The sequence below is a fragment of the Falco cherrug genome, chromosome 6 (assembly GCF_023634085.1).
Source record: "Falco cherrug isolate bFalChe1 chromosome 6, bFalChe1.pri, whole genome shotgun sequence".
Taxonomy (NCBI): domain Eukaryota; kingdom Metazoa; phylum Chordata; class Aves; order Falconiformes; family Falconidae; genus Falco; species Falco cherrug.
Genome location: NC_073702.1, coordinates 28688837 through 28832341, shown reverse-complemented (window position 1 = coordinate 28832341; position 143505 = coordinate 28688837). Strand labels below are relative to the sequence as shown.

Here is a 143505-nt window from a genome sequence, read left to right as displayed (position 1 = left end):
TCTTCCTCTTGAGCTCTCAAGGTGGCAGGCAGTTCTTCACTCTGGGGTGTGATAGGACTGTCTCTGGCCTGGGGGAAGGCAAAAACCTTCCTAGGCTGCACCTATTGAATCTACATATGAAACAGAGAATGTCAGGCTGGGAGAAGGTGGAGTCCCTTCCTGCAGGTGACCGGCTTGTGCCCTGGATGCATAGTCACAGGACTCTTGGACCAACATGTTCTTGATAAAAAGGGATGGACCCAGCATGGACTAGGTCTGTGAAGAAACAAGCTGTGGTACAATGGCTGGATGATAACCATTCCAGTAAAACCATGGAAAAAATTATGGCAAGGCAAAGTTAAAATTTGTGAGGAGAGCCCAGTGGAACCCATGAGTGGGTTCTGCTGTGCTTCTTAGCCTGAATTTGGCTCTGAGTGTCAAAAATCCTGCACACTCCTTGGCTCTGAGTTATTTCTGGAAGGAAGGAAAACAGATGGAAAAATAGAAAATCTAAAGCGTATCTCTAGAAGCCGAGAAAAATTAACCTGTACTTGTTTGGACACAGTCAAGCGATGGGTGCCAGAAGGAAAGCAGGCAAGACCCAATCACATTTCTGGCAGTAACTGCTTCTGCAGGACTGCACTGTGCTTTTCATTATATCAGGTGGAGGATGCTGTCAGTGTTTCTCATCTGACAGAGGACTAATGTGAGAAGTGCTGAATGCCACATGAAAATAGAGCTCATGAGCAACAGGGTGTTAAACAGAGCAAGAAGAGGACACCTGGAACTTGTGGTTGGCCTGAGGTCATGGTTTCTTATCTGTCTGGCAGAGCCACAGCCACACCACCCTTCACCTCAGGGAGATGCCTGGAGCTGGGGCTACCCCTGTGCCTTGCTCCTAGCTGGGGGCAGGATGGGCCCTGGCTGCCAGGTCCTTCCCTGACAGATCCCCATGGAGAGTCTGGACATGGAGAGTCCGAGCCCTAGGGAGCACCAGCCCACGCAGTGCCCTGACACTGGAACGGGGCAGAGAAGCTGAATCCCCCTAAAATGTCCCCTAGTGTGACAGGAGTGGAATGGACAAAGTCTCCTTCTGGGACTCGTCACATTAACCTCTAATGAAGCAACTGAATTTCACTAAGCAGAAGACAGCACCACATCCAGATGAGAGTGTGGACAGTCTTCTGACACGTGGGACCCCAGGTACCTGGGACCCCAAGGTACTACAAGCTCTATTATGAATTTAAGGAGAGGTCCTCAAGGCTAGGTGACATTTTATTGAAAGGCACTATGATGGAGATTTCTTAAGTTATTGTGAAAGACTTACAAAAAACATGTGTGAAAGTCATGTGAGGACAGGAAAGTTTTATCCTAACCCTAAAAAAACAGCAAATGGAAGTGTTGAAGAAAGTTCCCACCATCAAAAACAGAGACCAGTTGAATGATAGGGCCCACATTAGAGATGCAAGAAGATGGAGTCCTTGTAACAAAGTAGTACTAGAAACTTTCAAACTTTGATTAAAGAAGTTATGCACTTAACCAGGCAATCCTGCATATCAAATCTATTTTTGGTAAGTGGTATCTGCTGTTTAAGCACATTGCTGTGAAATACAGGCTTTGACATGAAACCACCCAGTACAATTATCCACAGTCCAACAAGCTGGTGGAAAACCTATCAAACCCACAGGAAACAGCTGTAGCAAGGCAAGGAGGAGTGCTTGGAAGGCAGGCGAATGGAGAATAAATGTGGGAACACTCAAGAGTTAGGAAATGGAAGTTGTCATTTTGGAAGGAAACACAAGTATGCCATATATTAGCTAAACTGTCTGAAACAGGCTTCATCACGTGGTGGAAGAACTGGAGAACTAAGGAATATAGGAATTCATTTGTGTGGAAATAGGGGATATGTTTTAGAGGGGATATATACTGAGGAATCCAATGTAGGTCTGAGATCAGGTCAGGGATAGCTTCATCTCAGAGGGATGACTGTAGGAAGCTGCTCTCTGAACATTAATTTCTCATGTGTGAGCAGTTGCTATGAGTTGCAATGAGTGGTTTACCTTCACGGTATAAACACCCTGTTTCTCCCAGAGAAGGACCTTCTTTCAGTTCTCATCTACTGATGTTCTGCACAACTAAATCTGGAAACAACGGTGTCTGGCTTGCCAGAAGCCAAGAGCAGGGTCACTGCACAGAGAGCAGAGACAAAAGAAGCTCCAGGAGAGCTGGGGTCCGTGGGACTGCTGCTTCTCTGTGGGGAAGATGCTGCCTTTTCGGGTGGTACAAAACAATTGCCACAAGCAGCCGCAGGGGTCCTTGGTTGGGTGAGGTTATCCCAGAGGACACATGGGAAATAGGCAGCATATCCTCCAAAGCCAGAACAGAGAGCCCTGAGCTGGCTGCTTTGCCCAAGAAAGCCTCAGATGAGCACCAGCCACAGTGGGCTGAGACAGCTGAGCCCCAGGGCATGGCACAGCCAGAACGAGGGGCTTTCTGGTGCTTTGTAACAGTGGTGCTGATGTCTGGCTCAAGACACCCTACATAAGAGCTCGGTATACATACAAGCTACACATGCACACACTCTCTGCTCTCGCCTGCCTGGAGGAGACTTGTTTGTGGAACATCAGCTTCTAACAGAGGTCACCCCTTATACAAACTGCTGTGAAACAAGCTCAAGCAAAATGTTTCAAAAGATTGTGTTTTTCAAAGAAGAGCCTGGAGTGGGCAGGGGTTTCTTTCAGAATTTGCTTGCCAGAAGAAAGAAAAAGGCTCTGAGCTCTTCTGGTTAAGACATTTAATTTCTCCAGGATAGGGCATAATTCATTTAACCATTCTGCCCCTCCTTCCCTGCGGTGGAAAATACACAGTGGATTCTCAATGCCAGGCAACTTTATTAAGAGTGTAGATTATTTATACGGATCATAAATGCAATGTCAGTGCTAACCATAACTGTGGAATGGCCTTTCTCTCAGTGTGAGCAGCAGCGTTAAATAACTAATGTTTTTGAGACTTCTCTAAGCCCCCAAATTCACATGGGACCAGGGAAACAGGAATGCTAATTGTGGAACCACCAGCAGCTTTGCTGGGCAAAGCGCTGAACTCCTCTTCTTCAGTGTCTCCATCTGTAAAACTGGGATGTCTGTCTGTTTTACAGTCACGTAGTGAGGATTGATTTATTGTTTAATGTGTGTAAAGAATTAAATAAGTGCTAAGTATTATTATTATCAAGCCAGAAGGGTGAGTCAATGACCCATTTCCTATCTGAGCTTGCCTTCAAGGTGTTGATGTTTCTGGCAGATTACAGGAATTGAATATCTGCCATAGGTTGTATTCATATAGCAATGCAAATAAAGCACTTTTTGTAGGCATTGTATTGCTTCAGGCCTTGTGATTACAGAAGAAAGATGCATAGATTAAAACGGATTTTAGATGCACAGCATCTCCACAGGCTATGCCATTCAGCCTCTTTGGGAATCACAGCAGTATGTTCATACATCCACGTGAAGAGATGGGTCCATGGGGCAGACAAGTAGAGTGGAGAAGGTGTTTGGTTCAACTCCAGCTCTACAACATATTTCCTGTAAGTCTTTCGCAGATCAGCTGGGCAAATGCTCATAGACACACTTTAGAAAAGCTCAGATGTCATCCCTCTGCTACAGCTGTTAAGGTAAGACCAGAGAGCTGGTATTTACCCATGTGTCATTTAGGCAATACAGAACTGCTAACTTCTTATTCCTTGACCATGACATCAGTCAGGGAGCTCACCTACCTTTGCCATTTACTCACTGAGTACAGTGGTAGTGCCAAAACCATTTATGTAAATTATTCATTATTCACTGAGAAGCATCATTTTTCTGATGCCTATCACTAAATTTGCTGAAACTGATGGGATGTTGCCTTGAAGTATATCAACCCACATGCCCTCCTGAATTCACCCTAAATTACAGAATGGTCAGGGTTGGAAGGCACCTCTGGAGATCATCTAGTCCAACCCCCTGCTAAAGCAGGTTCCCCTAGAGCAGGTTGGTTTTTGAAGGTCTCCAGAGAAGGAGACCCCACAGCCTCTCTGGGCAGCCTGTGCCAGGGCTCTGGCACCCTCCCAGTACAGAAGTTCTTCCTCATATTCAGGTGGAACTGCCTGTGTTGCAGTTTGTGCCCGTTGCCCCTTGTCCTGTCGCTGGGCACCACTGACAAGAGCCCGGCCCCATCCTCTTGGCACTCGCCCTTCAGACATCTGCAGGCGTTGGTAAGGTCCCCTCTCAGTCTTCCCTTCTCCAGGCTGAACAGGCCCAGCTCTCTCAGCCTTCCCTCACAAGGGAGATGCTCCACTCCCCTCAGCACCCTCGTTGCCCTCCACTGGGCCCTCTCCAGTAGTTCCCTGTCCCTCTTGTACGGGGGAGCCCAGCACTGGACACAGCACCCCAGATGCAGCCTCACCGGGGCAGAGCAGAGGGGACAATGACCTCCCTCGACCTGCTGGCCGTGCTCCTCCTAATGCACCCCAGGGTCCCATTGGCCTTGGCCACCACGGCACACTGCTGGCCCATGGGCAACTTGCTGCCCGAAGAGCTCACCAGTCAGTTTGCATGAATTACTCAGCTCACTGGCCTTTCCCCTGTTCTCGCTTGTCCCCTGCAGGCATGTCCATTCTGGTGGAAGTGCTGCTGACAGCCCAGTCTTGTCCCATTAAAAAACAAGGGTTCTTTGACACTGACTTAGAAGTGAATGTGCTAAAGGTCATACTGCAGAGGGAGTTTCTGTGGATTAAGGTAGGCTGTGACATTCAAAGTAGAATATCCTCCTTCCAGAAGAAGAATGCCCTGTCAGAGTACTTTTATCCAGGGGCAGCTGGGAAAGAATCTTTCATTTAGTTTTACTGTTTGGGAGTAGGGCCTCACAGAAGCTTCCCAACAGATACTGCTGGGATATTGTTTCAAAACCCCAAATCTCCTCATTTGTCAATGAAATAAATCTTTAGGATTTTTGTCGATTTTTTCCCCAGTTGTTTGTGTCTAAAATTAAGTCCTGAAGCTGTTTCCAGTTTTTTAGGTAGCTAAAGAAATAGATTCTCAATATTCTCCTGTTCTAACAGCCTACTGAAGATAAGTTGATGCTTTTGAAACTGTCATTAATTGTCCGCTTGTACCTTTTGGCACTAACATACCTGTGTGAAACTGGCCCACAATTCCCAAGGACCAGAGGTAAGTAGAGGTGGACAGACCACCTGCAGCTTTTGAAAGATCTCTTCATGCATCCTCAGTGCAGTGAGCTCTTCACTTCATCAACATAACCAGGTTCTGTTTAGAAAAATATGAAACCAGATGTTCCAGAACTGACTTTTTGTTCTGTTTCTTTTCAAGGCTGAATTTAAGCTGTCACTCAAATACCAAATTCTGAGGCAACTGTCAATCCCTGTCAATGGGATCAGCACTGGCATACAACCTCACCTGATCCTGTTTCCTCATATTCACCTGTTGCCCGTGTTTCTTTTAGCCACTCCCTAGGCTTTGTGTCTACTGCTGACTTGGCACCGTCACTCATGCTCACCTTTTTTCCTAGAACAGCCTCCCACTCATGCCTGTCCATTGCCCACCATCCCCCATCAAAAATACCTTTATCCCAAATGAAGCTCCTTCTTTGCGATCTTTCCTCAATGTCTGGAGGTGTGATCTTTGCCTTGGTGAGATGGTATCTGTCTCAAAAAACTGATGCACTGTCTGTGCACTGAAGTCAGTAGGAGGTCAGCAGGAGCTGACTAACTTTTGTCATAAGTGGATCTGTGATGGTCTTGCACTCTCATAGGCCTGGTGCTGACAGTCTGTAATTAAAGGCAACTATTTGCTATAATGTTCTGGGATTCCCATTCATGTCTTTGCTCTGTTATTACTGTTGGACAAGAACTGCTGAATTCTGGTGTTGTGCCTTTCCTTCTAGAATCACTCTACACCAGAATGTTTCCACCATTACACACAAGACACTTTTATAATCCACGAATGCTTTTTGTGTAGTATAATGGAGCTTTAATACCCTTTTATTGTATTGAATGTGTCAACATCATAACCATGACTGTAAGTAATCACAAAAAATAAAAGGGAGAGCTACCCCTTTTATGTGGAAAAAAATTGATGACAACTACTAAGGCATTCTTAGAAGTGGCCCTAGAAAGACACAAAACAATGAAGTTGGCTAGGTACAGAACCTGCTGCCTGCATATTATGCTTAAACAGGCAAATACTGTTTAGATATTAATGCTGCTTGATAAAGTCAGTGAAAAAGAAGACCTAAGGATCTTCTGTATCCATGGAGACTTGCAGACAAGAACAGAACTGGGACAAGAATCTGAAGATGTGACTTTCACCTTCATAGCCTTGCTTCCTTGGTCCATTTCTGAATCTACTTTGTCCGTTGTCATTCATTCTAACCAGATCTTCCACACAAGGTAGATTTTTCCATGTGATGGTGTTGCATCTGTCCTTCTTGTCCAGGTCCATCTGTTTGGCGTGTACCTGTGAATAATAAAAGCAAGGAAGAGAAAGACAGCGAGCAGTAAAAGAGGAAAAGTCAAAGAAAAGTAGCTAGCACCAGCAAAACAGAGAAAGAAATGATGGAGACAGTGAGTGGCCTGCAGATGGAAGAACAAAAATGTATCATAAAGCTAGGACTTATGTGTGCAGGCAAAAGGAAGGTCCATACTAGTAGGCACTGCTCACTGAGAAAAATTGCTGTTCTGGTTGTCCTCCTGTGTTCAGGGAACAGCAAAGCACGCTGGCTTGCCACATAAATTGTTCTAGTACTCATTTCTGACAGCTAGCTTTAACAGGTGGCCAGAGTAAATCACAGACCTGTCAAGCATAATGCCAGACTAGACGAGGTACGTGGAGTCAGAAGTTAGCAGTAAGCCTACAAAGCATGGAATAAAGCATGGATCGGCAAGGAAAATGGTGTCTGGACAACTGCCAAAATCCAACTGATTTCAGCCTTGTAAAATTGATTGAAACAAACGACACACTTCTTCACTCTATAAATAAAAAGAGAACAAGGAAGAGGAAGTGGTTCTACTTTGCAGTGAAAAGCAGCAGAGATGAAAGATAATATAGATCTGGCTCCAAAACTAAACGAGTACCTTGCTTGAGTTTCTCATTAGGACAGCAGCATGAAACCTGTGGGCAAAGGCAACTTGTCTAACAAGAGAGTCTCTCTGTAAATGGAAACTACAATAGTCATGGTGGAAGCAAATTCTAAAGGGTTTGCTGTGCACAAACCGAAGGAAGCTGGTAGTATTTTTCTGGCAATATTAAAGAACTGCTTGGTGAAATTGCAGTTACAGTGAGGAGCTGGGTTACCAAATTCAGCTTGGTATGTTCTGGCTGGAGAGTTGCAATCAGAGTGCTTATTCTGAAGGGTGGACAAAAAGCCATGTGGGAAATTTGAGTCATTAGTCTGACCACAGAAGTAAATAGGATTTTGAAAAAAGTGTGATTGAAAAACTAATTAAAGTCATGTGGGTAAATGGGAATGAAAAAATGCTATAGAGATTTAGCTAAAGATGAAGAGTGTAGAAATAACACGCTGTCTTTCTAGACAAATGATACCTTAGGGAACTGCAATACATCTAGCCTACTTAGACTTCAATGAAGTCTTTTTTATTGTACCAGATGGGATAACATTAACTATAATAGGGTTAAAAAGAGGATGGCAGCCAGGTATGCCAAATGGGGAGCTGATGGACTGGAGGGAGAAGTCCCTCCGTGAAGGAAGAGAATTTGGGTGGGAAATACTTAATAGACTTACAAATGACTGCAGCAGGAATGGCAAAAATCCAGAGTGCAATAGTGAAATACGATGATGGCCATCATCAGTGCAGACAAGGACACTCATAATACCGAGTTAATTTTGCAAATTCGCAAGTACAATAAAAAAGCGTTTTTTTCTTCCAGCCATTTCTGCAAACTGGTTAGAGCACCCTCCCATTTCTAAAGAGTATTTCCGACTCCAGTGACAAAGAACTACATGATTCTGAAGAAGGTATATATCAGAAGGTAATTCAGCTTACGTTAGCTTTGCCACATTACCCAGAGGAAAAGCGAAGTAAATATTTATTTTGGCCTGTGTATGGCATTTGTAGAGAAGATCTGATGAATAAGATTATGTCATTTTTTTTTCTGATTTCAACCTGGGTGTAAAGGTAAGAGTTAGATTAACAGCTCTTGGGCAGGTCTGTCACTCTCTGCAGTGAGATGATGAAAACCAAGGAAAGCAGGAAGAAATGCAGAAGCAAATTGCAGTCTGAACACTGTGATTTGCTCTATCATGGGCACTGTGCTCTGGGGTAGATGGAATGTTTAAGACCAGGCTGCCCCAGGGCTAGCCTGGGAGGTGGCAAGGAGGGCAGTAGACTGCAGGGAATTTGCATACAGACAGCTGTGGTCCCCTTTGGCTTGTATCAAGGTCCTCAGAAACTGAGCCAGCAGGGAGGGATATGTGAACCCTGTGGCTCTCTTTGGCTTGGACCATCACTGTGCCTTCCCGTGGCATGGCCAGAGCAGCCAAACCCTGAGACTTCATCCATGGGAACACAGAGTTCAGTTTTGCCTTGACTGATGGAAAGCCTCAGATTAGCCCCAGCCCAGAGAAATCTGTACTGACTGTGCCGTTATAATGACTAATGTTACAATATGGGCCATTTTCGGTCTCAGACCTGCTTGACACCACTTCCAATGCTATGCAGACTTCTTTAAGGACAGGTCAAAACCGCCAGTGAAGCACAACACAGAGCACACTGAATCAATGAAAGGCACTTCCCAAAGCACCAGCCTGCATGGCAGCACCCGGGCAGAGCCCAGCCAGAAACCAGGGAGGATGGCAAGACCCACAGCTGGTAGGAGCCACCAGCTGCAACTGCTCCAAGATGCCCAGAGGCCACAGGTGAAGAGCAAGGACTTGTGGAGAGGGAGGCAGAACCTCTTGGGCCACACTGCTTGGGGGATGCAGCACTTGTTGCCTTCCTCTCCATTGTGCTCAACAAGGGGATGCTTTATGAATATTTTTAGAAACCCATTAGAACTGCATCAAGCACTTTTCAAGTTCATTGGTCTTGCACCTTGGAGCCTCCGTGCTCCTTACCTACATTATCACAGGAACGATTTGTTCTGTTTCTTGAAGTCATCCTGCGGCAATCAGGTATAGCATTTCTTAACCTCTGCTGGCACTATGCAACAGATAAACTGAACAGCACCAGGGAGGCTGGCAGGTAACGCACAAAGCAGCTCTATAAAGGCATGTCAAAGAATGAGTCATTGTCAAGCCTGCAAGAGACAAAAAGATTGATTACAGAAGAGCTGAGAAATAGGTTGTGATGGTGACTCATCATATCCCGCCCTTTCTGCATTCACAGACCTGCCAGCTGATTCATAACTTGCATTCTGCATTGCTTCTTCCCCCTGTCAAGGCGATAAATCAAGTAAGGGTCCATCAATTAAACTTTCCACTCAAAAGAGGGGGGTTGTGTGCAGGATCACTCATCCCTTTGTGCATCCACACCTGGTGAACCCCTTTTTCTGCCCTTTAGCCTTCTGTAGGGCCCATCATTTTGGGGAAATGAGGTGCTGTAGAGTCAGTGTACAGGACACCACAAAAACTGAGGGATGGAGGGAGAGATGATATTTCCTTGCTGAATGTCTGGATTTTATCAAGTGAGATTTACCGTGTTCCCTATCTTCACCATTCTTCTGAGGAGATTTTTGGAGGAGTTTATCTGTGGTCTAACAGTTTTCACTGAAGCTGCTGCCTTTGCCCTCACAGCCGCATCTGGCCACCTCAGCACTGCCATCCACTCTGCTCAAAGGACTTTCCTCTGCCAGGGACATCCTACTCTCCCCATTGGGACCATCCTGAAAAGTCCCTCTGTGAGCCCATTTTTGCTACCCATGTGTTATCACTGAGAAGCCAGGAGACAACAGGGTGGGAAGGGTCAGAGACTGCAGGATGGGGGAAGCCTCTGGCCCTGGCTGCCATCGTGCCCAGAGGGCTGAGCATGCAGGTGCTCACAGGAAGGGGTTTGTTTGCAGGGAGCTGCGTGTTGACCAGCTGAGTATCAGCAGAGCAGGCTCAGACTGGAGCACGGTGCGGTGCTGCCAGCAGCGTGTGGGCAGAGGGCTGGCGATGGCTCCCAGATCCCCAGTGAGCATGCCAGGCCCACTGGTAAGGGCCGCCTTGGCAGGAACCTTCATCAGATGGCCATGGGAAATCACCAGCCTCTCAACAGCAACATCAGGATAGCCCAGACATGGGCTCGTTTCACCAATGTCCACTGAAAGGCACTGAGATTCCTCCACCAGAAATGCTGCAGAAGGGAAAGATGTATGGGAATGATGTGGAGAAGGAGCTGGGTCACCTTCTGTTGGCTTCTGAAATCAGAGGAGACTTAAGGGATCACAAGCAGAAAGCAAAAAGACACAAGTAGATGTCATCAGTTGCAACGTGACAGGCAATACAGAGCACTTCTGAAAATCCCACCCTGTGTTTTTAATATTTTCCAGGGCACCTAGAACCCAGGATAGACATCTTTTAAGATCAAAAGAGAACAAAAAAGTCAAATTTATTTTATTTTGCAAGGCGTAGCCTTTTTGATCTTTTGCCTACTTGCCTGAAGACTGTCAGAAAAAAAGAAGGTGAAATAGAATTGTCTTAGGGAAGGGTAAATACATGTCTATAACAAGAACCAGTCAAACACATGGAGCTCTTATCTAGGATACGGCTCTAAGAATAGCGCTGTAGGGTTTTGGGAGCGCTCACTCTCAAGAGGTCTCAGTGACTTCACCAGCCTGTTTGCCTGGGTTTACATTTACAAGTGGTGTCATCTGTTAGCACCTTTCCAGCACACCTGGCTTAGCTTCCCAAGACTCAGCTGGGTTCTCACTGCCAAATGTATCATCACCAGCAACACAAAATCCAAGGGGCAGGTTCTGCCACCCAGTACCCTGACTCGGCACTGGCGTGTTGGGGGGCTCGTGCAGACAGCAATGAGAAAAGGAGCCGTTCCTGTATCTGTGATGAAATCAGCGGTTCGATTTTCAGCCACTGAGACTTAGTGATGTAGTTCCTGAATGTTCACAGCTTCTTTTCACTGTTTCATTGAGCAAGACAAGGAAGGAAAAGCCAAGGGAGAACCTGAGTTGAGCCGCAAACAAGGAAAAGTGGTCAGCTTTGCTTTTCAGCAATGCCAAACTACGCGGGAGACTGGGAAATGCAGCAGACATTAGATGAATGCAGCTGATAATGCCATTTGTGTGAAGTAGTGGTGCTTACACAGGACTGGGGTGTCTGTGTAAGAGAGGGCTGCTTTTCTTGGTCACTACAACTGGACAGCCACCTTTCCTCCACCATGATCCCTTGAAGAGGCTTGTGCTGTGTGATTACTGCCGAGGCCCAGAGCCTCTTCATATCTCAGAGCTGTAAGCCACATCCATTTATAAATGCAAAAACCTGCAAGTGTTACTAGCTGGGGTATTTACAGGTGCCATGTACTCGTTAATATATACTTACATGAGAACACCCTATTAACGGCCAGAGATTTTTGCATTCATAAATTCTGCACTGCACTTTTTCTGCACGTCTCCTTCCTTTCCCTCCTCTGAAGCTGCAGCTTCTTCCTACCACACAAGTGTGGTAGCAGCAGCAGCCCTCAGGCTCTTCCCTCCTTTCCCAGCCAAAAAAGAAAAAGGAAAGAGAGGGTCTTGTACTTGCTTGGCGCCTCTTCCCCGTGAAGCAATTGTAGTGGTGCAGCTGAAGGGCCAGGGCGGGAGGAGACCCCAAAAGCCGCTCCTTGAGCCCTGGCTATAACCTCTTTGCCTGGTGTTTGCAGGGCATCGAGCGTGGGGACATCCCCACCCGTGGGTAAGGGCTGTGAGCTGCGGTGAGGCTCAGGGGTGGTGCTGGCTGCTCAAGACAGCTCAAGTGATGCTGTTGGTGAGAAAAGGTTGGGGAGCAAATGAGTTCAGGAGCTTCTCAGTTACAGGTGAATGGGCACCATGGACTGGACCCTGGCAGAAAGTGTCCATTTGTCCCCACCACGGATCTGCCCACATCGCTGCAAACAGCATTTTTAGCACAGCTAGTGCTGCACCACAGCTCAGTGACAAAAGGAAGGTCACCGCTGTCCCAGGGGACTCCTGGGAGGTGATGTCTTCCCTCCCAAGGACCAGGGCAAAACCTCCTCCCAGCCCGCTTGCCGGCCCCAGCGTGGGGTGAGCGGGCACTCACTGGCCCGGCACACAGGAACAAATTTCATCCTGTATTTCGATCCTTATTACTTAATACTTCAATTGTACTTAATTATGTGTTTTATTTTATACGCTGTTTTACTTTATGACTGTTCTCTTGGGTGGATTAATCTGTCATTAGTGCATCATGTTTTAAAGGCTTTTCTTTTCCCCTTTTAAACAGTTTAATTGGCTCAGCGAGACACTCCTGGGTGTGTGCTCTGCGGTCTGCCTGCGCACGGCTGGGGTGCAGCCAGGTGCCCCACACACACCCAGCGGGTGCCTTGGGGGCCAGCTGGGGCTTTTGGGCTGGGTCTCTACAGCCGTGGCTGGCAGAAAATGGACCCTACACCGCTACCTAGCAGGCAGTGTGTGGGACCCAGCAGTAAGGCTACAGACACGCACTTGTCCCTGCTACTGCATGCTGCTGCCAGGGTGTCCTGCCCCTGTGAATCCTGCCTGTTCGCAGGCAGGCAGGCGATGCCAGCCTGGTGTGGGGCAGCGTGTCCTGCGTGTACGGGACGAGCCTGGGTTCCCCCACACCCTGGGCAGAGTGGGGCACAATGGGGGAGCAAGGATCCCATGCACGCTCAGGTAGCACCAAGTCAGGCTGCAGCCAAAGTGGGAGGCAAAGCCAGGCTTCAGCAGTGGTCCAACCCTATGCACACTAATAAATACATAAATGAATATTAAGAATATGCTTATAGCCTGTGGTAAGTAAAATTAATTATCCTTGCTCAATCGTACACAGCAGCAGGATTAAGAACAAGTGGTAGGATTTCAACTTGTTGGTTGTGTTTGCCTTTACCTATAGTCATCCATGTATGAGAACAGATCATATTTGTGCTTTCTTTATATGGAATATGAAAAAAATAATGTATCAATAGTTGTTTGATTTCCATAATAAGAGATTTACATAATAGACCCACAGTGATTATTTAACCTACTGTGAGATCAGCTTTGCCTCTGGTATTTTCAGACAATTGTAGGGTTGAAGGAACCTCAGAAGGTCACCTTTTCCATTTCACCGCTTCTGCCTAGCAGAATGATCTGTTGGGGCTGACAACACACATACATAGAAACCTCTTTTCTTATCCACCTAAATGAATACTAACATGAATGAAAAACTTACCACAATGAATAAGCTTTTACATCCACCTTAAACACATGCGTGCATAGAGGAAGGTGAAACCAACCATCTGCCAAGGGATAATTCATACATCTGCAAACATAAGAGTCCACAAAACTGCTGACACGCGCAGAACAGCAGCACAGCAGCATGAGCTCGTTCCAAGACAAGCATTTCCCTTTGGTGAGTGCAAAGCTCCCAACGGTAGGTGCGATTGGAGTTGGGCACAGGCCTCCAAGCGATACCACACAGAACCAGATCCTAATCTACCCTGCACTTGAAGGGCCCTGATCCTGCAGATGTTTGAGTAGGAAACAGACTTACACTGCGACAAGGTCCCTGCACCACTGGCATTGCTATGTACAGCCCTAATTTTGCAATTGAATGCATGCACGTGTACAGTCATGCTTCAGGGAGGTCCCTTGGACATGTGAAGGGGCTTGGACAGGCGTGGGACCTCACCTGCACTTCTGGCTGCAAGATCGAGGAGATTTTTAGATCTCCTGTAAAACAAAGGTCTCAGACAGCAGCTGGGAAGAGATGGAAAGAAGGTAGTACTGATGTTTGTACAGAGATCCACCTCAGATAGTCCCACCAGTGTGTACTTATTCTGGCTCCTCTGAATGATCAGCTCTAATTAATTTGATTCTTCCTTTCAGCAGACTAGGCAGGAAGGAAGGTTTCAAAGTTTGATGCAGTCATCATGAAGGTGACCGTCTCCAGTGCCCCTTAATCTCAGGTCCAGAGGCTCCAGTTCAAACCAGCATTCAGAACTGCGCTGAAGTGATGTAGCTTACAGGACTTGAGCTCAAGGTTAAAGTCGAACACGTGCTTAAGTGCTCTTCTGCACCAAGACTGTGGCTTCACAGTTGGTTGTCCAAATACCTGGGCAGGGCGGATCTTGCTGAAAGCCTGAAGAGGGAGAGGCAGAAGGCAATGACGATGCTGCTGGGGATGGCTTTGCTTGCAGTGAGGAGTGGGGACGAGGTTGCAGGGAGCAAGGGACATGGGGCATGGCACAGCAGGGACAACATGGTATTTGAACTTGATGCAGGGCTGGAGAAATCTCTTGTTTGAATGAAATCTCCACCTGGATATTCATGGTGAAGTTCCTAAGGATTATGCTTGAAGGGCTGGTAAAAGGGACCATGGGTGTAGCAATAAATATACAGACCAAGAGCAGGGAATGGGATTATCCCACCATCCCCACTCAAGAAGGTCTGCCATCACTTTGGTACTAGCACTGATGAGTTTCTGACTGTGTTTATTGCCTGTGGCAGAAATTTTCTACCCTTTCAAAGAAACTTTCTTTGGACCAAATGTGGACAGTGGAAAGGATGTTGATTTTGAGGTGCTGTGTGGTTAATTTAAATTCCTTCCTTGAAGAAAGCAAGCTTTGCTTCTGGCTTATGAGCCTGAACATCTCTGAGCTCATCTGAATTAGGTCAGTAAATGGTGAAACTGTAAATGGTAACTGCAAATGGTGCTCCACAGTCTCACCAGCACTGAGCAGGGGCTGCTTAACCTCTTGGGGAGAAACTTTCAGGCAGAGTGAAGACCTGAGATCTTGGGGCTCAGCAGATGTTACAGATTCCCTCTGCCTGCTGGCACATAACCACATGCTGCAGACAACCCCCAGTTCAGTTACTTGCTGTCACCCAGTTCCCCTGCCGCCCAGGCTGGACGTGCAGCTCTTCATCTCCCCGCTACCACCGATACTCCTGTAGCACTGTGCAGTTACTGCTCTTGACTCCAGAGTCCTGGAGGCGTAGTGAAGGATGATGATCACATTTGACTATACTAAACAGAAACAGAGGAGAAAGTCCTGTTCTTTCCTCAAAACATGCTCAGTCAAGGCAAGAGATGAGAGAGAGGAACAGGAGGAGATAATGAAGTGGAACTGGTCAGAATGACAGACCATGGGTGAATTTAACAGAACAAGAACATAACTAGGGTATTTTTTTTTTTTTTTGCAGGCACGTGGCAGAGGATAATTGAATTTGAAGGAAATTTGAACAATGAGTGCAGTTCAACATTATTCTGCCAGGTTTTGTGTCTTTATTTTACTGCTTACTCAGGGAATGCTTAGCCTGAATCATCCCTGCACCATACGTGCCTTTTTCACAGCCATCACCAGCTCACATTTCTCCTAGCTCTGGCACATTAGGAGCTAACAGAGCCGGGCATGGCTCAGGCACTGTCCTATGGCACAGGTCAGGACAGTTGTCCCCAAGGGGCAAGTCTGACAAGGACACTCAGCTTTGGTGGGGGCATGTGGGAGAAGAGTGAGAAGACTCAAGCACGAGGAATCCCAGCAATAACCCTTGCAGACTGTTGCTAATAACCTCTTTCCAACCTCATACTTCTCTCTTCCCCTTACCACCTTCCATGCAGTGAGCTCCCTGCCCACCTTGCAGCTCATGTACTAACCCGCAGCAAATCTTCAGTTTCTTTCAGAGGAGCAGCAAAAAATGCAAGTGAAAATCACGGGGGAGAGGAGGGCAAGTATCAGGGAACCTCGTCCCTCTATAGCCACTGACTTCAGTAGTGCTTGTGTGAACTGCACTGAAATGAGTTACCAGCCAGTGGTATCATACCAAAAGCACTCTGTGGGTACACAATAAAGCTGAAAGGTTAAACGATTTATTAGATCATTTCTAGGAATGGAGAATGAATTTTTTTACAGCAGGTTTTGCACTGTGATCTTCAAACAGGCCGAAAAAATGAAAGGTTGCTTCAACCAGCTACCTCTTTGCCTCCAAAGAAATGTTGGTTTCTTTCTTTTAACCTCTGTGGATCACCTGACAGACATTTATGGTGGCTCACTGAAAAAGGCAGAAAACAGCAGTGCAGGGGCACAACAGAGCCGCCACGTCCTTGAGCAAGACAGCATTTCCCAGAGCACCTTTGCAGCCAGAAACACTGTGACGTGGAGCGGCACCCGCAGACCCAAACCTTCCTCCAGCCGCCGCTGCCTGGTGGTGACTCGCACTCATGCCCAGGATTCCTGCAGCTTTGGGGGTGAGTGACTGCAAGCACATTTTTATCAGCTGAGTTGCTAGCCCAGCGGGAAGAAGATTTTAAGGAGAAAGAAAAGTGCCATTATCCTTTTGTTTCTCCTTTTCCCACAAACAGTCCCACGAGCAGCCAGACACCGAGAGGGGAGCTATGGTGGGTCAAGTGTCTTTCCTGAGTCCCAGCGGTGAACTGCAGTTGCCTTCTTGTTCTGCTGCATCTTAAGCCATCCGTGCAATGCAGGCCATCCTTCGTGGCAGAAATGTTGCCAAGAAGTGGGAAAGATGCCACATTTATCCCAGGAAAGTGAACAGGAGTGAGCAGGGCGTGGGCCTGGCCTTTGACATATGACTGCCTGTGCAGCTGGCACAGTCCCTGAAGTGGTTTTGGTAGAGACTGAAGTATTCTACCCATGGCCAGGGCCAGCCTGGAGCATGGCGTGGGCCAGGGACAACCAACAGCAGATCTCTTAATGCAGACTCCCTGTTCCGGAGACTTGAGTTGGTTTGCCCTCGGCTGGCCTCAGGACCAAAGAACAGCCCACAGCCCAATTCATTCTCCAGTGCAGATGTTGCTGATGCTTCTGCAGAGGAAAGGTTCGTTCCTCTGTGCTCCCTGCCCCCTCATTGTTATTTGTTCGGTTCATATATGAGTGGAGAGGGTGATAGCAGCCATTTTAGTAAGGTTTTTAGAAAGTCTGGTGGTGAAGTGCTTGTTTGGCAAACCTTCGGAAAGTTTAATTCCATGGAGCAGTGGGCTGCCTCTTTCAAAGTCTTGCTGTGGCTGGAGGTGGGCCAAGTACAGAAATCCAAACCTAGATTAGGTTTAGGCTAGGACTTGGTGATTAGGCCAGGGAATAAATCAAAGTTTTGGTCTTAGTTTTGAAGGATTGATTTTCATGAGAGCTTTTCTTGCAAAATTTAACCTCAAAACTCTGATACCTTCTGGCAATGAGATACCAAAGATTGCTAAGTATTACTGAGACTGTTACTTGTATATTAAATCTCACATTTAGTTCATCCAGTGGTCTCCCTCTGTCTTCTATTTCCTAAGAAGTTTCTGCCAAATAGTCTTGGAGAAAGAAAAACATTTTTACTCCCTTTCATAACATCCACATTTTGTAGTGCCTTCTCTCCAACCACAAAATCGGTGGCCATATACAACATCCAGCCTCATTAGCAGAGTCAGCTGCAATGTGTCTCCAGATCTGGTTACATCACGGTTCTCTTTATAACCTAATTCAGACGAGCTAATGCATTTTGCTCTGCAAAATGAGGGAGTGAAGATAGCCAGTAAGAGACTCTAAAAAGGGAACAAAAAATGGAACCATGTTATTAGTAGGTATGGGCCAATAATACATGGACTCACTTCTTGTGCTGCCATAGGGAGCTGGAGATGTAGTGTTCATGGGGTCAAAAAGGGTTTTGATGAACTCATGGTGACAGGTCCATAGACGGATACTAAAATGACTGGATGGCATTGCAGGCCTGAATGTGGCAGTGGACCAGAAAGGTGACCATGCTCGTATGCTCTCCTTAAATAGCATCTCCTGCTGCTGTCCTCAGACACCGGTTACTGCCTGGATGGACCACTGGTCTGACACTTCAGGTCCTTTCTCATGTCCTTATGCCCCTTCTGTCAGTATGTGCTTGGTGTAACATCTCTGCGTGCGTGGGAAGGAGACACAAGACAAAGCTGAGCCCAGCCTAATCATTTCTGGGAGACTTTTGCCATCCCCACTCCACTAAAAGTCAGATGGCAAAATATCACACCCGGAGTCAAGTGTGAGCATCCCATACTGCTCAGCATGGTTCTCATGCCCAGCTCCTGCAGGAAGGTCAGCTTTCTTACCAGTGTCAAAACAGTGCCGTCCATAGAGATCAACAATTCCATTTTCAAACATCTGTTTCTAAAATAGCTTAACCTGCATATTTTCTCTACAACCTGAAAAAGTCCTGTATACGTTGAATTCAGCAGAGTTTTGGTTTCAGCAGGATTTGCAGGAGGTGTCTGCTAATCTTCTTTCTTTTTTTTTTCTTTTTTTTTCCTATAGAAAATACAGAGGAAAAGAAGTAAGCCAAATTATCACTGCCAAATACCACAACTAAGCATACTCTGTCGATCATACATGTCATTATCTTTATTATGGCAGCACTTCATGTGGATTATAAAATGTCATAGAAACGTCATTGCTCCCTCTGTCCAAAGATATATAACAATAATAATAGTCTCTTACAAGTTTATTTTTTTCATCTGTGGATGTCAGAAGCTCTTTAAAAAGGTCAGCATCATTATCCTCCCTTTATGGCAGGGGAAAAAAGACAAAGGCCAAGCTGTTCTTTCTATCTAGCTTTAGGCGTCTAGGATCCTTCTACCGTCAGCAAAGGCAGCGAGTAAGAAAGGTATGTGCAAGGAGATCTGAGTCACTTTTTGGAAGGGACACGTCCTCTCTGTGACTCCCACAGAGGATTACTGCCCAGGAGACCCCTGGTGCCTTGCTGGGGCCCCAGTCACATACCTAAAGTCTGGAGGGTGAATTAGAGCCTGGCCATTAGTGCCAGGTTTCTACCCGTTCAACAACAGAGCACAAAACAGAGCCCAGCTCCTGATTCCCACCCTCATGCTGTGCCCTCTCTTTTTCTTTCTGAAATAACGATGATGGCGTGCTTCCAGCATTACCCTTGCTGTCAGGCTAGCACGGCTCTGTGTGTAGACAAGATTTAATGCTCGGTTTGTGGCAGAGCAATTTTTGCCTGCCCATGCATGATGGCGTAGTAGATAAATCACCAAAAGAAACGTGTACTGAATGTACTCTGCAGCCCTGCTTTCCGAAATACCTAAACTGTATGCTGTACTTCAGCTGAGGAACCTGATCTTCCCACTGCTGTGTTATGTCTGGCCACGGCTCTGCTCTGGGATGTGCCAGGGGGGACATAAGGCAGAAGCAGAGCCGTGCTAACGTGCTCCTGTTGCAGGTCCGCAGCTGCCAGAGCCGTGGCAAGAAATTCATCCAGCCAACAGCCCTCCCTGGTTCCACCAAGGACACTGCAGACAGCCACGGACCATGAATCATCACAAAGTGTGATTGTCTTTGACCATGAAAATGTCCTTGAATTCATCTCTTCCCTTGCAAAGATAATCCTAACATCGTCAGTGTTTTCCTAATTGCCTTCTTCCTTTCGCAGTGCAGGGTATCAGCATTATTGCCAGTGATTTCACTCACAGCACAGGCCAGCCTGGTGCGGTGGCTTTCCCTGCGTGCTTCTGGTATGATTTTTCCCTCTTGCACCTTTATTACACTTTAGTTCTCCTGGAAAAAAGATATCACAAGTATCTTGCAAATGCTGCAACTTCCACACAGGAAATGGTTAAGAAACACGATGCTTATAATAGAGAAAATAAGGGAATTATTCATCTAATTCCACACACACTTACACTAACATTAATGTTAATACAAATATTAATGTAGGCATGTGTAAAATACACAAAGGAGTCCCACGACCCACCTGCAGAGAGGAGTTCGAATCTGCCAGGCATTTATGCATGCTGAATGGCATTCAAACTCATGAGATGCCCCCAAAGTTGGGACTTGGGTTAAAAAAGCCACTTGCCTTGTAGCCAGCAATCCCATCTGCCTGGCTTCTGGGCTGGATAGGTCTACAGAGAGCTGAATTCCCTGGTCACCTCTGTGCTTGGTCTGGCAGCCCTCTGGATGCCCATGTCCAGTCCGGAGGTCTGTCCCTTCTCAAGTGCTGTAAAAATCCTTATCTGTGCAGAGTGCCAGCAGTCAGGGTGAGTTAATTTTGAAGACTCCTTAGAAGTCAGATGGGTATTGGTGGTGTAAAGTCCTCCTCCTGCACACTGGCTGAGTGGAGCAGAAGTTGTGAAGGAGGGATTTTATGCTGTGCTCAGACCACTAAGAGGTGACCACCGTGGGTATCTCACCTGGAAACACCAAGCTTCTGGCTGAGGCTGAGTCCTCGTGCAACCAGGAATGTGAGCAGGGAAGGCAGGAAGGAGAAAGCCTGAATCGAGCCTTGTGACTGGGACATTCACCTAATGGTTTGGGGACAGGGAAACCTAAGCATCTAGCAAACTGGTCTGACCCCATAGCTCACCCTACTTTGAGCAGGAGGTTGGATTGAATGACCTGAGATCCCTTCCAACCAGAATTATCCTGAGATTATGATCTCTTATTATGAGATTATGACCTGCCCCTGAAAATGCTTTTATTCTAACAATTTAAAAGGGGAAAACCATGCAGCTGACTTCCATCCCTTCCAGCTGGCTGCTCCAGCCATGGGCAGCAGGCAGGCTCCAGGCTCCCTTGCTGGTCCCACAGTTCTTGGCTTCAGCAGGAAAGGCCAAATGCTGTCACTGAGGACAGACCTCATCTGGTGACAGTGGTCTCAAATGTGGGTTCTTTCCCTCAGGCTGAGAAGTGCTTGAGATCTCAGTGTCCCATTTTGCGGATGTGCCCTCTGGCACTTAAAGTTGCAATAGCACAGCACTTCACTGAAGCCCTGAAAACAAGCAGAGTGGATCTGATCTGCAGCAGGGACTAGGAAGTTCAGGAAGGGCAGGTGAGCTGGAAACAGGGACCGAGCATGGGAGAGCTTCAGGGAACAGGGCAGAGCTCTGTGCCAAGATACCAATCAGCGTTGTCTAAAAAGTTTTCATCTAACAGATCAGAAAAAGCAGGAAGACTAGAACAAAATGCTCTCAGGTTAAAGAAATAATTGAAGATAAATCCAAGGCTTTTTCATACCACAGTAATCAGTTTGACGGGTTTCACTGTCACCCATGGAAGGACTCAAGAAAATAACAGCAGGTAGGTGACTGTGGCATGTTTTAACAGTACGAAGCTGCTTATACTGATTAGTCCTCCCATACTTCTTGCTTCAATAAGTTAGTACTCAGATCAAAACTCAAAGCGTTTCTCCTGCTGTGTCACCTGATGTCTGAGGCTGTACAAGGTGCTGGTTAACAACAGCGTGCAGCAAAGGCCACTGCCCAGGGTGCTACACACGGGTCCCTTTCAGATGTATGCAGCTTTGCAGAGCACTGCAGTACTGACCAAAACAACCAGTAAAGAATAACCCACCCACTTCATTTCTATCGTGTTTGTTGTCTGCTCTGTGCCCTTTTGTATGAAAGAGCACATGCATGCAAAAAATAAAATAACTGTTGAAGGACACATTTTAAATTCATTAAGACCCGAAAGTAGTGCTTTTATTCAGGTTACCTTCTCGTCCTGTTGAAACCCTGAAAATTGTCTGAAGAGTAAGGTACAATTTGACATGAGTAAGAGCAGAGGAATCAAGGTCTTAATTTCTTAGAAGCCTACAAAATACTTCGGTCTTGCAGTGCACTTCTGCTCTCCCTTGATAACAGCACTGTAACAAAGCTGATAACAACGGGCTACATGTTACACCTGTTGCACAGCTATGAATGGAATGAAAACAAAGGCCAAATGTTACCTATCCACATAAGGACAAGGTCACTCAATCACAATTAGTAGAAGAAAAGACGGCAAGGGTTTGGCTAACTCCATGGCATGATCACAACTAAATCCTGGTATCAGACTATGAATTGCTGCACAGTCAACACATTTATCTATTGTACTTAGTCAGAAATAATTCCTATCTGAGCACCTTTGGAGTTTTTTTCAATGTCAATCGATTGATCTGTACAACCTTCCAGTGGTGAAAGGGAGGCAGTGCTGACCCGTGGTGTCCCAGGCTGACCCTGGCTGGTGCCGGGGCTCTGCTCTGGCAGCAGACACAGCTGCTGGCTTCACCGCAGGCTGTCTGCCTGGCCACGGGCTGAGTTTTGGGTCTACCTGGGCCACTAGGGCCCACCTGCCCGAGAAAAGCAGACTATACTTTCTTTTCCACCTCTCTTCTTGGTATTTAGGCTTGGAGGGCTTTCACAAAGGGGATTCTTCCTTTTGTCTGTATCTGAAGGGCTCAGTGCCGGGATGCAGAGTCTCTCTGGCCCTCCATTTTGAGTAAAATCCACTTTTTTTAATAGCCAGTTCCCCCTGGATCTCCCTGATGACTCTATGCCCAGTGTTTTCAACACTGCAGACACTATTTGCTGTATGTACTAACCACATGTCCTCGAAAAACACTCCAACAATCAGTTTATAACAGATATTACAAAACCTGAGTCATTTGTGGACTGCGCTTTATTTCTTTTAAGTGTGGCTTAGGAAGAGTCATGAAAACACAGCACCCACCAAACCAGGCAGTGGTGTGTGGTGGGACAACATGCCACATCCCACCCAAGGGCTGCAGCATCGCATGGGCACGAGGTGGCTGATGTGGAGTGTCATGGGCTCCATCCCTTGCTGCGGGGTTTGAATCATTCCCGCACACCCGAAGGCGAGGTGAGAGCATGCACCGAAAGCTGTGCAAGGCACGGCGCTGCACCCATCACCTCCGTGGGGGCTAGGTGCTGAGCGGGGCCCTGGGTGAACACAGAGCACAGGCTCCCCCGGCTGAGGAAGCATCCCTGCAGGCAGTACCACCCTAAAAACACCTGAGTCATAATCCCTTGTCCTCCTCCTTCCTCCTGGGAGTGGCAGCAATTTGCTATCGGCGTAAGCCTGCTGGAGCAAACTGCTAACCCCAATCCGCAGCCAAGGGACAAGCCTCTGCCCCGCTGTCCACCTACACCTTGCCCTCCTGTAGCAGGAGGAAGGGAACAGGAAAAAGGCTTCTGCTTTCTCCTCCACGCCCGGGCCCCAGGTCTGAGCAGCTCTGAATAGTCAGAGGTGGTTTTTCCTGGGCTGGTTTTCTTTTTCTTTTTTTTTTTTTTCTCCCCTGGCGTGCAGAGGAAGAATTTGTTCTTGCTCTCCATCCCTCATGCAGGCACACTGCCAGATGCTGGCTCTCCAGCTGTCTTTGGCAGCTTCTTCTTAAAGGTGATATTCCACCCGTGATGCCAGACCATCCCTGGGACTGCTCACCCATCCTTTTCTGAATATTTTTAAAGATTAACTCTCCAAAGGGGGTAACACATGGCTCTCGGCAGTTTCTTCTTCATAGTCAGGGCCAAGTGCAGCTCCTGGAGAAGGACCCTTCCATTTAGAAAAGCAGGCCACCTCCTGCACTCATCTAGCTCACCAATTTAATAAATAATAGAGTGGGTAATGAATAACCATTTACCACCTTGGGATCTCCGTGCTGGCAAGTTATGGAGAAACAAGTGTCAATCCCAAATTCTGCATTTCCCTCCCCTCTGGACTAATGGAGCATGTGCATTAGTTCATTCAGGGATATATTCCTGGTCTCCCCATTTAACCTACTTATCTTAAACTATCTTATCCTATTTGCCCCACAATTTCTAAAAAGATCCTACCCAAGGACAAGATCATGCTTGTGAAATTTTTGTGTGTATTGGTTTAGTTTTGGCAAAGTTAGGAGGTACTTAAAATGAGACTTATAATGGAAAGCTAGCTGCTAGCGTCTCTCCATAATACATGTCTACCTTGCAGGAGAGTTGTGAGGATTAATTAATTTGTGTTTGTTAAGCACTTTGAGATCCTAAGATCAAAGGTTCTATAGAAATGCAAATTGTTATTATAATGATAAATTCTTTATATGAGCTCATATGTTTTGCCTTAGAGGCACAGTCTCACCCTGAGTTGCGTAGTTATACACGTAAATCTTCAAACATTATGATGAAAATATACCTCTGAGGGCCTGATCCTTCCTTTTGCTCTACCGCTTCATGCAAAGAGCTCCCCTTGACTTCAGACAGGTCCAGTCCATGGGACAATTGAGGGATTCAATATGTTTGGGAAATGAAAAGACCATTGTGTGCCTCTGGGCTTCGCACTTAACTTTCTGTCTCACTCCATAAAACCGCTGCTGCTGCCAGTAGCTACATCCATCTTGTTAATGAAAGGACTGAGCAATGACAAGACTCGGATCTGAATTTTGACCCTCCCAAAGCTCAGGTTTTCAGAGGCTTATTTAACCTGCTGGAGAAGAAGGGAGGTAAAAGCCTAGTTCAGCTGCAGCTTGCTGCTGTCTCTAACGGGTATCTCACCAGCATGGCCAAATGTCATTCCTGGTGCACAAGATATGCTTGTTTGGCCCTTCCCCCCCCTTCTCCCTGCGTGCATTTGCAAGCGAGTGAGGAATACAGGTTTTCAAGGACTCGCTGCACAAGTTCCCAAAGGACATCAGGGAGCAAGGGCACAGCCGCACAAGCCTGGCAGCCCCGTGTCCCCCTCCCAAAGAGACCTTTCTGCTTTTCCTTCCCCCTTGCACAGGCTCAGAGCACCATGACATTCATCCCCTGCCTCCAAGGGCATCTGACTGTCCTGCACAACATCCTTGTCTGAAGCACTGGTCCAACACGCGGGGGCTGCACAACAGCTGGGAAGCAGGATTCTTGGGAGCAGCAGTCACCCATCTTCCACCACAACATCCCTCTCTGCCTTCCTTTCCGTGTCCCTGGCGTGCAGGCACCTCTACTCATACCTTTAATGAATTGGGTCAGAAATGTGTCGTGAGGTTTGTTTGCATCACCCATGGGCTTGCCTGAATGCAGAATGCAGAGCCAGAAAAGCTGGCTGGAAAAGAGGTCTCCTGTCCTGCCTCAGACTCAAAGTAGGGCTATCACCAGCACCAAATCAGGTCAGTCATGGCTTTTTCTAGCTTAAGCTTGAAAATCTCCAAGGACGGCCACCCCACCTCTGTCTCAGGGCTGCACTGCTCCCGTGAAGAAGTTTCTCCTGATGTCCAGATTGAACCTCCAGTGCCACAATTTATGGCCATTGCTCCTCGCTATAGTGTCTGGCAATACTGAGAAGACTTTTGCACCATCTTTGTAGCTACCCTTCAGCTAGTCACCTCTTAAACTAATTCTGAATGAAACTGCAGTCATAATCCAAAATTTGAGGCTTTCAGCTGTGAGGTGTTGCTTCATGGCTGTTTGCAGTAGGTATTGTGTAGGTGAGACCGCAACTTTTACATGCCCCTGAAGACAAATTCAAAGTAAGGAACCAACACACTACCTCTTCTACCGTTTGTTGTGTTGTCTTAAAAGATTTCTGTTGCATGAAAGCCTTTCCAGGAGCAGAAGGTATGATCCAGATACTGTATTATTATTCTCTTCCCCTGACATGGAAATGTTCAGTAGTTCTCAGTTAGTCTGGGAAGCCATCTGCTACATGATATACACCTAGTATTACCACAGAAGAGTATGAATAGTTGTCATGTTTAACATACCCAGAATTTATAATCTAAAGTTTACACTTGTCTCTTTTTGTCCTCCAAATGTTCTGGGCCCTGACACAGATTTTATGCCCTATCCAATATATTCACTTCTACCCTTCACATCATCAATTCCTCCCCTTGGAGATGACAACAGAAGTCTAATGTTGCCATAAAGCCCAGGAAACCATGCTACTTCTGAGGTGTTTCTTATTTTTTACATTACTGTAAGAGAAAAAGATGTCCTACATGTTCCTGTCACTTGTCTATCTGAAGACAGGAAAAGTCAGAGGAAGGCTGTAGTGAAAACCAAGACACAAAGCTTTCCAGCTGTCCTTACTTTTACTGCAAAGCATTAGTGTGTACTCAGAGCTCTGCGCTGGTACATCAATTAACCAGAAGACAAACTTTTGTGAGCAAATGTCAGTATGTGCAACATCCACACACAAAGTCCTACAGGGCTGGGCTCTGCTTACCAACACACGCTGCAGGCTGCTGTCATCCCCTGCCTCCTCACACCGTGCTGCACTGAACTTGCCACCAGCAATCGCGAGCGTGCTGGAGCAGTCTGTAACTTTGCTGTGTTTGCACAACACCTGAAGACCTGGTCCATGGGCTAGATCTTAGGGTTTAAATCTGAAAAGTGTTATTTTCTTCAAATTGAAGCATATTTCATATGTTCAGCTTTGGGCCCCTCACTGCAAGGGGGACTTGGAGGTGCTGGATGTCCAGAGATGGGCCACAGGGCTGGGGAAGGGGCTGGAGCACAAGTCTGATGAGGAGCGGCTGAGGGAATTGAGGTGGTTTAACCTGGAGAGGAGGAGGCTGATGGGGGACCTTATCGCTCTCTACAGCTGCCTGAAAGGAGGCTGTGGGCAGGTGGGGGTCGGTCTCTTCTCCCAAGGAACAAGTGACAGGACAAGAAGAAACGGCCTCAAGTTGCGCCTGGGAGGTTCAGATTGGATATTGGGAAAAATTTCTTCCCTGAAGGGTCATCAAGCATTGGAACAGGTTGCTCAGGGAGATGGTGGAATCATCACCCCTGGAGGTATTGAAAAAAAACACATAGATGCAATGCTTAGGGGCATGGTTTAGTGGTGGACTTGGCAGTGCTGGGTTAATGGTTGGACTTGATGATCTTAAAGGTCTTTTCCACCCTAAATGATTCTATGATTCTATTATTTCAGGTCCTGCCGCTGCTCTACTTGCCAAACAGTGTTCTCTTTTCTCAGTGGCCATTACAACATGTGCCAGGCAAGACACATATGGGGGTCAGATCCAGCACCAACATCATCAATGGTCATCGTCTGATGCGCCATTTGATACGCTTACAAGCACCAAATGCTTCCTCACTCAAAACCTGAAACCTGCTCAAACTCTCAGGCTCCTTCTGGAGTAAATCAAGGTCTTGCCTGTGGTGGGCTCAGAAGCTGGCTGTGAATTATGTGTGACAGCAGTGTCCCTTGACCCTAGCAATGCCTTTACCATGGCAGAAGCCAGTCCTCCATGAGAGACAGAGATGCAGTCTATAGGCTGCACCACAGTGCTGTGCTAGCAGGACAGGCCATTGCCTCCCCACTTGGTGTAAGCAGCACTCTGTGGGCTGTACACACAAATTCAGTCTTTCACTTCCATGGTTCCCTCTCCACTGATCCCACAGCACAGGCTGACCTCTGCTTTTCAAGATAACGTTTGTTTGCAAGAGCTCTTCTCACTCTTCCTGACTCTCATAGAATTTTGACATTGTCTTTGTTGAGAGCACAAAGAGATGAAGGGTCTCTTAAAATACAAAGTATTTTAAAACTCCATTATACCATTTTAATTGGCTATAGACTCCATGTATTAAATGTAACAAATGGCAGAGCCAAATCTTAGGATCTGGCACAGTTCTGGTGGGTGCTGAGCTCATGCAGGGGATGATGATATTCAACCTTGCTGTATCAAGTATGTTTATGAGAGCATTGACTTTTTCCTATTTCTTTTTATTTTTTTCTCAAATCTGTAAATGTGAAGGACTGGAAAAGCCTCAGACACAAAACTGGTGCTGTAATGTCAGTTATGTGCTTCACCTCATGGCATGTGTCTGTGAATGACTCATTTTGAACATACTGGGGCTACTTTGTCCTAAAAAAAGGCAAGTTAGAGAACAGAACTGTAAGCATTTCTGCAGTTGAGCTGCAAAGCAAAGATTTCCAGTCACTTCACAAGGATTTTGGTCACTCCACAAGGTTTTTGGTCGTTCCGTCTCCTTTAGTTTTGCCACTGCAAGGAGCTATTTTAGTTTGTTGCTATGACTCAAAAAAATGCAACATCACATTTGCAGCACTGAGTGGCAAGAAACTGCATTTGAATGCCTAGAAAATGTGTAATAAAAGATGGCAAAAACATATCCTGGAAATATGTTGTTTCATCTAATGGTCTTTTTGGAATGACAGAGACAATTCACAATTTTTTTTCTCTGTGCAATGGCCAACAAACTGGAAGGGAGTGAGGAGCTGCTGCCCCAAAAGGGCCAGAGGTAGCCCCACAGGAGTCCCCCATGCATGTGTCCTGCACCCCACAGCCTGCGGAGGATCTCCACCTTACACAGGTCCACAGCTCAGCACACCCCAATCGGGATTTTATTCTCCACAATCCTGGGTAAATCACTGGAGCTCCCTCTGTGCCACTTTTTCATCCATAAAGCGGAGACACTATCCACTTACCTCCACGAGCTGTCGCAAGGCTTTATTTCTTAAGAAATGCTAAGCCCCCAGATAGACTTGGAGGGCAAGCAAGCAGCTGAGAAATGCCAGATGTTACCTTGGGGTTTCCTCCAGCTGCTGTGATGGTGTTGGCTGGGCACCCTGCCCCTCTCGCGCTGGGCAGCTCTCACAGCCTGGCAGGTGGCTGTAGGAACCTGGGGCTTGGTACCAGCTCCTCCCAAATTCAGGGGTCTGCAAGAACCAGGAGACCCACTGCTCAGTGAGACCACCAGGCTGCTGCTGCTGCAAGATGTAGGAGACACTGACAGCTATGGGGCAGCCAGGCAGTCCTCCCCATCCCCTGTCCCTGCAGTGCAGCAAGGGCCCTGCTTGGAGAGAAAGCGAGGAGGGGAAACATTAGGAAGATGTGGCCACCGTCTCCTGCCAACAAATGCTTTTCCAGTGCCCTCTTCTGGAAAACTTTTTTTGGCCCAAGCAACTGCTTCATGTAAGGTAGTTCGAGACTGGCAGTGACTTGTAAGGAGCTGCAGGAGCTTCTCCCAGCTCTTCAGATCGAGGATCTGCTCTGCTCCTGTCACCCGTGGATCTGTGCAGCTCCACACACCCTTCAGAGCAGCTTGGCCAGACCCTCAGGGCACTAGCCAGAAAACGGGCAGCGAAGGATGTGCCTCCTTGCTCTCTCCTGATGTGCCTGAGGGCCGTCCCTGGCTGTCCTCTGGATGGAGACCCAGGTCCAGACCCCTTCCCTCCCCGTACTGGGACACCTTCTGCAAACCTTAAACTCTTCACAGCCTGCCCTTACCACCGGCAGCTCCCAAGGAGCCTCCAGAGACAAAAAATGGGAGGGGGTTAAAACATTTTGGTAATCCCATCCTTTTGAGGAGTTGATATAACATTGCTATTAATCACCCAAAAACAGCTAACGAATGCGTCAGTTCCTCCGATAATTACACCCTGTGGTTGTTCTTGCTGCTTTTTTCCCTGGGAGCAGTCCAGCCTTTGCTCCTCAGGCTCAGATATGTCTCCGTGTTGTCGCACATCCATACCTGAGCGGTACCTTCCCACCAGCACCTGCCCTCCTGCCCCAGCCAAGGCTGGTCAACCCAGACCCCAGTGGAGATGGAGCCACGGGCTCTCCTCCAGCCCCAGCCAGAGGGTGGAAGGTGAAGGGGGAACAACAGCTGGTACTGGGGATGCAGTGGAACACCAGGGCCAGGTGATGGTTGATGACCAACCCCAGCCCTCACCTTTCTGCCAGCTCAGTGAGCAGCTGGCTCCTGCGGTGGTGGCACAGCTGTTCACTTTCCTCTCTGGTCACTTTTCCAACACCTAAATTGTATCTGCTGCCCACGAAGCCAAATCAAGAGGTTTGCAAGCCCCATTATTTGCCCCATTGACTGGCAGAGGAGGTGGTGTGACACCCCTCTGGGTTTTTGAGGAGTTACCTCAGCACAGGCAACACTCGTGCAGCGACAGGAATAGCTGTTGAGGCAAGGTAGCATCCTGGGGACCACCTGGTGTGGGTGCTACATGCTGGGATGGTTTTTCTCACTGCTTGCTTGCTGTTACTTAGAAAACCTTCCCTAGTTTGTGCCCCGGTGTGTGGCCACATACGCACATACTAAAAAATCTTTTAGGAGCTTTTGTTCCTTATTTCATTTAATTATTTTAACCAAAACCAGCTCGGTCCCTAGACATTTCTTTTGGCTGTGGCCCAGCTCACCTTTTGTCTCTTATCTGCTTGATCTTGGTGTTTTCCTTCATGTTACTCCTTCAAGGGATTCTTGTGCAGCCCCAGCCTCGGCCGCCCTGCACCCACCAACCCAGCTCTGGCCACCAGGGCCTGGGCTGGGGGGACAAGGATATCCCATTAATCCGCTTCTGCCTGAAATATGGTGGGTTTTCCAGCTGGGCCATGTGGGAGAGGTGGGAGGAGGGGACCTCTGAGGCCAGTGGGCACAGCCTTTTTGGTACCTCCACGCTTGGACCCTGCAGCAGCCGGTGCCTCCCGTCACCCTTACCCACGTGGGGCCGATGGTTTTGCCCGCGGTGCCGTGCCCACCGGCCCGCTCTGCAGAAGGGCAGGGGTCCACCAAATGTCTCTGCCTTCAGAAAGCTATTAGCTCTGAATGAAAATAGCCACCAGTGTCTCGGAGGTGGGGAGCAGGAGCACCCTGAGCTCTGTCCCACAGCATGGGCTGCAGAAAGGTTTCCTGCCCGTCTTACGCATGCCCCAGAGCCAGCTGGGTGTAAAAATCCGCTTCTCAGCCTGGCAGGAGCAGCCCCATCCTCCAGCGCTCCCAGTACAGGGGCAGCGCTGGGGCTCAGTCCCCCGGGGCTGCGTCTGCCATGGGGTAAGGCCCGAGATTTTCAAAGTGCCGCTCAGAGACGCCTGTCCCGGCCAGGGCAGGAAGCGCAGGCGTCCCAGGGCTGGAGCAGAAACGTCATAAAATCCTTTATACCTGCTATATATACCGGTATCCCTGCTATATATACCTGTATCCTGTATATATACTGGTATCCCTGCTATATATACCTGCATCCCTGGCCTTTGTACCTGCTTCCACCTCAGCTCGCATTTTAAACTTTTTAATTTAAATTTAACATTTAAATTAAAGGCAGCACCAGCCGTGCGGCGGGGGCAGGTACCGGGTCAGAGCAAAGCCAAGGGGACAAGAGGGTGAGCGCTGGGAGAAGCGCTTCGGGCTCGCCCAGGGCGGGCAGGGACGGGGCAGGCGCCGCACCGCTGCCGCACGGGGCCCACGCGGGCTGCAGGCGGGACGGCTCCGGGGGGACAAGCGCTCCGGGGGGACAAGCGCTCCCGGTGTCACGCCGCCGCCGCCCCGGCTCGGCGCTGCCTTTCTGCGCCCGGTGGCCCCAGCCCCCCGCCCTCGCGCAGCGCGGGACGCGCCGGGGTAGCGGTAGCGCGCGGCGGGGTGCGTGCACCTGCTGGCAGCGGGCGGGGCCGGGCTCGCGCGCACCACCCCGCAGGGCCGCGTGCCGTGAGGGCCCCGCGCGGGGCGGGGGCGGGGACGCGCCGCGGGGGGCGGGCGGCTGCAGGGACCCGGGGGGCGTGGCGGGGGGGCGTGGCGAGCCTTGCGCATGTTCTTCGCCGACGTCACAATAGCGGCTGGCCGGAGCCCCTGCCCGGTCCCAGCCGATCGGCGCTGGTTTGAGCTGGTGCGTTGCCATAGCGACGCCGGCTGCCCTATATATAGGAGCGCCGCGGCGGTGGCGAAGCTTTGTCAGCCGCGGCGTCCCGCTCGCTCCGCCAGCCCCGCTCCTCCTCAGGCGGCAGGGCGCCTCCCGCCCGGCTCCTCGCACCGCGCCCGGCTCGCAGGGGGAGGAGGCGGCTCGGAGCGAGGGGATCGGCTGCCGCCGGGGCTTGACAGCAGCTGCCACCGCTGCCTGAGGCGAGGTGAGGCGGGCGGCGCGGCGCGCCGGGCCGCGGCGCGGGCGGAAGGAAGGGGCCGGGGCGCGCGGCGGAAGCCGGCCGGCGCGGGGCCACGTGTCTCCGGGGCCGCTGCCAAAGCGGCGCCGGCTCGTGCCGCCGGGCACGGGGCCTCCCTGCGCAACCGGGGCGTTCCCGGCCCCGGCGGGGCGGGCTGGGGGCAGAAGGCAGGCCCCGGGCGGCTGCGAGCGGCCCGGCCCGGCTCGCCCGAGGCGGCGGCGCGTCCCGGGAGCAGGGGAGGGGGCGGCCCCGCCGGGCTGTTCGCGGAGTGGGGAGGGAGAGGCAGGTGCGGGGCGGGAGCGCGGCCCGGGGCGCCTCTCCTCGCCCTTGGCCGGGCGGCGGGGGTCACCGCCACGTCCCCGAGAGCGGCGGGGTAGGCTGCCGGGTGAGGTAGACGTCAATGAAGCCGTTTGCCAGGGGAGAACCGAAACGCCACCTCGGGAAGCCCCGGTAGCGTTCGGTGGCACAGCCCCAGCCGCCCGGGCCCCGTATGCGTCCGCCGGGAGAAGGGCGGCCCGCCGCTCCTTGCCCCGTAGCGCTCGGCAGCCATCTGCGGCCCTGGGGTCAGGAGCGCCTCGGGCAGCCGTTCTGGGCGCAGCTTTGCTGTGAGTGCCGAGCCTACAGGCGTGACTCAGCTGTGCCTAAATACAGCTGCTGAATAAGGGAATGTTCTGGAGAAGAACTTCCAAATGAATCCACATTGCCGTTCTTCTGGGAAGGTGCAGACCCTTTGCACGCAGTCCAAATAGAAATATACACAGGGAGGCAGGCTACAGTTTGCATCTATGTGAGCGTGTTCTGTCTGTATTCTGTGTAATTAAGCTGTAGTTAAAATTGTGCAATAAGCTGGGGATGGAAACCTTGCAAGAACTTCATAACAAAGTCTGCTGTGGCGGGCAAAAGTAACTCCCCATTTAGAGGTCGATAGGAAAAGTGCAGCTTTGCAGAGAAGAGGGTAAATGAAATTCTTCCTGATGGTATTCAGTTTGCTTAACCCACAGCTAGAGTGGTTAAGAGAAGTTAACGAAGTCCCTGAACTGCTTTGTGCAAAACTGCACTGTCTTGTTGAAATTGTCCTGCCATAAGATGCAGCTTCCCGAGAAGTTGTTTGGTTTGCTGTTTCTTAAGGTCCTTTCAAAGAGGCTTTTAAGAGAAGACTTTAATCCGGCTTCTGGGAGAATTAACACTGCATGTGAATGAGAGCGAGGGGAAGATGAGGCTTGGTGGATTGCTGGGGTTTATTTCATTAGAGTTAAAGCTTAATCTAGCTTGCATCTCAAATCTAGTTTGTCTCTGAGTGAGAAATGATCAAAAGGTGAGGTAGTTCTTGACACTGGCGTTCAGGTCACAGTTCTTGACACAGGTTCGGGTGCCCTGTGTGGCTGAAGGCTGAAATGAAGGTGTATAAAAACTGACTTTGAAAAGTCATTCAGTAGTAAACTTTCATTCTATACACTGTGTATACTAGAATCTATTAATGATTCTGTTGGTCTTCGAACCTCATTAATCTGTAACAGGTATAAAACATGTTATTCTTCACACAGCTTATATATAGCTAGCCTTTTTGAAAACAGAAGGAACAGTGATGTAACTAGATGATGTTAGTGAACAATTTAAGGGTTTGCATAATCTGCAGTCTGAATCTGTATGACTAGGTTGAGTGCAAAAAATGCTGAGAGAAGGAAGAGAGCTGGACCCGGTTACATGAAACCATATCTTCCCCGTGACTCACTTGCAATGCTGAGGTCTCTAAAAGGTAGCGCACACTTCTGCTTGAATTAACAGCTTAATGGAGTAGACTGTCATTCTCTATTTGGACTACTCACTTTGCCGTGGGCTTCATAGGTCTTGGGTGGCAGGAGAGTGCTTTTGTTCTTTAGTTCTGGTTCTCAAGGGACCTTCTACTTGGCTGGTAGATTTCTGTTAACAATGAAGATTTGTTAGGGACTTCTGTAAAGTCCTGTTACAAAGTGTTAATTGGGATCCATGTTAAGGCTTTGTCTGCAGATCAAGTTAACCACTCTTTTCAGTGTGTATCTGCCACTCCTGACAGCTGAGCTTTTCTTTTCATGAAATCTGGAGGTCATGGGTAGAACAGGGAAGCTGTAACCACCAACAGAGCAACTTGGTCTCATGGATGGTTTGTGTATAGTCTGAACTGCAGTGAGAAGCCAGGTATTGAACTGGCTTGGACCTAGTGAGAGTTGTTGCTGAGAAGTCAGTTAACATCCTCAGATTTGGTCTGTAGTTACAGGTAAGTCCTTTTCCCAGAAACTGGTGAGCTACGATAGTGCTTAGAAGTTGATTAAAAAAAAACCCCAAAAGAACCGCCACCACCACAAAACTAACAAGTAAAGTGATAAGTAGATTTAAACTGGCATTAGCCATAATAGTGTAACAGCTTTCATGTGGAGGTGAAGGAAAAGACAGCAGAAACTTCCAGGGACTTAGACTAAAAGTATCTGACAGTATTATTTTTTTTTTCCCCTTGAATAGGTTGAGTACATCATACAGTTGCTGAACAGAGAAGAACTTGCCTTCAGACTAGCAAGATTTTGTGGAGTGCCTCCTTGGTTCTAATTAAATCTGAACTGTCATCTAGGTAAGCTCCTAACCTATGCCACTATTGGTGGTCGCTGTAGAAACTGTAAATTGTATGACCACGATGTAGTGGTCATATAACTATGTGAACTTCAGTGACTGCAAACTGTATGAATTTAAATGAAGTAATGAATGGTGGGGTGTGTTTTTTATCAACAGTTTGTACTTAAATCCTTAAACGTAAATCTGAAATCTTGGAAATCATGAATAGCTTCAGCAACGAAGAGTTTGAATTCACCTTCCTTGATGAAGGCTTTACTGCCAAGGATATCCTTGACCAAAAAATAAATGAAGTGTCATCTTCTGTAAGTATGATAAGAAAATCACTGCATTTCATGACAGTACAAATTTTTTTGTATAAATTTATACAAATTTGTTCCATTTGTTGTAACTTTGTATAAATTTATACAAGTTGTCTTTGCAGATCTTCTGCAAGGCAATCTCCTCCTCAGATGCTTACCTCTAGGCTTAACTTGTTTGTATCCATTGTTTGTAACTCTAAAATGTGTATTTGTTCTAGGATGATAAAGATGCCTTCTATGTTGCTGACCTCGGGGATATTGTAAAGAAACACATGCGATGGCATAAAGCCCTTCCTCGAGTAACCCCCTTCTATGCTGTAAAATGTAATGACAGCAAAGCTGTAGTGAAGACACTTGCTGTTCTCGGCGCAGGATTTGATTGCGCCAGTAAGGTAATATCCTGACTGTGTTCTGATCTGAGACGTTAGTGTATGTTCAGCTTTACAAGGTGTGTTCATGTAAAATTAAGCATTACCAAATGGTGTTGCTTTTTGTTGTGATTAGTTTGATCCATTTAAGAATACCTTTTACAAGTGTAATCTGGTCTTTTTTCAGACGGAAATACAGCTGGTGCAGAGCATTGGTGTACCTCCTGAGCGAATAATATATGCAAATCCCTGCAAACAAGTATCTCAAATCAAACATGCTGCCAGCAGTGGTGTACAGATGATGACATTTGATAGTGAAGTAGAGCTAATGAAAGTTGCAAGGGCCCATCCAAAAGCCAAGTAAGTTATGCTAATTATTCTATAATTCTTGCTTGGGTTCCCAAGTTATGGAAACATCTGCTGTTATCTGAAAGCCGTTCTTTCTTAGTTAAGACGGGCTGCAAAATTACGGGAAAATGAACATAATTTAGCCAGCAGAATCTAATCCTGTGTAGCTTTATCCTGTGGCACATTAGGAACAGACAGACAGGAAAGCTTGTATGTTTTAAGCTCAGTCTGATTTTAAGGTCACACCTGCCTGATAATGATGTGTTTTATACTAGAACCTAAACCCTTGTTTTTCCTGTTTCTAGGTTAGTCTTGCGCATTACAACTGATGATTCCAAAGCAGTTTGTCGCCTGAGTGTTAAATTTGGAGCTACACTTAAGACTAGCCGGCTGCTTCTGGAGCGTGCAAAAGAACTTGACCTTGCCATCATTGGAGTTAGGTGAGTTTGATAATGTCAAAATACAAAATACATTAAATATTATCATCTTTATCATATTAAATAAAATACCTTTAAGTGGTCTACCTGACTAGAGATGCCTTTGCATGTGGAGACTTAAGTTCGGTATAAACTTCTCAAATAACTTGCCAAATAGCAACTGATACAGTGTTTCTCTTTGTAGTTTCCATGTTGGAAGTGGATGTACAGACCCAGAGACCTTTGTCCAAGCAATTTCTGATGCCCGTTGTGTGTTTGATATGGGAGTAAGTCTAGTTCTACTTTCTCTAGAATTACTGCTCAACTGTTGTGGCAAAACAATCATGTATACAACTGTTAGGGGGTTAAAAGCTAGCTAAAGTAACTAATTTCAAGTTGGAGTTTGAGGTCATGATAGCTTGCATTGATCAGTTCTGCAAAGTTCATCTACAGATGCACTGAAATCAGCAGCTCCAAATCAAGTGGCTATTATTTGAAAATGAAGAGTTAGCTTTGTACCAATTATTAGTGAAATTACTTTATTGGTTTAGCGTAGAAAGTAATGTAAACTAAGAACTGCTTTCTTGACAGTGTTGCTGTTAATTTCATTTTAGGCTGAACTTGGCTTCAGTATGTATCTGCTTGATATTGGTGGTGGCTTCCCTGGCTCTGAAGATGTCAAGCTTAAATTTGAAGAGGTATAGCTTTGCTAAGACCTTGTCAAGTTGTGGAGTCTTTTGTTGATCTGGATTAAACAAAACCTACTTGTATGCGGACACGCAAGAAGATTTGTCTGCTTGGTCAGAAATTCAATTCAGAGGAAAAGAGGAATTAACCTGAAAACAGGAAATTGGATGAACCCATTAGATACATAACTAGATGTCTGCATAAACATGCAGAGATATCAGATTTGTAAAGCAGGTTTTAATTGCAGGCTTGATTCTTACTGGCATAGACTTCTTCCAGTTGATGCTGAACTTCAGACTATCTAGATTGGCAGTGCTCCCAAATAGGGTGAAAAGGTAGTCCTGAACCCATATTTTCCTGGGTGGCAGCAAACCAGACCTAGTTTAGATCTGATCTAGTTTAGAACTAGCTTTTGGATCATTTTTTAATTGTTCAGTGCTCTTCTGTCTATTTTCACACAGAAGCAGTTCTGCTTTCAGAAGAGATGAAGTGGCTGGGTGTTTAGCAGGACTTCCACTTAGAGCAGTGCTATCAGAGCACCTGCCAGTCTAATGTACTGTGGCGGTAAATGATGTTAGGTATTTACACAAGGAGACAGCAAATAAGTTACATAAAGTTAATTTTCTGCTAATAATCTGGGCTGATGTTTTCTCCCCTGTAGTACCTCTTAATGAGGGCTGGCTTCTCACAGTGCAGTATTGGCTCACATGAAGCGTCAAGAGCAAATGATGTCATTGGGCTTTGTGGCATAACACAGTAATGCTGTGGTTGGCAGCAGCTTAATCATGGATAACATCAGAACTTGGAAAGAAGTTTCACGAAGGCAGCTGAATTTCAGGGGTGATGACAAAGCCTTCCGTATTAAGATCCTGTGAGATGACTTCTCTAGGATGCAGTGTGCTGGGCAATACTGAGTGATGGACAGAACTACAAGTGGACTAGAAATCAAAACTGAGGTGTAGGTACTTGCAGGGCATTAGTACTGGTTTAACGATGCTAGGAGGGGTGATTTCCTTTAGACTCAAACATGAGCTGTTTGGTCACTTAAGTTGCAAGTGATGCCTGCTTTCGGTGCTTTGTACAAACTTAATAGCAAACAAAACTTTGAATGGGAAAATAAAGCAAAAGCAATCAATGCAGATTACAGTATGCTAATAGCTATTGCATAATTGACCAGTATGTCATTGTGAGCATGAAAGTCTGACTTCATCTCAGACTTCTAAAATAGCACCTGAGTAACTGCTGAAGTTTAATATTGGCAATTGATTCTTACCTAGATCACAAGTGTAATCAATCCAGCACTGGATAAATATTTCCCTTTGGATTCTGGAATAAATATTATTGCAGAGCCAGGAAGATACTATGTTGCATCGGCATTCACGCTGGCAGTCAACATCATTGCCAAAAAAATTGTATTAAAGGAGCAAACAGGTTCTGATGGTATGTCAATCTAGACCTAATCTTGCTTCTAGCCAACTGTGAGGTTCTCGCCAAGCATTCTCTTACTTGTATCTCAACTTCTTCCAGATGAAGATGATGCAAATGACAAAACTCTTATGTATTATGTGAATGATGGAGTCTATGGATCATTCAACTGCATCTTGTATGATCATGCGCATGTTAAACCCGTTCTGCAGAAGGTATGCTCATCCGGAAGCATCGTGCCAGTCATGTAACGGTTGTAGGAGAATCCTAGTCACAGCAGTCACTTCTCAGTTCATTGCTCCTTTCACATTGCCATTTGAAAAACTTGGCATTTGACTTAATGAAGCATGCAGTGGACATAATTCAAAGCCAAGGGTGGAGAAGGATGTGCAAGCAGCTCTTCCTCCTCTTCCTTGTGAAGTGGAATGTTGCACTAATTATGATATTACTTCTGGAAGCTTTGTTTTGATAGACTAATTATACTCAACTCTCTTCCTCAGCGGCCTAAGCCAGATGACAGCTGCTATTCCTGCAGCATATGGGGACCAACATGTGACGGCCTAGATCGTATTGTTGAGCGTTTTAATATGCCAGAATTGCAGGTCGGTGACTGGATCCTGTTTGAAAACATGGGTGCCTATACTGTTGCAGCAGCTTCTACTTTCAATGGATTCCAGAGGCCAACAATACACTATGTGATGTCAAGACCAGCATGGTTAGTAACAGAGTATCTTGATCCATCAGTGCTTTTGATGCAGATGACTAGTGAATAGCTCATGTCAGTCGGTTGCCCCTTAACAAATAGGGCCATAGTTTTGGTGCCATAGCTCTTGTAAAACCTCCTTGTGGTGTGGAAGAAAGCAATCCTCTGAAGGTTTTTCCTGTGTGTTTAGAACAATGCTGACACTACTAATTACTCTTCTCTCTGATGTACTCACTTCCAGGAGAGGTGCTTTTAAAGGGGTGATGTTAGGAGTCTTGTCATTAACCTGGGCTCCTAGCTGTTTTTTCACTCTTGCACAACACAAAAATCATTACAGATTCTTTACAGTTAGCTTCTGTGACCAATAAATAGAGACTAGTCAGTCACAGTTCCAATAGTACACTGTCTTCTAAATTGATAGCTTGCTAAATCCTGACTGCAGGACACAGGAACATTCAATAATGGTGTTTCACAACATGATCTGTCTGTTTATTTGAGAGCTGTTCCTTGGTTTAGGTTGAGCTCTGGCTCATTGCTCAGTGCAGAGTGCTAGATCTTCATGGGAAGTTATTAAACAGGTAAGCAAAGAAAGCAGGACTGCCTCTTGGGTGCAAGGATACTGTGAAACTGCACCTTAAACAGTGGTTTAATGTTGTAACCTGGATCTTGCTCTGTGCAAGACAGGTTAATAGATTGCATTTTCAGTAAAAGTGGGGTTTCTTGTAAGAGCCCTTACCTCTGTATTGAAGTCTGTCTCGCTAAACTGGCAGAAAGCATCTGGGCAGGAGTATTACCATAAAGCATGATTAACTTTGATATTTAGTTGCTTTCAAATTTACTGAAAATGGAGGGGAATAACTGCCGTAGAAGAGGAAGCTTCCTCCATTCTTCTACTAGCCTTGCCTCTATAAGCAAGGCTTGTATTGCTTCTTTCCTTAAGGAAACATCTTGTCAACTGAAGCATTTCTCAAACCAAATGAAGCTTTTAGACTTCTCTTAAAACCCCAGACTTGTGTCTAATTGAACTAGAAGTGGCTCTGCAGGAGAATAGCTTTTTCATTGTAGCACTGGGTTTCTGTTAAAATGTAGAACTTGGTCTGAGGCATGCTGAGCTTAATTATGCAGACATAACCATCGTCTAAGGCTACGGCCCTCTTTCAACCCTACATGACCGCCTGTGTTTTCTGCTTTGGCAAGAAGATTGTGTGATACAAACTGGCCCTTAATGAGGGAGGAGGGGGCATGTATCAAGTTATGGTGCAGGTCTTTCTAGCAGAGACAACAGCTCTTTGGAATGTATTCTCCATGTATAAAGGTGTAAACGAAATTTGTGGCTAGATAGCTGAAAGGTATGGAACAAGATGACTATGCATGTCTAAGTAAAAGCTAGTTGTATATGGCAAGCCATGTAGTAGCACAACTTCTCACCTTGTGTTATAGTATAAGATAACTAAGCCCAAAATTACAGTCAACTGAAGTTCTTCTGAGCTTTTCTTGCAGTACGAGACCTATTTGAGTGTGGAAGGAGTTGCACGGCTCTCACTGGTCAGCTACTTTACATTCTCAGTCTGTCATGCATACTTCTATTTGATTCAAGTTACTCAATGTGAGGCTGTGGGATAAGGGATAATGACATAGGTCTGAAATTCTGAACTATTGAGCACAAAGTCACTAAATCATGTGGTATACAGATGTAGCTACAGATATTTAGGTGCATCTTTGCAGATCTGGATCCTAACCAGAAATGGCAAAAACAACTTGATATTGCCATTTGCCTTAAAGCAGAGACAGCCATAAGTGACCTGCATGGACTCTGTTTTGATTTCTTCCCAGTAATATTGTCTGGATTGCAGATCATGAGTAAAGAGTTAATTTCATGCTCCCTGGCAGTAAAAAAAAAAAAAGCCAAAAAACCCCCAAACCCACCAACAACAAAAGAAAGTACTTTGCTCACTTTTTTGGCACGTCATTGTGAAACACTTCTTGACCATTATTTTTTTTTCTTTCCAGGCAACTAATGCAGCAGATCAAGGAGCAAGGGTTCCTAGCTGAAGTGGAAGAGCAGGATGTTGCTAGTCTGCCATTCTCTTGTGCCTGGGAAAGTGGAATTGAATATCCAGCGACTTGTGCTTCGGCTAGTATTAATGTATAGGTAATACTTAGTAATTTACTGCGAGGTTAGTCATTGAATTTAGGGCATTTGGGGGACCATTAACTTAATTCTTGCTAGAATTTTAAAGTGGTTTTTTTAAAGTTTAGGTTTGGCATAAACACAACAAAAATGACTAGGAGATGGGTCACAATTATCTGTGTTCCTATGGAAACTATTTGAATATTGTTTTATATGGATTTTTATTCCCTTTTCATGTATGCTACTAAAGACTGACCCTCAACTGTCAAACAAGTATTTGTAGCTTGTGTATGGCAGAATGGGCTAAGCTTAGTGTTTTGTGACCTACCTGTTTTAAAATAAAGTATATTGAAATAACTGGTCCTGTGTTTGGTTAAGCCGTAGAAAATTAATCTGTCGTGGATGGCTCTTACAGCATGTATGAAGACAGACCCAGATGCTGTGAGCCCAGAGCTTTATTAATGAATAACACTTGCCATCTCCTCCCCTACCCTTGCCCTTTGAACTTGCTGAAGTGAAGGACCACCTTAATGGGTAGGGAAACTGTCTTTTTTTTTTTGTGTCATTAGAAGAAATTGACTGTCAACAAATTGAATTTTGGTGACATCACATTTGTCTTTCACTGTTGAACACTGGCTTAACATAGTCGCATAATGTACATGTGGCTGACTAATAAGCGATGACTACTCTTTTACTGTTGTTGCCTAGGGCTTCAGTATAAAATGGATGATAACTCGACATCCTTTGTGTGTTCAGTTCTGTTAGAAGCTCTTAGTTAATGTCATGAAAATACATGCTACCCTGTTAAACTTCTGACTTTAGATTAAATGTGGTAGATGACAGTAGTAACTACTAGGAGCTAGTAACAGGGTGTGTTGATGATAAAATTGTTGTCTGCTTACTGCAGTAGAGTATTCTGACTTCTGTTTAACCTGATGCTAGTTTGCTGCCACTTGTTGCATGAAAATTGCAAAATGTTTCTGGCAAGTTTATTGGTACCAGACCTGGATCTGTTTTGTTTGCCAGAAGGTCCTGGACTGCAGGCATCCCTTAGCAAATGTAAAGAGCAAGTGTAAAGAGGGAGGACCTTAGTTTATTGAGAAAGTGTAAAGCTTAAGCTTGGAGTAAGTGTTAAAGTTGAAGGGTCATCCAGAGGGTAGCATTGCTGATAGAAATGGTGGCAGTTGCAAGACGAGAAATAAAGCTGCTTTCCTACAAAGTGTGAGAGAATATTCAGCCTCTTTCAGGTGAGACTACATTCTTCACTAGCTGAACTAGTAGGGTGTACGAAAGCGATGGTACCTCATTCCTGCTTATTGAAGCATTCAAAGTGATTTATTTTTTAAATTTATTTGCTTTACTCCTAGCTTCAGGCTTGTGATTGAAATGGCACTTGTGTTTATTCTCATGCATATAATAGCAGTTGTTTGGCTACTGAACTACACTGGTGTGAACTTCAGTACATACACATAATAGAATGATAGCTTTGATCTCAAAGAATCTCCCAGCATCCAAACCAGGCTTTCTTTTAGCTTCTCCAAATTCATGTGGAAATTTAATGATTCTTGGCATGAAAGCAAAAGTGATATAGTATTAACATTTGGTTACCATTTAACAATTTCACATCTAATTCTTGCCCTTTGAGAGCTAAGTGCATTTGAATGGTGGGGGAAAAAACCTTAACGGGTATGCAGAAAAAGGGCTCTTGGAAAGCCTGTAGTTGTTTAAAGGAGATGTATCTACTTTTTAAACCTGCCTGTTGGAAGGCTGTGGATGGTTGAGCCAGAAGGGGGTACAGTAGTAGCGTGACCCAAGTTGCTAGTGCAAGTATCACGCAAGTGTGCTGGTAGGCAAGTGGCACAGTCTGGCTGCTTTTGCTCAGAGCTGGCAGAGACTATCTCCAGCAGGTAGTTTGATGGCAATTGCTTCTGGCAGCTAATTAGTAAGCTTCCCTGAGAAGAGTTGGGCAGGCTGCCAATTAGTTTCTTGATCTGTGTTTAATGTGATTGATTGTTCTAGTTACTTCATTGGGTTTTTTCTAAAAAAAAAAAAAAAAAAAAAACAAACCACAAAACCACAAACAAACAAAAAAAACCCCAAAAAACCAACAACAAAAAAAAAACACCCAAAACCAGCAGCCCAAACTTTTTCTTAGAGTCCAGGACAGTGGCAACACTTAATCAAAATGTGTTTAACTACAGATGTTCCCTAAAGGAGATGTAGCTGACTTCAGCTCTGTACCTTCCTTTTCTATGACAGGTATGTCAGAGTCTTAGCTGGTGCTCTAAGCTACGTCTAAGGAGAGTATAAAGCACCTAAAAAGAACTGCTAATCTTGAACATCTTGTGTTTAAAAAAAAAAAACAAACACACCCAAAACCAAGACAAACCCTCAGCAGAACCAAAAAATAACCAAAACCCCAAGCCAAACAAACAAAACGGGGAGAAAAAAAAACCAAACCCAAACCAGAAAACAAATGGGTTTTATTAGCTGACTTCTAGTACCTGTGGCAATAATAAAAACACACCACCATTTCTGTAAAGATTTAAGCAAGGCCCATTTCTCATTTAAAGTTTGGGTTATCCTGAGCAAAAGTTTTGAGTGTTCTGAGCTTTGTAATATTAGAGAGAGATATATATCCTTTATCTCATACCTTCTATAGAATCTTAGTGGTCCATTTCCACTTCTTAAATTGATTTTAAAACACCTTAAGTGACAGGAATCTCAGTCATATGCTGCCTGGGGGGCTTCCCTACCATCCAAAATAGGGAGGTATGTTTCCCAGTGTAGTCTGGAGCACCATGTGGAGCAGCAAAGATGTAACAAATTAAGCAGTGAACTGCTGTGGTTTAGTTTGACCTCCTTTCCCCAAGTCTTGGGCTATCAAAGCCTTTGCACTGTTGTGCTGTGTTTATTGATCAAATCCAGTTGTTCTAACTGTACATCTTAGTTATTCTTCCCTGGAGCAAGCTTGTCTGATACAGGAGGGAGAGAGCAACTGCATCTTTCTTACATAATTAGCTCAACAAATATCAAAGTTGGAGCCAAGAATGGCCTGTGCCTTTCAGCTTGCTTCTTGCTAACTGTGCTCCAGATGGTGCTGTGTCTGTCTCACTGCAGACTGCTGGCTTGTTTGCAGTGACTGTGGTGTTCCTGCTCCCAGTATCCCTTGGTAGTCGCTCCCCTTGCTGGCACTGGTGATGGTGGCGTCGGTTCTCTTGGGATCACTCTCAGAAAAAGAGTAGTATCTGAGGCAAATACCAAGACATGTCCCTGACATGAGAACATGGTATGTCATCACCCCATTCCTCTTTCTTGAGTGGTGAAGCCATTTGAGATCTGAAACAAGTCTGAGACCTTCTGTAAGTCCACTTACAGCTATAGATGGCCTGTAGTAGAGTTCATCTGACATCATTTGGTGCAAATGTGGTTTCATATACCAAAAAAAAGTTGAGAAATGCTGGTCCTCTGAAATGATATCAGATGGAAAATCAAAGGTGGGAATGTTTTAAGGAGGGAGTGGAGCATGCTGAAGTAGAAGGAGTAGACTGAAAAAAGAAGGATGGGACGAGGGGGGGAGTTGCTGATGGCAGTGTACCATCAGGCAGATTTCCTTTGGGTTACTGCATGAGCGTTTAACTCACAATTTAATTTTTAAGCTGCTAACTTGTAGGCTACAACACAGACAGGCCTTGCAGACAAACTGTCAGTGCATGAGTCCCCTTGGCAGAGGCCTTGTTTGCACCAGGAGGCTAACCCAGAGCTGGGAGTGGCACAGAGCAGGAACCCCACAGCTCCACTGGCAGGAGCAAGGCTTTAGCTAGGAGCAAACCTGGAGCTGAAGGGAGAGCTCCTGTCACAGACCTCACCCTCAGCAAGTACTATTATTTAAACAGATCTTTTATAGCTAAACACAGTACCAATTTGCAGTGAGACTGAAATGGAAAGCTTTCTTCCCATATCAAACCTAACCCTCTTCCACATAAAAAAAAAGTCATTATCCACAGCAATGGATACACAACAGCTGAGATGAGTGTATTATTTGATTGTAAAAAAGTAAAAGGTCATTCATTAATCATTGCAATATTAATGTTTTTTCATTCTCTCTTGAAGTAGGCACTGATCAGTACCAAAAGAAGTGAGAATAATTTGCTTTAGAAAAGTGTCCCTGGTTTTGATGAGTATCACCTTGGTTTTTTTATGGTTTGAAGGCGGTTGGTATCTCAGTGGGTATGGTCTAGTTTCAATGCCTGTGTCACAAATGCCTCCAACTGCAATTTGTCTTTAGCTAGTTAAAACACTGTATTTTACTATCCTGAAAATACATCAACAACAGGGAGCATATATGGGGCTGGGACTTATATTCTGGCAGGCTTTGTTATTGCTTTTCAGAGCAGCTGAACCACAGCGGTGGCACTTTTGGAAAGCTGATGATGAATGCTCGGAGCGGTGCAGCCACCAAGACATTGCCCTTTGCAGTGCGAGTCTGTGGGCTAATGCAAATGTGAGAACTTTGGGCATGGACAGCAGCGGCCCCTTGAATTCCCTCCGTTTATGTAAGGAGAGGCCATCCAAGTCACAGGCAAATGCTTGAGCACCGGCAAGGGAAGGGAGCTCCCTCGGGGGAGCACACTGCACTCCTGCGTATGTCCATGTTGTCTTGCATGTATCAATACACTCCAACTGGTATTAGACCCATATCTGCATGTGTTTCTTGATGCTTATACTACAGCAACAGTTTTCCTCAGCGTGGTCTTTGTGTAAAGACAAAACCATTAGCACGCTGAAACCCCCCCCCCCCCCCCCCTAATTTTGGGAAGCTGGTCCCAGTCTTGCCCACAGTATTCCCACAAAAAAGAAGTGCCTTCCAGTTATACTCTCTTCATGCTCAGAGTGCTTTGCAAAGGACTAATTGGCTCACCCTGCTTTTGTGGTATGGAGCCAACTGCCGTGTTCCAGTCTGGAAAGCAGTCAAGGGACAGCAAGGCCGTGCAGTAATTCAGGGAAGGAGGCAAAGGCAGAGACACTTGCAAACTGGTGATGTTAAGAGACCAGTGCTCCCAGCTGGGTTGCTACCAACACCTTACCGTTGCTGGGGAAGGGCAGGGCTGGTCTATGACCCTCGGGAGCGCAGCAAGCACCACACACTGGCTGAGAAAGGGCACTTGTAGCAGCGCAGTGTGAAGGGTTCCTGCAGTGCTTTGCAGTCACAGGTACTGTTCCCAAGGTCCTGCACATGGGTTGGGGCAGCCCCCAGTACCAGTACAGGTTGGGCAGAGGTTGGGTTGAGAGCAGCCCTGAGGAGAGACTTGGGGGGGTATTCATGGACAAGAAGCTCAACGTGACCCATCGATGTGCTGTATCCTGGGCTGCAGAAGAAGCAGCATGGGCAGCGGGTCAAGGGAGATGATTCTGCCCCTCTGCTCTCGTGAGCCCCCCCCTGCAGCGCTGCATCCAGCTCCAGGGCCCTCAATATAAGAAGGACATGGAACTGCTGGAACAAGTCCAGAGGAGGGCCACAAAGATGATCAGGCTGGAGCACCTCTTCTATGAAGACGGGCTGAGAGAGTTGAGGTTGTTCAGCCTGGAGAAGAGAAGGCTCCAGGGGAGGTGTTACATCCTTTCTTGTAGGATAGCTGGAGAGGGACTTCTTAGAAGGGCATGTAGTGGTAGGAAAAGGGTGAGTGGCTATAAACTGAAAGAGGGTACATTTAGACGGGACATAAGGAAGAAATTTTTTATGATGAGGGTGGTGAGGCACCGGCACAGGCTGCCCGGAGAAGCTGTGGATGCCCCATCCCTGGAAGTGTCCAAGGCCAGGCTGGATGGGGCTCTGAGCAGCCTGGTCTGGCAGAAGGTGTCCCTGCCCTTGGGGTGTGGGTGAGTGGGAGTGTGTGTGTTTGACTAGGTGATCTTTAAGGTCCCTTCCAACCCAACCCATTCTATGCTCCTATGATTCTGTAAAGAGCAAGATACTAGCGCTAGGTCGGTACTTTTGCAAGGCATGGCACTGCAATGCTTGAACAGGGTAACGTGGATGAAGTTTTCAGTAAGGTAACAGAGGTGCTGCACAAGAAGAAAATCATCTATCGTGTTGCTAGAAAAAAAATCCTCTCAAGAACTCCTGTTACTTGCCGTTAACTCCAGTTCAGCAGTAGCAGCAGCATTTTGCTGTTACAGCTCCATAAATGCTCCTCAGCAACAACTGCCCTGATTTCCTGCAGTCAGAACTCACATTAGACCATTAAAGTGTCTGACCCAAGTGAAAAGCGAAAGAAGGTCCAACTGCCCAGGGGACTGCTGATTCGGGAGAGGGAAATTCCTCCTGCGCCCTGCCAGGACGGCTCGCCAAGCTCCCCAGGAGGTGGGTGCTACAGGGCTGTCTGCTGTGCCCTGTGTGTTTCATCCCCCTGCGGGCTGATGGTGCCCGACTGCGAGCAGAGGGAGGGTGTTCCTCCGACCCGGGCCAAGGGAGATCCTCTTGCAGATAAACGTGTGGTGACTAATTAGCCAAGCAAAAGCCCGCAAGATGGAGCTCGGCTCAAAAAAAGCAGAAAAAACCCCCCTGTCTGTCAGAACCAGGAAGTCGGGAAAGAGAAATGGAACTTTTCCAAATGAATCCCAAACTGGTGTTAGACCGCAGCACGCGTGAGATGTTACTAGAGAGATCAAATGCAAATAAGAAAGTACAAGGAAAAAGTATGTACAAAGTAATAATTAAATTACAGCACAGCTCCAAAAAAACCCCGCTAAACAAAGCTGCCTTCCCATCTGTTCACAGAAATGGGAATCACAGTTTGAGGTTTTTAATACGCAGAAAACTTCAGAATGAGTGGCTTTTTTAAAAATTTATTAAGGCTGTTACCTGAAATGTCCTGTCAGCTTCCAGCTTCCTGCTTGGAGCCCTGTCCAAGGCTTGGCTTTTCCAGTAACTATTTCTGTGACATTTTTTATTCTCTTCTATTGCTTCTGGGGGTAATTTAGGTTTGCTGTTGTCAGTTTTGGGTTTGGGGTGGGTTTTTTCAGGGGTTTTTTTGGGGGGTGGGGATAGGTCCATGGAAGAGATTCATGCCAACTTCTGTAGAGCGGCTTTGCAGGATTGCTGATGTTAAGGGACAGTGGACACATGCTGGAGCCAGGTGGTCAGGCTGGGTGCAAGGAGAAACTTGCCCCAAGAGGACAGCCAGGAAGGGACAAGGCTGCTGGTGGAGCTGGAAAGGCTCCGTCTCTGGAGGCTTTTGAGACCCGATGGGCCAAAGTCCTGAGCAGCCATGGACTGATCTTGCAGCTGATCCTGCTTGGAGCAGGAGCTTGGGCTAGAGACCACCTGAAGTCCCTTCCAATCCCAGTGTGCTTGGCCTCACCCCGCTCTGTGGTGGGTCTGGCAGTGCCGTGGGGCTGAGCCCCAACAGGGCTGTCCCCCACAGTCCAGCAGCAGTTCTGCCAACACCACCAGCTCCTCGGCTGCCTTCCCGTTGGTGGGGCTCTGCTTGGTGAGTGCCTGTGCCCCAGTGCTAAAATGGATCTAAACTGGGCGGCTACCTCTGAGGAGCTGCTGAGGAGAAAGGACCCACTCCTGCCTCACCAAAAAAGTGGGGAGAACGGGAGCTGGCAAGAAGTGCTAAAATGGATGCTAAATGAAAGCCACAGTGGGGCTGCTGGAGCAGAGGAAAGAGCCACATCCTGCTCCTCAAGGTGAAGAAGGTTCCCCACCCGGGAGCCCTGACCCTCATAAGCCGGCATCTCACCTTCCTGAAGTGGTTTCCCTGCATCCCCAGCTGAATGCGCTGCCCGTCAGAGTGGGGACCGCCGTTTGCCTCTCCTGGGTCAGCCGACAGCTACAGGCATTGCAGGGAGGAAAAAGCAGAGACCTGTCCCCAGCTTCAGGCTTAGGGCAGCGGGCATGGCAGTGGGAGACCCGCTGGGTCCAATATCCATGCCAGCATCAGGGCACGGAGGGTGTCTTCTCCCAGGGGTGGTGAATCTCGCTGGGTGGAAGGATGCCACCCAGCAAGCGTGACCCCACAGCGCTCGCTGGATGCGAGCCCATGGAGCAGTCCAGGGCTAGGCAGCTGGCATGTGCCACACTGGGTCGCCCATCGAGCTGCTGCGTGTCCTGGCCCTAGGTACTGCAGCGGCAATCTCAGAAAGGGTGGGCTAAGTGCAGGGACCTTCAGCCATACCTTCTTCTTGGTGGGTCAGAAGAGGAAAGATGCAGAAAAGCAACAACTGGGACCAAGAAGCGGGAGCAGGCGCAGGCTGCGCCTGAGCAGCAGGCATGGCTAGATGGCAGCAGCAGCCCACACTGCGGCCTCGCTCCAAGCGCTCCCCAAATAAATCCCAAACCTGGGAGTTGGTGCTCGCTGCTCCTCAGCAGTGCAAGGCTTTCAGCGCTGGGGCCTTCCCCAGGCTATGTTTACTGCCTGCACGCTTCATTTTTTGGAGGGGAGAGCAAGTTTATTACCAGCAAATACACTGACCTGCACTGAGGCGAGCTGAGAGGGGAAGGGTGCTTGCAAGGAAAATGTAACTCCTTCAATCTTTGGCTTTTGAGCTGGGGGGAGGATGATGGGAAGGGAAGAGGCCAGTGCAGACCGCACCAGCACACCTTGCCCAGGATGCATCTCTCCAGATGGGTTGCCAGCCACCCCAGGCATCCTTCTACCTGATGCCACCCACCAAGTCCAGGAGTTTGCAGGATACGGCAGAGACTCCCTGGAGTATCTGCAGCTGCTGAGAGATGAGGGCAGGCTGGTGGAGTGAGGGCTCCCTAAAAAACCCTGTGTGAGATGAGCCTGGCCGTGCCCAGCTCCCTGCACCCCTGCCCATGTTCCCTTCCCAGGGCCAGGCAAGTGCCTGGTGGCCCAAGGAGGGCTGGAGCCAGATACCTTCCACGCGTATTGCATGTGGAAAGTGGGGGTCACCCCATACCCAGGGCTGAGCAGCTTAGCCTGGATGTAAGCAAAGGCTTGGATGCACCCTGCCATGTGGATGCACCCCAAAACGTGCCCTGGGAGAGGCCCTGAGTTTCTCCCGCTGCTGTCCTCTCCTTGAGAAGAAAACCCTGCTTTGGTACCAGGTTGTACCAGCAGGGCTGCAGCGAGGCAGAGCACATCTCTGCCTAGCTTCCCAGTGCTGTCCCCAGGAACGCCCAGGGACACCCTCTGCCACCCTGCCAGCCCCCCTGTGCTTCCCCCAAGCCAGAGTGCACATGTGTGGGCAGAAAGGGAAAAAGGAAACAGAGTGGGAAAGGGACAAAAAGCTGCCCTGGTCAAGCTGTGTATTACCTAATGAGTTTTTTTTTCTATCCTGAGCAATACCATGCCATAAAATATGATTTAGGAGAGATGGATGCAGCTGAGCTGGTACCAGACTATGGACAAAAGAGTATTGACGTCAGTCTCAGGAGCCTGGTGGCAGATGTTTAGCATCGTCTCCAGCCTCAGGCCAAAGGTACAAGCCTGATACACAAATTACCAAGGCAGATTTGCCGGTCTGCATTAGTCGCAGGGTCAAGATGGGCTGATCAAAACGTTCCCTGACGGCATTAGGCAGCTGCAAAGCTATTTACCATCGGTCTGCAGAGTACTGCTGACACTGTACGTGGCTTAGCCAGGTACCAGCTGCCACATAAATAGCCTGAAAGTTTAAATTGTCAAGCCAGGAGCTCCGGGCACAGAAACATGGGCATGCAGGCTGCACAGGGAGGACTGGCCACCTGTGCCTGGGCAGAAGAGGGAGGGTTTGGAGGCTGGTGTGGCTCTACATGATGGGTGCAGTGCTCGGGAAACCACCCAGCTCAGTAACACCCTAAACCCCAAAGCTCCCCAAAAGCTTATTTGTGGTAGAAACTGAGCACTGACCTGGTATTTTCAAACCTCTACCCAAAGTGATCCCAATATCATGTTAATCTGGGCCCTGAAATGTACAAATAGATAGAACTATGTTTTTTTGAGCACTTTTTTTTGGTAGTTAATAATAGGTAGCTTAACTAATCTTTTTACTGCCTGGTCATCAATATGGAGAAACACTTCTGCAATATTTTGCACCATTTCTGATGACCCTAGAAAATCCTCTATCACTAGCAAACTTCCTTACCTCAATGTATCTATCTATCCATCCCTCCCTTTTCAGACCATTTAGGAATGTGGTACCTCTTCATTCCTGCAGAGACTGCAAACGGATTCTTCAGGCAAGACGTCCATTTGTAAAAGCCCTTTTTGACTCTTCCCTAATACATCCCATTTATCCTAGGATCTGCATGTCTGCAGTTTGCTATCATTTCTACCAAATTTTTTTCTGGTTCAGACATCAGGCTTACTGATCTGGAGTTCCTCAGACTGTGCTCTGAAGTAATTTTAAAAAGTACTGCTAATAATCTGGTATCACGTTTGCCAGAGGTGATATAAACGAGAGGTTACGCTGTTGTCCTTCTGCCGTTTGGGTGCACTCGGGTGAGTACTACCTGGTGTGAGCAATTTGTTGCTGCTCATTCTAGCAGGCTGCTGGAAAACCTTTTCTGTGGCCTTCAGGTGGCGACAGCTCCTCAGGCTGGGTCACTGTCACCTGTGGCTGTGGGGGACCACGCTGTAACTTTTGATTAAGGAAATGAACTGTTGAAGCTTGGCTTCTCACTGCCACACTGGTGGCACAACTAGTAAAATATGACTATTCTGAGATGAAAAAAATGCTTGCTACTCTCAGAGATACAGATAAAGCTAAAAACCTGCCTGGGTCAAAGCCATTCACATCAGTTCTTCTCTGTATGAAACCTAAAGTTGCAGCAGGTGTCTTTGGGCACTGGTTTCATCCAGCCCCAGCTCACCCAGGTCCTCACTGTGTGACTCCATCCTCTCTCCCAGGATGAGACAGGGGATGCCTGTTGGCCCCAATTAATTGTCAATCACTAATTAGTCATCCAGAATGTCTGTCCAGCCTGTTAAAGATGTAGTCGATTCTCTAAAGTACCAAAAATCTTCTTGATCCCCTGGAGAGATCTAGTGAATGTGCCTTTGAGCTTGTCTTCCCCCTGCAGCTGAGTCTTAACACCTCCCAGCATCACTATTTTTTAGATAAAAAAAATTAATTTCCCCCTATTTTTAAGGGAAAGGCATGACCTGGAGTCAAGCTGGAGGGTAAATCTCACCACCACCCAATGAGGCAGGTGGCTACATGCCAGCAGTGGGGCGCAGGCTCCTACGTTCTTCAGGGCACATTTGCAACTACCTTTTGATTAAGCACTGAAACCTCTGAGTTTTAGAGGGTGCTCGGCAATCCAGAAAAATGCGCCCACTGTGGCTGTCAGCTTCTGGTGCAGGTGAAGGCAGAATGCAGGCAGGGACCACCACAACACCCTGGTAACCCCTCAGGTGTCTCCTACGGCCCTCAGAAAGTGTTTTTCTGTGTCAGTGCCATGCACAACAGAGGGATGTGCCATTTTTTTCCTGTTTGTACCCTGTTCCTTCATATACTCACGGCAGAGGAACCAACTGATCAAAGGTTGGCAGCCCCTTCTTAAAAACCTGTTAGAAATTAAACCCATTTCCTAAAATTACCTTTCTCTCATTTAAGGTGCTAATTTGTCCTTATTGCCACAAGATGTGGAAATGACTAGTGATTGAAGGGCTATTTAAATCACATTACTGAGGAAGGAATCAACTAGCAGTCTTGCTTCAGAAAAAGCCTGTAAGACAGAGCTGCGCAGCTAATAGAGGTGAAGGCTTTGAAGTGATGGGTGCTCTGGGGCAGAAGTGGGAATTGCTCATCCCAGGGGAGAACAAGGCAAACCCAGAGGCAGGACATTTAGCTTTATCCTTAGGAAAGTGCTTGTAAGTAGTGTAAAGCAATGCAGCAAGGAACCAAAACTGCTGAGGAAGTAGCTGGGAGACTGCTAGCTGCTGTGTACCAGAATCATACCAGCTAGGGACCTAATGAGTTAGACCTTTGGAACTGATGAGCCTGCCTGTGTACCTTCCCGGCTCAAGGGCACTCAAGGACAGGGGTTATTTCGCGAGGTCGGATTCAGCCAGTGGCTCTGGGAAGTTGTGTTTTGTAACATCATGGCCAAGCTGCCTTGGCTGTTGTCAGGAGGTGCTGGGATTTTTGCTGCCGAAGGTTATTCCGTGCAATTCTGAAGTTGTTTAGGAAAGGTTAACTGAGTCTGCTGAGCCTTCTTTTCCTCCAGACCTGGGATGGATCTCTCTACTCCATTTCTCTGGCTACCCAGTCCAGGTAAGATCTGCTGATCATGTATTCAAGGAGCATCTGTGCCTGGCATGCCAGGCCCGGTGAGGAACCTGCTCCAAGCTCATTACCTCCTCAGAGGCCCATGCCATTTCTTGTTCCCTTGGGCCACTGGCATACCCAGCTGCAGGGGGCCTCCTGGGCAGGCAATGGGGAAACAGCCCCCCATGGGACCTGCACAGTGGCTGAGGGGTAGGGAAGAACTGCTTGTCAACCCATGGGAAATGACAACTGCTTTCCTTGTCTTCCTTGAGCCAGCAGCCAGTGCACCAGCTCCCCCTAAGGCTCTTCCCTGCCTGAAGCCAGCAGGGAGCTGAGCAAAGGCGACCGTCCTGTACCCCCCCGCCCAAAGGTGAGCTCTGGCCTGGCAGCACGGCTTCCTCCCCCCCACTTCACGCAGTCCCTGTCTGCAGGCAGGGCGTCCCATGGGTTAACTTCCACCGTGCCCAGCAGCCCCAGAGCACAACCCCTTCTGCACCCCCAGGGGCAGGTATGCTGATGTTGGCCTCAGCAGGATGGATGTCTGCTAGGACCTGCAGGAGCTAGCTCTGCCTCCTTCCCTCCAGCTCACCTCTGCAGCGGATGGTGCCAAGCCAGCCCTGCACGCTTCTTTGCCAGGTGAGCTATGTTTTCTCTTTGTGGCTGGGAACTGAAAGTCTGCAAGGTGGGAGGTGCCAGGGCCATTGACACAAAGCTTGCCCCACTGGGACCTGCGCCATGAGGTCCTGCAGGGTTCAGTCCCAGCTGGATATACCAGGAATGCAGAAAAACTCTGGGGTAGCTTCTGCCTCCCTTTTGCACAACAGGCATCCAGATGGGATTTTCTCTGAGGCCACCTGTGCTGTGGGACAGCTGCTGACACCAGCCAGGCAGGTTTTGTTGCAGATGCAGTTGTGATGTGCAAGGCCAGATCAGCTGAGGCCACTGGCAATAAAGGTGGTAGTCTACCACCTGATTCCTGGTGATCTACAGGGACCTGGAAGATGACCAAGTAACCCAGCTTTCAAGGAAGAGCTGTGTCTGGGCTTGGACCGTTACATTGCACCTCCTGTGTCCTGGATGGGTGCTGTCCCAACCCCAAAACTCTCTGGGGATGGTGAGGGATTGCTGGGCACCAAGCAAGCAGAGCAAACCCTTGCACAGAGCTGACCATGCATCTCTGGAAGAGCGTGCAGGAGGATGAGCTTGGTAAGGCACACTGCTGTCCTTATGGTGGCGTTCTCCATCTGACCACAGGGGATTTGCCACATTAGCAGGCTGATGACCTGCTGCCTGTTACCACATGCTGAGGAAATTAGGCAGAGACCCCCTGGGAGCCTCCACCAGTTCGCTCTGCCAAGCCTGAGGGAAGGCAGCAATGGCACACAGTTGCGTGCTGACTGACCCTGAGGCTCAGGAAAGCCCAGGCACCAGCACCTGGAGGTTTGGGCTGCTGGTGTGACCACTCATACAGCCACGAGCAAGTGGGATCCCTGCTGCTGCTCAACAGGGAGAAGCACAAAGCTCTTTGGCTCCTGCTGGGCCAGCCCTACCTGCGAAGTGGTGCCCCTTTGAAATCTCCCAGTGTCTGTGAGCCTTGACCCAGCACTGCTGGCTGATCTGGCTGTATCTGTGTTCAGGTGACATCAGTGGAGGCTCATGGAGCCACACTGTCAGCTCAGGTCTTACTGGGCAGCTTAAACAGGCCCCCATCACACTACGACCTAATGACTATGAGATTTGAGGTTGGTCCAGAGCAGAGGGGCAGAATCACCTCCCTTGACCTGCTGGCCACACTTTTCATGTAGCCCAGGATGCAGTTGGCTTCCTGGGCTGTGAGCGCACATTGCCAGGTCACGTCCAGCTTTTCACCCACCAGTACCCCCAAGCCCTTCTCTGCAGGGCTGCTCTCAATCCCTTCATCCCCCAGCCTGTATTGATACTGGGATTGTCCCGACCCCAGTGCAGCACCTTGCACTTGGCCTTGTTGAATTTCATGAGGTTTCATGGGCCCACCTCTCAAGCTTGTCCAGGTCCCTCTGGATGGCATCCCGTCCCTCAGGTGTGTCAGCCACACCACTCATCTTGCAGCAGGTTCAGCTGCGAGGAGGCTTGCTGAGGTTTGTGGCACACCCAAACCAAGCAAGCATGGGCTGGTAGGGGAATTACCGTCAATTTGTGCTGGCTCAAGCGTGAAAAGGAAGTTTAAAAACACAAGCCAAATAAGAGCGCTGAAACCTGTACCTGGGTGGAAGCAGCATACAAAGGTGGCTGGCACAGAAGAAACTAAAACTAAATGATGGTGGGAATGCAAGAAACAGCACCAACCTTGCTGGCTAGTGGAGGAATGGTCAAATGTCAGCTTTGAGAATCGGCTACCAGAACATGGAAACTCACTATAATTGTCCTTCATAGTCCCCTTCATCTCTTTGCTTGTATTCTGGGTGGTGTTAATCGCCCCTTGCCAAAATGCATGGCAGTGCAAACCACGGTTGCCCTGACAGTAACTTTGCTGGATGATTGCTACAACGGAGCTAAGAAACAAAGGGCTTTGGTACCCTTCGCTGCCACCTCACCAGATCAGTCCATGCATGGTTGCACACGTGCTGCTCAGCAGGGGCTTTTTGGCCCATTCAAGCATCCTGCCTAGCATGGGTGAACTGCTCAGAGAAGGGAGGCGTGCGAAGTCATCCGAAATGGAAAGGGAGTTTTTTCTTCAAGCAAGTTGCTCTGCTTTGAGAGGAAAAAAATAATTTAACTCCTGGCTCCTTTTTGGTGTTACCATAGCAACTGAGGAGGCACTGGCCTCTGCTGCCTTGAGAGCATCACCCAGGTGCCATGCAGTGGGCGCAGGAGGGGCCACACGCAGGTACAGCCAGGGTAGCCAGCATCTCCCTTCACAGGCACCACAGGAAAGCGTCGCACCCAAGGAAAAACCGAAAAAAATACTTTTCTTCCTGTATTTTTACCTAGTTTCCAGCAGCAGTGCTGACAGTATAAAAAGGGCTGAGCAGACTTGAAGTTGGTGAGTTGCATCAATTGACCAGTCCTGCAGGTTTCCCCAGTGTGGCCTGTGATGCCTCAGTCCCAAAAGACTTTGGGAACCCCACAGGAGAGCTGGATCCCTGGGGGGGCCTGTCTGGGGAGCCTTGCTATACCACGTAGCTGTCACTGGGTCCCACAGGGGACAGTGGGCTGGTGGTGGCATGCCTGAAGGGCAGCTGGTAAGACAAGCAGCTCAGCAAGAGGTGGCTGTGACATCTCTTGCCAAGTAGCTCAGAAGGGTTCACAGCCACCGCTTCCAAGCTGGCTTAAGACACTCCTGCTTGAAAATGAAATTCTTTTCCTATATACAGTTATCTTTAGCCCATAGGGCTTTCCAGGTGGGGCACAAGGGGGCTACCGCAGCTAGTTTTCCCAAAGACCATGTTTCCCCAGTGTGGCCAGGGTGCCTGGTAGCAGCAGCTGGCTGGGGCATCACCACACACAATGCTAGCAAGATAGAGGCTGGCACAGTGTGGGGTGACCCCTGGCACCTGCAACCCGTTTCTAGAGCATCAGCACTGTCCACAGCATGTGTGCAGCCTTGCTCCTTGGCGTCACCTCACGCATGCGGTGCTGCTACCCATGTCCTTCAGCAGGCATCAAACCTGCTTGTCACGAGCCTTGCAAGTGTTAATAATTCAGAAGGAAAGCAGCACAAGAATAGCCACGGCTGTGCAACACTAACATCCAAATTAGCTGAGCTTATGTATTTTCTTCAAGGAAAGCATGTGCAGTGGTTGTGTTTTGTTCCTGGTTATGAATGGCATATTAAGGCACAGTCACCATGCTCACCTTTCCCCCAGAACCAGCTGCCAGCATTGCACCTGCTGTCCGTGGCATTCACTCAGCAGTGGAATCAATTATTTTCCCTGAAAAGGGTCCAGGAAGGTACTGAAAAAAGAATAAAGAGGAAAACTTTATGGGTTCAGCAGCAACCTGGCTCTCGGCTAGGAGGTTCAGTCATCACCACAGCCCCAGGAGGGTTGTTTGCTTGCACCAGCTGGGTCTGGTGGGAGGAGGAAGGGTCTTTTCTCTCACTACCCCTTTGCTATTGCACCTTTGTGATAAGGAGAGTGGTGGTCCCATATGGCATCCCTGGGGGAACTGGAGATGGGCAGCCTGCTGCTCCTTGCTGGCTCCAGCACGTAGGGGCGCCCAGTGTCCCTGAGAGGATGATGCTCCCCAGCTCCATGCTGTGATGCTCAGCACATTGCCTTTCCCTCGGATGATCCAAAAATACTTTTAAAAAAAAGCTCACAAAGACATCTTGCCCCTGAAGGAACAATCCAAATGGAAGATGATTCCCAGCTTCAGGCACAGGATTATCTATACTGGTCCTCTGTTTCTCCATAAGAGGAGATGGGCCAATATCCTAATTATATGAGTTAGCTGGCACTCTCTTTTGAGCCTGGGCACCTCAGCGTTTCTCCAAACCACCCCCTGATTTCTCTTACTGGATTCTTGCCCCACTGTATTCACACGTTTGCCTTCAGACCCAGGCCAAGGAGCGCCCCAGCCCTGCTCCACAGACCCCCACACTGGCTCCCACAGCCATAGTGCAGTGAGCATGGGCTGTCCCTGCAGCCACAGCGAAGATGCAGTAGAAAAGTTCTCAGAAGCAACATGAGGCCCTGCAGAGGTGAAAAGGAGCAAACCCTGGGGAGGCTGCCTGCCAGATGCCTCCTTTGGACTTTTTGACTCTGCTCAGCGCAGTACTGGCTACAACCCAAACCCCATGTGGGAGGAAGAGGGTGTTTCTTTTTGCATGTACCCATGTGGAGACACCAGCTAGACATGGTGGTTTGCATTTTCTTCCTGTGCAAACAAGTCAAGGAATGCATTGGAGGTGCTGTAGTACACAGAAGAAATACGTGGCTGTTCTTGCCAGTGAGGACAAGATGGAGCAGGACCATGCACGGCCACATGGCCGAGGCTTTAGACTCATAGAATCACACGATCATTTAGGTTGGAAAAGACCTTTAAGATCAAGTCCAACTGCAAACCCAGCACTGCCAAGTCCACCACTAAACCATCTCCCCAAGCACTGTACCTACCCATTTTTAAATACCTCCAGGGATGGTGACTCAACCACTTCCCTGGGCAGCCTGGTCTAATGCTTGACAACCCTTTCAAAGAAGAAATTTTTCCTAATATCCAACCTAAACCTCCCCTGGTGCAACTCGAGGCTGTTTCCCCTTGTCCTGTCACTTGTTACCTGGGAGAAGAGACCGACCCCCACCTGCCTACAGCCTTCTGTCAGGCAGATGTAGAGAGCGATAAGGTCCCCCCTGAGCCTCCTTTTCCCCAGACTTTGCTGGAGAAAGCCTGGATTCAACCCTGGCTGAATCTGTACCCACACTGGGCTTTCAGGACATTAGTTTTTTCACTTTGAAACTAAAGAGCGAAATGCAAATAGCGACTGGAAAGACACCTGTGTCCTGACCTGGGAAAGATGAAAGTTTTTGCTGTGGGTGACACTGACAGCATGCGACCCTTAGTGGGACCTGTCCCCACTCCTGCTCTCTTCTGCAGGGCAACCTCATCCCCACCGCCGGAGAGGAGCAGGCACGGCCAGCATAACCAGGGAGAAAGAGGCTCCCTCGCTTGCACCTCATTACCTGCAGCATGGCCTGGGTGACAGGAGCAGGAATGCAGGGACAAACTTCATCCAGGATGTAATTCGTCATATTTGCTATAATATATCTGCGACCAACTTGGACTTAAGAGTGTGATCTGCCTTCTGCACCATGTTCCATACTGCTCCATGTCAGATGCAGTTAAGGCAAAAGAAGCTGTCAAGGTCCTGGGCAAAAGTGCAGGAAAGGTAAAAAAGTGCTGGGGTGGGGACGCAGGAGCACAGATTCAAGCTGGTAGTGCCCAGAGGTTTAGTAATGCAGCTCCCAGTGCTAGGTAGAGAAGACACCGAAGATGTGCTCAGAGCAGCAGACCTACAGGCAGGGGGGGTTTGGAGGAGCTGAGGATGACCCAGCGTGCCAGCCCTGACCCACCCGAGCCCCAGCAGCACCAAACACCAAAGTGGGAGAATGTACGTGGAGAGGAGCAGGGTGGGGAATTTCCTTATCAATCACCTTCAGGTGACAGTTGATTTCCTCTAATGACAGCCCAATTAGTGAAGATTTTGGTTGGGATAAATCGCTCCTCTACCAGGAACAGCCAGCTTGCTGGCAGCCTGTTAAAATGACCCACCCAGCTGGTGGTCGTGGGCTTACCCCTGTGTCCCTGAAGACACCAGGCAGCTGCTGCAAGAGCTTCCTCACCTCCTTCTTCTGGCCAGTAGTTTCTGGGTGACATGGCCATCAGCCTGGGATTCACCTGACCCTCTGGTGATGCACTGGCTGCCTTTTAACCACAGTAACCACGACAGACTGTTCAGAAGCACGGCTGGGTCCAAACCCTCACACCTGATACAGGTGGGCAACAGGTAAGGTCTGCTTGCAGGCACGCTGCTCCCAGATGTGTGGGCACATCTCCACAGCTTCAACACAGAGAGTCACCCTGCTCTCCTTCTCGCCTTTTCCTTCTTTTCAATGAAGTATCTCTCCTCCTGAAAGAGGTCATGTTAATTATGTGGTTCATCAGCAATGTACCTGCCGTCGTGCCTGGGGATTTCAAAATGCCAATCTGCCTCCTGGACCATTAAAGTTGATAGCTGTTCCTAACCTTTAAATATGTATACAGGGTGCTCTACATAATGGATCAGGACTGTCCACGGAGACCTTCCTCCCGGTGCCTGCAGAGATGCTCACGTTGTTCTTTGCAGGTGTTCACCACCCAGAGGCTAACAACTAAAAATATGCTGTAAAGGGCTTTATTTAAAAGCAAAGGGCCAACACAAACCTGGTGACAGAGAAACTCGACACCAAATCTAAGCACTTCTGCCCCTGTCCTGGTTTCAGCTGGGACAGAGTTACTTTACTTCTTAGTAGTTGGTCCAGTGCTGTGTTTTGGATTTTATGTGAGAATGATGTTGATGGCACACTGATGGTTTTGGTCGTTGCTGGGTGATGTTTAAACCAAGTCAAGGACTTTTTAAGTTTCTTGGACCCCGCCAGCCAGAGGGCTGGAGGGGCACAAGAAATTGGGAGGGGGGACAGCCAGGACAGCTGACCTGAACTAGCCAAAGGGATGTTCCATACCATAGAGCATCACGGTGAGTATATAACAGGGGAGTTGGCCGGGAGGGGCCGATGGCTGCTCGGGGACTGGCTGGGCATCGGTCAGCGGGTGGTGAGCAGTTGTACCGTGCATCACTTGGTTTCTTTTCTAGCTTCCCTTTGGATTTTATTCCTCTCCCCTTCTCCCTCCTTTCCTTCTTGTTCTTCGCCATCATCATCATTATTACTATTCTTGTTATAATATTTTAATTATTAAATCATTCTTATCTCAACCCTCAAGTTTCACATTCCTTCCCAGTTCCCCTCCCCATCCCTCCAGGGGGGCAGGCAGCTGTGTGGTGCTTAGTTACCGGCTGGGGTTAAACCACGACAGCCATCCAGGCTGGAGTTAAGCTGCAACCAGACAGGCACTAACTTAATTTGAAAGGCAATGACATAATTCTGAATTAGCTTAGTAGGACCTGCAATTCATACAGAAAAGCCTGAACTTATGTAGTAATTAGCCAGACCTTTCGGAGTGCTAGGTATCTCCATGGTGAGAAAATAATTACATAGCTTATTAAAGCAAGGTGGAAACGGACCCGCTGATGGTGTTTTTTGTGCTAAACTCTGCTTTCGCTAAGTTAGATTCCATTTTTGATTAAACATGCAATTTGCCAAAACACTAGTCACTTAACAAGTTTTCTATTAATGATTTGGACATAAATTTGCAAGTGATTAACCCGCTACACACCAGTCCCTCCCCAAAAGGCAGCCCCGGAGCACAGTGAGCAGTGAAGCTCTGTGAGCTCTTCACCAGTCTCCCCAGCGTGTTTGAACATCGCCCAGATCAACTCTAAAACAACACATCCTGGAGAACGAGCCTGGAAATTCTCCCCCCTCTTAGTCCTTGTTACCAGCCAGGGAAGAAGATGGGTCCTCGGAGGAGCTCTTCAAAGCACAGCCAAGATGTTTAAAGTTACTCAGTGACTGCAGATGCACAACTTCAGCCCCTGAAGCAGGTCTGATTTTCTGAAGAGAGCTGCTTGGCAGCAGCAGATAAAGCCCTTTACAGTACTTAGCTGGCCTGCAATCAAAAGGTTCCCTGTATCAGAAGCCACCTTTGAAAACCTCAGCCTGGCTGGGCTTCAGAGCATCTCCCTGGTTCTCCTGGGATGCTGTGCGTGATCACATTTCTTGGGCATCTTCCTCGCTTTCCAAAAGGCAAGCTGGGAGCACCTTGCTCGCATACCCTCGGCCAGCCCTGGTCTGAAATGGAGCTGACTCACTGTGCCCTGAAAAACTCCTTAAAAGCTGGGAAAACAGTGGGGGACAAAAAAAAAAAAAATCAAACCTGGGACTCAAAAGCTTAAAGATGCAAAGAGAAAAGCAGAAGAAATTGGGCTGGATGAAGCAGGACACAATCTGTGTCTGCACAGGGCTGCCCAGCTCACGGCGGAGAGCAAACTCCATCGTGGGTACCTCGGCACATTCCAGAGCAAAATTGTAATGTCAAAGAAATGGCAAATTTTTTACCACTAAAATTCAAACTCTTCCATTTGGTTTCTGCAAAAACAAGGTCAAAATGAACTCTTATAAGGAGTTTTTTGAGTGTTTTTTCTTTTTTTTTTTCCCAATGAGAAGAGTTTGGGCTTTGTTAAACAGCACTTAAATTTGCTGTTCGCTACAGATAGAAGTAGAAACCAGAAGAGGTGAGATGTCAGGAAAAGGTGGAAAGGGTGACAGAAGTCCCACTTGCAAGAGCAGATGAATGATGACAGAGGAACTGCTGCATTTACGAATGCTATAGCAAAATGGTTTTTACATCCTTGGTACTTAAGAAAAGGATATTGTGCAATGCTTGACTAAAAATATGCCGGACTCATTTTAAGATCACACAAACTAGATTCAAATGCTGCAGTCCCTTTCAGAGGCACCATCCTGTGGCAAGGTCAGAGATGATTTTCCACATTCTCCTGAGTGCAGAGAGATGATAAAGCTCACGGTGGCTGATTCGCATCTCAACCTTGTGCTTCTGAAGAACCGCTGCCCAGCCTGTGCAAGAAGAATCATTAGTCTAAGAACATCTGCAGCATCTTTAACACCACCACCTTTTCTGGCAGCCAGCCAGCATGGACACAAATAGGTGGAGACAGACTATAAGCAACCACAGAGTTATATATTTTTTTTCAATAGTTTGCATTTTTTGCTGGGCTCACCCAGGGAAAGCAGGCAGGCTTCTGATCAACCTTGCTTTCAGGGTTACGCTCATCAGCAGGGTGTTGTGGTTGAAAGAACTGTTGGTTTAATAGCTCAAATCTGAATTTCTAGGAAAGAAATGAACACGCTTTTCTGCTTGGCAGCACTGACATGAGCCTGTATTGTGGACCAAGTCTGACCTAACAATGCATTTCCATCTGGATACTGCAACCATCCCTTTTTTTTTTTTTAATATTAAAGTATTACCAGCTAACCACTACTAGCACATTCTACGCAGCAAAAATCCTTTAATTACATGCTTAACATTAACCTCAGGCCAAATCATTTGTTGATACTTTGTTCTGCAGAGAGGACAGGCTTAAGCAGCTACCTGCAGAACGTGGGGAAAACTGCTTTCCATGCTACCAATGTCAAACTTTAATTCCAACAGCACATACCTGGTACCTGACAGGAGCAAGGTACTTTTATTCTGTAAATCTGTGGTCACAACAGCCTGGCCAGTGGAGCTGGCAGCCTTCCTCCACCACCTTGAGCTGCTCCACATCCAGCAGAAACTGAGCTGTCAGCTTCCCGCAGTCGTCACCAAAGAATTGCCTTCACCCAGGATCCAGCTGGTACGGAGCAGGATCCCACAGGCGCCCGCCTCATCCTTCCCCCAAATACGCGATGCCAGGAACTTGTTGCATGACCAAGACAGGCAGTGACAAGAAAAGTAGTCTTTTATTTCAATTAATATTTCTTGGCATTAGGCAGATATTAAATAACACTGGAATGCACAAGACTATTAACATATCGACAGCAAAAGGGAGGAGGTGTAGCCAAGTCAAGAACAGCAGTGCGAGTCACATCACCTCGGGGCACTCAAAAGCCATTTAACGCAGCAACCACCAAAAGTAGGACTCCACTGAGAAATACAAAATGAGGATGAACTCCTTTCAGGTCTTTTGTTAATACAGTAATGTTGGAACAACTGACAGTAAAAATGAACAAATATTTGCATTCAGGAATTAAACAGAGTGAAATATCCACAAACTGCTAGTCATGCAATTCTTTTGGAACAGCAATTTGCTAATGCATAAATATCACAAAAAAAACAATCTCCAAGATCTGAATAAATCACAGACAACTAGAAGAAACGAAGCTCGAATACTACTTTATGCCTTAAATAGATGACCTAAATATTTAAAATTTTACTTCACCATATATATATAATTTATATATATATTAAAAGAAAGTAAAGACCATTAGATAAGTGCAAGCAATTTTCCTCAAAAAGAAAATTGGAACCATGCCCAGGAAAGCTGCTTTTTTTTTTTTTTTCCTTTTTTTTTTTTTTTAAACTTCCTACTCCATTCAGTCTGCTTTGTGTTTTGTTTTTTTTTTTTTTTTACACAGTAACTTCTGAAGCAAAATAAATTATCTACCATCTGCTATGTCAGGTAAAAGTCCTACCTAGTATCTTCTTGGGATCTACTAGAACATCACCTTTCTTACCGACTAAGTGAAGTGGTATCTCACCAGAGATTTGAACTCTTTTGTAGCTGCATGTAAACATACCTTTCGATTAACGTTTAAAATGTGTAGAGTGAATCATAACATTTGTGGGGAAGCAGAAATGGAGCTGCCGAAGGAGAGCTGCACTGGTGTTAGCGAAGGGAGCGAGGGCTGGATCGCTCGGACACACGCGCACACAACCTGGCAATGGGATCTTATCTGCAAAGTGTGGAGGGATGGTTGAGAAGGCATCCGTTTGCGAGCAAAGCTTGAAGGACACAAGCCGAGATTCTCTGTGCACACTGTCCACTTTAATCAGAACTGACTCGCGCTACTGGGGTCGCACTGTAACAACCGCACAATGGAGGGATCGCTCTTGGCACCTTTGATGAACTCTTCCAGCGACAGTTTACCTGAAAGGGAAGAAGACCAAAAGGGATGTAATTTTTAAAATGTCAGCTGTTGCCACCACCATTGCTGTAGCTTGAAAAATCCTTCCCTCCCCGAAGCAACATACGTATATTTAATCTATCACAAAGGCATTCAGGGGAATTTAGTGCAATGCACAGCAGCCAAATCCTACTCAAGCCCTTAAGCCCAGATGTATTTTTCTTCTGCAAAACAATCTAGCATAATAACTGTTATTTTTTTATTTAAAAAGACAGTACCAAATATAAACCCAACTGTTCTAATGTAATTTGGCAGTTTTTTGCCCAGAACCAGACTATACATATTACATGACACATGAACACGAGGTGTGGTACCTGAAGAGTACACACTTTGAAAATGACACTTTAAACCTAAATATCCCAAATTGCCCCACTCTGCTCCCTTGTTTGTTGTGACATGTAGGGCTGAGCAGTGATGGCTTCTCCTGCACCTACAAGGCCAGGCTGGACAAAGCTCTGAGCAACCCGGTCTAGTTGAAGACATGGCAGTGTCACGAAGACGTGTCATGGCAGGGGGGTGGACTAGATGACTTTTAAATGTCCCTTCCAACCCAAACCATTCTACGATTCTATGACTCTACAAGCCACTTGCTGTGCCCTGCTGGGTGTGCAGGAACAGCAGCAGTTTCACAGGACAGCAAGAAAAGCCAGCCTTGGGGAGCCACCTACGGCCACGCATTGCTCCTGAGCGTTTCTGCTTTACACAGCTTTGGTTCAAGCCAGGGGCACTGACTTGGATGGACCCTGTAACAGTCCGTGGGTCTGAAAAGGCAATCTCTGGAAAAGCAACGATGAGGAGCAACCGCCCTGGCTCCAACAGTCCCATGGCACAGCATGGCTCGGTATGGCAAGGAGGAAAGATCCCATCTGGTCTGTCAGACCTCATCCCGGGGCAACCAAGCTTCCTGGCAGGTTTTTCCCAAACTCGAGACCAGACCCCTGCACAAATGTCATTGGGAGCCTGTAAGCAACCTCTGCCTTGCCTGCTATCACCAATACTCTCCTGCTCCACTACTCTGAACCATGGCAGAAATAAGCCATAGAAATATTAATGAGAAATGAAACACTTTTCCCTACGAACCAGAGGAGACAAGCATCTGCTGCGTCCCTGACACTGTGTCTGCTGATGTCCCACTATCTCATGCTCCCAGCGTAACCTACCCCTACCTGCACACAATGCCCCAGGGCCGTCCTTACCCAACCCACATGCTCCACTCGAGACAGGCAGGACCCATGCATGAATATCTTGCACTTGGCAGCTGCCTGCTGCCACTTTTGGCCACGTGCCCCCGAAGGCAGGGAGGCACAAGCTCATTGTGCTGGTTTTCACCAGCCCCAGGATGCTCCCAGCCTGCCACAAGGATGGGGAAAGGACTGAGCTCGGTGGCCAGCACCTGAATCAGGTCAAACAGGTCAAAATAAGCAAACCTTCCTCTTGTAGAAATCACAGAAGCTAAACAACCTGTGGCACACTTCTGTCTTAATTTCTGGGGTTTAAGCCAATGTTCCCAAACCAAGCGTTCTCTTAGGTTTTTATCAGCCTGAAAAAGAGTACTTATAACTATCAGAACATTGATCAGTTTTCTTCTTTCCTTACAATATTTAAAAGCAAAGTACAAATCAAAATCTATTTGCAATGTCCAACAGTCAGATAGGGAAGAAGAAATATTTCCAGCCACCAAGAGCACACGCGCTTCCCCGTGCACAGACTTTACTGCTTGGCACTGCACGGCTTACAGGGCTGGTATTTTACTGCAAAAACGATGATGTTATTTCAGCAACAAAGTGCATCAGATGGAGGATGTATATAGCAGTTTTTTTGACCACTACTCTGTTGCACATCTGCATGCACTGCTACTTTCTCTGCATAAGAAAAAATACTTTAATCATGTTATTGTAGGGCCCTCCACATGTGAAGTCAGGGGATGAAGTGCTAATTTTGATGAAGTTAAAGGTAAAATATGCAAGGACTTCAGCAAGGCCAGGAATTTGCCCTGGGGGCTGCATCTGCAGATGCCAAAATACAGCCATAAAATTATTTTAAATAAAAACCTTTCTATACATAAGATCATGTTTTTTCATGTCTCCATATCTCAGTACTAGAAGGAAATCTTGGCTCCTGCTGAGTGCATCAGTAGGATACAGCTCCTGATTTTGATGTGGGGAGCTGCCACCTTAGCTGCTACCAGGATAATTCCCAGGAAAAGCTCCATCTCAAGTAGGATGAGAGGAAACATGTCAGCAGGCTGACGGGCAGAGGAAATTGTTTCATTTTGCCTGTGTTTTTCAAGCCTAAGGAAATGAGCTAGCTCAGGTGGACAGGCTGTGATGGGTGCACTGTCAGGTAATCTGTCAAGTGGCTCCATAATTAGCTCGGGAGCTGTTACATCCCCCTGCCGCACGCACTGCAACAGAGTAAACACTGCAGATTCAAATGTGACCATGCATATATGGACACATGCCATAGACATGCACAGAAAAGAAGTATTATGGACCCAGGGGAATTTTTGCTTTCCCAAATTGGGTACCCAACAGCATCCCCAACCCACATTACCGATGACAAGCACAGGAGTGCAACTCGATCAAGGGCAACAGGAGCAAAACCTCGGTGCGTAGTTTATGCTATGCCCAAAGAAAACAACCCAAAGACTCACAGGATTTTCAAAGGAGCCTCTGCAGAAGGGGATTCACTCATGAAATGCGGAGGAAGGACTGCTCCCCTTCCAGCCCCACAGCAGGAAAGGTCTCTCACCCACTGCCCCCTTATTCACCCTATTTGTTATGGACTGCAGATGCTCACCGAGGCCAGGCAGAGACCAGAGGCGCTGGTGGAGACATCCCTGCCCTCTACCCCTCCTCCTGAAATACCACCATCTGCTTCTACCAGCGCTGGGCTAGAAAACCTCTACTTCTAGAGCCTATGAGGGGGTGCTGGTGGGAGCCTACCATCGTTGTTTGTGTCCATCTGTCTGAAGATCTTGTCTGTTCGCTTCTCGGGAGTGGATTCATCTTCCGGCATCTTCATCACTGATGAAACCATTTTGTAGATTGCCTGAGTATTAAAAAAATAGAAAAACAAAGATATAGGAAAAACACGACCCAAACAATAAAGCATCAAGCCTGAGAAAAAGAATTTCAGCCTGTAGCAATAAAAACAATGCAGCTGACCCTGGCAGGCAGCTGCAGGACTTTATAAAGCAAAACAAATAGGAGTTTCTGACTGCAGCCCTTTTTATTTTTCTTTCCTGTATTCATTCAAGCTTCAAAAGAAGCTCCCGCACCGCTAGGTCAGTTTAACTGAAAGTCAGGGTCTAGATTAATGTACGAGCAGGACTGAGCTAAAATACAGGAGGCAATGGTGTGTAATTCTCTTTTCTGCAACTGGGCTAAGCCATCACCTCTTTGGCTGGCTCTCAACATACACTCAGTTAAGTGTGTGCGTGCGGGGTGTTGTATGGATTACAGGTGAATATGAATAATATATAGGAATAGGGGTTGCTTTTCTTTGTGGATGGGTAAGGAAATGCATCTTCAGACTTAGATGAGACCTCTTCAGGACGTCTGCAGTCCTAGCCCTCCTCCTAATGGTCCCCGCTCAGCCATGAGGCCCGATGGCCAGGGCGCTGGCACCGGCTGAATGCATGAGGTGCTTCCCAGAGCCCCTTGCAGCGCACTGGAGACAGATCTCAGCCCCAGCGTGGGTGGCAAGCAGCCCTCTGCCGAGGCCGAGCCCCAGCCGGCGCGTGGGGCAGGGGCACCGGGAACTGCCTACACGCCCCCCTGCTACAGCCCATGGGCTACATGTTTCCAGCCTTCCGGAAACAAAGACATGCTACAGCCTTTCATCCAGAGCTCATGTTGACTCAGATTTGATGTTTCAAAGTATTCATTCTGAGATTAATCAGGTCAGTAACATTTGCATTGGGTCTATTTTGATCCCAACAACATGCCGCTAAGCGATCCCTGGGGAGAGCTGCAAGATTTTTGGCTGCAGGCCAGTTGCACAAGCGCCCTGTTTGTATCTCAGGGCCGTCTCTCATCTGCATCTCATAGGTCCCACCATGGACCCCAGTGTCCCTTTGGGAACTGTGGGCTCAGGAGCCTCCCTGGGGCAGCAGTGACCCAGCTCAGCACATCCCTCATCTCCAGTTCTACCTGTCTCAGGATGAAGAGGTTACAGCAGCACGAATAAAACATCAAATAGAGACGGCGCCTCACCTGCACTATTTCTAGCATTTCCCCACGGCTGATGTACCCGTTGCCATCCAGGTCATACATACTAAATGCCCACTTCAGCTTCTGTTCCAGCTTGCCCCGGGAGGTGACGCTCAGGGCGATGATGAATTCCCTAAAGTCAATCGTCCCGTCGCCATTGGTGTCGAAGGTGCGGAAGACGTGCTCTGCAAACTTCGACGCGTCGCCGTAGGGGAAAAAATTTGCGTATATTTTTTTGAACTCTTCTACAGTCAAATGGCCCGTTGGGCAATCTTTTAGGAAGCCCTTGTACCACTCCTGCAGCTCGTGGTCTGTGAACTCGGTGTTCTCGCGCAGGTCCTGGAGCACCTCAGGGCGCAGCTTGCTGTTCTGCTTCCCCATCCTCTTCTGGATCTGTGTTCAGTGGCTGTAAAATGAGACAGCATCCGCCTCAGCTCCAGCCCCACGCCGTGGAGAGGGGCTGGGACAGGCAGAGCCCTGTGGGAAATGCAGCCCAGGGCAAGGGGGAAAGAGGAAAAAAGGGATGCTGTAAGTCTAGGAAACTAGGCAATAGGAAAATTCATTTCATTTGGCCTTTTTTCCTCTCCTTTAGGCCCTCTCAGTTCTAGTACGCTGCAGAAGGACAAGGGAAGGTAGTTCAGGAGGGTCTGTTCAGGAAATACTAATCCTTATTATTAATCCTTATTATCTGCGAAATAATAATCCTCGTTATTTAAGTTCTCCTCTGTCCTGCTCCTCTTTCATATGGTTTGTGATGCCCAGGTCTGGATTCCAGCTCCTGACCCACCCCACCAGGCTGATCTGCTGTGACAATCGAGCAGGAGCAGCCAGGAACAGCAGCAACGATGAAAAGTAAAATCCATCTGTTCAAAAGTGAAAGTAAGCCGGGGTGAACAAGGAGCAGGAAGGGCAGGCGGCTCTGTGCCAGCAGTGTTTGCATCATGCAGATGATCTCTGAAACTCCTTGGCTTATGGAGCATCTCCTTCCTCCCTGCACCTCTCACCCCACAGCAGCCCCCCAGCGCGGTGGGGCTGGGTCGGTGCTGCTTGCAGCACCATGGGGGTCGCAGAAGGCTGCAGCAAGGGTAAGCTCAGCACAGCCCATGCTCAACAGCATCACCCCAAAAGACTTCTCCCTCTTTTTCTCAACTGTGGGGGCAGCGCAAGCAGACGGGTCACTGCAACAGCAGCACCAACACAAGGTACTTCATCCTTTCGAGCAGATCACAATCCTCTGCCCTCCCGGACAAGCAGGGAAAAGGGCTTTTTACAGCAAAATGTTCGGCAAAGCAACTCCTTTCAGGTTTAGTGGGGTTTATACTTCTATTTAAGCTTATTCAGTAAGTTCAATATTCCCCAATGTGAGAAAAAAGGCATTTTAACCTCAGGATTTTATCAGGATGTCAGGAGGGGGCTGGGTTTGTCCCATCCACTGACAGTGCCCCATACGGTGCAGGTGACCATGCAGGTGCGACCACCCAGCAACAGGAAAGCTCCTTCAGGAAAATGAAAGGTGGTCTATTTGCACTTAGGAAACAACAGAAAACAAACAAAACCATAATATATTTTTGGCTTTTGTCCCTTTCAGCCTTCGATGGCATCCCAGCAATACCAACCCAAGCAGCCAAGCAAAAGGCTGAGCTGCGCCTCCTTCCCCGGATCCAAGAAGTTTATTCACAAGCTTTGCCCAAAGTCACATCCAAACCCCTCTGGTTTTGGTTTGCATAAAACTGGTCCAGCATCAATGACATTTCTCTGCACAGCCTGTTACGCCCTCGTTAGGCTTGCTCACAGCCGGTGCAGTAGGCAGGTTACACCACGTGGCCACTCAGTAAATGGCAAGAGCTAAGCAACAAAGAGTGCAGAGACCAGGCAAAATACAACACGGGCTAAGCACTTCCCAGACAGTAAGAATCCCAGGCACGCATAAGAACCTATTTAAAAAAACATGTTAAAGGTCAGCAAAAAGTAAGTTGCTCTACAGCAGAGAGATTTTCAACAGCTGAATTTAAGCTTGTTTTATTTGTACTCTACTTAGTCTCTGCATAGCCTCAGCAATGTAAAAATCCACATCCTGCTCTGTGGCTTAATGCTCAGAGACAAAAACCAGCCAGCTGCTCATTAGTTCAATGTATCGGGCTTAACAGAAATCTGGGTTGTCATTAGCACTTCTGTTTTCTAGAAAAGCTTTGGAGCTGAACTATTGGCAGCTTTATTTTTGCCCATTATATTGCAGAGTTTTCTCCGGGCCCATGACATACCTCTGCTTGCTTCCAACATGCAGGGATGCTACCACTCCCTGTCCCTGCCAGCATCATCTCTAGGAGAGCACTGGGCTGCCCTCCAGTTAAACCACTAACTCCCAGATGCTCCCGCTGCATATCCATCTCTGAATCTCCCCTGCTCCAGATACTCATCCTTGCAGTGCCAAGGGCAGAAAACACAATATTCTACTTAGCTGCAGTCGATTTCCAGAAAACAGCGGCTTGGAGCAAAAAAATGTGTGGACAGTGATCCTTTTTTTTTTTCAGAGCAGAAATTGTGACACTATGTTTCTGTCCTTGGGCAAGGAGGTACCTCCAGGTTCCATCTTTCAATGAACCCCTTTCACTTCATGATGCCTGAGCGCTTTGTAAGAACTACCGTCCCCATCCAAAAGCGGTCCCTGCTGCACCTGCCACTGTCTCGGACTTCCCTGGGAGAAAGGCAGGAGGATTGGCAGAGCCCGTTCAATGCAGGAGCTGGACTTTAAGCAGAAGTAACCTCAGCTTTAACCACGCACAGGGTTAAGGGACCATAAAACTTCCAACTGCTAGTCAAAAGAGGTTTGAAAAGGTTCAATGCCCTTTTCCCCTGCTCCTGTAATATCTTTATTGTTCTTGTTCCCTTTAAAATAGAGGGCCCCGGACAACAAAGAGGTAAGGTGTTCATTTCATTTATTAGATTTCACTACTTCTACTAGTGGTAAGATATATCCTGTTACTTGGATGGATGCTCATTTAACATCCGCTTCAAAAGCTTTATATTCAACTAGTCTTTGCATTCAACAAATCACAGGTTATTTCAACCTTTCTTCCTCTTTTACATTGTTTTATACCAGAAAAGTAATGTGCCATGCTCTGAATACCAACCTTTTTTGCACATCAGCTTTCTGAAAGGCTTCATAATGTGTTCAACCCAAATGCAACCCTGCAGTTGCTGTAACTAATTTGTTAGAAATAATTAAATATCCAACATTAACATTAATTTATTAAAGCCGATCTAAAAACACCCAGCTTCGATGTGAATTGTGTTGCAGGTAGCTCCTCCAAAGTGAAACGCCTAAATACCTCATTAATCATGACAGCAACCCCTGCTGCTGGCATCCAACTGACATTTCATTCGATTGCTATAAAATGCTTTCATCAAATCACTTTCCAGAGGCTCACCGGCTGATTTAGCCACAAGACCACTCAGAGGATGGCTGCTAATGGAAATCACAGGGAGTGAGTCTGGGATGCTCAGGTCAGTCCTGTGATTAGGGCTGTGGGACATTTCTTAATGAGCCTGTACCAGCCAAATCTCCTGCTGCAGTGGGTGTAGAAGGCAAGGAAGGAGAGACATCCTTGCACCCAACACTGCCCTGGGCAGTCGACGGAGTCCTAACTCCAATTACAGCCTGCCTGTCCCTCATTTCCCATCACGCCAGGGTGAAATCCAGGGAAGTGATGCTGCATACATTGCAGCAAGGTCTATCCCGGCTTAGCATGATGAGCAAAAGCCCTCAGAACATCCGGCACTATCATGGCAGTAACAAAAATCATCACAGGAATGCCCTTGAGGTGATCAGACAAGGAAAAGCTCGGAAGTATAACCGCAGACCAGTAGACTTCACAAGTGTATCACTGCTCATGAAAGCAATGCTCAGTCATGTAAGGCTCAAACAGGGGGAAATGCAGATGCATTTTTGTTCCAGTTTCACACCAAAATTTTTGTTAAAATTATGTGGTGCTGCTGCCTGCCTGCAATAAGCCTACATTCAGCCAGGCTAGAAACCAAGATGCCAGAGAACTCCTACTTGAATATATCCTCTGTCCTTCTAGGCTCAACAAAAGTAAGCAATAATCTCGTAGCAAAAGCCTAGCAATGAGAAAAAAAGGTCTCTTACTGAGGCCGAGGTACACACCAGTTAAACAGCTGAAGTAGCAATTCTGTGTTTTTACCAATAGATGGAAGGGTTGTCAGCATCCACGCCCTGAAGTATTTGAAATACTTGTAGCAAAGCTCAGTGCATCCTACTTCTACATGAACACTTTGTCAACCACCAGTTACTGCAGGTAGAAGCATTCTCGGAGCACACAGCCTGGAGAGCTGGAGGCCAACCCAGCTTTTTCACTGCAAACCTTCTGAAGGCAAAAATCCCTTGAACTGAACTCCTGATGGGACACTCTTAGTGCATCAGCTAGGGCTGCAAAAGGAGGAATGACTCCTTAGAGGTGCACTTCCCTGTGCAAACCCCGTTGAATACTGATTTAGTGTTAGTAAAAAAAGGAAAATTGATGAAATGCCTGTCTACAGGACAGAAGTGCTCTCCAGCAGAGAAAGTGCACAGAGAAATAGAATAAACACCTTTTATATTATCTGAGCTATCTGCTTTGCAGGGGGAAATCTGGCACCGTTTTTCTTGCAGTGATCACTTATAAAACTAAACAAGCATGTCTGAGATCTGTTACGGTTCTGAAGCTGAGGCACAGTGCCTCTGGGGCTGAGGAGCCCCAAGCAAATGAACAGCATAAGCCAGACATCAAATACTGCTCGAAGTTGGTCTGAAATGCAAGAACCATTCCCACAGGTGTGGAAGATCATTTTACTAAAACACCTCAAGTGTCAGATCCATCACTGGTGCCTTCTGCCTTGGGCTGCAGAAGAACAGACAAAAGGATTTAGCCCACAGGGACCTTGCGAGCATCATGTTAAGAAAGGCTTTGCTTGGAAACACTGCTTTATAGTGATGGTGGTCAAACACCGGCATAGGTTGCCCAGAGAAACTGTGAAGCCTCCATCCTTGGAGATACTGAAAATCCAGCTGGACACGGTCCTGAGCAATCTGCTCTACCTGAGCCTGCTTGAGCAGGGAGCGTGGACTGGACGATTTCTAAAGGTCCCTACCAACCTCAGCCATTCTGTGAAATAGCCTCAATATCCTTTTTTCTATGGTCAGGTGAAGACAAGAGCCATGAGGAGGTCCTGCTCCTCTGGGGCAATTCAGCAACTGTGGTGCCTTGTTCTGAGGCTGTATTTTTTAAAGTTTGATACTTGTATTAAAAAAACAAACAAAACCCACAGGTAGTCCAAATAAAAGCCTCAGTCACTAAAGATCTGTGCTGCCACACTTCAGAAACGCACCCTCGAGGAGAAATGTTCTGAGGTCTGGTAGCACCATTGCTCACCAACTCAGTCAATGCACAGATGTATTTAAGAAGACTCCAGTTCCTGCGGACCAAGCTACAAGAGGGAGCTGGGTTCTCGGGCACCCCAACTAGCAACAAATGTCTAGCGGTAAGAAAAGATCATGTAGCAAACAAGCTGCAAAATGGGATTATAATGACATCTTCCACACCGTGCTTTGCCCAGGGCTGGTCAACAGGTCTGATCTGAACTGGGAGGGGAAATGTGCAATTACATGGGCCTGGGATGGATAATGAACCCTGGACTAAAGGGCAGATTTTGTTACATGTTTTAATGCCAGTATCCTAAGCAACCAGTGTTGCAAGAGAGAAAGCACAGGATATACAAATACGTTGCTATAGATATCTGGTCCTGCCTGGTAAACTCATGTGAATTTCTTTCCTGCCCTGTGGCAAAAGCAGCCCCGATGCTCGTGTACCAGCTAACCGCAGCACCTGCTCCGTCTTCCCAAGCCATAAACTCAGGGCCACAAGCAGCAGCTTCTGATAAAGTCTGAAATGCAACAAGGAATATCTTCACCTCCTGAAAAGCTAATAAAGTAAGTAGCGAGACAAAAGAGAAATCTCAATGGATAATGCGGCAAAAAACTGAAACCCGGCAGAAACGCTGTGGGGTTTGAGATGCGAAAGGCTGGAGCCAAAAGGAGCTGAAGCTCCTTCTCCTGCTGCCTTTGGGGAAACAGAAAGAGAAATGAAACCTGACAAGCGAAGAACCCACCACACTAAATAAATAAATGGGCTTTTAAAAGTTTTCACTTCCAATGACTAATCACGCTTTTCTTTGAATAAGTAACATTGCTTACTTCCAACTTATTTTCAAGTTGAATGCTTTTCAGAAACTTATTAAAAAAAAGTAGGTGAAGGGGAAGGACCACCCCCTGTATCACCCACACGTTCAGCTCCAGAAAACTCAGTAACAATTCAGGTACATATAGTGAACATCCTTCCGAAATGCGCAGTGAGTCGGTAACGGACCTTGAGCCACCTTACTTTGGAATTTTACCCATGAACACGTACCCAGGAACTCTGTGGTCTCGAAAACCCAACTCCACGTCTGGGATGAAAACCCATTATAGGTAACCTTTCCCCCCTCCCAGCTCACCAAAGCAAGTTGTAATTAAAAAGACTCCAATCCTGCAAACAGCTATGTGAGAGGAATATTTCCAGGCTGGCACATTAATTTCATGGAGTCAGGTGCAAGGGCTGAAACCTGAGAAATTCACTTACAGGTCTCTGGATTGCTCTTGCCTATTGAAGTCCCTTTACTCAGAATTATATTCCCGATTTAGAGGGAAAAATCAATTAGTCTCTGACACTGAGCATCAATGCATTAACCCAAGAACCGTTTTTCGTTCATCTCATTGGTATGTGGTGCAGAGGCATTTGCAGATGACAGCGCAGCAGCTCCCCAGCCGCGGTAAGCACTGCGACAAGCCAGGGCACGCTGGTACCCGCTGCGCCCACCAGCACTGGCCCCCATCACCAGGAGATGAGAGTTTGCCATCGAGGGCATGGTTACAAATTCATTGCAAAGAAACCAAACAACCACAAAACACCCCCAAACACTCACAAATTGCTGCTAACGAGGAAAAAAAATCAGACCTGTGGTGGGACCAGAAAAGTGGCAGTTTCTTGGGAAGCTCTCCGTAATATTCCCCTGCTCAGGGAGGAGAGCTTATTACTGTAAAGGGCAAATATTCCCAATGCAAATAAGAAAAGCACAGAAATACTTTGAGTAAATTAGGAAATTGAATTAATTTGGGTGGGAGCAGATCAGGCAGCAACACAGCTTGCGATTGCAGACAGGAAAAGAAAATCATGAGTGGATTTTCCTTGTCGCCTCCCTTTGCCTCTTCCTTTTTTTTTTTTTCCCCCCCTAAAATGAAACCAAGGGAGGAGCAGCCAGCCCTATTTTGTCTTCAGATGCTGTGCAATGTTGGCAAGGCTTAAAATAAAAAAAAAAAATGGTTTGTTTACACAATATTACAGAGCAAGGAAAACATGTCAGCACAATGTCTTAGCACACAAGGTCTTTTTCTGAGAAGGTTGGGTTGCATGAGGAAAAGCCCAAATCATGTTCACCGAATACACTGTTGTGATACATAATTTTAAATAAAGCTCTGTGAGTGCAGGCCTGCAGGATAGGGGAAAATGCCTGATGGGAATGAGGAAATCAGAGAGTACATCACAACCTTTTAGAAAAAAGGGAAGTGACAAAAATCAGCACCGGGCATTATATTTTTAACGTAATTAAACCCCCAGAGTTAGCATGGTTGGGCTCTTTTGTCATTGGGTTTCGAAAGTTTCATACCATCCATTGATTAAATTGATGAAGGCAAATCACATAATAGTTTTCTAAAGAATAATCACAGCCTTGGGAGAAAGGAAGCTGGATTAAATTCAGAACAATTAGCCAAAATACAGCAGCATCAAGAACCAGCCAGTGGCACCTGAGCAAACCTGGCAGCATCAGAGCCATTTACGTGAAGAAGATGGGGAGTTTGGGGATAATGACACTTCCTAAAAAGTCAGTGGCAGACGATAATCAGCCCTCTGCAAGACCATCCTCACTGCTAACGATGCCCCTAAATGAAAAAAAAAAAAATCAGAGATCTGACGCCCTTCATTTCCAGATGCAGGTACGGTGTTGGGATACAGGGGCTGGAGGAATCAAGGGGATTTCAGGGTAGCTAATTTGAAGGGAAGAGAATCGAGCTGGGTTTGCTTCCAAAGAGTGGGAAGAAACTTTTTTTTTTTTTTTTTTTAAAGCATTATTTAGCAGAGGTATGCTTAGTAAAAAGATGCTGAAAAATGTGGGTTTGGAGATCTGTCAACTAGCTACCTTTAAGAAAAATTCACCCAACATTTATTTAGGTGTTTAATTAAAAATACTGAAACACTGGAGGGGGGGGGGAGGATCAACCAAAAGAGAAAGACTGTTAGTAACATTTTCATCCACTACATACACAGCTATTGCTAACAATTTCTATTACTACCTACTTTTGTGTTCCAAAAATCTCAAATCTAATATAAATTAATCTGTTTATTTTATTAATCTAGCTTTCTAAATAAGTTTGTTTGTGGTATTTTGTTATTTTTACACCCATCATAATTTTAAAATAGCACAAAAGCCACTGGTTAACTTTCTTGTAAAAATATACTCCACTAAACCAAAATTCTTCTCAAGACACTTATTTTTCCGCTTCAGTGACAACCACCAATGATAGTAACAAATTGTTTCACACCTTTATTCTCTTGTCTGTCGAATGAAAAACCCACATTAAAAAAAATGGAAAGCAAACCTATAGTTCAAATTTTTTTTTCCTTGCAGAGGTATAAAACCCCTGTGAAATAAAAACTCTGTGAAATACCTACACAAGAACAGCATCTCACCCTTGAGGAAGGAACCTGGTTCTGCTGGATGCAGCAATTCAGGCAGCAGAAGACCAAACCTTCTGCTGGTAGGAATCAGCCCAAGCTCTATGCTAGCGGAGGATATTACTCAAGTCTTGGTGCAGGTGACTGTACCAGCCTCACAGGGCTTTTTATAAATATTTGTTTTTAAAATCAAGGAGCCAAAAGTACAGAGACTACTATCATGTGCAGGACAGCCATGTCCCCAGCACAAACCTTGGACAAGAGCATCACACGAGGACCATGATGCGAGATCAGGGCCACCACAAGCCTTCGTGCCTTGAGAACACACCACCAAACACCTTGTATTGAATTATAACAAAGCCTGTGCTGGGATGTGGACACTCATCTGGGGCAACATCTTGCTGTCCTGCCCGGATAGCAAGGTCTGCACACGCCAAGGCCCGCCGGAGCCACTGGCTGTCCGTGGGCAACGTGTGCGAGGGCACAGGCGGGTGTCTGCCCAAGGCAGTGCCTTGGTGGTGTGAACTCCAGACCTGACGGTTGCAGGGGTGAGCAGGGCACTGGCGTTCCTGTTAGGTGGATTCTGAACACAAAGTGCCATTTTCTATACCCGTTGAAGAGATAAGAAGGGCATCCTTGCTTCATCAGTGGTGATATGACAGACCATCTCTCTGGCCATGCATGATGCTCAGTGATACAAGTCATACGCCCTTTCACCTCTTACTTCAGTTCCCGTTATTAAAAATGGGAGATCTCCAGAAAACAGGAGACATGGTATTACTTTGCGACTAGTCCCTACCAAATCAGTAAAAAACATGGGCAACACCCCTTCGCTGAGCTGTCAGGGACCGTGCTTGCTGCACCCTCCCCGCAGCTGAGTCCAAGGCAAGCAGAGGCTGATGCAGCAGCACAGCAGGACACTGCCAGTCCCAGACCAGGTGCTAAGTAGCTGCAACTTTTATTAATCCTCAACACTCAACAGTACGGTTTGCTTTTAAGTGCGTTCGCTATAATTACGCAGAACAGCAATATGACTGTCTGTCTCAGAGAAAGGGAGTGCTCCATATCACAGGAGACAGCTGAAGACCCCCTGACCCAGAGGCACAACATTTTTAGGGGCACTGAGAACAACCCTATGAAAATCCTTTCCTCTGGCGTTTCTGCACAGCATTCAACACTCAAATGCAAATCATCTTGGAAACAAACCGTGCAATCCACACGCAGGCCATCACTTTTTTCATTAACCTCCACCACAGGGCTCCATCCCCAGCAACATCCACACCACATGCGCTTTTCTGAGCGCTGCGGGTGAGGGCTGCCTGGGGCCAAGCCTCTGTCAGCAGGCTGGGTAAGACAGCAAACGAAAAATCAAATCGTGCTGAATTTTTTATTTATATCTAAGCGAAGCCAGTAGTGGCCAAATGGGTGTATTTTCCTCCCGAACTGGGTATGGTAACAGGAAGGAGATGTGGTGCTTTGAAGCAGGAAGCCCCCCGACAGGCGTGGGATGAGAGCTGACCTCCACCTGAGACCACATACGGGGCACACCCCGTCCTGCAGCCCTGGTGCTGCACCAGCAAAGGGCTTGACTGGAAAAACAGGAAATTAGTGTCTTCTCTCAACAGCGATGTTGAAGGTGGACGTTCATGGGGAGAGAGGGGGACAAGGGAGAAAACCTACTCCTGATACCACCTTACGGTCTCTCTTTCATATGGCATTACCTTCATGAACTTTGTTTTAGCAAAGGCAAAAAAACCCCCACCTAATCAGTAAGGTTTTAACATATCAGGCCATGAACAAATAAGCTCTTTTGGGTCCAGCCATGCCAGGATACTGACCTCAGCCACTTTTTGATCTTTTTATTTATTACTCTGGTCTCTGAAGAGACCCTAAGCTATACCTGGTATCAACCACTAGGCAGCTCCACTTCTAATAGGGCTACAGAAACTCCTACGAAACCCAACACTTTCAACTTCTGCATCTTTCACAAACCAAGATCAACGCTAGCCAACAGGCTGTCAGTTTGTTTCAATCTCCCTTCCCCAAGGACAGCATATCTATTTTCCTGGAAATTTTCAGCAACTTTTCTGCACAAGAAGGTATCCATGTCAACAAGACCTTTCTGTAAGTGCAACATTTGTGTAACATCAACACAATAATTTATCATTTATTTTTTCCTCTTGAGAGGAACAGGAAAAAAGTGTTTAAAGGACACAGCAGCGGTTAAAAGGAGGGCTATGCTGCTGCAGGGTGGTGCACTAATTGAAAGTTTCTGAAGTGGTGCCTTCACCTGGGGTGTGCAGACATCATCTTTCAGCACACAACCACAAGACTGCTTCCCTTCGCCTTGAAGCCTGCTAACAGCTTTTTGTGGCAGTACGTATGCCGAAAAGGAAGGGCCAGCAAATGTACCACCTTCAGGGTCAGAGGAGTCAGCTCCAAAACTGATGTAGATGTACGGAGTCACATTGGCACCAGGGAAGAAGTTCCTGCCAGAGGAAGGCGAAGCTTTATCTGCTGAAGGCAGTCTGGACCACGGAGGCACCAAGGCAGATCCTCCAGGCGATGCTCTGCCCTGGCTGAGCCTCCTGTTACAGTCTCTTCTTCTCCCGTATGCAAACACAGACACGACCTGCTGCTGGACTTCCCTGAGATACACCCAGCACAACAGAAATAGTTCGACATTTCCCCCCCATCCTCTGAAGAGAGCAGGCAGTACCTTGAAAGCATTTCAGGCCCTTACATTCTTGTGGTTAACATTACTTTCTTTCGTTTCTTGACCCTTTATTGCAGAGATCATGACTTGTCAGACCGACTTTGAGATCTCCCTTAAGTTTCACAACTAAAATGCAGCAGCAAGCATCAATCGGACTCCCAAAGGAAGGTCAGCCCCCATATTTCCTCTCGGCAACACCAGCATTCCTAACTGCAGGAGGGGTGGTGAGGCAGTGTGAACAGGCATTTCTATATCCCACTGCCCAGCCCAGGATGGCACTCTTTGACGTTTTGGTGCCGAAACCTTCTGTTTTGGAAAAGGAGGGGCTGCAGCTGAGGATGATCCCGCTGAACCAGGGCGCATGGCCCCAGCGTGCTGGGTTTTGGAGCAACTCCAAGCAGGGTGGGACTGTAAGGAAGCGGACAAAAGCTTTGGATAGAGATCTACGGGGAGGAAGCGCTTCCTACTTCCTATACTCCACAGAAAGGACAAGGGCTTTAAATAACCCTCCTCCCAAGGCCTGCTGAAGACCAAAAGGGTTGCCGCTGGAAGAAAGTCTGGTCTGGCTGGGACCCTGCTGAAGGCTGCCGGGGCTCTCCCACGGGATGTGGCCACCCCGCTGCAGTTCCCACCACGCTGGTGGGAAGGGGAAGGCTGGGCTGCCCACAGTCCCATTGTGACCAGCACCATCCAGATAACAAAGCCTGTGGAAAGCCCAGGAGAGGGCTCCCAGCTCCCCCACCAAAGGTGCTGAGCCAGACTGGCCCCCTGAGAACATCTTTCGCTGAAAAAGGAAAATCAAGATGCTACATTTACACTGTGCAATGCTATCTTGACATCATGCTGTTTCTCAGCCCCATTTACTTTTTAACCCTTTCACGTATGGTCTACAGGGCTGCAGCAGCCCCTTTATTCTGACAGACAGATACACCCAACTTGCTCCATCCATCCCTCCCAGCTCATTCCCTCCCTCCCCACCTCTGCAGCCACACTGGACCTTCCTCGCCTTGCAACAGTACTGATAAGTAAATAATTGGCATTGACAAAAAAAAAACCAACCCAGTCCTAATGAATACTGATGGAATATTGACTTCACTTGGATGTAACAGAACCAGATCCTAAATACAGTAATACATATTTGCAGACCACCCAGATCTTTCCTTGGTACAGTACTACACCAGTTACGTGTTCATTTCAATGAACATACTCAGTCTTCACACCTCTCACCTGCCCTGTTCTCCGCCCTGGGCACTGGCCCATGGGAGGAGACCTGTTTGTCATTTTTCAACCCATCCTCAGTGTGCTGGAGCACCCATTGCCTATTAATCCAACAGAAGATGACTTGTGCCGTGCCCAAGTTGCTTAAGTCTACATCTCTGATATTTATAATGGGCTGGAAGATTTAATAATGGAAAATAAGGGAGAGAAGGAAGGAACCCACAGGTCTGGAAAACATCAGACTAGACAGATTAAAAAGCAATGTGGAAAAAATATACTCCAAATTATACTCTCAAAACAAAAACAAAGATATAGGCAGGTCAGAAAGAACAGGGTTGTGCATACATTTCTGCTACCGTCTCTGGTAAGAAATGGCATTGCTTTGAAATGGGATTGAATAAACAAACATAGCCTTCCTGGAGGAAAAAATTAGTTCATGAATGGCTTTGCAAAAGGCAGTCACCCACGGGTTTGGAACAAACGTCTGTGGTTTTGACCTGCTGAAATAGTCAACAAAACTGCACTGGGTCCAAAACTGGGAGAGACAAGGTTATCAACTCCTCCCCTGTTTTACAAGGGAGTGGAAGAGTCAAAACTATTTCTCATAGCAATTATCTGCCGGGTTCTGCATTCGCTGGACAACAAAAAGTGTTCAATAAATGTACTGCTGTTAAAAAACTCCTGGGTTTTCTCTACTACTTCATATTATGGCAATAAAGTGAGCACTCAGTTGAGAAGGTGGCATTGTTGGGCTGAAATTAGACAAAGTGCAGTAAGAAACAGCCCGTGGCAACCCTGAATTTGCAGCCAGGGGTGAGAGGGGCAGACCTGGCTGGGTGTCAGCCCTGGAGAGGTGGCGTACCCACCATGGGCATGCACTGAAACAAAGACACTGAGTGCCACCATTCCTGAAAATTCAATTTGGCTATTATAGGTTATTTCTCTTTTTCTTGTTGCTTCCAAGCTGTCTTGGTGTCCTATAAGCCCCCGTTACTCAGCTTTGTCCTAATGGCTTCCATACAGAGCTATGCCAGCATAGATATATCCAATATACTTGCACTTTATTGCAGTCAATTAGTCATTATTCCAATATTCCTAAAGATGAGCTGCTCCTCTTGGAAATGCCACGTGTGGGTCCCGATACAGCAGACGTAGCATCACTCATTGACTTTCTTCCTGAGCTTCATCCCAAAAGCCAGCCAAGCTTTGCTCCCACCACTCCGGTCATGGGTCTCATTCCTCTACCTGCTCAAAATCATCTTCTAACTTCCAGCCCAAATGTATTTGGTGCTGCTCACTACATTTGCTCTGGCTCCAACACCGTTTTCTCCAGAACTTCCCCTCTGCTACACACATGGAAAGAGAGCCATCACTCCCACATCAGCTTTGGCTTTCCTGGCTTAACTGACCAGGCTCTTTTTGCCCTGTCTCAGACACACATTTTCCTCTCCCTGTGTCATGGAAATCCTCCTCTGCACTTAGCGCAGCGACAGCCTCCTGACGCCTGGCCACTGGGACTGCACACACCATCCTGGATGAGGTCTCACCTCGGCACCGAGTTTCCTTATCTGCACTGGGAACTCATCCAAGAAGAGGATTTGTCTTTTCACCTTTGTGGTTTGGGTCAATCTGCTCTGCCCAGCCTCTCCTCTGCGTTTCTAGATGAGAGTTTCTCCCCCGCTCAGACGGACCCCTCCACGTTTCATGCCTTTTCTGTGACTACCATCCCCAGGGTTACCCCATTCTCTCAGAACCATGCCCTGATCTTCTCACATATTAATGACAAATGGCAGTGTCATGGCATCCGGCATCTGATCTGTGCGCTCCCAAACGTGGAGCTCCAAAACTTATCTGCTGAGCAGGTTTAATCAAAGAGGTGTAAAACTCAGTGGAAAAACAATGTTAAAAAATAAGCAATCCAATGTGTTTCTGGAACATCTGCACATGTAAAACCTAGTGGCACAAGTCACACAAGGATTTTCCAGTTCCTTCTCCAGCTGTAAGTGTTGGGCAACCAAGAAGGACCACTTCTACTGCTCATCCAGTACAGGAATAGGGAATAACAGCTTATTTGTTTTATAAACAAAACAGCAGGCTTGTACAAAACCAACCAACCAAGCAAATTAACCACAGCCATAACTAGGGGAGACCACAACCACTCTCTATTTGCTGTTCAATAGGAGCTGTGTACTAGAAAACATCTTCAGCAAGTGCAGCTTCTCACAAACATGTATTTCTATTTTATCCAAAATAAAGTTCTTTTTCCTCCTGAAGGGGGAGGTTCAGATCTGGCACATCAGAGGAACAGCTGTAACAAACAGGCCATTAGGCAGTTTGCTTTGATAATAAAATACGAAAATCCCCGTTTACTAGACCAGTGGAAAAAGGTGACTGAAAATACCATTGAATGCTACAAGCTGGTTGCAGCCCCCTTGGAGCATGGGAGCCTCAGGATCTGACGCAGGGGCAGGGGAAGCAGTTCAGCAAACACGTGTTCATGCACGCTTACAGACACATGGCGCTTGCAGTCAGTGAGAGATTTGGCACTGAGAAAATCACTTTTTGTGACATCAAGGGAAGCATGCCCTTTGCTGCTTTACCCCACAGGTGTGACCATGGTAATCTGGCACAACTCCTCCCCTAGCTCCAAGCAGCGCTCGCACCAGACCAACATAGCACGACCCTCTGCAAAACAGAGAGGTGCCTTGGATTGGGTCACTGTGCAAGCAAACAGATGGGGAGAAACCATGCAAAAATGCCACAAGTTTGCCAAAACTTTGAGATATGCCATAAAAACAGATGGATATACGTTGGGGCACGCAGGTAGCTTTGGCCAGGCATAAGCCTGCTCAGCCGGACACTTGCTCTGATGGCCCATCGCTGCTGACAGGCGAGTTGTGGAAAAGCTTCAAACCCCTACATGCCTTGGCACGCCACTGAATAAAATTTGTGTGTGCATGAATCCCCCAGATTGACTTTTCCTATGAAAAGCCACTGTTTCTCAACTGAAACTGCTCTTTCCAGCAGGGAGGGGAGCTGCAGCAGCACGTCTCTCCAGGCTGCACCATGCAGCCGCAGGGGCTGCCAGGAGCACTGCAGGCACGGCTTACAGAGCTCCTCTACAACAGAGCACCACTCTCTACCCACAAATAACCCCACTAAAACACATCCAATTTCTTAATGCTGCTGTTGCAGCCAGCATTTCCAAGCCTGCACTTTCCTGGAGTGCACCACAGCATGCACACACTCCAGCCTGTGCGTGCTACGTTTAACATGAGCAGCCTGGTTTCATGCATCCATACAAGCAGTGGGAGCTACCATTTCTTTATCAGAGCACATCTTAGGCTGGTACATGTTAAAGTTAACCAGCGGTGAAGCCTGCTGCTCCAGCTCTGTGAGGGGAATTGCATCTGCCGGCAGCTGCCCCAGCCCAAAAGCAGGATGCTGGAGGGCTCCTGCTGCGATGCGAAGTGGCAGCTGAGATCTGGCCTCCGCTGTGCCAGGCACCATGCACGGGGCTAAAAAGAGCTTCTTGTTGTGCCAAAAAGCGGATAATTTAAGAAGAAAGGCAGCTGACAGGATTTCCCTGCTTTGCCAAGCAGCTGGCTGGAGAAACACGTCTTGCAGCAGCCACACCGCCCTGCATCGACGAGGTGGAGGGTCCTTTCAAATCACTCTTGGGCAGGTCAAGGAGAGGGGCTGGGGATAAAGCTGCCTGATAAACAGCAACATTTAGCAAGCCTAAAAAAAAAATAATCTGCTTCCTCTCCTTCAAAAAGGTTGCAGACCTCCTACTGTTGCCTCCCAGCCCATAAAATATCATTAAATTTACCGTGACTGAAAATATTAGATGCCTCACGCCTTAAATTTGAAGAACATTTTTTCCATTCAGACACAGGAATTTTGCTTACCTTCATCAAGCAGCAGTGCCAACAGTTGTTCAAGTACAGTATGACGATCATTCTTTGCCAGTAAACAAATGCAGATTTTGGTACCAGATCTCACAGGCACAATCACAGAATCACAGAATGGTTTGGGTTGGAAGGGACCTTTAAAGACCATCTAGTTCCAACCCCCTGCCATGGACAGGGACACCTTCCACCAGACCATGTTGCTCAGAGCCCCATCCAGCCTGGCCTTGGACACTTCCAGGGATGGGGCATCCACAGCTTCTCCGGGCAACCTGTGCCAGTGCCTCACCACCCTCACAGTGAAGAATTTCTTCCTTATGTCCAACCTAAACCTGCCCTCTTTCAGTCTAAAACCTTTGCCCCTTGTCCTGTCACTACAGGCCCTGGTAAAATCTCTCTCCTCCTTTTTTGTAACCCCCTTTATATATTGAAAGGCCACAAGATCTCCCTGGAGCCTTTTCTCCAGGCCGAACAGTCCCAACTCCCTCAGCCTGTGCTCACAGGAGAGCTGCTCCAGCCCCCTGACCATGTCTGTGGCCTCCTCCAGACCCGCTCCGACAGGTCCATGTCTCCCCTGTGCCGAGGGCCCCAGAGCTGGACCCGGCGCTGCAGGGGGGTCTCGCCGGAGCGGAGTGGAGGGGCGGAATGCCCTCCCTTGCCCTGCTGCCCACGCTGCTTCTTGTGCAGCCCACAACAACTGGCTTCCTGGGCTGTGAGTGCACATTGCCAGGTCATGTCCAGCTTCTCATCCACCAGTACCCCCAAGTCCTTCTCAATCCCTTTATTCCCAGCTTTATTGATACTGGGGATTGCCCTGATCCAGGTGGACTTGGCCTTGTTGAAACTCATGAGGTCTGCATGGGCCCACTCCTCCAGCCTGTCAAGGTCCCTCTGGATGGCATCCCATCCCTCAAATGCATCAACTGCACCACTCAGCTCAGTGTCATCTGCAAACTGGCTAAGGGAGCACTCAGTCCCGCTGTCTATGGCATAAGTACGTTAAATACATGACAACATCTCACAAGGAAAAGCCCAGCTGAGGAATGCCAGCACGGACCGAGCAATTCCACATGTGGGACTGAAGAATGTATGCACAGTTAAGCTGGACCACGATTTCTAGAAACTGTATTTATGTGCTTTATTGATTTGTATTTAATGAACTAAAACCCTAAGTGCCAAACTGAAGGCTCAGTGACAATTCATACTAAACAAATTAGCTACTCAGATCATTAAAACACTTGAGAGCTGCTTTACTTCCTTCTGTTTATGCTCCACTAATCTCTCCACTCTCTCAGTCTGATAAAGTAATTAAAAAAAAATCCATTCCACTTTCAGTTTCTGACCAGAGAAAGCATCATGAGTTTACAAGCTACTGGGATTTTTTAAAATGAGAAATATTATTTCCCATATACTTTCAGTAAATAATCCCAGTGAGTTTAGGGGTATCAAAGAGATCTGCAAAATTAAATAGGCAAGAATGTAAACCTAGTGTCTCTGCTTCGGAATACTCCCAGCCTCACCTAAGGAGTGACTTGGCTGGAAAGTTATTTATCGAAACAAAGAGGCCAAGTGACGCACGAGTGCCAAAGACACGGCAAGGACAGCAGGGAGGGTAATGCCTAAGTCAGTTATGCAAGTGGGGAAGCACAGGGTGAAAGGACGGCAGGACTCTGCGGGACACACGGCAGCCAGGCTCGGAAAGCTCATAAAGAGCTTTGGCAGGAACTGGCCGCGCCGCCGGCGATGGTGAAGCCAGGCTCCAGCAGCACGGGCAGCGGGACCCCTCGCCTGGCACGCCGTGCAGCAGGGCAAAGCGCCCAGCCGTTGGCTGCCGAGCTTTGTGCTCACCAGGCACACGCACCGAGCCCACGGGATGCTGAGGAAAACAACAAAAGAGCTTTGATGCTTTCTCTGCCATCTATTCTGATTTTTAATGCTGGGTTGGTTGTTTTTTTCTGGGTTTGCTGCTGAAGTGCCCACGGACAATGAGACTATTGAGCATTTACTACAGCTTGAGATTAGTTTGGGTTTCAGTTTCTGCTGAGCCAGCTCATTTCCTTCCACATTCTTACAGGAACAGATGCTAAAATATAAACAGGCAGTCATCACCATAAAAGCAGAAAAAGGAAGATTCTTCATATAACAGCAGTTAAAATTATTCTTTTTTACAGCTTTAGTCAGAACCATTCAATAGCTTGTTCCTGTCTAATTACGTTACATTAAAGAGCAAAGGAGCTATTATTTTGTCTTTTCTTTAATAACAAAAAAATCCCACATCAACACCTCAAAATATCAAAACCCAAACCAACCAACAACAAAACTGGCCAAACTGGCCAGATTAAAAGGAGTCAAAGAGGAGCTAAATAGAAAAATTACTTTTGTCTCCTCCCATCACACATGACTGCAGTGCTGCCTTCAGACACCAAATTCAATTCTTGCAACAATTAGTCGCAAAATTCAAGGTGAGTTGAAACCGCCAGATACACCAAAAAGTATCCCTGCACTATAACCGGTTCCTACCCCCCGGGGGAAAATGAAGCAGATGAATAACCCACAGTTAATAACAAGCAGCTAGCCATCCCTGGGCTGTGACGTCAGCAAGGACGAGGCGATGGCAGCCCTTGTTTAAACACCAGGCCCTCGTGCCACGACTCAGGTCAATGCAGGAGCATCTCTTCCCCAGGTGCTTTGGTAGCCAGCAGCAGCAGCCCAGCATCCCCAGTGCTGTGTCCAGTGCTGGGCTCCCCCCGTACAAGAGGGACAGGGAACTACTGGAGAGGGCCCAGCGGAGGGCAACGAGGATGCTGAGGGGAGTGGAGCATCTCCCTTGTGAGGGAAGGCTGAGAGAGCTGGGCCTGTTCAGCCTGGAGAAGGGAAGACTGAGAGGGGACCTTACCAATGCCTGCAGATGTCTGAAGGGCGAGTGCCAAGAGGATGGGGCCGGGCTCTTGTCAGTGGTGCCCAGCGACAGGACGAGGGGCAACGGGCACAAACTGCAACACAGGCAGTTCCACCTGAATATGAGGAAGAACTTCTGTACTGGGAGGGTGCCAGAGCCCTGGCACAGGCTGCCCAGAGAGGCTGTGGGGTCTCCTTCTCTGGAGACCTTCAAAACCCACCTGGATGTGCCTCTGTGCAATCTGCTTTAGGGGAACCTGCTTTAGCGGGGGGTTGGACTAGATGATCTCCAGAGGTGCCTTCCAACCCTGACCATTCTGTGATTCTGTGATCAGAGCCCTGCTCCACCACACCAGCCACCTTTGTCTTTCCAACCACAATTACTCCCTTCGTGATTACTCATGCAAAACTGCCTACAGTCTTCTGGAAACTAAACTGCACCCACCAACTTTATCCCTCTCAGAAAATCCCCACATACGGCAAGGTGCTCCCCCCTGCAGCTCTGCTGTTCAGATGTTTTGCCAGCTAGATGGGCAATCTGCAACTCCTCCAGGCACTTTTTAAAGTACCTTTTACATACAGATATAATATCCATCATCCACTAATGCTTTTAAAATGTTGGATGCTTCTCATCGGCTGCCCCAGATAGGCAACTCACCACTTGGCAAGCCTGTACCTCCTCAGTGCCACTTTGCCAGCCCACTGCTGAACCTGCAAATGCCATCTCCTCTGGTTGGGGGAAAAATACATTCATACAGGTCAGAAAACAGAAATCATGAAAGACTGAAACCACTGATTCCCCCATCAGGCTGCTTCATTGCTCAGCACAAATTTTTCCAGGTTGCTAAAACTCTGAGAACTAACAAGCTATGAAGTATAAACATGCAATGTAAATATACAGGCAATATATATCTCAGTAGGACTAATGACAAGAAATCACTGATAAAACTTAGGAAGACTTTCAGAGAAATCCTTCCAAATCATCAGCTTCTGGATTTGAGACAAGTGAAGTAGGTTCATGGAGGTAAAAACAAGGTTCATGGAGGTTCACGGAGTAAAACAGATTTAGCTCACATGGAGAAGAAAGTAAAGGTCCCTGCTGGCAGCTCAGGTCAGAACCAGGCTCTGCAGTATCTTACTGACCACAAGCTAGTGGAGTTTCAATCCTGCCTGTAAAGAGCAGAGAAAACGATGCAACTTCCTATTGCCTTTGTCAGTTTATTCATAAACACTTTAGTATTACGTACATTTTGACCACCTGTGCATCCCCTGCACAATATCATTAAGGTGTTGTTTGTTTGTTTGTTTGTTTTTTAAAAAAAGGCCCAACATATTGGGAAACATAGCATCCTAAATGAAAAAATAAGCTCCCAGGGCAGCTCTTGACAAACACAGGATTTAGGATTTAAAGCCAACCACCCTCCCCATCACCAAAACGCTCAGCCCCGATGGAGGACCTACGTGTTCGCACCACAACATATGTTTACGGGCACAGAGGGACTTCACGCAGCCACACACCCACAGGGTGCCTACAGACTGACTGACGGCAGCGTGACTCCCTGCACCCAGCCAGGTGCTGCTGCATGCCACCAGCAACCTCCCCCCCGGCCACCCACTGCATGCCCCCTCACCTTGCCCCTCTGGCCCCCGCCGGCTCAGCAGGGGGGTTCCCTGGGCCAGCCCCGCTGCCCCATCCCTCCAGCTGCTCCATTACAGCCCCACGTGAACCAGGAAGTGGATGCAAGCCAGCAGTTTATTTTTAGATGACTTTTTTTTCTTAAATACGAAATGAAAACACATGCACAAACCATGTGTTCACCCTCACTCTATCCAGTGACGAGTTTTACATTTTACATCCTTCCAACACTTAGAAATTCCTGGGTGGTGATGGAGAACAGATGTCACCATATCACCCCATACGTTTTCATTATCCCCCCTCAGCATCCTCATTCCTATGCAGGCAAAATAGAAGTCTCACAAACACTGAATTAAGTCTCTCCACAAAGCAGGCAAAGCCTGAAGAGAGAGCTTGGAGGGGGAACGCACCCTTAGCACTGCTACAGCATAAAAGCAGGCAGGTGGCTTCACTCTCAGCTCATCTCCCTCTTTCCCTCCTCCCCAAAAGACATCCAGGCTCAGAACATCCATCCAGGAGAACCAGCAGAAGATGCAGGTCACATCTCCAAAGCTTTGCTGCATATGTTTCAGAGAAGGAAGAGTTAGCGTGGGATTATTTGTCCCTTCCCGTGAGTTCAAACACTGTTTAGAATCTCTACTAGCCAGGAGTTGGCTGTTGTCTCTTCTGCAGCTCCTCAGACACCATTACTTACAGTATCTTTAGTACATAGTTATATTAGTATAGTTAAATAAGATATGGGGGTCTTATGAGACACCCCAAACTTTAGTTTCAGAGGCGCAGGCAGGTAGAAAGGGTTGAAGGGTTTCCAAGCAGCTGATGGTTTTGCAGTCAACAGCTCCCCAGGTCAAATTTTTGGAGCTAGGAGACTACCATGCTGGTCACCCATCTACCGTGGGAATTTCTGGTACAGCACTTAGTTTCCCTCAAAGGTAAAATAAAGATAAAAAGTTGAAAGATCCCCCTAGTTTTCCAAAATGTGTCTATTGGAAATTCACAGATCTTTCTTCAAAAAAAAAGGGGGCACTAGGTCAGCACACACATATGCACACCTGTAGGAGCAAGACTTCTGCATCAAAGAGAAGAAAACCTTCAAGGAGCAAATACATTTACGCAAGACCCAATTTGTGCCCACAGCCTGACGTAGCTACATATTCAGGCTCTAATGTCAAAATTATCTGCTTCAACCTCTGTTCAAAGAGAAGCCCTATGACAGTGGAGGGCCACTTAGATGTGAACATTATTAATACAGAAATTTCTGTTTCAGAGCTTTGAAAACCCTAATTAATCACAGCATGGGGTTTATGAGTGATTGTTTGCAAATGCCACACCACCTCCGTGCCACTCTGACATCACCGGCGATGCCTCATCCCAGGCAGAAAAACGCCCTCACTGCTTGCTGGACACCATGATGCTTAGACAACAAGTGTAAGCTCTCATTTTGATGGAATCAAACTTGAAAGATAAAGTGAAGCCACTTGAAATCATAAGAAGGTATCTGCCTCAGTTTTAGCATATCACTACTGATTTTTACCTCCAAGACAAGCAAAATTTGGTGGGTATACCACACAGCAGCTCAGGGATGGACTGGACAGCTTCAAGCAGTACGAGACTTGGAAGACAAAAGCTTTGCTCCACAACTCCAACAATAATAAGATGTTTATGAACATAAAAAGGTGGAGGCTAAGACAGCTGGGTCACTCCAAGCACTCAGTGGTCCTCTGCACTAGGTTGAAAAGTTAATTCAATGCAGCCTTGCAGAAGCCTTAATTTATTCAAAAATCTTTTGGAAAGGCTGGCAAATACTTTTCTGTGTTTTAAGAAACAGAGCTGACATGGAACATCTTTTCCCAGTCCAACCCAATGAACACATGGTAAGAGACAGGCTGGCTTTAGGACAGCAGATTACGTTAGCCAACAACCATCCCTTGCTTCACTCTCACTCAGCCCTCCTGGCCCGCCTCAACCAGCCAGACTGGGTTTTCAAAGCAGGTCAGCGCACTGGGGTGCCCAGAAGGGACCAAAGCCAGCTGCACGCTGACATGCGGATCAGGCATGCTGCAGCCCAGAACCACCTTGGCCAAGCAACTAACTCATCCTGTCCTCGATGGAGGCTTGACCTCTTTTGGGGATGCCAAATGGGGATGCAAGCAGCACTGCTCTGCTGCCCCAAACCACCTCACCTCATGTGCTGCTGGTAGTGGCATCCTGAACGCATCACCACAGAGGGCAAAGCTTTCCACGCCTCTGCTTGCCTTATTGCCAGAAAATTTTCCTACACTGTTCACAAAAAACTAAATATTTTGTGGCAATTAAAAAAAACCAGAAAAGCATACTGGTGAGAAGAGCCCTAAGCTTTTGCTACACTGGAGGCATTTTACAAAAATATCACTGTAAGGCAGCAGGTGTCATTAGCCACCTTGTCCATGTTTTATCCAACTGCGTACAGCACCCATTCAACACTCCCCGGCAACACACCAAGGTGTCTGGTGCCACATTTAAGTAACCCCCTGCTTAAAAAATGATTTTATGCAGAATGACAGGGAGGTGCATTTGCTGGGCAAAAAGGGAAGCCTTATGCTGTACCCGTGAAGGAGACTTGACTTTAAAGCTACTTAACTAATGAACAACACTGCAAGGAGCAGCATGCTTACTTCTAGGAAGCATCACAGAAGCACCACAGTCAGCTATGATCTATTTCCTTGCTCTGCAGAAGCAGCACCTTCCCCTTCCTGCTGCCCAGGGCTTTGCCACACCACTTTGCTGATGGGCTGGATTTGAAACTACAGTGAAATCAGCCTCCTGCTCCCTTCCCACACGAGACCACCCATAGCAAGGCAGCTCCTTCTCGGCTCTCCACCAGGGTGGGCACAGAGACCCACTGATACCCACACCCCAGACTTCCAGCAGCTGTGAGCAGCACCAGTGGGCTCCAACAGGCTGCCAGCCCCGTCCAAGGAATGCTGGCGCAGAACCCCCACGCCAAACACGGGCAAGTTGCCAAGGGAAAGGCATTTAAGAGTCACGATCCCACCTTTCCAACCTCCAAAGAAGCCTACACAGTTCTCCAGCAGCCTATTGGACTGTGCTTACTGCTGCATCCTTCACTTTACAGGTCCAACATATACCAGAGAGCTAGCAGTTCTCAGCTAATCAGATTTCCGTGCAGACTGACAAATGGCTCCTAATAAGAATGTAAAAACTCCATAAAATAAACAGCCCCTGTAATCAACTTGCTCGATGTAATGCAGTAAGCATGCAGAAAGCTCGCAGGCTTCATTAACTCATTTGATTGCACTTTGCGGCAGCATCCTGGGGGGCTGGCGGTGGCACCCCAGCCCAGGCTGGCTGCAGGAAGGCGCATGTTCTCGCTGGTCTTTGCTCTTTGTGCTCCACTAACACTGTGTTACTTTAAAACTGAATTCGTGGCAATTCCTAGACGTACCACTAGCGTGCTCACCAAATGCCACAGCTTAACACCAGACGGTGAACACACGCTCACAAAGGACGCCCTCGCCCCACCACCGGACCACCCCAAACTGGAAACTTCTTACAGGCATGTCCTTCCTACCTCCCCAGCCAGACCCAAAACGCATGAACTGACATCATGGACAGGGTGCATCAATCATCCTTCCCATGAAGACCAAGCACATCTCCTTGCTACCTTGCCCCTGCAGCTGTCACATTCGGTCCCTCCAAACTCCAGATCCTATGCACTTTACCTCAAAACATTTCAGAAAGCTCACTCATCACTGAGAAGAGCTTCAGAAGCCTAATGATATCACTGACATAGATACAGTGTCCCTCCTCCTTCCCACCACAGCGCTCGCAGTGACAGCAGGGCACTGCACACCCCCAGAGCCAAACTGCTGAAGCCAGTGAGCCAGGAGAGGAGCAGATGCTGTACAGAGAGGCAGGCGGAAAGTCATGACCTCCTCCTCCATGATGGTCTTCAGATGGCCTTAGAAGATGACCAGGATTTCTAGCTAAAACACTGGTACTTTTGGAGGTCTGCCACCCCAGCTGCTGAGCAGGTAAAGGGGTCGGCGAATCTGCCATGGTCCCCACTTAGGTGTAAGAGAAAAGCCCTGTGCACACAATACTCTTACTGCAGCTATAAATAGCTGTCTCTGAACCAAAGTTGTACACATTGTACTGACACTCCTTACTTAATAGGATTTGCCAGGGAGCCCAAACTAGCTCTGGCTGCTGCAGGGCAGCCTTGCAATTTTCGCAACACGTGCATACCGTATGGTGCTATGACCTGGGGGGGGTGGCGGGCACAGGAATAATCCCCATGTTTTCAGTGCCCTGGTCACGCTAAGGCAGCAGGAGACTCTGAGAAATTCCTGAAGGGTTGCAATGCGTTTCCATGCACAGCACAATGGGGAGAAAACTTCCAGGCTGATGTTTGGATGTAACAAGCTTATCCCACAGCTGTATTTCAGAAGCTTGTTTCTCCTACAAATGGTGTTTCTTTCTCCTTTGTATTAATCATTTTTTATAGTGGTAGAATAAGACAAAAACTGATGCTCTAATAAAACACAGTACCATTTATAGAGTGTCAAATAATGTAAAATACCAGATTCTTTTCCTACTCAAGTTTATCATGTTATCTCACCTCCTGTAAATAAACTAATTCAGTTCTCCCACTGTCAGTATTGTATTCAAACAAATGTGTAAGATAAGAATTTTAATATCACTTATCTTTTTTCCTCCTAAAGAAATCCCACCCTGTTTAGGTTACCACCTTTTAACCCTAGATGCTGACCTGAGCACTGTTAACCAAATAAACAGTTACCGTATCAATCCCACCCCACCACCTTTGCCTTTGTGTTGTTTCACAGCCTGCCGGCGCTGCTGGGAATCGGGTCCAGCTTGTGCCTTGACCCTGTGAACATGCACAAGATGTACCCCCTGCCCTGGGTCCCGAGGCTGGGCTCTGCTGCCCAGGCACCTCTGCGGGATCGCTTCACCCAGCCCTGCCCCATGTTCCATCATCTGCCTTCCAGAAGCGAACACCCATTGCTTCCATCACCTGACAGAATACTCAAAAACCTTGTCCACTCATCTGCTGTGGGGAAAACTAATACTGACACTTCCATCCCCAAAAGGACAAAGCGCCAAGGTTATTTGTAAGTCAGAAGTAAGCAGCCAGTCTCCTGACTGCGCAGCCACCTACCCAACCTTGCCCTTGAGCATCACCCTGGCACCCTGAGGCTTGAGCCACAGAGCAGGAGACAGCAAGACTTTATGTTGTACAGATGCAGAATGAAAAGGTGCCTTCTGGTACCTTATCACATCATCCCCATCATCACTGCCTCACAGGCAACAATCCTAAGAAAGGAATGAAGCAGGAGTTTCATACTGCGTATTCCCTACCAGCCTCAGCTTCCTTCAACTCCTGCGTGACCACAAGCAGCACAGAAATCATGCAGGACAATTGCAAACACTCATCATCCATGTGCTAAGTATTGCAGGTCACTGACCTGACTTGCCCAGGACGAGCTCTCCAGTGGGCTTGTCGCTCCAGGCACACTGTGTCTCCAAGGCTTAGGGATGCAGTCTCTCTGTGCAGCACTTCTGTGTTTTTTCTGGGATGAGGGTTGGCTATTGGGAACACTGGGAATTTGTAACCCAAGAATAATAAAGTTGACCTCAAGCTGGTTCAATACACTATTCTGGAACTAAAGTAGCTAAAACATGATGCATAATTTTTTCCTACCACATTTTTAACTGTTATGGAAAATGCAGTAACGAAGGAAGGGGCTGGCTCATGAGCTAACCTTACCTGTCTGCACCTCATCTGCTTCTTCAGTATGTACTGTATGCCACGGCAGTGATATACATAGTGTTTGCATGGCTAAGAACCCCAGGCAGAAGTGCTTGTAAAGAGACATGTAGTTTAAAATTTCATTAAAATGGCTATAATACAATCACAAGTCACTCAATGCACTGGAGGCTGAATGTTGCTAAGGAAAATTATGAGCCTCCCCCTGCAAATTTCTTTATCTACTCGCAACAGAGAAAGAGCTGGTAGTTTAACAACATCTTTATTCAGCACATGTACTAGACCAGAATAAGGTGATCATTAAATAGTTTAAAACAAAGAAGCTCACAAAATTTAATAAGCCTCAACAAACCAAGTGGAACAGGGCTAAGAGGCTCTAGAGCTACGCCTTGCACTTAGTCCCCCCTTAGGAAACCTTCTAGAGGAGTTGCAAGGACAACCTTCCAATCAAGAGGATTGGAATCCAATCCAAGGACTATCAAGAGTTTCCACACAGCATGGATGACGGACAGGTGGTTCCTTCTGCAAAACCCGTTTTCTTTATTCTGCACAAGTGGATAGTTCAGCTCAAGGGGAAGGAAAAAAAAAAAGGCAGAAAGGGAGGTAAGGAAAATGCTTGAATATTAGAATAGGCAAACTACTGAGCTAGAAAATCTAGATTAAATTAAGCATTCCTACAAATTTTAATAGAGAAAGGAATGGCTCCCATCTGGAAGCTAGCAAATTAACTTGGATCCTGGTTAAGAAGACAGCACCAGTGCCTGCTTCCACAAATGTAAATATCCAGCGTGCACTTGCAATCCAATCACAGGCTAAAAATACAAGACAACTCAGAGTGAAAATCTGATTTTGTCTACCATCTTAATGGGAAATAAAACAATTGCTCTCTGTAGACACAGCAATCTGGACTCATTCTTCCTGCTTGGAGAGATGCTACAAGATGTCTTTGTACCATGAAAGTCTTTCAGCTGTTTCTGATTGCAAGGCGACAGCTCACGTCTGGGGCCTGACTTTTCCCCATCATACTTTGCTTCTCCATCTCCTTTTCCATCCTGTGTCCCTGGCTGCTCCACTGTACTGTCCTCAGCTCTCCGTTTACTTAAAACATTTCATTTGGTCCTTATTATTAAGAGTATTGTGGTTCCTTGTTGCCCGAGAGGTTATTCTTTGGCCTTCCCATAACAGCTGAGGTGCTCCTGCTCTCAGTGTGCAGATGGAGAACTCAACCACAGGCAAGAACAAGGCTCAGGACTAAATTTAGCCCAGGAGAGGACAGTTTCTCTGCCAGCGGGACAAGCAGACTAGGAAGGCAATTTGGAGCAAGAGCCTGTTTTAGATGCTCCCTGGTGGTGCTTACCTCCCTCTAGGCTACAGAGAGAGCCTGGGGAGACCAGGCTTCACCTCTGAGCATCATCCCCCGGGGCTTGCTTTCAACACTAAAAAAGGAAGGAAAAGCCATTACAAGTTAATGTCATCCATATGGTTCAAGAACTGACACCACAAAGGAAGTTTTAGGGTGTTCCACCACCAGAAGGCATTCATGGAAAAAGGATGTTTCTTCATGGATGAGAGATGGCCTTCTGTGATCACAGCAGGCACAGCTGAGAGTTTTAAACTAGAGAAACAAAAAACAACCTCTAGAGACAGGAAAATCAGCAAAATCAGTTAATTCTCACATTGGGTTTTAATAAACAGACAGGGGGGCTGGCAAATGTGGACAAACCCCCACATAATATCATCCAAACTTTGGAGAATAAAGAACATATTAACATCAACAACAGCAGTCAGATAGGATGGTAGGTAATCAGCCAGAAATCCACAGATGATGAGCAAAAACTGAGATGAAGGATTAACATACTGATACTGGGAGCCAGGGCAACACAACAGAAAAGTCAGGAAGCAGAAGGAGAAGAAATTCAGGAGGACAGCAGTCATGGCTGGCCAATGGTGCTAAGGGGTCAACACTGCTTGGGAGAAGGGGGAGCAATGGCACGGGTTGTCCTACGCTCTATAGAATTTACACAGGAGTGCAGTGTAGATTGCAAGGTCCACAGCAAGGTGAAAGTGCTAACAGGACTTATCTTACTATGGGACTGTAATTTCCCAAAATATTCAACTGGAAAAGCTACTATTAACATTAAGAGCTGACCACAGATATTCCTGGAAGAAGCAGACAGCCGTTGTAATCCTCCAGCTGCTGAGCTAAAAAAAGGGCAATACTAAATTAGACACTGTCAGTAGCTCTAAGTACTCAAATGAAAGTAACTCTGGAGGCGATCATAATCATGTAGAGGTGGTTTAGGTAGAAGAACACTCTGAAGTGAAACAAGAAATTCATCTTTTCAATTTCCCGTTAAGTTTTGAGGAACCAAAGGAACTCGGCACAGAAGTCAACCGGACAAAGTGCTCAAGGACACACTTCTAAGAAGTGTTAATTAAAACACATCTATGGCAAAGATTTTAAAAAAATAATAATTGGTACTTACAACCCCAAGCAAAGTGGGGGAGATGTCTAGGGAATGAATCCCAATCTAACTGGAGAAACCATCACCAAAAAAGGGATTTTAGGACTAAGCAGACTGCCAGTGAGGAATGGAAAGGAAGAGTTGCTGGGCAGAAAGCTGTGTCACGAAGGTCAGGAAGCAAAAGGGTAAAAAGAAATTGCCAAAGTCAAGCAGAATTAGATCATGCAAATAAAAATAAAGAGCAAAGATCAAAATGTTCTTCAGTGATAAAATTAAAAACCCCCAAAAGAGTAAGGAAAGTGGCAAACTAGCAGCACTTGGCTGATGCATCTTAAAATGAAAGCAAGGGAAGGCAGAGGAGCTTTTGCTGTAACCACATCAGGATGGTGAACTGCAGATGGAAAAAAATAAAACCATTGCACTGACAAAAAAAAACCCCAAACTATTCAACAGCCTGTGAGTAAGTTAAAACTGAAAGTGGAGCCGTTTCTAGTCAGGGAGGGAGGTGAACAGCCTCTCAGCAGGGCAAGCACCCAAGAGGGGACCTGCTTGTTCGGGTTGGAAGTCTACTCCCTGCTGACTGCAACAGCACGAGATGGGGCTTTGCAATCCACATGGCTTCATGAACTGCTGTTTTGAAACATGCTGACCACCAACAGCTCACAGAGAAACTAGACAACAGGATGATGAGAGAGTTTCACAATGCGTGGAGAAAACTATCTTAAAAATAAGATTAAATGGGATTAATTGCCACCTGTAGCCTTATCTTGCAGCACCCACAGGCAAGACTGCTCTTGGTGCCCTCCTCCTTCAGCATCTCCACATCCCTTTCCAGCCCCAGCATACCGTCAGCCCTGTCTGACCTGCTTTGGCAGGAGCTGGAGCACAGGCTCCCACACCCAGAGGTTTAGAGGAGGGGAGGGTGCTTATTTTTAAGCACAGGTCATCTGAGTCCTTTTGGAACAGGCACTAAAGCTACACGACCAAAACAGCCATATCTGTTGCCACGCAGAAGCAGTCTGTGTCATGTTTACCTACTAAAATTTGGTAGCAAATAAGCTAAGACTCAAACCAAGCTTTGCTCTGAATAACCTTAACATAGCACAGATGTCTGCCTGGAGTTCACTCCCGAGCTCCAGCACACTGAGCAAAAGCCAACTGCATCATTTATAAGCACTGTCATGACTGTTTCTTCCACTGCATGGAATTAAGAAAAGGTGATTAATTTACCTGATAAAGCTAGGATTAAAAAAAGCACGCGGTATGAGCCAGCGTTTAAGCCTTCTCGTTCTCCAACAAAAGTGTTGCTATCAGAGCACAGGGTTGCCTATTAGAGATGAGAAAATATTTCCAAGTGCAGAGAAAACACTCTGTAGCTCCATCAAGCCAGTATTCAGCCATACGTGCAGTAACTGGCTTTGTGCCTGCATGAACTCTCTTTGTTGAGAGTTAAAACTCAAAACCTCTGCAACAACAGAGCTGCCATCACACAAGTCAGGGAAGCAAACCTGTTGCCCATTATTATTATATTATATGATTAACCAGAACAACTTAAGGAAAGGGTAAGAAGCTATATGAATAACTCCATGACTTATGCCCACCTCCACTGCTGCTCACCAGCTCCAAGCCGGCTCAACTGGGCGTATAACCAAATGTATCATTGCTATTCAAAGTAATGAGAAACAGCTTAACCTCTAACCTGAGGTCAGATTCGAGGACATCTCCTCAAACAGCAAGACAATTAAAACCAGCACTAGCACATTGGGAAGTCCACAGCGTCAACAGACACTACAGGCTTTTTCTGAGTCAGTCGTCTCCATGCAAAGCGGTACGTAATGTTGACTTGTAGCTGTAAAAATGTTAAAAATGTACAAGTTTACAGAATGTATGAGGAACCAAATCAGACTCTCTTCTGCAGTCTTGCCTTTTCTCTCACAAATCACTGCATTTTAAAGCGTTCAGTCATCTCCCTAAATTCAGCTGCAAATTCAGCTCCTTAACTAAGTGCTGGGAAGTTCTCCCTCCATACCATGCAGCCAAAAGGAGAGCTTTGGAGAAGAGAACCAGGATGTAAGCAGGTATTCCCATTACAAGGGCTACTGCAGACAGTAAAACCATCAACAAGTATTTTCACAGGCTCTGCACATGATGCCACCAACTCAAAAAGAACAGCACTTGTGACCTGCCACCAACAAAGCTCTCAAGCATCGTTATTCACAGATTAAGCATGCATCTAGGCGCGCAAATAAATCCAGTCAATCCCATGATAATTTAAGCATGTGCCTCAAATGAAATACAAGACTGAATGTTCTTCTGGCTCAGGGCAGACTTTCACTACACACCTTTCATTATGAGAAGAAAGCACAACGCTGAAGCAAAGAAGTGGACTGAAAAGAACAGGGCTACAAATCAGAATTTATTTTATTATCAGCATCTTATCTTTAAACCAGTCTTGCAGGGAAAGAATGGCAGGGAAGAGGCTCAAAAATTGTTTCAAAGATACTACTGCACTGGCTGGCTGCTAGTAGATTAATCATTTAGTGTCCACTTGGCAATAACTGTAATTGTTTTGGAAGACATTCATATTGCAAAATTGTAAGAGCACATAGTAAGAGTTAGTCAAGTCGAATCTAACAATTCTTCAATTTACATTTCCTTTAGATGTGTTATCTCAGTACAGAAAGAACCAACTTCAAGGAAAAAAAAAAACCATCATGTGAATAAAGTTTATTGATTACCCAGACAACAAATCCAGCCCAGCAACTTGAGATCTCTCCAAGGGGAAAGAAAGAGATGGTATTTACAGAAACTGCTCCTAACGAGAAAACCTTAAGGCAAGGAAGGCAATCCTGAGAGCAATGAGTATCAGTTTTTATAAACAACTGTTTGGTGTTTTGCTTTTATAATTGCATTTCCCTTTCTAACTAAAGTCCCTATGTGCAACCCTCCTCCAGAAACACCCATGGCTAGGCTAGGGTGGCCAGAGCCAGGTTAAATCGCAGTAACTATGAGCAAAGCATGTTAAGCTCTGCTTAAGCTCACTTTGCCAGGAACAGCCTTAATTTTCTCAGTTTAAGAAAAATCCTGCAACAATCAGTGTCACCGAGGGACTGTCCTTTTCCCCTCTGTGATGTGAACAGCACAGTTTTGCACAGAGCACCATGATGGAGTATTCTATTTCTAAACTGAAACCCAGTGTCCTAAGTAGGTAAGTTTATCACTGGGCACTGAGCCCAAGGAAATAACTTTTCTTTAAAACAAACAAACAAAAAAGCAAAAGCTACTTCTCCCAAGTCTCCCCTCCTGACACACTAGTTTTGCTGAAAGCAATCATGGAGAAGTCTCCTTTGGCGGACCTGAGCCAGCAGGACCTGGGGAACCAACACGGGCCAATGCCCCTTTGTGGGGTTTCATATGGTTTTCTGCAGACTGAAGAAACTCCGTCCTGCATAGCTAATCCTCATTACGCTCTTTGTGTTACAGCTGCAGGATGCGGAGTGTTGAAGCTACAATACTTGGGGTAAGCAAGGAAACTTGACCACGTGGCTGTCGCAGTTTCTACAAGCACTTGGCTCTGCAGGTACTGGATTTGCTTTCGTCAGACATGAAGTACCTGCAGTTCCTCCGCTGTGAGAGAAAAGGAGCTAAAAAAAGAAAACAAGAGCAGCAAGCAACTATGGTTTAAAGAACGCTCTGAACTGGACTACAGCTAAGCTTGCATGCAAACAGATTTGGGTTTCCTGGACAAGCAGCCATGACAGGAGAGGAATTAAGTAAAAAGCCATTTGCCAAATACGACTTTCTAAAACAGTTTGTCAGAAAATGGCAGCTTTGGTGAAGTGAAGCAATAGGATGGAACAGACATTCTCACAGCATCACGTTTTTATTTAGAGAAGACAAATACGAAAAATATATATATATATATCTTGCAGATGGCCTGTCTCCGAGTGGCCCTGATAAAAGCCTCTGCGCCCTGACTCCAGGCCAGCCACATTCCAGCTCCAACTGCACAGCCTGCAGAAACATCAGCGGTAATTAAGAGAAGCCAATGGTAGTGATAAGTCAGACCTCTGTAAAAGAAATTCATGCTGTGCTGATACAGGTCTTTTTTTTTTTTTTTTCTTTCACTTTTTGGTGGACTAACACGGTAGGCTCCTTATAAAGACAATTTCCAAGCACTTCACAGTTGCTCCTCCACTCTTGACTCACTGAATCCCAGATGGGACTCATGGCATCACTCATCCCAGCAGGTCTCCAGGAGAGTGCTAAGGACTTCATATGTGGCCACCATGCAGATATTGCTCTTCCAAATTGCCACACAAGCGTCTGAAAGGCAGCTCCTGAAAATATGCTCCTATCTCACAAAAAGCATTGAGAACCACTGATTTAGTCCAACACCTCTTGATCCAAAGAATTTCTCCAAAAATTTCTGCATCCAGCCACCACCCATTTGGCCTACGCCACATGTTTTCAGAAGATATGCAATCCTGACCTAAAAGCCCTCAGAGGATGGAGAGCCTACCATAGCCTGAAACAATTTGCTCTGAACAGTGATGTTCCTCCACCGTTAAGCAGGTGTACAGCACACAGCTCTTTGGGGAGAGGAAGGACAGGGGAATTTGATCATTTCGTACCATCTCCCTCTCGGTACCATACACAGCTCAGCGCTCACTTGTGCGGCTCACTGGAAGATTAGTTGGCTCGTTCAGACAGGCAAGGGTAGACCCTTAAGACGGTTAAGTGATTTGGGGCAGGATGATCATCTGTCTCTGCCCTGCCCACAATTAACTGTTCCATGGCCCTCATCGGTGCTAGGGCTAAGCGCTGCTGGGGGAGCAAGGGAAGCAGATGAGATGAGCCTCTTCCAGCATGATCAGGAGCACCCATCCTCCCTCAGCTTCCAGGGGTTTAAAGAAAGTTGGCACAAAGGGGGCCGATCCCATCAGTACTCCAGAATCCTGCGCATCCCACCCAAAGCTCAGTGTTTCAAACAGAAATTAAGCAACAAAGCTTTGTGGCAAGCTAATAAATCATGTTGTGTATCTACGTTCAGACGGTCATAAAGAGCATGACAAACTTAAAACAGCCTGCAAATTTCCAAAATTAAATGGTTCTTGGTGTTACAGAGGTCAGCCATCTGTTCAAGTGTTCATGTTACAATTAATTTAACCTTTCTTCTTCCGCTCTCCTCTCCTGACTCAAGCATACTCCCCAGGAAGAAGAAAACACAGCTGAAGTCACCGCACTTAAGAGAGCTCTCTTCTTCCACAAAGAACCACCCACAGAAAACACATTTATGGTTAGGACAGACTGTGGAAGCAAAGGAGAAAAGAAAAGTGGTGGAAAGAAGCAGTATGTTATCCAGGTCTCACAGGACAGCCAAAGCCTGCAGAGAGCCAAGACTGCAGGTGATGTTCAGAAGAGAACTCATCAGGCTCTAAAAGCTGCACTCAGCGTCCCTGCCATGGCAGGAGATGTCAGCACCTCCAGCCCATCTTTCTCAACCTCTGCTTGGGCTTGCAGGGCTCCTAGAAAAACTAGAGAGCGTTGCAACATCCAACTTTACACTGTCATCTCATGAAATGGAGGCCTTCACACTGAAACATGACTGCTCGTAATGGATTTCACATGTATTTCTAATGTAACTATTTGTTTTAAAAAAATAAACATTTTAAAAAAAAATTAAAAGCAGTCTGGAGTTACTCAGCAAACAAGGCCAGCCCCAGGCTGAAACTAAGCTTACAGTGAGAGAAGTGGGCTCCGAGCTGTGTATGGTATGAAGAGAGATGACACAAACCATCCAAATTCTGCTGTTCAGCATCCTTTCACAGCCTGGCTTATTCCAACCTTTCCTCTATTCCTTGTAATAAAAGGGGGGGAGGGGAGAAGATGATGATCAAGCTGAAGAATGAGGGAGACAAGGAGACAGAGCCAAAACAAGCTATTTTCAGGAAGAAACCAAGCCTGGGCAAGGGAAAAGTTAAAAGTTAAAAAGAAATGAAAGTGGGTGGATGAGAATGAGTTGGTCTTCTGCAACTGCCAAACCCTCCTGAAATGCCTCTTCAAGGAAACTGGCCAATATACTTCAGATCACGGGTAGCCCTTGTCCATCAGGACCTCTCTGGCACAAAGGAAAAGGCAATACACGCACCTCTACACCTCCAGCTTTAAGCTGGGATTGATGGCTTCACAGGAGACAAGGCAACACGCTACTTTATTGTGCATCATTTTAAACCAGGAGTTGGAACAGGTTTTGATGGAGGTATTTCGATAAAATTCTGTATAACAGAGACATGGTGCAGAACTACCTACTGAGTTAAACACAGCCGAGTTTAGATGGAGAAAAGTGCCACCATACTCACTTGGAAGCCCATCTAGGAACAGGTGTGAATCCTTGGTATTGCAGGTGGCTTCATTCAGAGGAATAACAGTGAATGAACTATCTGGAAAAATTGCCATTCATTATTTCCTAACACCTCCAGCTTAAAACCTAGCAAACACTTAGCAGCCTGACCTTTGGGATGAATGTAAAGCAGTGCTACAGCACCAAAACAAAATATTTTCCTGTTTTTTTTAAGGTCAATAGAACCCATATTACTTGAAGAATGGTGGCCTAAGGGGAATCTGTTTCACTGCAAAACTGTTTAGGCAGCTGCCATTAGTTTAAAAGCCCATTTTCGTTTAATGACTGCAGTTTCACATTCTCCCAGTGTCATGCATCATAACTGTCATCCCTAAACCTTAGATTTATGAAAGCATCCAGCAGCACCATTGTACTCAGAGGTCTTCTGATATTCCCATTATTAAACCACTTCTTGCAAGTTTTGACTTGCACTTAGGTATAGCAAACCATGGATTCTGCGTGGGTGCTGTCATGGAGCTGGATGCTCTTCTGATCTCCCGGGGTGTCTGGGAGTCCAGGCAGAGCCATCGTCACCCTCAACCAGGGCATCTCACAGAGCACGGGAGGCTGAAGGGAGAAGGATCCCTGAGATACAATGAGAAACAAAATCAAACTGTTAGATTTGTTTAGACAGAAATAGAACAACTCCCTTGCCATCGTGGGAAGGATTCAGGAGGGATGGAGAGCAGGGTAAGGCCCACTCTCCTGCTAAGACACACGTTATCCAGGGTGCAGAGAAAGCATGTAGCTGGAAGGGAATGCAACCACAGAGCTGGCAGACATCTGGAAACAACTGAAGAACCAGACAGTCTGCAAAACCAAACCCTCTTCCTCAGGGACTCAGCCTACAATCTTTAAAAGCACACTGACTCAAGAGGACAACCTGAAGTAATTTCCCAGGTACTCTACAACATTCAATATTTAGTACCTTCCTGCTTTGAAATATCTCTTGCACTTCCTATCTTCCATCAATCCTCCATTCAGCTGCCACTTTGCAGGTAAGTCCATCTCCCACTATCTTTACAGTGGTGAACAGGGACCATTCCATCCTATTACCTGATTCTAAGTGAGGAACAGAGCTTGTCAGATACCTTTGGGTCAAATTTAGAACAAAAAACCCAACCAAAACAAAAGGAAAAAGTGTTTTTCCTCAGATACAAAACACTTAGAAAGTATATGCAAACTCAGGGAAGATACTCCTAGTATATTCTGAAACCAGTCTGCTGAGAGCTTTTAACCCCTAAGTTTCTATTTTATACTCCTTCATTAACATATCTATTCTATGCTCCTTGTAACAGCGTTGAAATATTTATTTTGCCAGACAAGGTATTTTAACCTATAAGAAGACTTAAAACCAAACTGTCTTAGTGATTCCAGTATAAGTGATCAGAACTAGGTAATTAACTGCTCTGACATATAGGTAGTAAGGGCACATAACAATGAAACATGATATACATCGTTAAGGATACATGCCTTAACACGACATGCCACAAAACAACTTTTTGATGGTAAATCCCTAAAAGGAGACTTCCTCCACAAATTACAGAAATTAACATTCTTCCTAAATTATTTTTTTCCTGGCATTTCATTGAAGAAAATCTCAAATTATATTCTCCTTGAAATTCAGTGAAGACTGAAGATTATATTTTGTGGACTGAAAAATTCTGCAGTTGAACCCACCTTTACTGCAGTAGATTCACCACATTTTATGACCACGTTCCATTTGCTGATAAAATCAAAATTGAGACAATTCATTCTCAGGCTTTAAGGTGTAAGACAGACAGACAGCACCTAGCAAAGAAAATCTCTCGCACCCCTCCTGCACCAAAGCAGGAACAGAGATACCAGCTGGGATCTGCAGCACTGTCCTCTTCCAGCTCTCCCGTCCTGCCTGCACTTGAGCGGAGTAGTTCAGTTGGAAGGGACCTACAATGATCATCCAGTCCAACTGCAGATCCTGATGCTTCATCCCAGACAAGAAGATTTAGACAAGGGGCTGATGGCCACATCTGCTTCCCCCAGCGATACAGGGCAGCTCTCTGGAAGGGAGCAACTTGGATTTTTGCCTGCTAAGAGACAAGATCTTCTAGTAACCCAAGGGCAGTATTTTATAAATACCAAATGCCTACAGAGAAGGAAATAAAACTGTCTGGCTTAGCTCAGACCCTCTTTGCTCACACAAAAAGCACCCCACTGATGCTCTGCTGGAACATCACCAGAATGCCATGCAGGAGGAAGGCAGTCTGGACAACGACCAGCAGATGCAACACTTGGTGGTGTCAGGGGGGAAAAAAAAAAAAAAAAAAAAATCAACCCCTCAGCCTCCCACAAGCCCTAAACCAAGCCCCCCCCCCCCCCCCCCCCCCAACCATTACACCAAAGCAATGGAGCCCAAGCCCCTGGCCGCAGCAGGAATGCAGCAACGAAGCTGCAGCTAAATGCTCAGGCCGGTAAGTCTGCGAGTGGTTAGCTAGTGAAATGGTTAACTTTGCCACCAAAACACTTAAATACAGCTAAAATACACGTTAACCATAAAAACGTGTACAATAAATGAGGGGTGTTGTTCTTTTTTAAAAACCCAAACACATTAGATAGATCAAACCCCTCAAAATAGGATGGGGTTTTCAGCCTTAACATTTCAAAGTTGTTTCCTGCCTTCAAGCCTGGCTATTCTCAAAACCACCATGCATCCCACGTCAAAATTATTCACATATTTTATTAAGGCAAAATTGACAACTTATGTGCATACGGAGATCAGACTTCACCAGCTGATTTCCATATCTAACCCAACAGCTCGTGGTCAGCAGGGAACAGGACTGAAAGACTTGGCAAGAAGCTAGCTGCGATGCTGCGCTGGCAAACCTCCAGCATCTTCTCATCCCTTCAGTGGACACTGTGCTGCCCACAGCCAATGGTGAGGCACCCAGCTGCTACCACTGGCTTTTTTTTCTGTGCAAGGTAGAAGTCAAGTAATTACTGAAATTTATTCTGCATTCCTGGTAATTAAGGAGAAAGCTGTAAAAATCCCCATCGCTAATGTCTGCTTCATTCAAATGAAGGCTTGGAGGGGATGGAAATGCTTATCTGTGTCTACATGTGTTCATACTCACACAACTGGAGACCACCCTTGAGACAGCCGTGGCTGCTCATGGTAGCGTTCCCACCAGGATCCTGGTGCCTTTGGGTGCCACGAGCCACTCAGAGCAATTAAGCTGCTCACCAGCCAGGCCACCCTGGGATGCAGAGCCCAGGAGGACACCCACACTGAGCTGCTCCATCACAATTCCTCTTCTCCTGTCAATCATCGCCTCTCCTTCCAAATGCCAGAAAGACTCCCAGCAACTCCCCCAGCAAGACAGTGCTGCTCTGCATCCCCTGCCCTGCAGCAGCCCCCCATCCCAGCAAACCCTGGATGTGAGAAGGTACGGGGTGGGCCACGTCCTTCCTTCCTACCGCGCTCCCCAGAGAGGGGACTGCACCCAGTCTGCTTACGGGAAATGATCCCTGGCACATCATAACTCTTCTAGGCAATTCCTGAAGCACCAAAGCCACGCTGTGAAGCCATCTTTGCCCGCACAGCTGAACCAAACCATGCTGACTTTTAGTGGCAACTCCTCTGAGACCTATTGCAAAGGAAACTACTTTTGAGCAACTCCGTATTTGTCCCAGTTGAGGGAAATCATGCCTTACTTCTCACTGCATTCCCTTTCCAAGAAAGGCCATGCTGTTTTTTCCCTCCCCTCCTGGAAATGCAATACCTGGCAGTCTGTCTGACCCACAGGGATCCAGCCAGACATGTCATCCATAGATGTTTCTGCCTGCACCCCTCAGTCCAACTCAACCCTAGGGTATACATTTATTTTTGCTTTATCAGGGCACCAGGCTGCTGCAGGGTGATAAGGAAGAGAGGAACAAGAAAAGGATCCACACCAAATTACTGCATTTTTTTTTAATTAAGAGGGGTGGAGCCTGACATAAAACCAGCAAGGTGGAGGAACACGAGTGCTGGTACGATGTCCACAGGAGGTCTCATTTGCTTAAATTAGATGATCCTGCAAGGTGGATGAAATCCACTGCGTTCCCTCGGTGGCTGCCCAGGTAACTTCACCGAGCATCCCCAAACCCACTATCCTCTTACACCAAAGCCCCTCGCTTACACCAAAGCTTCTCCCAGCAAAGTACCAAGTCCCTAACCATAAGCCAAGAAGACCATTTTATTTCATTCCAAGCCTGGCCAACATGACGGAGGTCACATGAAAATTAAAGATGTAACAACTCACTGTAGACAAAAGGGGTGAGGTGGGGAAAAGCGTTGAGCTCATGACTAATCTTTGCAGTTCTTGCTATGGACAGGATTTGTCCAGCTATGTTGATTTTTTATAAAAATAGTAAATCGTATTACCCCCATGCTGCAAGACCAAAGATTCACAATGATACCTTAATACAGCTTAAACAAAAATAGCACTACCTGAGTCAATCTGAGCATGATAATGCTTTGTAATCCCACACTATTAGAGGATGAACAGTTGTATAGCAGTGAATCAACATGAAATACTTGCATTAAGAGACACTCTTTTCATGCTATATAGCAGCATCTATACAAAATGTAGAAGGCAGGTGGTGTTTGTAGGAGGCACAGAACATGATGGGGAAAACAGCGTATTACAAAATAATCCAAACCTGGCTCCCCACCATCTTCCCGCTTGGAAATCCTGGCTAATAACTTACATTTTTAAAAGCAAAGCCTGCTTTTAATTTTCCCCCACCACCACCACAGTAAAGAACTAATGAGAGAAGTTTGAATTTTAGAAGCTTTTGAAAACTGGGCAGCCCTGAAGTCTGTTTGCACCCAGGCAGAAGATTCATTCATAAAAACAAACATGGATGAACAGTAGTGTTGCACATTTATTCTGCTTTTTCTTCCTTAATATCCTTGAATGAGCTAACAGTATATATGGGAAAGTAAATGTGCCATACAACATAGAAAGCCTCAACAGCGAAAATGCTAATAAAACCTATTTATAACAAAAATGTAGAAGACAAAGACTCAAATAGAAATCTTAAAGGTGGTAAGAAGGCAAAATTCAAGCTTTGATTAGTAACACATTAAACCATAATAAATTCTTCTTAATTACTTTGTTACATAAGCCACTCGCACAAGGTACTTCATTTGCTATTGTGCTCCCCATTTGTTCTTTTTTAAGACACATTTTCCAATTCATTGCACTTTTGCTGTGTTCCCCCCCCCGCCCCCCGTGGTACAGTTGTATGTACAGCAGCGGACATCTGGCCCTCGCAGCTTCCCCCAGAGAGTTTCAGTAGACTGCAGGGAAGATAACAGCAATAGGTAACGACACCGAAGGGTCTCCCTTTCCCCAACAGGATTTGAATCCTCAAACCAGGGAATTTGCCGAGGTTGTGATGCAGAGAATACCCAGGAAAAGGGAAAAACAGCCACAGATAGCCCCTTGTCTTGCCCGTTCCCTCCTCCTCCACCCCGGTGCTCAGCCTGGCTCTGTTGCTGGTTTTTCCTCCCTGCAAAGCTCGGATGCTCACAGGGAGGGTGACCCCTGGGACCCTGGATATGGGGACATGGGTGGACTGTGGGGAAGGCAGTGAGATGCTGGCAGGGATAGTAGAGGAGAAGCTGTGCCAGCAGGCACCAGGACTCAGGGACAAGGACATCCTGGTGAGGGGGGATGTCCTAGTGATGGAGAAAGTCCCAGAGCCAGGCCATGAGAAGGTGCCCATGGCCCTGCTCTACGTACAGGAGCATTTCCAAAAACACCCCAGCACCAATGGCAAGAGTATTGCCCGATTTCCATGCTAAAACACAGGTGGTCCTGAGGTATCTCCAGGAGCCCACCCTCCAGTACTGCATGTGACTTCCCATTCAAGGGCAGCCTCCTTCCCTTGAAAACAAAGGCTGCACAGGTTTCACCTCAGCTTTCAGTTTAAAAATAAAACATTTCTCAAAGCCAGTTTGGAAGGACAGATCTGTCAGTCTTTGGCGGCAAAATGTTTCCCTTCAAAATTCAAGGCCTGGATGTTGCATCGATGCATGCCAACTCTGGACCGGAGAAGCAAGGAGCCCTGTTTCAGCCACAAAGCCCCGTGTCCACGCAAGAAACAGGCAGTTTCTGCTGTTGTTCATGCCATTTCACATCCCACCACCCTCTACCTTTCCTGGCTTTGGGTCACAACCACTCACGTGCTCCTCCAAAGCAGCACAGAGGCTACAGTGATGCCACTGCTGCGCCCCTCCTGCATCGCACCTGGGACCAGGACAGCCCTCATGCCTACACGACATCTCCAGCCTCCCAGCACAACCACCCCAGCAGCATCCCGCAAACTCCTGAGGCACAAGACCACCACCACCAGCATGGGTGCCCATTTGGCCATCGGGCCCAGGGTGGCCCTGACATGGGTCCGTCCCCCATCGCATCTGGCTCCCCGGTCTCCGCTGCTCCGAGCTGCTTATGCGCTTACAGGCAGAAACACAGGTAAGCAGCTTGCTCTGTCAGAGCCTGCCGTACCCTGTCAGGAGAGCACCCAAGTGCCTGTTCCTTCCCCAGCCAGCACCCTCACCTCCAGATGTGCTCAGCTGGGGTAAAATTCAAGCTACTTTCAGGCACTTTCACATATATATTTTGTTTTCATGACACTATACTTTGCTCTGAAGCTACCCATGTGCCACCATCCACACATTACGTTTTGGAAAACGCCCAGCTGGCTCAGCACCGAGCTGCCTTCAAGTCTGTCTCTTACGGCATGCTAAATACGGATGGACACAGCCAAACCCCCAGAAACTGTTACACTCTGGAGATGTGCCATCATACAGCATGGATCCTGAATTCCCAAACTGCAATAAAAGATGCACCTGAATTTGAAAAGACAAAGGGGAATACAGACCATTAAAGCAGAAAAAAAATGTGGTGCGTGAACACCTGACACCTCTATACTCTGTTAGCAAAAGTGCTTCGGGAGCCCAGGTTTCCCTGAAAGACCACAGGACCTTCACACTTTTGAAAGCACCACCTCAAGGGACTATCCAGGAGAAAGAACCATTAACTGTGGCAAGGGCAGTCTGGAGCGTTAACAAGTATTTTTTACTTATAACATATTCAGGTGTTACCTAAAACGAAAAGAAAATCTAATTGTAAGTGCAATTTAAACTGACAGTTTAAAATTGCCTGGCCTTTACACACTTGGTGTTACAGCCACCCACCCCATACTCCCCTCTGCCCTCAGGAAAAGAGCTTGATTCATCTTTCAAAATCTCAGAAAGATCAACTGATGAATCAGGTCCCAATATAGCAATTACCAGTGTAAACAGCACGCAGGTTTGTAACACCGATCCAACCACAGCTGTGAGGCTGGGGGAGAGGAGGGGTTCGTAAGCTACTCACAAGAGCGTTTTAGCAAAAGGCACAATGGGATTAATGATTTAGCCTTGTAAGACTCATGTTTTAGGGACATTAAGTCTTAGTCAGAAGAACTGTCTGGGGTGAAATTAGGTTCCCTTATACAGAAAACATGGATAAATGCAGTTTATTAAGTAGATGTTTTCGTTGATGAAAGACATTTCATCGATAACATTTGTTATCGATAACAAATACATTGAAGGGGCATTGAATAATCCCCTTACAAATGCTGAATAAGCATTTTCTGGACAAAATGAACATGTATTTAGGGTGAACACCAGCACAGTACAACACACCAAACCCCAGAATCCTCCCCTGCTCCAACAACAAGCACGTGCAGATGGCTGGATTTCAACTGTACAGACACTTCACATCAACCTGGGATCACACATATCAAAAGGCACCTTATCTATGGAAAATACATTGATCTGGAAGATGCAGAAGTCCATTAGAGGTTTGGGACATTCAACTGCAAGTTCATTAGCCAGCCTGAATACACAAGAGCTCTAATAGCTTGTATCCTGTGCACTAGGGAAATGCAACTAAAGAATAAACTTCCTGAGCAATTAATGGGTAATGATATAATTTGGTTAATCTCATTGGAAAGAAATCTAGAATTGAAAGAGGAAACAGAGTATGTATTTCTCTAGAAACAATAAAAAAGTCACCAAAGGGTGTCACAGAGCAGAGTCCCAGCTGCCCTTGCTGGAAATCGGCTCCACCACAGGAAAAGAAGCTGAGGTGATTTACACCAGTGGGAGAGGTGGCTCTCCAGCTGCAACCAACACATCGGCATTTTTTAGCAATCTCATTCTCCTGCAGCTCTTAACTGATTTAATGTTTTGTTTACTTACAAATAAGGACCTAATGAAGTGCATACAAATGAAACACATGAAAGTCTTGGGTGCAGGCAGGACAAAATCAGTCACGCATGGCAGAGATTAGCACAAATTATGCAGCTCATTTAACCCTCTGGAAGTTGCATTCCTTTAGATTAACACGGTCGGACAAAACAGAAAGGAAAAAAAAACCCTAAGGGTACTCTGACACAGAAAACACTTTGCCCCACTGCACAAAAACAGGCTTTTAGTAAAAGATACAGCGTAAATTGTTCAGATTTTCCCTCAAGTCAAATATTTTTAAATATACAGCATTTTTTCACTAATCAAGTCTCAGGAAATTCATTCGATGCAAAGGTAAAGCTTAACACTTTGATGCCAAACCCCTACTCAAAGATTGGCCCTGCCGGCTTTAAAATTAAAGCATGCCACAAGCTCAGCAAGTGCAAACCTCTGCACCCAATGCAGAACAAAAACCCAGCACTTGTATTTTCCATTACTAATTTAATTTTTCTATTACTAATTTAAAGAGTGCCTTGAAAGGAACAGGTTCTGGAAAGTACTCACCACCTATCTTGGAACCTCTTCAGAGAAAGTCCACAGGGCTTGATTGCCTGAAGGAGAAGACGCAAACCAAACACGCTTTACATTACAGCTTTCTTCCAAGTGACAACCTTCCCACCTTTTGGCCTCCCCTGTAAAAACCAATTTTCCCAGCTGAAAAAGAAATCAGAAGTAGTCTAAACATGCAAAACCCCTGCTCCAGATTTTACCTTACACTGAGAACAACCTTTTTGCCTTTATTTGCATTTTATTACTTGTCCTGAAATAGAAAACAGTTCCCATGTTGAAAAATGTACAGATTTGTCTTGAACACAGACAGCAAATTCTTCTGGTGTTCAAAAATCTGCTGAAACTACCTACCTACTTCAAATCTTTTTTGTAAAACACGTCTTTCAAAATAAGCAAGTATCAAGTTCAGATTCAGAAAGTTTGCTTGGCTTGTACCTCTATGTATTACTATGAGGTATTATGTATTATATAATACAGAAGTATTACTATGCCAAGATCTAAAAACAGGAGAAAAAGAAATAAACTATGAGAGCACCCGTTTCAAGTTTTCTGGAGCCATTAAGCATTGCTCTGAAAGGTTAGAAATCACTTCTCTTTCCATTTAGCACACTCCTCGAGAAAGCAGAGTATCATAATTTGCATCCCTTCAGCATCTGCCAGCTGTGAACCCTGAGGGCTGATCAGCGCTTAAGGAGTAACAGACCAGAGCACCAGGAGCAAGTTCAGCTGCTCCTGCGATTCCTAATCTCTTAAAATCTGTGGATTACAAAATCGAAAACAAGTGAATTTCTCTGGTTCCCACCCTCCTGCAGAGCTGACCGTGACTTCCACCACCACGGAGGCCAGGCACATCTGGGAAGCATTCATCTCCTCCAGCCCAACCACACCAACTTCTTTCCTGCCAGACCCTTGTCTGACCCAGTAACCCCGTAACTTCTGCAAACAAAATCCCATCGGGCTTGGGACCCTACCCCCAGGTACCTCCAAGCCCACCCCTAACACACACATTTGGTATGTCCAATGCAAAACCCCCGCCACAGAGACCCCAGACATTACCAAAGCCTCCCAACAGCCTCCTTCAACACTTCACCATCCCTACAAGTAGAAGTTTCTTCTTTTCGTGATGCCACTCAAACTCATTAACACTTGCCCAAACCCAAAGAGATATGGGGCAGGGTTCGCATATTTCTCCCCTTGCATCAGTCTTCCAGCCACTGCAAACCCGTTGTGCCAATCCTTTGCCTTCTCTCCAGACCAAACACACCACTCCTTTCCATCTTTCCTCTTGGTTCCTGTTCTTCAGATCCCCACTGGCCCCTCTCATTTTCTCCACGTGTCCCCCCAGATGCAGTGCCTCACGCTGGCTCCAGTACTGCAGTGATGCCAAAGCACCAGGAGACACAACGCAGGATGCAGCAAGTCCGTCCTGATTACGGAAGTCCACCTGCTGCTGTCGGGGCAGGATGATGCTGGTGAAGCGGCGTGTGACTGTTTGTGTTTTGGTAGCGGGGGCTGCTATGAGGAAAATTAACTCCATCTCAGCCAGACCCAATACAGTGACCCACCACGACCCCAAGGTGTTTTTCAGTGGAGCCCCTCCAACCACCCCTGGGTAGTCTGTACAGCCAACTCATTCACCGGGGACGATGGACCCTCCAAGTTAATTTTCTGGCTTTGTCCAAAGCTATTTGAAAATCTAACGCCTCCTCTCAAGTGTTTGTAACCTCCCCTAGTTTGGAGCTACCTATCGAGTCTGAACCAGCATTTTGTCAGACGCATCAATCACAATGACCCAAGCCACAGGGTCCACCTCTGGAAATCCCCACCCAATTCTGAGTTTGATGACATATGGAGCTAAGCCTGCAGCACAGTTAGCACACCTACACCGCACCATCCAGAAGTCAACAGTTTCACCAAAATTTCTTTTCCCTAGCTTCCTTCTGAGAATATCAAAACAATGCCAAAATCCTAACTAGGACTGATATCATCTGCTTCTATCCTCAAGACCTGTTACCCTCCTGTAGAAGGAAATTAGGATGTCTGACATGATTTGTTCCAGACTAATCCATGCTGACTGTTACTCATAAGCACCCAGAAGATGCTTAGGTGGGAAATAACTTATTAACTTCCAGGAAAATACTGTAATAAAATTCAGAGTGACTGTACTGCAAGTCCATCTCCTCCTCTTTAAAAAAATTAGCACTATAGTTTTTGCTTTCTCATTGTTATGGAAACCTCACAAATTCACCACAGGTTTTCACAAATGACCACCCAGAAGAAACAGAAAAGAACCAAAGTCAAGCAGCCAGCTGAAATCCAGCTCCTACAAATCATGAGAATGAGACAAGTGTCATCGAGGTGAAGTCAGGGCACCCTGATCACTGGTGGTACTGGTTAACCAGCTTTTACAGAAGACCAACCCTGCCACATGTGTCCTCCCAGCATCTGGGGGGTTGTTTAAAACAAACCCTTCCCCGAGGACCAGAGAAGCTCAAAGAAAAAATAAAGAAAAAAGAGAAAAACCCTTAAGTGAGTGCTCCCTAAATGATTCTTTTCCTATTTTTCCCATATCTTCCCTTGTCAGTGCAGATGTTCTTCAGTCTTCTGCTCACAGGAAGGAAGATCCAAGACTCCATGAAATTTTTGATTACTCTTGAGATCCTGAGCAGCCACTTACAAATGTTGCAACCTGGCAGCAATACAAGCATTTAAACAAGTCATTTTAGCTTCAACATCTTTTTAGGAAGAAAACCTAGTATCCTCATTTTACGCAGGGATGGATGTTACCTCTCTAAGCTGCCAACCAAATGAAACCCAAGGGAAAGGCAAGGTAAGGACTGAACCTGGTCAATGGGAAAATAGGAAACACAACTCGGAAGCTCTTCTGATTTCTCTTCTGTGTTGCTGGTACAAAATTGTTGTGCCTTCCCGGTTCAACAGACCTTGCTGAGTAGTGCAAGATTATTTGGCCATATTTATATGGTCAAAATAAATGGCATTTCCCAGTCCTTGGCTAGATTCTGGCATCCTAAAAGATTTTTTGGAAAAAAACCCCAGCAACTTAAATTATTATAATCATACAAAACCTTTGCTCTAACACAATGGGGTAAACCAGACAGCACACATTAATTTCTATGTTAACAGCACATAAAGTATTTAAATCCATTCCAAATTAAAACTTATAATTGAATTTGCAGAAGCAACTTATGGCAGAAATTCAATTACAAAGCAGAATTAAAGAAAGAGGTGTCAGTAACTTTCGGAGGCTGGGCAGGAACAGGCAAGTGCATCAATCTGCTATTTTCAGAGCTGCTAGCAAAAAGCTTAAGGAGAAGACTGCTCCAAAGAATCATTTGTAAAGATCCTCTTTATAAAAAGAGCTTTACAGACAGACTGGAGAAACCAAGGTGACAAATGGTCTTTTTCAGACTATGCTTTGACCTAGCTGGCAGGGGCAAAACTCCTTCGCAACAGTCACCCCTGCCGCCCCTGTGGGCACTGCAGCTCTGCCACATCCTGCAGCATCCTTGGACCTGCCTTAGCTTGCACCAAAACCGTTGCAGGCACCTTTATTTTTCTTTTGTCTTGTTTTCCAAAGTGATTTTAACCCCATTCTTTTGCTTTGAGTCATAGACATTCCGTATTAAGTAGCTTTCTTTCGATGTGATGGAGAAGCCTCAAGTGTTGTGAGCACTTTTTTCCTTTTAATGGCCACAATTTTACCCTGCCCTGTTCTAGCCTCCATTTGTTCTCCTTTGGCTGATACTATCCTTGATCAATCTCAGTGCTGATTATCGGTAAGTCCCTCCCACACCTCCAAGGTTCAGCTTTCATAACTGCATTAAGACAAATCAATGCTGTTATTAATGTTCCTGCATTTATGGATGGTATGACCTGCCTGCAAACACCATGTGCAGCCATGGATATAATCCCCAGCACTACATGAAGTCTCTGCTCTGCCTTACTTGCAATTTCTTCTTCAATTAAACTCTGCTATTTTATAAGAATATGCTGGGTTTTCTTTTTTTTCTTCCAAATGCAAACTTGTGAGGGCTCATAGCGTATACAATTTTGCAGTTCCCTTTACATGTGGGTAGCAATAGTCCAGGGGCAGCACAGAAACTAACCATTTGCTCTGAAGTTGGGCTACGTGATCACTGTAGGTCCCTTCCAACTGTCCTCTTCTGTTCTAAATTCTATTCTGTTCTAAATTTTTCTCTAGTCCCTGCAGCTGGCCAGCTCATCACCCACCACTGCACCTCACCTTTGGCTGTTGCACTTCTACACGTGCTTGCAGACGCATCCAGACTGCACGTGTAGCTGTGGCAGCTGACAAACTATTCCGCAGTGTGTCCATGACTCCTTCCTCCATAGCACAGTCTCTTCCTACTCACCTCTTACCCCCTTTCTCCTCCTCACCTTTCGCACCAGACCTGTCACCCACCATGCCTGGAGCCCACCCAGCAGCTCTGAGAAGTCCCACCTCAACGTACAATTAAACCCACAGTACAAGGATACTCTCAGAGGACTCTATCCCCCAGGTTTGTTTTCTTTAAGGCCCCTACATCCCAGAAGAGGCATCAGGCAATTCACCCTGTCCCTTAAAGGACTGTCACTACCTAAGCTTGCTGTCAACCTGCGTAAGTCCCAGGTATCACTTACACCACTGGGCACGGCTCAGAGACCCCAGGTGGGACCTCAGCCCAGCGCAGGCACATTTCCCTCAGCTCCCGGGCAGGTTTTCCAGCCCATACTGAGCTCCAGGGTGCTACACCTATAGAGATTTAGACGCTGGCTAATGTAAAAGCTAATTCAAGTGTTCTCCTCAATAGGGTGCTATGGCTGCAGTACAGATCCATTTCAGGCTGTGCATCCCCTGCGGGGCTGGTATTGCTGAGAGGGATTTCTCTTGTGTCAACAGAATCAACTGCTGCCCCTCTTTTCTCTGCCTTCAATACCACTAGCTACACCTCTCCCATTACCATTTCACCTAAGCAATGTGCTTGCAACACCCCCAGAAATATTATATATAAATATTTTTTATATATATATTTATAAAAATACTATAATCCAACCACTGCAATGGGAAACTGATGTACAGAGACCCTGAGGCCTCCCCAGGAACATCTTGGGAGGTGTTTAGTTAAGCCAGAGACTGAATGTCCCTCCCTTGAGCCCTGGACCATCAGCCAAGCCACAAGTGCATCAGCTTCAGTAGCAGTCAGGAGAAGCGCCCTACACCTGCTTCCAGCTGTCATCACGATCATAACAACAGTGAATCTCAACTTGAACACATCAGACTGGACACATGCAGGAAGATGGTCAAACAGCCCAAAAGTTCTCAATGAAAGTTACCAGCAGTCATCAGAGTGAAGCATCACTTCTCGCAGGGAAGACTGCAACCAGGTGGCTGCCAAAGCATGAAGGAAACACCAAGCACTGACAGTACCAACAGTATCAGGAAACAAAGAGCGAGGAGTTTAAAACATTCATTGGAGGCCACGTTTGCTTATTTGGAGACCCTCCTGCACCTATTGATTGAAAAGGCTCCCAGGCTACTTTTGATGTCTCATGCTGTAAAGCAGCCTGCACTTTCAGAAGGTGTCCAACTCGTACCAGCTCTCTGCCTTCAGGCTTTCTCCCTCTGCAATTTATTTGGACAAAGTTCCAACAAAAATTTTTGCAACCTGAAGCCTGTTGCAACATCACTGGTACCTACAACTGCTCTTGAAGCCACCTTGACACAGACTGATGAATTTAACCTGTAACAGTGGGATGAAATGCAAAGCCACACCCACTTCTCAGCAGAGAAGACAGAATAAAGAATGGTGGATATTGTACCACTTAAAAAAACCCAACCCAAGTCAGGGAGAGCGGGGCTGCTGGCTGTTGTGGGGATGGCAGTGTAATCTCTGCCCCAGCAGAAGGTCGTCCTCCTTCAGTTTCCCTTGGCACTCAGGTCTATCAGGTAAGTCAACAAGAGCATGGCCTCTGCTTGAATGTGGACTCTCCAAGTAAGAGACCTACGCCTCTGTCTGGAAGGCTGTGACTTGTGCTCCTACCCAAGCAGGAACATCATGCCTTAGCTGTGAGATGGCCAAGCTGGGCTCACAGAAGTCACAGGAATCTTATGAACGCATCTATCCCCTTGATTCTTACTGTGGGATTTTATGAAACACTCCGTGCTGCCCTGCACTTCTGCCGTACTGGATCTCTCTTTACAGCACAGAAACACTTGGACTACAATCCAAAAGGTTTGGACCTAAATGAGTAAAAGATTAGGTCTCCAGTGAGTAACTGCTGTTGCACACCTCCAAAACCCCCCACTCTGAGCATCCCTGAAGGTTTATTTATTGAACACATCTGCAATGTAATGGTTAAACCATTGACTGAAGAACAGCCTGAAGTGTGCAGTCCAAGAATCTTGTCTCTGGCTGATGCTATCATAACACAAACAGTTATCCCTGCCAGATTCAGGGGAAGAACAGGGAAACCTATGGAAACCAGAAGAGGCCTGTGCAAAGGAGAAACGTGCACTCCAACAAGGCCTATCATGAAATACATCATGGGCTACCGCACCACAGATTCATCTCATTGGAGGCCGATCCAATTCCCCTGGCTTCGGAGGAGTTTTGCTCACTTCAACCCAAAGCTGCAGATTCCATTTCTGCATTACACGTCAGTTTTGGCTCCAGTCCCTCCTGCTAAAAGACCCTCTCACAAGCTGGCCGATAACTTTTGGCCACTGAGGATGACCGTTCAGTGATGCCCCGCTTCAGAGGGGTGAGCAAGCTGTACAAACATCTCCTCTGCCCAATTCAATGAGTAATTAATATCTGCATATCAATATCTTTAGTACAGTTTTACACAAAGCTATTTGGCTTATTAAGCACATCCCCAAACCTGGGTTCCACAAAAGCAACTAAAAGGAAACCACAACAGGGTAAGGAAGCTTTGCAAATTCAAGGGTAGGCAAGGGCTTTTTCAGGACAGCATTAGGGCTAAGACTAGAAGCCAAGCTGGGTAAGTTGATGTTATCATAGAACTGATTGCTGAAGCAAGCTGTATAAGCTTACACACTGCACTAAATTCCCCTAGAAGTTGCATGTGCATGAAAGCAGGAAAGGAAGGTATGGAAATTTGAAGACTGCCGACTAAATGCATTACATTTTATTTAATCTAATTTAAAGTGTCAGAGCAAGATGAATTATTTTCATTTAAGTATTTTTCCCTTACTGAGTTGCAGGGTTGCTTTGGTGTTTTGTTTTTTTTCAACAAGACTACTGACAAATGCCACGTACTGCCTGGTCTGACCTGCACACAAGCAATCAGCCTACAGTTAAAAAGGATACAGGCAGTTGGGGGCAGAACAGTGCCAGTTATTTAGTCTATTTCCTCTTCTAAAGTTTTTTTTCAATACAATTAACTAAGTTCTGTCATTACGGATTCATTGTCCAGGAAGTTTTTCTCTTCCCCTTTTAAGCCTCCTTTCCAGCTGCATTTCCCTGCTTCACAGGATGCTCTAAACTGAACATTACATGCAAGTCACACAATAAAGATTTGGGAGGGATGGAGGGAATTAGGAAGGTCATGGTAAGGGAGGTATCTGCTAAAACCAGATTCGCTAAGCAGCTACCCAGGACATAGTGTCAACTGTCTTTTATTAAAGCAGACTGCAAATTTGTATCGGCTAATATACCAGGTGGAGGGACGTAACAGAGGAGCAGCTGAAAGCATTCAAAAACTTTCCAAGGACTGAATTGAAGCCTGAATTTATTCAAAAAACAAATTACAGTGATTAATGCTGCTATGGCACAGCCAAGGTGCCTCATATAACCTTAACACACTCTGCATATTGAGGCTCTTCTATGCTACATAAAACCACACTCCTGCTACGGAATATGGAGCTGTATTTAAATTGAGTTTATCACAAACTAGTGCTCCTGGGCAGATCACTGATGCGTTTAAAAAAATTTACACATTCTCATCTTTACAAGAGGCAAAACACCTTGAAAGCAAAGCAAAAACCAGATGCGCTGGTGTCTTGTTAACCTCCAGAGAGCTAGAAAAGCAACCTTAAGAGCAAAACCTCCTGTAAACATCAATCACAGCTTCAGAGGCTGTAAAATATCAACCTCAGGTGATAAAGGTTTTTCTAGGCTGATGGGTCTTCCCTGCTCTGCCCGGCCAGGCTGCCCCTTGCCTGCATGCAGCCCTCCCACAGCCTGCAGCTTACCTCAGCATGGGCTGTCCCAGCACAACTGGGGGACGTGGAGATGGGGTTCTACCAGCAGCAGGGCTGTCTGAAACACAGCCAGGTGAACCCCTCCTTGGGAGCCACAGGGACATATGGGTGACAGCACTGGGAGTCCCTTCCTCTTTGTACTTGGTGGGAGCCACAACCTGTGTGAAACCAGGCATCTGGAGAAGACTGATGGGTGACCACCTTGAAGACTACACTTTCGGACCTGTCACCATTGCTACTCCAGTTGGGGATTTTTCCGCTGTCCTTGCAGTGCTGACTGACATTAAGAAATGGGCTTAAATGGAGACCGATAATGGGAAGCAGGAGCCTGGCATCTCTGTGGCTTGACCTAAGCATCTTCCTCTGGTCTGATCTGCCCATACACCGGGCATGAGACAGCATGAGTGCTCGCATGGAAAGCAGGAGGCACAACACCATACCCTTTGCGGTATTTAAAAGCTACTGACAGTTTGTCTTTCTGCCTAACGACTGCTATACCAGGAGGCACGCTCATTACAAGCTCCTGAGCAGGCATTAACATTCAACAGCCAGTCCAGCCTTTTGCAGGCGTACAGCTCAAGAATACTGAAACTTCCCCCAAAATGTTTTCATGAAAACTGAGCAAGCAATGCAGAGCATTTCCATTAGAAACATGCCTCCTCACCAAGCGTAAAAAGCCAGCAAGCCCATTAACGAGGAATAAAAGACCCCAGCACTAGCCATGGACACGAAGCACCTGAAAACAAAGCTTGGCACCAAGAGGCAGCTAATGGCCGGTGCCATTTGTGTTGGGCCAACGCCTGCCTGTCAAGCTCCCAGTCCCCAGAAGGCAGCTAAGACAGCTGCTGAGGAAGAAAATCATTGAACATATCCTGCAACAAGCCAGAGCTCTGGAAGCAGCCAGCAAGGGTACTTTCACTTCCAAACCATGCCTTCCGAATTACACCCACAATAACGAGCACTCAGCAAATGCACTTTCCACTTGTTTCTGGTGCTATCAGTCCATAACAGCTTGCCTCTCTTAAGGGACAGGGCTTCTGGAAAGCTGCAGCACACACCTTGCAAACAGCCTGCCAACAGTCCCTGTCGGGGGTGACGAAAGACATGGGCAAACATCAGATTTGAGAAGAGGAGAAATTGCAGTCGACACGTCTGAGCAGCTCAGATCTGGCAAAACCCACGTGCAGTAAGACATTTTGTCAGAAGAGAGACCCCTCCTGTGACAGGCACAGCGCTTGCTTCAGCTCTCTGCTCTGGGTGACCCAGCAGTCAGCAGCTGTCGGCAATGGGATCTTCTCCTGCAAAGACTCCTCTCCTCCTCCTAGCTAGCAGGGAGACGTTACTGGAGTCCCAGATTCCTCCTCCTGCAACCACAAACTGCTTTGGAGGGCTGTTTGCAATCTGAATGGGATGAGAGGGACTCTTTGCTCCTTTGCAAAGCGCCACCAAGGGCAGGAGGTTTCCCACGGGGACAGCCTGGCTGGGCAAGTCAGCCTTGCAGGCTCAGGGCATCCTTGAGGAAACTAGACAGGAGGGCTAGACGATGAATTAAAAATCAAGGGTGGTCTTCCCTCACACCGCATATCTCCTGAGAAAAACACAGCTCTTAGTAACAGAGCTCTAGGACCAGATGTAGGAATTAATGCCATTTTAAGAAGCATGACACGAGCAGAACAAAGTTGTGGCTGCAGTCTACAGAGCTCACTCTCATTTGCTTTCACACTATTACCTCAGCTCCAATTACTCTCAGCTGGAATGAAATCCAATTTCCATTTTTAAAAAATTCCGATACATCTTCTGACAGGCTCACACTGTCTCCCAAGGGGGACAGGCACACGTGCAGTGACCAAACTCCCGTCCCAGCAACCTCAGAAAGGGCCACAGCCACCACTGAGGACACAGCACCCAGTGAAGCCCCCAGCCCATCAGTTACCAACAGCAAGGGAGCCCACTGAAATGAAAAGGTCTCCGACAACTGGCTTCAGTGGGTTTGCTCCATGTCAAACCTAAGCCAAGGGGAACCATTTGCCATGGGATTTGGGGGAATCAGGCTCCTTACACCAGGGACAGGCTTGGCCTGCCACCCTGCCACCACCCACTGGACGCAGCCATCCCGGCATCACTGCACAGAGCCAGGAGAGCAGCTGGAGACAGCACATGCTCGTTCCCACTTAAACGGTTCTGGCTTTCAGAAACTGGTCACAAAAAGGTGACTGTCAAATAGCTGTATTTCCAACCTCTGTTTTATGTTGCAGAAGTGCCTCCTTTAATAAACTCTTCGCACACAGGAGCATCCATTTTCCGCAAAGCGCCCCAGAATCTCTCTGAAGCAAAGCTGACATACATGAGCTCAAGAGCAATAAAACTCAGCCCAGAAAAAATCAAAGCAGTGTCTAATCTCTGAGGGCCTTTTATGCTCAGCCCGCTTTCCTCTCCCCTCTCCTCCGTACAGCAACTCCAGCTCTCTCAGCACAAGAGCTTTAGGAGGTCAGACACCAGTGACACAGGACACAGGGGTACTGATCACTCAAGAAGCAACTCGAAGCGGAAACTGGAAGGAACAGCAGAAGGCCCAGCTTGTTCCAGGCTGGTGCTTTGACCACTCTGCAGAGGACTACGAACGCGGCTGCCTGTGATACCCACCGGCCAGGCACCTCCTGCCAGGCCTGTGCTCCCCACACCTAAGCCTCAAGCCGCTGCCTTCCTTTCAGCTCTGGTGAAGGGGATACAGGGTTTTCAAGCATCTTCTAACGTATTTAACAGCTGTTGCTTCTAGGTCCTTTCCCAAGCACCGCAAACTACACTTGCTTTCTTCTGAACACACAGTTCATAATTAAAGTCGGTGCTAATGGTTACGCATCCACAGCACCCTCCCTTGTAACTCCTGCTCCCCTCCCACGTACGAGCAGCTCTCATCAACCAGCCCCAAACTGTCCTCCAAAGGGAAGTCTGCATCTCCCCAGGTACGTTTTAAGAAAGGCAAAGCAATGCCTTTGGAGAAACACCATTTACCTGCTTTCACTAAAGAGAAAAAGGAAAGGATGTCTTGCAAATGTTAACTGGCTTTGACGGTAGCTATCTGCAGCATGACCAAAAGCAGAAAGCTTTCTCCCCTCGCACCACGGGTAAGCTGCCAAGAACAGAGTATCCTGCGCACAATGCCCTTTAGAAAGAGGGGAAAAAAATGAAAAATAATCCTGCTACCTCCAAGCAAGGAAAAGCATCCTTTCTGCACAGACATGCTAGCCTGCGTGGAGCAGAAGTGAGTGAGAAGCATGGTGAGGAAGGCGTGAGGAAGGCTTGCAGCACACCCACATGCTGCCTCCCAGCCCCCTGAAGGTATTTCTTTTCCTCCCTCCTCCCACCGCTGCCACCCCTGCCTATTCTAAAATGACTTTGCATGAGCTGTGTGCCAACTTTCAAGCATCAGCAAGATGTATTTCCTTATCCCATGTCCAAGCTATACCATCCATCACACACTTGTGTTTTCAAGAACTCACAAGAATTTGGGGCTTGCGCACCAGAAGACACACGTGCATGCTGCCTCTTCCTGGGGCACTCGGCACGAAACACTTCTTCTCCGCCAGTGGGAAGTACATTCCTGGTGCTTGCACACTGCATGGTTGGGGAATCAAAAACAAACCCCTCTGCCACTCTGACTAGTCCACCGGTTAATTCATTCTGATAAAGCCACTGTCCAAAACAAAAACATAATTTAATTGCTAAACCAGCTGCCCAAGTTTAGCTGTTGCTCTTGGCAAGTGTGTCAGGATCTTGGTACGCCTCGTTTTCAGCAAGCATCTCTGGAAGCAATGCCTTCCACCTCTGAAGTCTCCAGGTGTCCCCATCACCCAAATCCAGTGTTTTCCAACCCAAGTGGATATTTAAAGGGAAACACCAGCTCTGAGTACTTCTCTGAATACATTAAGATTGCAGCACCTGAAATACTAGCAAGCATGCTTTTTTTTCCCCCACAGCTTTTAAACACACATTTTTCTAGCTGCATCCTTTCCTATTTAGGCAGCCTGATCTCACTTGGAAAGAGAGGGCAGAGAAAATAAAATAAAGCTAAAATGTATTTGTAGAAGTCACCAAAAAAACTGGCAGAAGGTCTCAAAGGCACAAGCATGAGCTGGATGTAAGTACAGCTATGTCTAAGTTTTGTTGTTGGTCTGGGGTTTTTTTCCCCCAGGTAGACTTCAAGTAGATTGTGTGGCTTCACAGAGGGAGTTCAATCATCTGGAAACATGTGGCATGTGAGAGAAGACAAAAACTGACCAAGTTGTAGCTCGCACCTTTTGCACAGAACGCTGCTGGAGTGGGTTTCCACAGTATCTTGACTAACATAGATGACCAGGCAGAATTCCTTAAACTACTTGCTGCTTTCTTTGACTTCAAAAAGATACACACCCAGAGGACAAGAAACACTGAAATACTCAAAGTACCATTGCCATCTCTTCCAACCTGGTTATTCACAGGTATCTACAAATGTACTGTGCAAATTATATGCAGCATTTCTTAATAATCATAAGGGCATATTTCATGCAGTACAATCCAGAAGAACGGCGATATTTCATAGATTCTGGGATAGATCCAGCCCCTCCAGCTCCTGCCTTATAATTCCAGGGTAATCAGTGCAGGAGGACGCATAATTCATCCCGCAGTCGACCTTATGGGTCTCTCAGTCATTAGGCGACATAACACTGAACTTCCAGAAAGGTCACATTTCCAGGAGGTTCTGCTGAAGAACGTTCTCTCCATTGCAAGACTCAGGGAGGGAAGGTGAGGAGCCCCTCCATGGAGTATTTGCCCCCATCACTTAAGGATTCACAATTACTTCATTATCAGAGCACAACAATAGGCAGAAGATACTTACCTGGGGAAGTCAAGAAATGCAGAAACCAATGAGTTAATTAGCAAGTTAGCAAAACACAACCAATTTGTGAAAGCTTTTACACAGCAAAAGGCTGATGAAGTGAAGATAATTGTTTGCATTTGTTATATTCTCAGGATGGTAGAGGATGATTGGAAAAGACAGACATTTCAGGCATTGATTGAAAACATTTTCTGCTCATTAAAGCTAAAACCCAACAATTTTGCAAGATCAAATCCTTCCACAAGCCATGGGCCAGACCCCACACAATACAGTAATACAGTCAACATGAGCTAAGATAAACCACCTCTTGCCAAAAGAAATTTGACTTCAGTCTGAGTTAAGCTCTATGAAGATGCCAAAGTTGGAGACAAACCATTTTCTAATACAGACAATGAGCAAAGAAACTGATCCCACATACAGACATTATGGGAAGCATCCTAGGAACGTGACACTTTTTTTTTTTTTAATTTTTTAATTAAAATAAAACCCAAAACATTTTTAAACGTCATTTTGTTTAAAAAAACAAAACAAAGCACGTCTGTTTTTCTTCCGTTCAGTGGAAAACATACTGCATTTGTTACTGAATATGACCTGAAAGACATACTGAAGGAAAGACCAGCAGTTCTCTGGAAAAGTGAGCCATCCTCTTCCCATGAGTATGCGTCTTGCACACGCAGACAGCACAACCTCATCCCTTACAGTCTCACATCACTAAAAGCAAGAAAAAACCTCCAGACAACACAGTTTCAATTCACACTGCCCCCTTGGTCTACCAGCATTCTTGTCTCACTCACATCAAAGTAATCAAGAGAATATTGTCTTGCTTGGGGAAAAATAAAAAATGTTGCACAAGTATTTTTAATTGCAGCCATTTCTAATCACAGTTCACATGCTTGTTTTTTTTTTTTTTGCCCCTCCCCCCCCTTTTTTTTTTCAGAGTCATAATCCAAGTTTAACATTGCTTAGGCTAGTAATAAAAATAATCTCTATCATCAGCTCCCAACAACTGGCCCATGTTATTGCCATGCCTGTGAGCTCGGGTGGCAGAACAAGGTACCACGGCGCCAGCTGCGATATACAGTGAGCAAAGCATCGCCTGTGCCTCCAGAGCCACAGCTTCACTGGAGAACTCAAAAGGTTTGTCTACACTTGTCACACAAGTTCCTGCTGGTGCAAGCATCCAGCTGCAGGAGCAAACCCCACTCCTGCAGCTGGCAGAACTCTTCTCACCGTTGCAATTCCCTGAATGGACTAAGCTATGCCAACAAAAAGCATTTTTTTTGCCAGCACAGCTGACTCCTCAGCAGAGCTGCTGCCAGCGTTGCGACAGCCGCTCTATAGCAGCACACGCGGGTTTTCCCCCCCCCCCCCTCAGTTTCCTACATTTCCACCACCTCTACACACAGAAACCCTAATTTAAGGCAGGAAAAAAAGAAAAGCAGAAAACAGGTGTCAGGAAGAGGTGATGCATGCTGTGCTGGCTGGCTGGCATCTCCCCACCTAACCCGAGGGAAGATGCGGGGGGATTAGGTGTTTCCCCAAGCCTCACCACACTAGATGAAATCAAACATATGCAGTTGTAAAATCCTTTCACCCAAGTCCAAGGGCTCCCAATCCAAGCACCTGAGAGGAATCGAGGCACCAGGAGCGAGGTGGATATTGGGCCCCACACAGGCTCCTCTCTGACTCTGCTCCCCGGCCGCCGCGGGAAGCACCCGATCGATGGTGCTGGCGGGACCCCATGCAGGGCAGCGTTCTCATCCCAGGGGGCTGCTGAAATAGCCCCTTGGTCTTTGCTCTAGTTTCATCTCAGGCAAGAAGAGCTTCTGAATCCAAACCCACGACAAATAGCTCGTATTGGGAAAACTGCAGAATATTTCGGGGAGGGAGTAGCTGATGCTTCCCTTCTTTCCCCCAGACAGAAAATGTGATCTCCCTACCAGATTTTCACTTGTGAATGGCATTACGGGGTAATACTCGGTTCCAGTGCTTGCCTGTAAGCATTCCTGTGAAAAAATTCAGGATTTTGTCATAAAGGTATAAACGACCCAGCTGTGAGCAGGAGACACAGACCTACCGAACGCCCAGCTGTTTTTCTCAGCAAACTTTTCATTCCAGATGATGCATTACACGACCTTTTCCCAAACTTATTCACATGGAAACTTAGTCGTAAACACACCCGCCTTCTTTGATTCCCTATTCCTGGTGATTCCCGGTACTCCGGCAGCTATCGCACGCTGGAGCCCCGCGCCCCAGCGGGTCACCCGGGCTGGCAGACGCCCTCGCTGCCGCGACCTCCCGGGCGCAGGGTGTCCCCCCCTGGCCCTGGGTTCAGGGGACCGGGGTAACCATGGCCACAGCCGTCCAGCCTCCGGCGCGGCCCCAGACATCTCCCAGGGGAGGAGACAGCCAAAAAAGCCTACTCACCAGAGGCGAACGCCAGCGTTTTTAGAGGCCGTTTGGGAAGGTGGCAAATAGCAAGGTGGGGATCCGAAGGAGTTGGCTCAAAGCGCCCCGCAACATCCATGCGGCGGGAACTTCGCCGGGTAAACCATTAACCACGGCAAAGCCGCGCCGCGTAACCCCCCCACGGCCGGGCGAGACCCACGCACGCCCCACGGACAGACACATAGCAGCGGCGGACGGACGGACACCGACACACAGAGACACACGCAGGGAGGCACATACGTGTTTTTTCCGAGGGCAGAGGAAAAGGCTGGCGCTCCCCGCCGCTCGGGGCGAGGCGGGCGCTGCCATCGCAGCCCCGCGGAGGCGGCGGCGGGGCCGGGGGGATCCGCTTCGCAGCCCCCGACGGCGGAGGGGACGCCCGCCCGCGGCCGCAATCCAGCCGGCACCCTTACAGCCCCCGCTCCCCAAAAATGCCCCCCCAAAAGACGGAAAGCCCCCCCCGCCGCAACCCAACTCCACTCTTCCACAGCCCCCGCCGCAGGAGAGGGCAGCGCGGCTCTCCCGCAGCCCGGCCGAAGTTCCCGCGGCGCTGCGCGGGCGGCGGGGCAGCCGCAGCCCCTTACCCGGCTGGCGGAGCGGGTCCGGTGGCGGCGGCGGCGGCGGCTTCCTGGGAGCTACAACTCCGCGGCGGCGCCCGGGCGAGCCGCGCGCCTGCGGAGCGGCGGCGAGCGGGGAGGAAAAGAGGAAATGAGCGGGAGGCGCATTGGAGGGAGGGGGAGGAAGGAGCCGTCGCCGAGGGACCGCGGAGAGCGAGGGACGGAGCTCAACTTCCCCGGCGGGGCAGCGGGAGCGACGGGGGGGGGCGGAGCGCACCGCGCCGCCGCTCCGCGGCCGCCCCGCGGCGTGCGCAGCGCCGAGCCCCGCGCAGGGGCGGCCCGCCCGTCGCCGCCGCCGGCGCTCCCGCCGAGCAGGGCCACTTGGTATCGCCCGGGCCGCCTCCCCGGGCCGCCGCCGCCGCCGCCGGGCAGGAAGTGCGGGGCCGGCGGGGCAGCGCGGAGAGGAGGTTCCGCGGGGCTGCGCGCCTGCGGGAAGGGGGGGGCGCCGCCCCACCGGCCTCACCGGCAGCGCGGGCGCGGGGAGAGGGCTAGGAAAAAGTTTGGATTTTCCGGCGTTTGAGGGTTTTTTCCTCCCCGCCCCCCTCACCCCCTTCCTTTTTTTTTTAGCCCCAAAGCAAATAAGGAAGCGGCGGAGCGGGGCGGCCGCGGCACCGGCCCGTGCCAGGCCCTGCGCGCATCCCCGGCGCGGTCGCAAGGGGCGAGTCCCGGGTGCGCGGCGGCAGCTGGCGGCGGTGGCAGCTCGGGAGCGGCCGCCGGAGGCGAGCGCAGCAGCCGCGCAGCGCACCCCGCGCTTGCCCGCGGAGCAGGGCGATGAGGACAGCCCCCCAGCCCCCCCATGCCCCCTGCCACCCCAGCGGTGTCCCCCCCCCCCCCCAAGGCTGGCAGCGGGACAGGTGAATTTGGCGCAGGTAAATTCGGCACCGTCAGCCGGGTCCGCGGGTGGGCGCAGTCCCCGCCGGCTGGCGACGGGCGCCCGCGGTTCCGTGCGAGGCATGAATTTGCGCAGCCCGCCCGCGTACCCCATCACAAAATGGAGGGGATTTAGGGATTGATGCTCATCTGTCTCCCGAGGGAGGTAATTGGAAGCGTTGCTCAGAAATACGACCTGCAGCACGGACAAAGGAGGGAAGCTTTCCCCCTAGCCCCTACCCAGCACATTTTCGAGTCAAAAATATCTGGGAGATTACCATAGCTGCCAACGCGCCTTACCGGTAGCTTTCCCTCTGCTCCCTCCCTCATAGGAGACCAAGTGAGCACATGCGGTGCAGTCACAAGGTAAGAACTGAACAGAGTTGAAATCAAGGCCACACCAAGAAAAAGATCCTTAAAAGATGTTAGCCACAAACCGAGGGGGAGGAACAAACACAACCCCCACCACCAAAGCAGCAATTTTTCAAAGTTTATCTCTGCTAAATCCAACAGACTTTTATAAGGAGAGCAAAAAGGGGCGGGGGGGGGGGGGGAAGCCAAACCCAAACAAACCCTAAACCTTTCAGGTGTATTCCAACGCTTGAATACATTGAAACTGAATACATCCATGCGAAGAGGTGAAAATGTTACTCAACAGTAACTGTTTTCTCCAAGGCCTTTTAGAAACAGTTCAACCATTTTTCCAGCTTAAGAAAAATAATAAAAATGTCTTCCCAAGGCAAAGAACAAGCTTGGAGACTGAAGAATCTGAACAGTAAAAACTAGAAGTGACTAGACTGGGAGTATATAATGGAAAACTATGCAACCGCCATCACTGCCAACTTCACATACTTGAAGCTGGGTTCTCCTTGCAGGAGGTGATTACAAATGAGCGATCTCCTTGATTTCCCCACAAATGCTCCCCTGCCCGAGCACCGCCCATGTAAGCAGGGCTGGCCGCAGGGAAGGGGCTGCGGCTCCCACCGTGCCTCTCTGGCTGCTCTACCAGTGGGGTGAGTGAGGACACCACTCTCCACCCAGGAAGGTGGCAACAGAGCAAGTATCTTAACTTGAGGCCACCTCCAAGTTTTACAGCCCTTGGGGCTGACTTCTGGCGAGAAGTGGCAGTTTATGGCACTCCATCCCACTTTCACTTTTACCGTGGTTGTCACTCGGTAGCCCTGAGAGCAGCAGGTTTTCCTCTGCACAGCGCTGCCCCGTGACCTGCAGTGGATGGGTTATGAGACAAGACCTGCAGCCACAGCTACTGGCTGCAGCGGTTCCTTGCAGGGATGCCCTGGTTCGATGGGGCTTGGCAGCAGCGAGCACCTGCCTTTGGTTTGGGGTGATCCGTGGGTGGGTGTCCTGGTGCTACACTGCGCTGGAACGTTTCTGTCAGGAGCTGCCTGTGCTTGGAGACTTGGGGACATTACTTCCTTGAGAAGCACCCATGGCTGCCTCTCTTTGAGACTTCTAGTATTCTGTATATTATCTCATGAATAATTGCATAAATATTGAAAATAATTATGGTTTCAGTGATTATTGGGGGACACACAACAAGGACCAAACAAGGTGTTACTATTGTTTATACCCAGCTTTCTTCTAGAATTGCACCCTCCCGGCTACGCCCAGATACAACACAGTACAATCCAGATAGCCAACCAAAGAAACACCACCAAAATTTCAGATGATTTTGAATCCTAATGCTTGAGATTACAGAAATCCTGAGTTACAGAAATCCCCTGGGAAACAAGGAAGGATGACCTTAGAAAGTTGTCAACGGCTCACAAACAATCTGAGATGTAAAGCTGCAAATTCATTCCTACAGTGACTTTGTGAGGGCTGCTGCTCCCGCTCTGCAGCCTCCCAGTGCTGCTCTCCCCTTCAGAGAATGTGCCATGTGAAAACAGTCCAGCCCTGAATTTGCAAGTTAAGATCCGTAATAGGCAGTTACTTTCTCATATTATGCACTTAAGGATAAGTATGCTTGGGCATACTACTATGAGAACTTAATGTCTTGTGAAATACTGTGTTCAGTTTTGGGCCCCTCACTACAAGAAAGACATTGAGGTGCTGGAGCATGTCCAGAGCAAAGCAAGGAAGCTGGTGAAAAGACCAGTGAACAAGTCCAATGAGGAGCAGCTGAGGGAACTGGAGTTGTTTATTCTGGAGAGGAGGAGGCTCAGGGGGGACCTTATCGCTCTCTACAGCTGCCTGAGAGGAGGCTGTGGGCGGGGGGGGTCGGTCTCTTCTCCCAGGTAACAAGCAACAGGACAAGAGGAAACAGCCTCAAGTTGCGCCCGGGACTTTTAGATTGGATATTAGGAAAGATTTCTTCACTGAAAGGCTTGTCAAGCATTGGAACAGGCTGCCCATGGAGATGGTTGAGTCACTATCCCTGGAGGTATTTAAAAGATGTGAGGATGTGGTGCTTAGGGACATGGTTTAGCGGTGGACTTGGCAGTGTTAGGTTTGTGGTTGGACTCTGTGATCTTAAAGGTATTTTCCAGTTTAAATGATTCTGTGATTCTATGAAAGCATTTGCAAAATCGGGCCCATGGGGTGTATCTGGCTTGTTTGAAGTTCCTCTTTTGATGGCGTATGTTCATTAAGCCTATCTGAAATGCTCTCATGATGACCTAGCCGTGGACCTTTGCAAACTTAAATCCATAGCTGCTCTGGCATATCACCTTTTGTTTGATTTTTGTTTCTGCTTTTCATTCTATTTGCACAGTCAGGAGCAAGAAACAAAGAGGGATTAAATTAGACTCATCTGCATCATTCCAACTATGCTGAATTTGAAGATGCAATGTGAAATTCCTTCTGCTGTCTGGGGTTTAATCACCAAGGGATTAGATAGAAACTAAAGTATTTGAGGTGTGTGGCATGCTCCTATTCTTTAAATATCTGCCATAACAATGTGAGCTTCATAAGGCTATTGCTAATCTTGAATTATTACCTGCCTTCCTGTGGTTTGGCATGATTAACTCGAGGAAGAGATTAAAGTGATATTTACTTTTTTTGAGCAGTTCATTAGCTTAACCTGGACAGCCCAGCATCAAAAAACAAAGGAAGAAAATGCTGGAAGGATTAAGGATTCAGCCTGTTCTTTCCCCATTGGTCTCCTGATACCTGTCATGGTTGGTGGGATGGAAAGCGCTGGTGGTGTCCTTGAAGGAGGCCAATTGCTCCAACCGCTTTTAGGCCAGATGTCTGGTGGAAAGCTTTTGTGGGTCAGACAGGCTTTCATCTGCCTCTTCCAGAAGAGCCGGACTTGCCTCCACTGCAGACAGTGACAGCAAAAGCATGCCTTCTGGCTTCGAGCAGGGGACATGGTCATCCTAGTCATCCCCACACTGTCCTTTTGGAGGTGGATGGCACTTAATGGGGAGCTGCTGCTTGGCAGTTCTGTCTGGGAAGGAGCTCCTGCCCAGCTGAGGCATTTGCAGGACAGCCTCACAGGAGCGGGCAGAGATGCATCCCCTCCATCACTGAGCTTCCTCACAACTTACATTTGATGGAAGAAAGCAACATTTTGAAAGACACTAATTTTTTTCTTTTTCATCCTGTTTTAACCTTTCTTTTGGAAATCCCTCACTGAGGAATCACTTTAGAGAAATTCAAATGAAAACAGAAACAGAGAAGTGCAGGCAGTGTTGTTTCACTGTGATAAAGCCAGGCTGGATGGCAGGTGCTTGGGGAAATATGAGGGGAAATTGTTTATCATCAGAACAATTTTCTTTGGTAAGTTTTGTCTTCCAGTAATAAAAATCTGGGTGCTCATCTATAAAGCCTCTCATTCTTTGGTACCAGACGATGGGGCTTGAATCTTTGCCTGCATCGGTTTTAGCCCTTTTTGTTCTCCTTTGCATTTCCAAGTTGGACTTAACAGGCAAACAAACATATCTTGGGAAATGCCAGCTGCATGCATTGCTCTCACACACAGTATGGGCGAGCAGCATCGCCTGAACAGGCAGACCCAGTGTTTTAACGTACTACCAAAACAAATATGCCAAGGGGTTTTGCCAGTCATCTGGATCACAGAAACTGGAGGTGGAAAAGGTAGGTTTTTACAGTGCATTTTCCTGCCAAAGCAGGATCGTTCCCTGCAGCATCTTCTCAGTGTACTTCCGTGGCCTGTTTTAAATGACCTTGGAGGATGGGGAGAGGTGGGAGGGGGGAATCTGCTAGTACCCTCCAGAGTCTCTTTGTCTAGTTTGAATAATGCAATGTGGAGCAAGGGCAAATGGGTGTTCAGAGAGTTTAGCTACAACACAATATTTAATGTATTTTTTGCACGCTTTTTCATCTCCAGCCTACTTGCTATGCCTGCTGCTATGCCAGTAATATTAGATAGATTTTTTCTTTAAAAAAAATGGTAACAAAAATAGGGGCAGTACTCCACCTTTGCATGATATCTCTTCTTTCTCTTAGCAGGAGATTGTCTTAGGGGCTTTCTTTCCCTGTGAGGAAAAATGAATAGTAAGAGCTGCGATGATTGGCAGTAAGCCTGAAAACAGCAGATGTGAGACTGCACAGCTGGACAAAGAAAAAAATGCACTTTGCTACCTACATTTCTATTAAGGTTGCCCCAGGGATACCCCAATGCCAACGGGGGACTTAACCTACACGCAGCCAAAGCCATCGGGCACATTTACATATATAAGAACTCTTGGTGTCCTTTCCAAAGACAGAGAGACGCGATTAAAGGAACATAAAGGAAATCTGGCTGCATGTTTTTTCTCTCCAACAATAGAATGACTGAGGGTAGAAATATTAAAGAAGAATTAGGCCTGGCGGAGGTGAAGAATTTATGAATTATACAGGCACATTTTAATTTCATTTACTGTTGTCTACTAGTTTATTACTTGGAAATCTAAAAGGGACGTGATTTTGCCTCCCAGGCTGCAGTTACTGTGCCAGAGACTAAAGTTAGGTGTTTTAGATAAGATTTTAATATTGAAACATCGTACACAAGAAGAGAAAAATCTTGCAAAATCGGGAAAATTTAAAAGCCTCATTTTTCTCCGTGGCGCTTTACTGTAGTTTTGCACTCTGGGATTTTCCACAACATGTTCTGGGATTTATCATCAAACAAAGTTGTGGCCAGGGGCATTTTAACTTTATCTGTTAACAAAAAATTGGAATTTCCTATGCTCCATAACCTGCACAGGCTTATGTCAAGTTGCATCTACCAACAGCCCCATTCTCCCACGGGGTCTACACACAGGGAGACCCACTATCATTGCAGAGCAGCAGAGCCTTGGGTGCCGACCTTTGATCCCGTGGCATTCCACCTGGGCTTGGCATTCCCACCTGGGTTATTTCCTCAGACTGGCAGCAGAAGCAATTTCAAAACACAAAATGACATGTCTGATTCGTCTGAGCAGAAAACAACAGGGAGTCTTCCAAATGATTGAGGTCCTGTAGAGTGAAGTAGCCATCGAAAGGCTGTTGTGCCTGTGAGATGCAACGGAGTGAACTCTGGTTTTGTGGTCCAACACGGCAGATTGATGCTGAGAGAGGTGGGATAGAGTAAGAAGACTCAAGAGTTTCTGTGCAGCAGAAAATATCAGTGCTGTTACTGGTTTCTATTCTGAACCACAACAGGAAAATGCAAAAGCCAGAAATTAAGTGTGAAAAATACTGGTGTGTCTAAATGAAAATCAATGTTTTAGCCTGGCATTACAAAAGCTTTAAAAAGGAAAACAAAACAAAGTATTTTTGTTCAATCAGGCTGATAAAAAATAATATAGTAAACCTGGTATTTCCCCACAGCGACTTTCAGTTTTGCTAAGACTGCTTTTTTTTTCTTATGTTTGAACAAAGAGGAAAAGAAAGAAATGTGACAGTGCTTTCTGGGGTGTTGGAGCCAACAAGATGCTAATTTAGCGCTGTGCCAGCCAGTGTGCTCTGGGATGCCTTCCAGAGCCCTGTGAGAGCTGGGGGACCCCCCAACACTGGCATCAGGTTGCTGCTGCCCCAGCGCTCTGGGGTTAAGGGGCTTTGCATCATGTTTGCACTCCTCATCTGGGGCTCAAACCTTCCTGCTGGAACACCCGTGTCCTCACACTGCTCCCGTCTGCATAAATCCACCCTGAAACACTTAATATTGAAAATCCTTTCAATACTTAGAGGGGGCTTATAAGAAAGATGGGGATAGGCTTTTCAATTGGGCCTGTTGCAATAGGACAAGGGTAATGGTTTTAAACTAAAAGAGGTTAGATTCAGACTAGATATAAGGAAGACTTTTTTTTTTTTTTTATGATGAGGATGCTGAAGCACTGGAACAGGTTGCCCAGAAAGGTGGTAGGTGCCCCATCACTGGAAACATTCAAGGTCAGGTTGACGGGGCTCTGAGCAACCTGAAGATATCCCTGCTCACTGCAGGGGGGTCGGAGCAGATGACATTTAAAGGTCCCTTCCCACCCAAACCGTTCCATGGTTCTTTGAAAGTAGAGGGCTGCATAAAGCAGCATTTCCCATGGGGTCAAGGTCTCCCACTCAGTACCTGAAGGCAAAGCCATGTGGGTTGTTCAGTGCAATTTGGAGGAATTCAGACTAATTTTGGCACAGGCAATGGAGCACTCTCGTATTGCTCCTGTTGGTAATTAAGAGAAAGCAAATCACAGGGGAGGACAATAAAAGTATTAATTAACAACACCTTGAATAAGAAAAAAGTTAGTAATTTAGAAAGGTTGGCTTGTGCCTGGAGAAAAAAGTTTAAATATGGTAATGACATTGTTGGGCATTTGACTGACGTACACTAATAATTAAATGGTGGTATTGATTATGCATTTAGGTAATCACCACATCCCCTGTGCTGTTGCAGGAATGTCCCAGTTCTGCTCCCTCGAGCTTTGATTTCAAGTAGTGAAGAATATGCTTAATTTCAAGCATGCAGTCAACCGTGCTCCACTCACTGATCTTCACCTAAAAAATTGACGTGTGTTTCCCGTTAACTGGAGAGCCCAACACACGATCCCACAAAGCCACCGCAGCCTGTGGGCTGAGCAGAAGGCTCCACTGAGGTCTCCAACCTGCTGGGTGCTGGGATTAGCTGGGATGGGCAACACTGCAGGCTTGGTGGTGACCTGGTGGGTGCAGGAGGAGGAGGGGGGGGCAGAAAGACTTGTTGATGTGGTGGGCTTGGGGCAGGCACACAGGGGAGCAGCATCCCCCCTGCTGGTGCTGCTCACCCAGCAGGTATATCACAGCAAAATGCAGAGGACTTTTGCTGAAATGGGAGGACTTTTCCGAGGCAGGCTACTTTCTAGCCTTGCCATGCATCCTGCCACAGCACTACCAAGACACACGTTTTTTAATAAAACCAACAGAAGGAGGAGCAGCAACTTTGCAACTAAAAGCAATCACAGTTTTCAGGGATGTATAATCACCTTTTACCACAACACAAACCAAGAGGCAATTTGCTTCAAGCAGGGGATATTTTTTTCCCCCTCTGAACAGACAATAATCCAATAAAAGAGCCCGCTAGCAGGATCCCGGACAACGCGTGACACCATGTTCCCATCAGCATCCCACTGGTGTTCTGGCAAGGTACCTGGTGCTCGCGGGTGGCTGCTCTCAGCCGATTTGCCCAACAGCACTCAAAGGCAGTGGCACAGCTTATTGACACCACAGCAGCTCCTCTGCACTCAGATTGCTGTGCAAATACCATCAGATTTTTCATATTATCATGATACCAGGTGTCCTGCTTTATATAAAATGATATCCAGGCAAGTAAGAGAAATTCAGTTACTTACTCCATGCTGGGGCTATCTGAAAGACATTAATTCTGCCTGATAGAGATTTTAGAGACATTCCTTCATGCTGACAAAGAAGTAATAAAGGGCACCTGATGAGTTCCTAAACCAGATGAATTCCTAAAAAATGTGGGACTGGCTCACCTTTTGCGTAAGAGTTTCAGTGCTGATTAGTTAATGTCATTTGGCTTCAACCATGCAACAAGCACATTTCTGCCCTTGCACACATGAATTCCCCAGACCAACACAACTGCCTTGCTTTGGGCTCCTGCTGGGAACAGCCAGCCTTTAATGGCATATCAAATTTAATTTTCGGTAACAAAAAGGCAGATAAACAAGTTACACTAGCAGGGGCAGAAAGCAAAAAGTAGGGACTTTGGAGCCTTTGGGGTCTTCCAGAGTCTTCCTCTCCTGGCTGGTTCTGTGTATGTTTTTCTTTCACATTGGCAATGCATTTTTCCACTGGAAAAAAAGGTTGTTTCTTCTGAGTTATCTCTGCAGGAAATCTCCTGTTCTAGTGGGGTCTTCTCTGGCAGGCAGTGGTGGGAGCTGGCAGCCACCAGCTTCCCCAAGGCAGGTCCCATCTCTCGGTGGTAGTGTTGAAATAAAAATACAGACATACTATTAATAGCCAAACAGTAGACAATTCCAGATGTGGAATTTGGTTTCTGAAATTACAGACCCAAACTAGTAAAATTCGGCTGTGTTTCCTCTGACTCATAACTGTTTTTTCAGAGAGTTTTTCAGTGAAATTTCTTCAGCAATTCCTGTGTTGTTGCCTGACTCATACTGAAACACCAAAACCATTATTGAAGTAAAATCATAGCAAAGGGGATGCGAATACTTGGTATTTAGCAGCTTAAAAAGCATTAGAAACCATATTTTGCTATGGAGCATGCTTTGTCCAAGAATTAAATACTGTATTATTTACAAAATCAAACAAAAAAAATCTGTCATATAGGGCACAGAGGAAGTCAGGTGCTCAAGAAACAACCACTTGGAAAGGTAAAGTTAATTTATTCTTCAATAAACCTTCATTTATCCTCCTGATACATGTGTAATATTTGCGTTCAGCATCCTGTCCACTTTCAGTCTGAGGCCCCTGTCCCTGCCAGCAGGGATGAGGATACTCAGTGTGAAGGACGAATGTCCCAGGAATGGGCAGCGGTACAAAGCAAATGGCTGTGAGTGGCACTTCCCGACCATGGGAGCAGAAATGCGTGCAGGGACGGGGGCAGAGGTACAGCTATAGCCTCCTCAACAGTGCAAAGTGATGGGAGACAGGAGTCGGGCCAGTTAGCAGGTCACCGAAGCCTCCATCCCTGAGGAAAGACCCCCAAACCTATTGTGGTTCGCTTCTGTTAAAGGGCGATTCACTGCAGGAGGGTTGGTGGTGTCATGCAGCTGTCAACCCATCGCTCTCCTTTGTGGGTTTGCAGCATGGGAGCAGCAGCCCCTTGCCTGATGCAAAGCTGTGCCTGGGGGGGACCTGGTCCCCCACTGCGGTGGGAGCCCAGCTACACCTCCCTGGGTTTTGCAGTGCCGTAAAGCCCAGGGGCCTGTGAAGGTGGACCTCAAAGTTGCTGGGTTTGGGGGGAAGAAAATGCTGCAACAACGATTTCTTTGCTTTTTAAATTAAAACTCAAACTGTTGCTGCAGAAGAAAGGACTGCAAAAAATTCCCCAAGTCTGGGAGCTCATATTTACTTTCTCAGCAGCTCTGCAGATACTTAATTTGAACATTGCTTCATCTCCTGTCTCCCTCATGTATCATCGCTAATTAAAGTACACACTGCACTTACCCAAACGAGGATGTGGGAGGCAGAAGAGGCTCAGCCTCATTTTCCACTCTGTATTGCCTCTGCACAGTTGAACTGCAGGGGAAATGTCCTGCACAGAGCCCAGCGGCTGCAGCTCAGACCCTTCCTTCCACCGCTGCTCCGTGCGATGGAAACACCCAGTGTGTGAGTGGCAACCTCCAAGGGAAAAGGCCCAGTGAAAGCAGTGGCTGTGACTCCACAGGCAGACAGGGTGAGCCTGGTGAGGGAGGGAGCGACACCCCAATGCGGGCACTGCTCCCCACGTGCTTGCACTGGAGACTGCTCTGTCCCCAGATGAGGAAGCCAGAGGAGCTGTGCTGGCAGCAGCCATGTAGGTCCATGCTGGTGCCCCCATACTCCCCAAACACACCATCCTAACTTCCAACTCAAGTGAAAGCCCACAAAGTCTTATGGCTGTAAGAACACATCTCCCCCAGCCCGCACCCCAGAGCCATCCCTTAGGTGTGTCCCCCAAAGCCCGGCCACCCCCGACCATACATCCACTCGTTCCCAGCCAGCAAAATTGCATGGCTGATTTTGCCCCAGCTTCTGCTTCCAGTCTGCCTCCTTCAGCCTCTCACTGCACCCCTGTTCCACTTCACTCCCATCCCAGCCAAAACATGAGAGTGTTTTTGGCAGTGCCCGGTTCTGCAGCTGCCCTGGTCCTCACACTCACTGCAGCCCCTCCTACCCCATGAAGCTACAGGTGGCATCAGCCTTTAATGGGTAAGGGGAGACCTTAAAGCCTATGAATGCCAGGGAGGGAATACAGATGTTATTAGGCTCAGAGATTATCTAGGCCTGGAAATATTCAAGAAGAAGTTGTCAGAGGAGGAAATGCTGAATGCAGCCTGTTTAACATCTGGCCAAAGTCCTTCCCTTGTCCCAGTCTGAAGCACCAGTGCGCACTCTGCTATGCATGAGCCAAATGCATCCATGTCCATAAGAGCTGGGGAAAAGTGCTACTGAGAACTTCCACAGCTCTGAATAATTAATTCCCAGAACTATAAAAAGCTACAAGGGAATGAAATTTAGAAAAATCTGGGTTTAGGATAATTATAGTACAAATCAGGAGAACACTTGGATCCAAGACAGATCCATTAGTAGGACAGCTGAGCACAGTGGGTCAAATTCGTACTCAACAGAACTGCATAGTCTTCTACAGAGCTCCTCCCAGGATGGATTCAGCCCAGGGAGAGAAAGCAAACCCTGCAGTTAGATTGATGAAATGAGTAGAAATCTAAAATAGCACCTCTTAATATAGAAAGCATAAAAGAAAAGAGTGAAATTGTTTTGGATTAGCATTCATGCCCCAGGTGTAAATAGGGAGTGATATTTTCCAAAATATTTTGTTATAATGTTAATTTAACCTGCTTCCCCCCACCCTGCCTCCATTATCACATCTACTGAGTTACAACTGGTTCTATGAAATCTCAGTTTGTTTGCAGACCTTATCACATTTGGGCTTTTTTCAAAGCTTCAGATGCTGGAATTCACGTGTTGCTTGTGAACACAGACCTTCAATTTTCTAACCAGCTATATTTCCTGTCTGTATTTTTCACGGCAAGTTTGGAAACATTAACCCTGAGCCCTGAGTCACCAGCAAGCAAACACAGATGTTTTCTTCCAGTTTCCCAATTTTTAAGTCGGTCATTACAGCGTCCAGTTTAAGGCGTTGAATCCTTGGGGCTGCTCATTTAACTCACCACTTCTTATGTAGGGGGATGTGGGATTTTTATAGTTTGCATACTAACATATGTAGTCAGGCTGTATACTGGGCACATTTTAATTGAATACTGGAGAGGCCAGTGTTGGGTGACTGGTTTATGGCTGGCATCACACCACCCCAATGCCCTCAGCATCTCAGTGGGCTTCCTAAGGCTCCACACAGGGCTCCCCAGGACAGACTCTGGCTTTTATGCGTTGCTTTCTGGTAAAAAAGCATACTCACAGAGAGGCAGGTTTATTGCCCTTTTTTTTCAATAACAACAACAGATCACCTGAGAATCAGTTTTATGCAAGCCAGAATTGGCAGGCTGCTCACAGCCTGACAAACAGGGAGATTATCACTACTTCAGAAGAGCTGTTTCAATGTCCAATGCCCTGTTTCAGCCTGACTCAGCATAGGACCAGGCACTTCCAGTCATACCTCCTGACTAAAGACACATACAGAATGGCAGAGGGGCCTGTTCCACATCAGTTCACATTTCCATGAGCTCCCTGTTATTCATTCCCAGCATGAAGTTATTGGGTACAGTCAGCATGCTATCGAATGAGCGCTCTTTTCATAGAGGTGAGCTATGATTTTCTATAGACTTCATGTATTAAAAGCATTGGCATTTTTCAAAGCAAAAGGCTCTCCTATGAGCCCATGCCATTCCTTGAACTTAAAATGTGCATAAGAGGAGGCACGTACTACAAGCAGATATCCTCTCCTTCATTTGTAAGTGCAGGAGCTGTTTGACATGACCCAACACAATTGGAGAGAGGAAGCCAATCAGTCAAAAAAAGCACCCAGCTCTGCGTTAGGATTCTTGCTGCAAGGAGAGCAAGGGGCCATCTCTATGAAACTCAGCTCTTTAGAGCTTTTAAGCTCTTGAGTGGGTGACAAGTAAAGCATCACATATTCCCCTTGTGTCCAAAAACATTAGGTCCAATTGAAGGGAAGAGCAGCTGCTAAGGGTACAGGTGATGAAGAAATTGAGAGTATGCTTATTAGCTTATAGACAAGGCAAAGCAAGCAGGAGCTGCGGGCACAGAGGAGAGCAGGATGACAATTCAAAGCAATGCTGACAAGTTGGGGAAAAGGCCTGGAAAAAAGAATGCGATTCAGTAGTGTCCTGTTTTTGTGTGGGAGGTGGGCAGGAGCAATCAGCTGTGCAAACACAGCCTGGGTTCAGCTGCAGCAGCTCTGCCAAAAAAAGGTCTGAGAGGGTGGTTGTGGAATGCAGAGTGAACATGAATCAGCAACGTCATGTTGTTGTGGAGAAGACAGGTGTTGTAGGGTAGATACACAAGGAGCAGAACCCATACAACAGGCAGTTACCCCTCCACACCAGCTAGAGGGATGCACTGTGGCTTGAGGAATGGCACTTGCAGAGAGCCCGGCTGCCAAGTGGGGAGGTTGAAAACACCCCAAAAGCAGGGGCTGACCGAACTGAGGTTTAGCCTAAATATGTGAAGCCTGAAGTGAAACGTAATCCTCCAGCTATGTTAAGTGTTGTCGTCAATGGAGGGGTACGTCTGTGGTGAAGAAGAACAATGAGCTTAAATTAAAGCAAGTAAGTCAGAGCAAGCATGGGGAAAAATAAATTCTGTGGGTAAGGGCAGCAGACCACCGGACTGTATCGCTGCGGGGGATTTGCAATTTCCATCACACTACAAGCAGGTCAGAAAAGTCATGGTTAGAGATGATAAAAGTGGTACAACCTGCCTCGAGCTGGAGAAAAGATTAAATGAGCGCTTGTGAATCTTTCTAGCCCTGTTTTTCTGTGATTTATCAGAGGATTCACAGCTGCAGTTTTCCACTTTTTCAGGGTTTAAAAATGTAGCTTTACTGGCCAATGCCACGGTGGAGGTATTGGGAGAAAGGGGAAGCTGCCTTGTCTAAGCCCAGTGACACACCATGACTTTCGGTGCAAAGCCCCCGTGAAGTCCC

At 47.2% G+C, this 143505-nt stretch overlaps 2 protein-coding genes across 15 annotated transcripts; one reads left to right on the top strand and one right to left on the bottom strand.

Annotated features, from left to right (window-relative positions):
* Positions 1-31382: 31382 nt before the first annotated feature.
* Positions 31383-41107, top strand: ODC1 (ornithine decarboxylase 1). 7 transcript variants are annotated; one of them, XM_055714330.1, is made up of 12 exons: positions 31383-31498; positions 34266-34371; positions 34530-34675; positions 34891-35064; positions 35228-35400; positions 35694-35828; positions 36010-36091; positions 36419-36502; positions 37769-37931; positions 38019-38131; positions 38417-38631; positions 40630-41107. In XM_055714330.1, the coding sequence occupies exons 3-12, from the start codon at positions 34574-34576 to the stop codon at positions 40769-40771; spliced, it is 1383 nt and encodes a 460-aa protein (XP_055570305.1). In that variant the 5' UTR covers positions 31383-31498; positions 34266-34371; positions 34530-34573; the 3' UTR covers positions 40772-41107. The 7 variants fall into 7 exon arrangements, with proteins under 7 accessions (XP_055570305.1, XP_055570307.1, XP_055570306.1 ...); XM_055714328.1 differs by having other exon boundaries at positions 31435-31731; XM_055714326.1 differs by having other exon boundaries at positions 31435-31736.
* A 21946-nt stretch (positions 41108-63053) lies between these two features.
* HPCAL1 (hippocalcin like 1) lies at positions 63054-130559 on the bottom strand. 8 transcript variants are annotated; one of them, XM_055713697.1, is made up of 5 exons: positions 129363-129753; positions 113204-113250; positions 68514-68916; positions 67242-67347; positions 63054-64259 (listed from the first exon to the last, which is right to left on the bottom strand). In XM_055713697.1, exons 3-5 carry the CDS (start codon positions 68889-68891, stop codon positions 64162-64164), a joined length of 582 nt encoding a protein of 193 aa, XP_055569672.1. In that variant the 5' UTR covers positions 68892-68916; positions 113204-113250; positions 129363-129753; the 3' UTR covers positions 63054-64161. The 8 variants fall into 8 exon arrangements, with proteins under 8 accessions (XP_055569672.1, XP_055569670.1, XP_027657316.1 ...); XM_055713695.1 differs by lacking the exon at positions 113204-113250 and having other exon boundaries at positions 129363-129751; XM_027801515.2 differs by lacking the exons at positions 113204-113250; positions 129363-129753 and adding an exon at positions 128758-128913.
* Positions 130560-143505: the final 12946 nt, after the last annotated feature.

What these genes read in the sequence shown, in the direction of transcription:
- ODC1 (XM_055714330.1), top strand. Translation starts at nt 34,574, where the DNA reads ATGAATAGCTTCAGCAACGAAGAGTTTGAATTCACCTTCCTTGATGAA. An exon ending in GGAGCAAACAGGTTCTGATG is followed by an intron (nt 37,932 to 38,018) that starts GTATGTCAATCT and finishes AACTTCTTCCAG; the next exon opens with ATGAAGATGATGCAAATGAC. An exon ending in GTGATGTCAAGACCAGCATG is followed by an intron (nt 38,632 to 40,629) that starts GTTAGTAACAGA and finishes TTTTCTTTCCAG; the next exon opens with GCAACTAATGCAGCAGATCA.
- HPCAL1 (XM_055713692.1), bottom strand. Translation starts at nt 130,380, where the DNA reads ATGGGGTACGCGGGCGGGCTGCGCAAATTCATGCCTCGCACGGAACCG. An exon ending in GGACCCGCTCCGCCAGCCGG is followed by an intron (nt 68,988 to 129,362) that starts GTAAGGGGCTGC and finishes CATTTCCCACAG; the next exon opens with GGCTCTGCCTGTCCCAGCCC.